The sequence below is a fragment of the Rhynchophorus ferrugineus genome, unplaced genomic scaffold, assembly GCF_030347505.1.
Source record: "Rhynchophorus ferrugineus isolate W39M unplaced genomic scaffold, kcgeb_rfMv2 rfM17, whole genome shotgun sequence".
In the NCBI taxonomy this organism is placed as follows: domain Eukaryota; kingdom Metazoa; phylum Arthropoda; class Insecta; order Coleoptera; family Curculionidae; genus Rhynchophorus; species Rhynchophorus ferrugineus.
Window position 1 is genome coordinate 2136164 of NW_027472596.1, and position 123616 is coordinate 2259779.

Below are 123616 nucleotides of genomic sequence, written 5' to 3' on the forward strand. Positions count from 1 at the left end.
TGAATAACTGCAATATTCAATAAAATATAGTTTTGCATAGTAGTAAGATTTGTATTTATTGTTTTAGTCTCGTTTTCGAAAATTTCGAAATTCATGTCTGTACTCACTATAACGCTCTAGCTATACAGCGTAGCGTTTTTTCTTATAGTTTTAGATGCACCTGGAGGCTTGGCAAGTAAACGAGAGGGCCGAGGCCGCCTACCTGAAGATCCTGGACTGGAAGTTCGAATAAAACAAATATTTTTGTTGTTTATTGTCATATAGTTTTTATTAGTATGAAAATATTGTCAAAACTTTTAGGATATTAAAAAAGAATGTACATTCATGTCTTAATTCTAAAATGTAATCCTATATTAACTAACATTTAACTTTAAATCAGGTACGGTGGACGAACTTCCAAAGTGCCTTTATGAACTACATCGTTTAGGTATGTGTGAATAAAAACAAAACCTGAGATCTCTTAAAAACAAAACAAAAAATTCTTATCCTAAGAGAAACAACTTTGTTCACATGCATAGATCCATCACATGAAATATAGGGTCTCGTTCAATCCGGCTATGGCAGGTCTGTTAAAGAAAAAAAAAACAATTTCATCAACTATTTAATAATATGACGAATGATAAATTATAAATAATATGGTAAATGCGAAATTATCAAATAATATGGCAAATACAATATTATAAACATGGTGACCCCTTTCGGTGATCATTTCCCTTAACCTTCCTCCACTCTTCCTAAATAACAACAGTAGATTAAATTAAATTAACTTTTTTTGAAACTGTAATTTTTTTAAATAATGTCAATATTCCAAATATCTCAGGGATAATGAGGCTTGGTTTCCTTATGACTTTCTGATGGGCAATGCAATACAATACAAAATATATATGATAATTTACATATTGCGATTGCCATTAGATGGTCAGAAAAAGACTACATCTATAATCGGTTATTTTGAACAAAAGCAACTTAATATATTGTCTATTCAAAGTTTTTTTCAGTAAAGCACCATGTATATTTGTGTTATCGAAACATCGCAATGTTGCCGCATCAACTCTGAGTTTTAGTTCAGTTTGACGTTGACATACCAGAATATTCTATTCTAAATAAAATAATTGAACAAAAACGTTATCAAATATAATTTATTTTAATATTATAGTATACATAAAAAAAGTTAATTATAAAGCAACAATAATTTATAGGTAAGAGTTAAAACCTCTTATCACTTTTATCATTAATTGCTTTCAGGAATTTTGCATTCGTCTGAGAACTGGTCGCCGCCCGGTTGTCAAATGTACGTTAAAATGTTGAAAACATTAGTTATAATTACTAGAGTTTACTCCAGGATATAAACCGGCAAACATTATTTTGTTTCTTTGAATATTTTGATTTTAAGTCGCTCCGTAATATTTTACCTAGTTTGAAAATGTCGAAAACAATAGATACTTAGGGTCACAAATTGATTTCGGCTTTAATAGGTTATTTCGAAAAGAAACATTGACATAAAAAAATTTTAAAATTTAATCTAAATAAAATAATTGAACAAAAATGTTACCAAATATAATTTATTTTAACATTATACTATATCTAAAAACTACAGTTAATTATACAGCCACAATAATTTATAGGTAAGAGTTAAAACCTCGTATCATAATTGTTTTCAAGAACTTTGCATATGTCTGACAGCGGGTCACCGTCCGGTTGTCAGATGTACGCTAAATTACTCAAAACATTACTTATAATTATTACAGGTTATAAACCTATTATTACAGGTTTTAGCCCTTTATTTTGATAAATTTTAAGTCGCTCCGTAATATATCATATTAATTCAGATATTCAGGGTTACAAATTGATTCCGGCCTTAAAAAAATACTAATACTAAAAATACTACACAAATATCAATGACGCATTACTAAAAACACTTTGAATAGACTATACTTACCACTTGATCCGATACAGGTGTGTTCGCTCAGGGACTTTATCAGCTGGAAGTTCTCTCTCTGTTTCTCCGTCAGATCTCAGCACCAGCGACGTGATATAACTGCCTCATCGACGTGATATAACCGGGCCAGAGCTCCAGATTATACTGCGGTATAGTCACCTTGTACATAGGATCGAAATAATTTCTCCCCAGCAGCTTGAAATCGAACGACTCCAGGCAACGCCTGACAATGAGATTGAAGATATGCAGGTAGTGCCAATCGCCCCAGTTCACCTCTCCCACCAAGCGAATGGACACCAAGTATTTCACGTTATCTGCAAAACATCACTCGCCAATGAGTCGACGGAAACTTGAAAATAAACCCAGCTAACACAATCGGCATTACCGGCGTATTTACCAGACGTTATTCCTCTTTATTAATGCTTGTTCTTTTGACGAAACATGACCTGCTCGGTATTTTCAAAAATATATCACACAGAAACAACAAAGACCTTCCAATGTTGGTATCAGCATGTAAAGACTAGCGATCATGCTTTTAATTTTTTTTTAATAGTACTCCAAAAATCTATAGCCTGTAAGAGCACAGAACTAGCTAAAAGACTGGAAGTTAATAGATTTGTCATCATAGGAAAGAAAATATATAAAACTGATACCAAATTAAAAAACAAGATGAGAGTCGAGTTAAAGGTTTGCAGTTACTGATGTTGGATAATGTTGAATTATAGAACGAAGGGACTAATTGGTAGCTAAATTAGCTACATAATCATTGAGTTACTAGCTGGCCACTTTTAAACATATCGGTGTAGATCCAGACAACCAAATGTGCACAACGAAAATGTTTTGAACCATTGACACATATGAATATGTTTTATACCATTAATTTGACTTTCTGCTATCAACAAATGACGCGATTGAAATATGGGATTAAAAAATATTCCATCGCAGGCATCCTAGATCACACACATCTTTAGTAGCTCCGGAAAAATCGGTTGGCGCAACTATATATCTACTATATAACCTAAACTAGAAAGATTGCTATTTATTCATACTAACGGAGCAAATCTCACTTTAAAAGGATCTTGTGAAGATCATTTGGTTTAGATTTAGGCTCAGAAAATCCAGAAATTGCCAAAACCATGATATTACCAGAAAAGTGGGAAAAGCTCATCGATCAAATTGATACGCTCAATAAATGTATAAATATATTCGCTTTTAAAAGCATGAAAAACAATCTGTAGTCATTTAGCACTTACTATCATCAGCAACAGCCAGTTCCATGGGATCCGGCTGGAGTTTGGTTGGGGTGTAGAGAGCAGCACCATCAAACAATATGCCTGAAGAAAGTTTGTTTACGAAGGCTCTGCGAACTAGGACCTGTCGTGTTTTTGTATTGTTCAGTTCCGGTTTAAAATCGACACGGTACTGATTCAGTCCCCACTTGGTCGCGCTCAGCGGCGGAAAAATGTTCGCTTTGAGCAAGATTTTCTCTCCATCCGAGCCTACAAAATAGAAAATCACCAACCATCATCTGTTGTGTCTTAAGTACGTTTAGAGGTCCTAACCTTGTTTGGTCGCATAATGTTTGGGCTTCGAGTCCACGATTCCTTTCCGATTAGTTCTTCCTTTAACTCCCCTACCGCCGCCACGTTTCTCGTCGCCTGTACCACCAGTCTGTCGAACTATAAATCAATAATGTCTAATACTACTCATCTACAAAATGAATCAGAGACAATCTTACCTTGAGCTGTCAAGGCTTGTTGTTGTTCTTCAACGCATATAGTTCCTGGATCACGTCCCGCAGATTGCTGCAAATTATGCATAATATCACCCACAATAACTCATAACGTTATCAACAACGTCTCACCTGCGGAAGGGAATCTGGAGGTCCGCGAGCGCCCCACTGACTCTGTTGACCTGACGCTTGCGGCGGGGGCTGGGACTGAGATTGTTGGACTTTGGGGCCCCACTGGCCCTGTGGTGCTTGATGTTGCTGCGAAGCTCCTCGGGTGCCCCAGGCTCCTTGCGGTGCAAAAGTTCTGGAGCCACATTGACGAGATGGGCCTTGCGAGAGACCCGGTCTGGGGCCGCTCCCTCGGCCCTGCTGATGTTCGCCTCTGGCTCGGCCGTGAGCCCTGCCCCCCGGTCTATTTTCCATTACAAACCTATACAAATTTCGTTGATTTTAACGTAAATAGAAACGAATCAATTTTAAGAAAGAACAAAGCTGCTTAACGGACAAGAATATTAGAAAACTGCTTACCTGTTAAAGAAACAAACAAAACTAAACCCTCACAAGTTTTTAAACTCATTAATCATGTAAATCTCAGCTAATATTAATATAAATAGGCGAATAATACAAAAATACAATCAGCCCTTATACAGAAGCGAGGGAAAATGAATGACAATTCCCTCGCGTTTCAGTCGGTAAATAAGTTTTCTTACTTTTCTTTCTAATGAAGTTAGCAATTAGCGCTGGACATAATATATAGATTCGAATGAATTAAAATATTTCAATTGTAATTCCTTCATTCTGATAATAATAATATGATTATAATTTAACTTATAAGTCATAAACCCGAGATTTTCCAATGTATCTCAGATATATGTACCACCACAGATGATATTTAAATTAAATATCTCAAAATATCAAACAATACATTTAGAACCAAATGAACAATTTTAGGATATAGAATGGTGGGTACAGACTTGAGCATTCGTGGCGAATTTCCTGTGAAAATTGAAAATGCGCACGAGCAGAACTGAATTCTCTTTGCTTAGTTCCAGTGTTCGCCACAATAACTTTCGGCGCTTGGCGACAAACAGAATGCAAGATACAGAACAAACCAGGGGTGTGCAACTGCAATGGTAAGTAGTGGGGCAAAATTTCGCTTAGTCCAATCATTGGCGGCGCTGACAACGCGAATTTGATTGGTTAGTTTAAAATAGTTATGTAGAAACCTGTAAGGAAAATACTTTGCTTTGATTGGTCTGCCATTTCCCCTGATTATTTTGTGACGTCACATTTATTGGCCAATAGTATTTAAATAAAAATCAAATTTAAATTTTAAAATTAATTTATTAAAATAAAATCCTATACAAATATACATAAGTGTAAATAATATAAATATATATAAACAAAAAGCAAAAAAAAAAACAATTATGAACTCTATTCTAGGCAATATTAAAATATCTATAATTCTTCTATAAGGCCTTCCCATATATGTTTAGTGCCATCAATTTTATGGGATCTATTAGAGTTCTAACTTATCTTGATATATTGAAGGTAAACTTTAAATCCTTTCCTGTTGATATTACATTAACTTCATTAAACCAAAAATACAATCAAACCTCAGAATAACTTAAAATTTCGTCTTGAAAATCATTATGGATTGGACAGTCGAAACACTAAAAATGTATGTGTTTTTTAAAAATATTTAGATTTTAGAGTATTTAATCTGTGGAACTACTTAATATAGAATATAGACAAATATTGCATGTTGTCTCTTTTTCAGAAGTTTTGTTAAATATCCTGAAATAAGACTAAAATACAATATTAGACTTTTGTTTTCCTCAGAGCAAAATTCTCTGGAACTGAAAATATAGACTCAACTGGTGATTTAACAACCTCAAGTGGTACTAGATCTCCCGTTAAAAAAGAATATAAGTTATCTAACATGTTCATCTTCTTCACAATTTTCTCCGGGAGAATGATGTGAAAAAATTGAAATGATGAGCCCTTTTAAAAATTTCTCGAACATACTACGGGAAGGATGCTGTTTCTACCTCTATGACCTCTAATAGATCCAACAAAAATCTTTAAGCAATTTTGGTTAAGATTTGTTAAACAAATGTAGTTATTTGTAAATTTAGACAAAATAGATTTCTTTAAGTTAATAAATCCCCTAAAAGTAGCAATTAAATTTTTAATTGATGGCACCATAACAAATATTTTCTTAACAAGGCAATCAAATTTAAATATATAATTCCTCTACTATAAAATGATTGAACACTGATTGTTCTAAAAAGTTAAAGTATTGCAAATATTTTAGGGGTATTTTACAATTAAAAGTAGTATTTATTACTACTAATTATCCAGTTATATTAATTATTACCTTCTTGTAAGACTTCTTTATGTAGAGACATCACACTGACAACATACGCACAACTTGGTAGATTAATTGAATTTTATTACTACTAACATCTTCATAAGTTTTTGAATTTCTGTAAACAAACAATATATAAACAGACATGTAGTAGATAGATAATTTTATATGTACCTGATAAAACCAATGATGGATATGCATTTACCCAAATACCTGTCCGTGAAGGAAGGATAATTCTAAATTTTTCACTAATATGTCCATAACAAACACCATGACGTTGATATATTTGCATTGTGGTTTATCCAGGTAACTTACTACTATTTACTTGATCAACCCATTTTCGGAAAGGAGCGAGAGCATTCTTTGGGAAACGATGTCTAGTTTCCGTAGTAGAATTTTATCCCGGTACACTACATCTTTTACTACACTGACGTATTGTCATCAATTTTTATATTATTACCCCATAATAATTAATGTAAAACAGAAAATACGCACAACGTAAAACGAAAATTTTGTGACCTAAACAAAAACCATAACCTACAAACAACAAACATAAAAATGGACGCCCATAGAAAATGCTGATTTCACACAATTTGATCGACCAATCACATTTCATGTTAGTGGCGGCACCTGGAATTTAAACTGCCAATCACAATTTGCGTTCGCAGCGCTACAGTTGATTGAACTAAACAAAACATTTCCCCAAGGTCGCCTATACCGTGAAATTTCTATTTTTTCTATGGAACAAACAGGACGAACGGATTTAGTTAACAAATTTGAGTGAACGTGGAAAATATTGGCGATTATGAATGACATGTTTTGATTTCGAGAAAGTAACCCTGTTTTTCCTTTTAATTTAATGATTACTATAAAGATGATTTTGAATGATAACTACGTGTTTTATATCTATTAATGATTAATAATAATAAAACATATAATTATATAAAAACCCCATAAAAATACGAAAAATTAAAATATTTATATATAACTTGCAGGAATCTGGAATATTTAACTTTGAAATTTGTTACAATAATATGGAAGAAGTATTACACAACTAGTACGAGAAAAGATGTTTAATAATAGCCCCATATAAAATAATTATTAACAACATGAAAATATTAAGTTTGCAATATTTATTAAAATATTGTAAGCAATGCAAACATTTTAAAATGTGACGAACAGATCAACATGTAAAAATAACCACCCATTAAACGCACTATACTTAACAATCGCTTCTTAGCTTTTTTATAAAAAGAGCCATATCTTCGACCTAAAATATAAAATAAAAATTATTAAACACAATAGTTTTAGAGAAAAGAGTCACTTGCCTATGTTATTCTTTAGACAGCAAATATATCACTGGTTTCAAGGTGTTAATCCTTCATTTTCTAAAAGGTATGTCTCAAATGTGCTTGTTATGAAGTTTATTTTTTACTTTATGATTTGAAAGGATTCTAGCATAATATCCTCTTATAAGGACTGTGACTCTTCCATCCAAATCATCTTGCACTTGATAGCTTTTATTTTTTCATACTACATAGCAATAGTGTCTGAAATAATTTAAACCCAGTAAACAATTATCTTCAAAATAGTAATAAAATATATACAAAATACATCATGCAGTAAATATAAATTCATACTAGTTTATATAATTTTTGTCCATATCATTGACGGATGAATTGCCTGATTGACATTTATACATTTTGTGCCACAACATAAAAGTAATATTCTAAATTTAAGGTTTGATTATGTCTACCTCATCGGGAAATTTACACATATACATTATTTTCTCTTGGGACTGTATATCCTCTGGTGAATTTGGATCATTTTGTAATTGTTACAGAAATGTATATGTTTGAAATCTCTTCACGAATCTATAAATAGAATACTAAAGCCGTATAAACATAAGAGTTTTATGTTATATTCTTACCATAAACTTCAAACGTGGTGAATTTCAATATTATTCGTATTTTCTTCCTTATCATAACTGTTTATTATGCTACCAGCCATACTTACAATAATTTCATACTCTTTTAAAAACTCTTAGACGGTACATATTATTTTAGCAATAAACATTGTTTTTTAGGAAAAGAAAACTACACGTCCCGTCGAAAAATGTTTCACAAGACATTTTATTATGGTATGCCATCGTGAAAAGTATGGTTATAAACAAAAGAATACTAGCGGCTGTTTACACCATTGAAACACTGTCATTCGAGGGCCATCTGCAACGTTGCCGATATGTTAAATTAGTATTATTACCGCCAGCTGTATATTGAATAACTGCAATATTCAATAAAATATAGTTTTGCATAGTAGTAAGATTTGTATTTAATGTTTTAGTCTCGTTTTCTCTATTTTTCCGCATTCCAATATTTAAAATTTTAGGGCGCTTCGATTTAAATTGGATTATTTATTATATTTGATAGTAAAAAAATGGTTCTGTGCAACTAAGCACAAAAATAACACAATTGAATAAATTGAACTAAAATGTATCATCGCAAATAATCTAAATTTGCCTACAATAGATTTGTGACCGGTCGTGCAACTACCAATATTTTATATTGATTTGAAGCCAAAAGGAAATAATAAACATGTTTAGGAGATTGATGATTTGGACCACAATGTCATTAAATGTGAGCCACCAAACACAAAAAGAATCATCCCACAATGCGCCAGATGTCAAGCATATGGGAAATTAAAACATATTGTTGCAAGTTGTGTGATGCGTGAAATGCGCAGGAGAGCATGCGACCAATAATTGCACACGCAAAACACTTGACGACAAAGTAAAATGTGTTAACTCTGACGGTGACCATCCTGCAAATTATAGGGGATGCCTAGTCCATAAAGTGTTGCAAAAAAAATGTATCCAGCACTGGGAGAAAAAAGGAACTTACAGTCACCAAAACAGGCCATACCATCTAACTCGCCTAAAGCAACAATGCAACATACTCAGAGGATAAAAAAATAAAATACATACTTTATTTATTTCACGAACTTCATTTTTCACTTACGTATTATTTCTTACACTAGTTTTTGACCAGAAATACTATAAATGAATTTCAAAAGGACTTTTGTAAAGTAATAAAGTAAAGGTGTAACGTAATAAAGGTAATATTTTTAATTTATATTTTTATAATGTCTAACTCATAGCGAAATTTCAACATATACGGTATTTTATTTTCGGCTGAATATATCTTCTGATGATTTAGATTATTTTTTAGTCATTAAAGAATTGTAAATGTTTGAAATATCTTTAGGAATCGATAAGTAGAATACTAAAGTTGTATAAACATAAGAGTGTTATGTCATATTACCATAATCTTCAAATGAGTTAGATTTCAATATTATTCGTATTTTCTATCTTACCATAACCAAATCATAATTTCTTTCTTATGCTATTGTGAAAAGTATACGCGCCTCCGAACCAAACCGTTAAATAAATTTGATGGACCCGAATTTTCGAGTTAATTTCGATCACGAGAAAATACCGCTACGGAGAATACGTTTGCCGATTACAATATACGCCCAGAGACAGAACTATTCGCTTCCTTCATGTCTGTACTCAGTATAACCCTCTAGCTATACAGCGTAGCGTTTTTTCTTATAGTTTTAGATGCACCTGGAGGCTTGGCAAGTAAACGAGAGGGCCGAGGCCGCCTACCTGAAGATCCTGGACTGGAAGTTCGAATAAAACAAATATTTTTGTTGTTTATTGTTATATAGTTTTTATTATTATGAAAATATTGTCAAAACTCTTATGATATTAAAAAAGAATGTACATTCATGTCTTAATTCTAAAATGTAATCCTATATTAACTAACATATAACTTTAAATCAGGTACGGTGGACGAACTTCCAAAGTGCCTTTATGAACTACATCGTTTAGGTATGTGTGAATAAAAACAAAACCTGAGATCTCTTAAAAACAAAACAAAAAATTCTTCTCCTAAAAGAAACAACTGTGTTCACATGCATAGATCCATCACATGAAATATAGGGTCTCGTTCAATCCGGCTATGGCAGGTCTATTAAAGAAAAAAAAAACGATTTCATCAACTATTTAATAATATGACGAATGCTAAATTATAAATAATATGGTGAATGCGAAATTATCAAATAATATGGCAAATACAATATTATAAACATGGTGACCCCTTTCGGTGATCATTTCCCTTAACCTTCCTCCACTCTTCCTAAACAACAACAGTAGATTAAATTAAATTAACTTTTTTTTTGGAACTGTAATTTTTTAAAATAATGTCAATATTCCAAATATCTCAGGGATAATGAGGCTTGGTTTCCTTATGACTTTCTGATGGGCAATGCAGTACAATACAAAATATTTATGATAATTTACATATTATGATTACTATTAGATAGTCAGAAAAAGACTAGATCTATAATCGGTTATTTTGAACAAAAGCAACTTAATATAATGTCTATTCAAAGCTTTTTTAGTAAAGCGCCATGTATATTTGTGTTGTCGAAACATCGCAATGTTACCACATCAACTCTGAGTTTTAGTTCAGTTTGACTTTGACATACAAGAATATTCTATTCTACATAGAATAATTGAACAAAAATAAAGCAACAATAATTTATAGGTAAGAGTTAAAACCTCTTAACAACTCTTAAGTTATAATTCAGTTTGGCACTGACATAAAAAAAATCTAATCTAAATAAAATAATTGAACAAAAATGTTACCAAATATAATTTATTTTAACATTATAATATATCTAAAAACTACAGTTAATTATACAGCCACAATAATTTATAGATAAGAGTTAAAACCTCGTATCATAATTGTTTTCTAGAATTTTGCATATGTCTGACAGGTGGTCGTCACCGTCCGGTTGTCAGATGTACGCTAAATTACTCAAAACATTACATATAATTATTACAGGTTATAAACCTATTATTACAGGTTTTAGTCTTTTATTTTGATAAATTTTAAGTCGCTCCGTAATATATCATATTACTTCAGATATTCAGGGTCACAAATTGATTGCGGCTTTAATAGATTATTTCGAAAAGAAACGGGGTAACGGAGGCCCTCTTTGCCGGTAAATTTCGTTAGAGAGGTAATTATTGATGATATTAAATAATATAAGCCCCTACAATTTTAATGAATATGTTTTTTAGCAGTGTGCCGGCGTGCTAAATATTACTGTGGGTACTGTGAATAACATCGCTTACAAAATGAAGAATAATACGTTAGAGAAAATTGTCTCTCTGGAAAGTATACATAAAAGAATTAGGGACATGTAGCTTTTTGAGGTATACACTCTTACAGGGTATAGATTTTAAACGGTGTAAAGATAACCCTTGGATAGGTTTAATGGAACTTCCAGATATTACCTTAAAATTAAAATAATATAAGAAACTTGAATATTTCAAAATGGTTCATTGTGGCACTCTTGGCAAGACAGTAACAAAAAAAGTGTAAAGACAACAAATATTGATGGAAAAAGGTAAAAGTTTCAATAGTATTCGATTAGGTTTTGTTGGTCATATATACTTATTAATAGTTAATTGCAGATATATTGCTAATTAGGCATGGTAATTACGATGTCGATTACCAAATTGCATTATCTCTTATAGTTTCCGAGATATGGACTATCGAAATTTTACAATTTTGGCTCTGCTTCTAACTTGCCAAAATTGGAAAATGGTCTTATGAATTACCGATGTCGCGTATTATATCTATTAATAATTAATTGCAGATATATTGCTGGTCGAGAAGGATAATCCAACAAAAACTGTTTGGATATGTGGAAGGAAGCATTGTCAACTATAACACCTTCAGTTTGGATGAACTTGGTAAGACATACAGAGGAAGTAATTGATAAATGGTGGAATCGTGAACATGTTTTAGACAGATTAGAAATTAACAGTTTAGTGATTGCGTCGGAAAGTGAAAGTGACTGAAGGAAACATTCAGGATATGTGATAATGCTGAAATGTGCAGTGCCGGAAATTCCTGAGACAGAGTGATGAGAGTGTAATCAACTAAATGTATGCACATAATTAATTGAATATAACTGTAGAAAATGGTATTGTAGGGCGTGAAAGATTTGTGTGCACAGATATGATTGTAATTGTTCAAAATTAAACATGTGCAATAAGTTAGAATGTATGAGTAGAGATTGAATACAACTGGTTTTGTAGATATGGTAAATGCATTAGACGGAATTCAGTGACTAAGTTTATGAAGAATGGTGTACACAGATAGTAGCAGAAGAAATAAAATATACAGTGATGCCAAGATGACTTAACAAGTAAACACACCATCGAAGGAAGAACTAAACGTAAAAAGGTAAATATGCTCTAGAATGAACTCGCTTCTGAGATATATAATTGTTAATTAGGTAGATGATTAGGCCTCTACCAGGGGATACCACTACATAAAAAAAACGCGCCTAGAAATTCTGCCTCATGGGTGGCGTGGAAGGAGTTCAATGTAAACAAAACAAATCTAACCTACAAACTATTATACCAATGTTCTTAATTATAGTTTTAAGTCTTTCAATAGTATATGTATTATGTTATGTACTATAATGTTAAAATAAATTGTATTCGTAACATTTTTGTTCAATTATTTTATTTAGATTAGAATTTTCTTGTATGTCAAAGCTAAATTGAATTAAAACACAGAGTTGATGCGGCAACGTTGCAATGTTTCGACGTCACAAATATCCATGACAAAAAACTTTGAATAGACTATACATTTAAGAGAAGTCACAATACTATTAAATAAAATAGTGAATGCGGCGGCAAGACACAAAGATTTAATCGACACAAAAACTCACCTGTGCAGATATTGGGCCGTCATGAAAGCAAGTTTGTGGGCGTACTGACAGGGAGCCGGCACGCGGATGGTACCGGACCAATTGAAGTACATGTGCGTGAGCTTGAAGGTGAACCTCTGGATCCTGTTGGCGTCTATGCCCAATGTATCCTCGATGATGTTGTAACTGGTAGGCGCTACGGTTCCCTGATTGACACACTGGGACACCAGGAAGAAGTCGTACCGTTCCGGCAACGTGATGACGTCGTCGACGACCGTACCCGCCGGTGGATTGCTGCTCAGCCCGTCCGCTTGGGCCCTAAAAATTTTGGTGTTAATACGCTTCGATACTATGATGAAGGCCAGCTTCAGGGGTCGGTCCTTGAACAGATCGCTCTTCAGCTTCTCCTTCAGCAATTCCACCTCGTGTTCCTTCACGTATTTTATCTGACCGTCGCCCACACCATCTCTGTATACCACTATGCGTTCTGAAACGATATAAGATAAAAATCGTCGGTGGTACCGGACACCGCGTCCTTACCTGGATATACACCATTCCGCGACTGGAAGTGTTCGCAGGCCAACGTGACAAAGGCGGCTATGTTACTGCTGAGCTCTTGCTCTTGCGCGTGCTCCACTGCCATGCTGAAATACTGTGAGCATCCTACATCAATGGAGGCCACCATTCCGGCGAAACTCTTCCCTTTGTTGGCAGTATCACGGCAGACGTCGTAACTGAAAGGAGGCGCAAAAGAATTAGTATGGAGTATGGGAAAAGGAACAAATACCGCAAGTTTGGTAAATAGCCTGTATTGTTCCGATACATATAAAAAGATAAAAGAGGCTATAATAATTATACCGTTGTAGTGCGCCGTTGTTTAAATATACGGCAATATTACAGAAAGTCGTCTAAAATAAGTAGTAGATGAGTCGCTAACAGAATTGCAGAGAAAACAAATAGTGGAAAAATTCGATCCTAAAAAACATCACGTCATATTACAGTCTTCCCTTGACATATCATGGCCAGGTTTCCCTGGAGCCATCTTATGTTAAAACAGCGGGTTTTAATTCGTACCCATGGGAGTTTTGAAAATATGGGTACTCATTTGAGTACCGTCATCGTTTGAAACAACGTTACGTCACTTACCCTACGACCATCGTAAATCTAGGCATGGTAGAACCCCACGGCGACCCGCCAAGCTTACAGTTCATCTGTATGGCGATCTTCATAGCTACCGACCGATTATCTGAAATCAAACGAGACTGAGCGCCGATATCACGAATTCCATGAGCACCTACTCTTCTGAACGGTCTTCGCTACGGCCACCTGGCACGGCATCGCCCTATCCACGTAGCATTTCTTCTTCACCGCGGTGTATTTATCGTGGGAATTACTGGTGAGTACCACGAACACCAGCTGGGCGTGGAGGGTCGACATGGCGTATTCCAAACCGCCCAGGTAGCTCTGCGCCCGATCGTCCCCCAAATCGACGGTTTTTACCCCCGAGATTTGGAATTTCATCACTGGAAAACGAAACAGACATTCATTAGCCGTAAGCGACAGTAGCAGCTGATTTTGCATGATCATAGTCAGCATTCGGCGAGTTTCCACAGTTTACGCTTGATTTTGCGGCGTTGCCGTTCACAAGCGATCGAAAGGTTGAATCCAACAACGACTGCGGCAGCCACTTTTGTTTCAAACCTGGCGCTGGTTGGAGTTTTAGTATCACTTAATTGTTTGTATGGTATCCTATATTATTATATTATATATTCATACATTAAGTTAGCTTAAGCGTTATATTTAGCGTTGGGAACTATCGAATGAAAACGACTATCGACTTTTTAATAATTGACTACTTTTTACTATCGACTGTTTCAATCGTTATTTTCGGCCCGACTGATTTTGTCATTATTTACTATCGACTTTTTTGTCGGGTACTTTTAGTTACTATTTTTGGTTCTACTAATTTCATTCGACTGATTCTTCTGGCTCTGTCGTAGTAGCCGCGACCTTGACAAACATTTACCCAGTTTATGCTTCCATAGATTTATATGTAATATATATAGTTTTATAATTTTGTGGTAATTTGCTTGTAAATAACAATATGTTGTATATTAATATAGCAGCATTTTGGAACGATATTTTTCAAGATTGTTAATGTAATAGGGCAAAAAGATTAAAATTGTGAATGATAAATAGTAAAATATTTTTGACTTTTTACGGCACTAATAGGTAATATTTCGATTACTCCCTCGATTTTTGTTAAACAATACTTTCGTTCAATAATAAAGTATTTACTTTATTTAAAAAAGCTCTAGTAGTTATTGTGGGATCATTTTTAAAACTAACATATTAAAATACGATAAAACATGTGTGGGGTCTTATACCATTCTATAGAAAAATTCAATTCGTTTTTACATATCCACAGAACATTCCAATATAAAAGTAATTCTATTTCGTTTAAAATGAAATATTAAATTGCATGTTAATAGTATTCAGTAATTATTTTTTTCCTTCTCGTCTTTTTTAAAGGTATTACGTAAGGGAATATTTACATCTCCGACTCGCTTATACTACCGTTAGAAAATATAATCACAGTACATCTTCGTCGACATCACGAATTGGAAAAAAAATGTCGAACCGTGCATTTGAATTTTTGAATAGTAATTACTAATTTTAGTCGCTAGTTTTTTGACTATCGACTTTTTTTTTCTGTTTTACGACTATCGTCTGTTTTCAGTCGATAGTTCCTAGGCTTGTTATATTGTTTTGTAAGGTTAAGAATCTTGTTGTTTATAATTTATTTACTTTTGTACACTTCATATTTTAATCATAAATAGTAGATATTAATATATAAACCAATGACCTGTAAATAGTGTTAAAAAACTTTCACCCACTATATATATAATTGACCATACGAATATAAAAGTTCACATAAATATGACTCAATGTTCTTTACGTGAGTATATCCCATCAAAATCCCAGCTCGTTGATCATAAAGCAAACTAAAATCATAAAAATATTAGCATTTATAAATTTTAGCTTAATCGATCTGGAATTCATAAGACTGTATCCAAAGGTGGGAGGTGAGCGTTAATAAAATAAGATAAAAGTATGATTTTAACCAAAGCCAAAGCCAAGTCTCCCTGCTAAAATTGCAATAGATATCATATTGTATGAAACCCGAGCTAATAAACCTGACCAGTGGCAATTTGAAAAGATTGGACTTATTGACTCATAAAGATTTATATAATATTCAGCAAGCAAATCAATTGAATATCACAGGTACAAAATATAAAAGCGATGCTACAAGTGTTGAAGCATGGGTAAACAAGGTCAAAAATACAGGATGTGTCTGATATACGCCACAATCTTAGTTTCTGGGTACCTACACTACTTTAAAAAATTCGAGATAATTTATTTTATTTATACTACATTCTTCGAATTTACATATGACTTGCGAGAACTGGCAAAGTTGAACACTCAAATCAACATGGTATGGGGTGATAAATTACTCACCTCGGGCGACCTGTTGTATGCTGGCGACAAACTCGCCGGTGGCTTTCTTGAGCCGTACCGGACACACCACCACCAGCGCGTCCAACTTGGCAGGCGCGAACATGGTGGCAGTCTTCAGGTTGCCGGTCCAATCGGCACGAGGTCCGGGCATGAGCGAACCCGAGCCGCCAGCGAGGGTTTCCTGCGGTAACACGCGTCCTGTGAACTGGACCAGGTCCTGGGCCAGCTTCAGGTCCCATTTCTTGAGTTCTTCAATAGCCTTCGGGCATTTTTGCAGCTTCGCGCTGAACTCGCGCAGTTTGTTCATCCGGGCTAGAGTGGAGCAGATAGAGAATGAGAACGCTATTGGGGGTGTTAGCCACCGAAAAAAATATCGATATTTCTAAGAAAAAGCAAAAACAGTTAAATATTAGAGTAAAGAAATATATATTTCTTTTAAATAATAAAAATGTTTGGCGGAACTTTAAAATTAACTACCAAAATTCACTAAACCTTTACAATTGTAATAATATAGTTAATATATTACTAATATAACGATATTTAATCTATTTCGAACAAATATCAAAAAATATCGATAGATCGACCAAAAATATGGATATTTTTTTCAGAAAATATCGATATATTTTCTGCATCCCTAGAACGCAATATTGCAACTCGATGCGGAGCCGACAACCATTTTGGATTGGGTTAAGTTGGACTTTACCGAAAAAATGTCTCAATATATTTTTTTATTACTCCTCGTGAGTCCACAATCTGCCCTATTGGCAATAAGTATTTCTTATGTCTATATTATATATACATGGCATGTAGAAAATCACTTCATTAAGCAATCTTCTGTATAAAATATTATCTTAATTAATTAGTCTTATTCTAAAGTCTACATATGTCTAGTAATCCGATCAGGTGGTGTTAAACGTTTTAGTCTACGCACTTCACTATCACGTCGCATATTTAGCTGATTAGCGAGTACATTGGGATGCACTGACACTCCTTCGAAGTACTTCACACAAACACGTTGAATTACACTCGTTATAGGTTCTAGAGGAATATCGCGTTGTATCATTTTATTTGAAATATAGTACGGAGCATCAACAATGACACGCAACACCTTATTTTGGAACCGTTGAATGATGGGTATATTAGAATTGCTAGCGGTACCCCATAGTTGGATTCCATATGTCCAAATGGACTTGAGTATAGACTCACACAGCAATACCTTGTTATCTAATGATAATTTGGATTTGCGCCCGATGAGCCAATACATTTGATATAATTTTAGTCCCAGTTGTTTCCGTTTAGAGAGTATATGCTTCTTCCAGGTTAGGCGTCGATCTAAGTGCATACCAAGATATTTAACATGCTCTGCTTGGGGGAGTTGACGATGATTGATATTCACTGGTGGACATGTTCTTCCACGCAGGGTAAACGTTATATGCGTTGATTTTGTTTCATTGGCTTTATGGCAACTTTATTGACCCTTAATTTCTCGTGCGCTAAATCCATTTGAAATGGCGAATCTAGAGAGCTAGTAATTCTATTTTCCTCATCTTTATGCAGCTGAGACTGGAAACCCAGCAGCGCCCGCAGACATCTGGAGAATCTCGAAAAGTCAAAAAAGACATTCACCCCCCTGAAATCTGCATGGTCAGGAAATTTCGTAGTCTCCTTGCCGAATCCTTCGAAAAACTAATGGGATGCCTACCTTTTAAAAAAGGAAGTGGCGCCACTCGAAACAAAAACGTCATCAGAGAGGCCAATAATCTAGTGAAAATAATGCCTCCAAACTCTCTCCAAAACCATCTAGTCTCACCAAAAATGCTACAAAAAATCATCAGCAAACTGAAGCCCAAAAAGGCACCTGGATACGATGAAATATCAGTATTCCAACTGAAAAAGCTCTCAGCTTTTTGCAGAGCAGAACCATATCATATCAGACGAACAACACGGGTTCAGACCCAAATATTAATGTGCAAAGTTCGACGGTCTCTTTCTCCGGGCTCCCTCGAATAGCTATGTCGTCAACTATGAAAAAGGTCAATCACTCGAATAAACCATAAATAATCCCATTAGTTTCTACCATTTTACAAAGTTCCAATCTTCACTTCTCAGATATACATAAAGGACATGCAGCTTTTTGAGGGATGTAAGACATCCTTTCATACACTCTTACAAGGGCATATGGTTTAAATGCTGTGAAGATCCACTGCCAGTTGTAAAAATAATTCAATTTTTTAAACTATTTGAATTTGTGTTTATCTTGATGAAACTTATATTGAATATTTCATAAAGGTTCATTGTGGCACTCTTGGCAAGAAAGTAACAAAAAAGTGTAGAGACAACAAAAATTGATGGAAAAAGGAAAAAGGTAAAAGTTGCAATAGTATTCGATTAGGTTTAGTTAGTCATTATATTTATTAACAATTAATTGCAGATATATTGCTAGTGGAGAAGGATATTCCATCAAAAACTGTTTAGGTATGTGGAAGAAAGCATAGTCAACCATAGCACTTTCGATTTGGATGAACTCGATAAGACATACATAGGAAGAAATTGATAAATTGTGATTAGAAATTAACAGTTTGGTAATTGGATTGGACAGTGAGTCGGAAAGTGAAATTGACTGAAGGAAACTTTAAGGATATGAGGTAATGCTGTGCAATGTTGGAAATTCCTGAGACAGTGTGATGGGAGTGGAAAAAGCTAAAGGTATGCATGGTAATTAATTATATATTAACTGAATATAACTGTAGAAAATGGTATTGTAGGGCGTGAAAGGTTTGTATGCACAGATATGATTGTAATTGTTCAAAATTAAATATGGGCATTAGGTTATAACGTATAAGGAGAGAATAAATACTGCTTTGTAGATATGGTAGATGTATTAGACATAATTCAGTGATTAATTTTATGAAGAATGGTGTACATAGATGGTAGCAGAAGAAATAAAATATACAGTGATACCAAGATGACTTCTAAAAAAGGTAAATATGCTCTCGAATGAAAGTAAAATACGTCTCTAATGTATACAATTGTTAATTGGGTGGGTGTTGTGGAAAAGAGTTTAATGGAAGCAAAACAAATCTAACGTACAAACTTATACCTGTGTTCCAAATTGTAGTTTTAAGTCCTTCGATAATATATGTATTGAATGTTAAAATAAATTATATTTAATGACATTTTTGTTCAATTATTTCATTTATTTTCGATGTCACAAATATCTATGACGCATTACTAAAAACACTTTGAATAGACTATACTTACCACTTGATCCGATACGGGTGTGTTCGCTCAGGGACTTCATCAGCTGGAAGTTCTCTCTCTGTTTCTCCGTCAGACCCGTCATCGTGCATAGCTGGGGCACCAGCATGACGATCTCTGGCATTCCGGCTCGGATTTCTCGCGGTTTGGACCGGGAAATGAGCATTGGCTGATTATTGCGGGTTATGCGGACGCGGTATCTCTCTTCGAAATATTGGCGGTAACTAATTTCGGTTCCTACAAACAACGGGCACGGCATAATCACACGACGAGTCCCCGAATCGCGCCGATAATCTTACCATCGCGTTTCTTGAATTTGCTATCTGGGTTCTGATCGTAATCGACGTCGTCTATCCGGTAGGTCTTGTTGTTGTAGTAGGTCATGACGATGCAGCCCATCACCCGTTGCTGGAACTCTTTCCTGGCGTTACGATCGTTCTGACACTCCAATAGAAGGTCATAGACGTTGTCGGTACGGAGGACCTGCAAATATACGAACGTGATAAGCTTCAGTCTTGGCCGAAATATCCTAGAACGCACCTTAAAGTTTAGATCGATGTTCAACATGATCTGTTTTTCATGCTGCCTCATCGACGTGATATAACCGGGCCACAGCTCCAGATTATACTGCGGTATAGTCACCTTGTACATAGGATCGAAATAATTTCTCCCCAGCAGCTTGAACTCGAGCGACTCCAGGCAACGCCTGACGATGAGATTGAAGATCTGCAGGTAGTGCCAGTCGCCCCAGTTCACCTCTCCCACCAAGCGAATGGACACCAAGTATTTCACGTTATCTGCAAAACATCACTCGCCAATGAGTCGACGGAAACTTGAAAATAAACCCGGCTAACACAATCGGCATGACCTGGCGTATTTACCAGACGTTATCCCTCTTGATTAATGCTTCTTTTGACGAAACATGACCTGCTCGGTATTTTCAAAAATATATCATACAGAAATAACAAAGACCTTCCAATGTTGGTATCAGCATGTAAAGACTAGCGATCATGCTTTTAATTTTTTTTTAATAATACTCCAAAAATCTATAGCCTGTAAGAGCACAGAACTAGCTAAAAGACTGGAAGTGAATAGATTTCTCATCGTGGGAGAGGAAATATATAAAACTGATACCAAATTAAAAAACAAGAGGAGAGTCGAGTTGAAGGTTTGCAGTTATTGATATTGGATAATGTTGAATTATAGGACGAAGGGACTAATTGGTAGCTAAATTAGCTACAGAATCATTGAGTTACTAGCTGGCCATTTTTAAACATATCGGTGTAGATCCAGTCAACCAAATGTGCACAACGAAAAGGTTTTGAACCATTGACACATATTCATATGTTTTATACCATTAATTTGACTTTCTGCTATCAACAAATGACGCGATTGAAATATGGGATTAAAAAATATTCCATCACAGACATCCTAGATCATACACATCTTTAGTAGCTCCGGAAAAATCGGTTGGCGCAACCATATGTTTACTATATAACCTAAACTAGAAAGATTGTTATTTATTCATACTAACGGAGCAAATCTCACTTTAAAAGGATCTTGTGAAGATCATTTGGTTTAGATTTTCGCTCAGAAAATCCAGAAATTGCCAAAATCATGATATTACCAGAAAAGTGGGAAAAGCTCATCGATCAAATTGATACGCTCAATAAATGTATAAATATATTCGCTTTTAAAATCATGAAAAACAATCTGTAGTCCTTTAGCACTTACCATCATCAGCAACAGCCAATTCCAAGGGATCTGGCTGGAGCTTGGTTGGGGTGTAGAGAGCAGCACCATCAAACAATATGCCTGAAGAAAGTTTGTTTACGAAGGCTCTGCGAACTAGGGCCCGTCGTGTTTTTGTATTGTCCAGTTCCGGTTTAAAATCGACACGGTACTGATTCAGTCCCCACTTGGTCGCGCTCAGCAGCGGAAAAAAGTTCGCTTTGAGCAAGATCTTTTCTCCATCCGAGCCTACAAAATAGAAAATCATCAACCATCATCTGTTGTGTCTTAAGCACGTTTAGAGGTCCTAACCTTGTTTGGTCGCATAATGTTTGGGCTTCGTGTCCACGATTCCTTTCCGATTAGTTCTTCCTTTAACCCCCCCTCCTCCGCCACGTGTCTCGTCATCTGTACCACCAGTCTGTCGAACTATAAATCAATAATGTCTAATACTACTCATCTACAAAATGAATCAGAGACAATCTTACCTTGAGCTGCCAAGGTTTGTTGTTGTTCTTCAACGCATATAGTTCCTGGACCACGTCCCGCAGATTGCTGCAAATTATGCATAATATCACCCACAATAACTCATAACGTTATCAACAACGTCTCACCTGCGGAAGGGAATCTGGAGGTCCGCGAGCGCCCCACTGACTCTGTTGACCTGACGCTTGCGGCGGGGGCTGGGACTGAGATTGTTGGACTTTGGGGCCCCACTGGCCCTGTGGTGCTTGATGTTGTTGCGAAGCTCCTCGGGTGCCCCAGGCTCCTTGCGGTGCAAAAGTTCTGGAGCCACCTTGACGAGATGAGCCTTGCGAGGGACCCGGTCTGGGGCCGCTGCCTCGGCCCTGCTGATGTTCGCCTCTGGCTCGGCCGTGAGCCCTGCCCCTCGGTCTGTTTTCCATTACAAACCTATACAAATTTCGTTGATTTTAACGCGTAAATAGAAACGAATAAATTTTAAGAAAGAACAAAGCTGCTTAACGGACAAAAATATTAGAAAACTGCTTACCTGTTAAAGAAACAAACAAAACTAAACCCTCACAAGTTTTTAAACTCATTAATCATGTAAATCTCAGCAAATATTAATATAAATAGGCGAATAATACAAAAATACAATCAGCCCTTATACGGAAGCGAGGGAAAATGAATGACAATTCCCTCGCGTTTCAGTCGGTAAATAAGTTTTCTTACTTTTCTTTCTAATGAAGTTAGCAATTAGCGCTGGACATAATATATAGATTCGAATAAATTAAAATATTTCAATTGTAATTCCTTCATTCTGATAATAATAATATGATTATAATTTAGTTTATAAGTTATAAACCCGATTTTCCAATGTATCTCAGATATATACACCACCACAGATGATATTTAAATTAAATATCTCAAAATATCAAACAATACATTTAGAACCAAATGAACAATTTTAGGATATAGAATGGTGGGTACAGACTTGAGCATTCGGGGCGAATTTCCTGTGAAAATTGAAAATGCGCACGAGCAGAACTGAATTCTCTTTGCTTAGTTCCAGTGTTCGCCACAATAACTTTCGGCGCTTGGCGACAAACAGAACGCAGGATACAGAACAAACAGGACGAACGGATTTAGTTAACAAATTTGAGTGAACGTGGAAAATATTGGCGATTATGAATGACATGTTTTGATTTCGAGAAAGTAACCCTGTTTTTCCTTTTAATTTAATGATTACTATAAAGATGATTTTGAATGATAACTACGTGTTTTATATCTATTAATGATTAATAATAATAAAACATATAATTATATAAAAACCCCATAAAAATACGAAAAATTAAAATATTTATATATAACTTGCAGGAATCTGGAATATTTAACTTTGAAATTTGTTACAATAATATGGAAAAAGTATTACACAAGTAGTACGAGAAAAGATGTTTAATAATAGCCCCATATAAAATAATTATTAACAACATGAAAATATTAAGTTTGCAATATTAATTAAAATATTGTAAGCAATGCAAACATTTTAAAATGTGACGAACAGATCAACATGTAAAAATAACCACCCATTAAACGCACTATACTTAACAATCGCTTCTTAGCTTTTTTATAAAAAGAGCCATATCTTCGACCTAAAATATAAAATAAAAATTATTAAACACAACAGTTTTAGAGAAAAGAGTCACTTGCCTATGTTATTCTTTAGACAGCAAATATATCACTGGTTTCAAGGTGTTAATCCTTCATTTTCTCCAAGGTATGTCTCAAATGTGCTTGTTATGAAGTTTATTTTTTACTTTATGGTTTGAAAGGATTCTAGCATAATATCCTCTTATAAGGACTGTCACTCTTCCATCCAAATCATCTTGCACTTGATAGCTTTTATTTTTTCATACTACATAGCAATAGTGTCTGAAATAATTTAAACCCAGTAAACAATTATCTACAAAATAGCAATAAAATATATACAAAATACATCATGCAGTAAATATAAATTCATACTAGTTTATATAATTTTTGTCCATATCATTGACGGATGAATTGCCTGATTGACATTTATACATTTTGTGCCACAACATAAAAGTAATATTCTAAATTTAAGGTTTCATTATGTCTACCTCATCGGGAAATTTACACATATACATTATTTTCTCTTGGGACTGTATATCCTCTGGTGAATTTGGATCATTTTGTAATTGTTACAGAAATGTATATGTTTGAAATCTCTTCACGAATCTATAAATAGAATACTAAAGCCGTATAAACATAAGAGTTTTATGTTATATTCTTACCATAAACTTCAAACGTGGTGAATTTCAATATTATTCGTATTTTCTTCCTTATCATAACTGTTTATTATGCTACCAGCCATACTTACAATAATTTCATACTCTTTTAAAAACTCTTAGACGGTACATATTATTTTAGCAATAAACATTGTTTTTTAGGAAAAGAAAACTACACGTCCCGTCGAAAAATGTTTCACAAGACATTTTATTATGGTATGCCATCGTGAAAAGTATGGTTATAAACAAAAGAATACTAGCGGCTGTTTACACCATTGAAACACTGTCATTCGAGGGGCATCTGCAATGTTGCCGATATGTTAAATTAGTATTATTATATTATATATAAATATATATATACATATATATATATATATATATATATATATATATATATATATATATATATAAATGGTGGTATAGTGGCGGATTTATACATTTGCCGCCAGCTGTATATTGAATAACTGCAATATTCAATAAAATATAGTTTTGCATAGTAGTAAGATTTGTATTTATTGTTTTAGTCTCGTTTTCTCTATTTTTCCGCATTCCAACATTTAAAATTTTAGGGCGCTTCGATTTAAATTGGATTATTTATTATATTTGATAGTAAAAAAATGGTCCTGTGCAACCAAGCACAAAAATAACACAATTGAATCAATTGAACTAAAATGTATCATCGCAAATAATCTAAATTTGCCTACAATAGATTTGTGACCGGTCGTGCAACTACCAATATTTTATATTGATTTGAAGCCAAAAGGAAATAATAAACATGTTTAGGAGATTGATGATTTGGACCACAATGTCATTAAATGTGAGCCACCAAACACAAAAAGAATCAACCCACAATGCGCCAGATGTCAAGCATATGGGAAATTAAAACATATTGTTGCAAGTTGTGTAGATGCGTGAAATGCGCAGGAGAGCATGCGACCAATAATTGCACACGCAAAACACGTGACGACAAAGTAAAATGTGTTAACTCTGACGGTGACCATCCTGCAAATTATAGGGGATGCCTAGTCCATAAAGTGTTGCAAAAAAAATGTATCCAGCACTGGGAGAAAAAAGGAACTTACAGTCACCAAAACAGGCCATACCATCTAACTCGCCTAAAGCAACAATGCAACATACTCAGAGGATAAAAAAATAAAATACATACTTTGTTTATTTAACGAACTTCATTTTTCACTTATGTTTTTGACCAGAAATACTATAAATGAATTTCAAAAGGACTTTTGTAAAGTAATAAAGTAAAGGTATAAAGTAATAAAGGTAATATTTTTAATTTATATTTTTATAATGTCTACCTCATAGTGAAATTTCAACATATACGGTATTTTATTTTCGGCTGAATATATCTTCTGATGATTTAGATTATTTTTTAGTCATTACAGAATTGTAAATGTTTGAAATATCTTTAGGAATCGATAAGTAGAATACTAAAGTTGTATAAACATAAGAGTGTTATGTCTTATTACCATAATCTTCAAATGAGTTAGATTTCAATATTATTCGTATTTTCTATCTTACCATAACCAATCATAATTTCTTTCTTATGCTATTGTGAAAAGTATACGCGCCTCCGAACCAAACCTTTAAATAAATTTGGTGGACCCGAATTTTCGAGTTAATTTCGATCACGAGAAAATACCGCTACGGAGAATACGTTTGCCGATTACAATATACGCCCAGAGACAGAACCATTCGCTTCCTTCATGTCTGTACTCACTATAACCCTATAGCTATAGAGCGTAGCGTTTTTTCTTATAGTTTTAGATGCACCTGGAGGCTTGGCAAGTAAACGAGAGGGCCGAGGCCGCCTACCTGAAGATCCTGGACTGGAAGTTCGAATAAAACAAATATTTTTGTTGTTTATTGTTATATAGTTTTTATTATTATGAAAATAATGTCAAAACTCTTATGATATTAAAAAAGAATGTACATTCATGTCTTAATTCTAAAATGTAATCCTATATTAACTAACATATAACTTTAAATCAGGTACGGTGGACGAACTTCCAAAGTGCCTTTATGAACTACATCGTTTAGGTATGTGTGAATAAAAACAAAACCTGAGATCTCTTAAAAACAAAACAAAAAATTCTTCTCCTAAAAGAAACAACTTTGTTCACATGCATAGATCCATCACATGAAATATAGGGTCTCGTTCAATCCGGCTATGGCAGGTCTATTAAAGAAAAAAAAACGATTTCATCAACTATTTAATAATATGACGAATGCTAAATTATAAATAATATGGTGAATGCGAAATTATCAAATAATATGGCAAATACAATATTATAAACATGGTGACCCCTTTCGGTGATCATTTCCGTTAACCTTCCTCCACTCTTCCTAAACAACAACAGTAGATTAAATTAAATTAACTTTTTTTTTGGAACTGTAATTTTTTAAAATAATGTCAATATTCCAAATATCTCAGGGATAATGAGCCTTGGTTTCCTTATGACTTTCTGATGGGCAATGCAGTACAATACAAAATATTTATGATAATTTACATATTATGATTACCATTAGATAGTCAGAAAAAGACTAGATCTATAATCGGTTATTTTGAACAAAAGCAACTTAATATAATGTCTATTCAAAGCTTTTTTAGTAAAGCGCCATGTATATTTGTGTTGTCGAAACATCGCAATGTTACCACATCAACTCTGAGTTTTAGTTCAGTTTGACTTTGACATACAAGAATATTCTATTCTACATAGAATAATTGAACAAAAATAAAGCAACAATAATTTATAGGTAAGGGTTAAAACCTCTTAACAACTCTTAAGTTATAATTCAGTTTGGCACTGACATAAAAAAAATCTAATCTAAATAAAATAATTGAACAAAAATGTTACCAAATATAATTTATTTTAACATTATAATATATCTAAAAACTACAGTTAATTATACAGCCACAATAATTTATAGATAAGAGTTAAAACCTCGTATCATAATTGTTTTCTAGAATTTTGCATATGTCTGACAGGTGGTCACCGTTCGGTTGTCAGATGTACGCTAAATTACTCAAAACATTACATATAATTATTACAGGTTATAAACCTATTATTACAGGTTTTAGCCCTTTATTTTGATAAATTTTAAGTCGCTCCGTAATATATCATATTACTTCAGATATTCAGGGTCACAAATTGATTGCGGCTTTAATAGATTATTTCGAAAAGAAACGGGGTAACGGAGGCCCTCTTTGCCGGTAAATTTCGTTAGAGAGGTAATTATTGATGATATTAAATAATATAAGCCCCTACAATTTTAATGAATATGTGTTTTAGCAGTGTGCCGGCGTGCTAAATATTACTGTGGGTAGTGTGAATAACATCGCTTACAAAATGAAGAATAATACGTTAGAGAAAATTGTCTCTCTGGAAAGTATACATAAAAGAATTAGGGACATGTAGCTTTTTGAGGTATACACTCTTACAGGGTATAGATTTTAAACGGTGTAAAGATAACCCTCGGATAGGTTTAATGGAACTTCCAGATATTACCTTAAAATTAAAATAATATAAGAAACTTGAATATTTCAAAATGGTTCATTGTGGCACTCTTGGCAAGACAGTAACAAAAAAAGTGTAAAGACAACAAATATTGATGGAAAAAGGTAAAAGTTTCAATAGTATTCGATTAGGTTTTGTTGGTTATATATACTTATTAATAGTTAATTGCAGATATATTGCTAATTCGGCATGGTAAGTACGTTGTCGATTACCAAATTGCATTATCTCTTATAGTTTCCGAGATATGGACTATCGAAATTTTACAATTTTGGCTCTGCTTCTAACTTGGGCCAAAATTGGAAAATGGTCTTATGAATTACCGATGTCGCGTATTATATTTATTAATAATTAATTGCAGATATATTGCTGGTCAAGAAGGATAATCCAACAAAAACTGTTTGGATATGTGGAAGGAAGCATTGTCAACTATAACACCTTCAGTTTGGATGAACTTGGTAAGACATACAGAGGAAGTAATTGATAAATGGTGGAATCGTGAACATGTTTTAGACAGATTAGAAATTAACAGTTTAGTGATTGCGTCGGAAAGTGAAAGTGACTGAAGGAAACATTCAGGATATGTGATAATGCTGGAATGTGCAGTGCCAGAAATTCCTGAGACAGAGTGATGAGAGTGTAATCAACTAAAGGTATGCACATAATTAATTGAATATAACTGTAGAAAATGGTATTGTAGGGCGTGAAAGATTTGTGTGCACAGATATGATTGTAATTGTTCAAAATTAAACATGTGCAATAAGTTAGAATGTATGAGTAGAGATTGAATACAACTGGTTTTGTAGATATGGTAAATGCATTAGACGGAATTCAGTGACTAAGTTTATGAAGAATGGTGTACACAGATAGTAGCAGAAGAAATAAAATATACAGTGATGCCAAGATGACTTAACAAGTAAACACACCATCGAAGGAAGAACTAAACGTAAAAAGGTAAATATGCTCTAGAATGAACTCGCTTCTGAGATATATAATTGTTAATTAGGTAGATGATTAGGCCTCTACCAGGGGATACCACTACATAAAAAAAAACGCGCCTAGAAATTCTGCCTCATGGGTGGCGTGGAAGGAGTTCAATGTAAACAAAACAAATCTAACCTACAAACTATTATACCAATGTTCTTAATTATAGTTTTAAGTCTTTCAATAGTATATGTATTATGTTATGTACTATAATGTTAAAATAAATTGTATTCGTAACATTTTTGTTCAATTATTTTATTTAGATTAGAATTTTCTTGTATGTCAAAGCTAAATTGAATTAAAACACAGAGTTGATGCGGCAACGTTGCAATGTTTCGACGTCACAAATATCCATGACAAAAAACTTTGAATAGACTATACTTTTAAGAGAAGTCACAATACTATTAAATAAAATAGTGAATGCGGCGGCAAGACACAAAGATTTAATCGACACAAAAACTCACCTGTGCAGATATTGGGCCGTCATGAAAGCAAGTTTGTGGGCGTACTGACAGGGAGCCGGCACGCGGATGGTACCGGACCAATTGAAGTACATGTGCGTGAGCTTGAAGGTGAACCTCTGGATCCTGTTGGCGTCTATGCCCAATGTATCCTCGATGATGTTGTAACTGGTAGGCGCTACGGTTCCCTGATTGACACACTGGGACACCAGGAAGAAGTCGTACCGTTCCGGCAACGTGATGACGTCGTCGACGACCGTACCCGCCGGTGGATTGCTGCTCAGCCCGTCCGCTTGGGCCCTAAAAATTTTGGTGTTAATACGCTTCGATACTATGATGAAGGCCAGCTTCAGGGGTCGGTCCTTGAACAGATCGCTCTTCAGCTTCTCCTTCAGCAATTCCACCTCGTGTTCCTTCACGTATTTTATCTGACCGTCGCCCACACCATCTCTGTATACCACTATGCGTTCTGAAACGATATAAGATGAAAATCGTCGGTGGTACCGGACACCGCGTCCTTACATGGATATACACCATTCCGCGACTGGAAGTGTTCGCAGGCCAACGTGACAAAGGCGGCTCTGTTACTGCTGAGCTCTTGCTCTTGCGCGTGCTCCACTGCCATGCTGAAATACTGTGAGCATCCTACATCAATGGAGGCCACCATTCCGGCGAAACTCTTCCCTTTGTTGGCAGTATCACGGCAGACGTCGTAACTGAAAGGAGGCGCAAAAGAATTAGTATGGAGTATGGGAAAAGGAACAAATACCGCAAGTTTGGTAAATAGCCTGTATTGTTCCGATACATATAAAAAGATAAAAGAGGCTATAATAATTATACCGTTGTAGTGCGCCGTTGTTTAAATATACGGCAATATTACAGAAAGTCGTCTAAAATAAGTAGTAGATGAGTCGCTAACAGAATTGCAGAGAAAACAAATAGTGGAAAAATTCGATCCTAAAAAACATCACGTCATATTACAGTCTTCCCTTGACATATCATGGCCAGGTTTCCCTGGAGCCATCTTATGTTAAAACAGCGGGTTTTAATTCGTACCCATGGGAGTTTTGAAAATATGGGTACTCATTTGAGTACCGTCATCGTTTGAAACAACGTTACGTCACTTACCCTACGACCATCGTAAATCTAGGCATGGTAGAACCCCACGGCGACCCGCCAAGCTTACAGTTCATCTGTATGGCGATCTTCATAGCTACCGACCGATTATCTGAAATCAAACGAGACTGAGCGCCGATATCACGAATTCCATGAGCACCTACTCTTCTGAACGGTCTTCGCTACGGCCACCTGGCACGGCATCGCCCTATCCACGTAGCATTTCTTCTTCACCGCGGTGTATTTATCGTGGGAATTACTGGTGAGTACCACGAACACCAGCTGGGCGTGGAGGGTCGACATGGCGTATTCCAAACCGCCCAGGTAGCTCTGCGCCCGATCGTCCCCCAAATCGACGGTTTTTACCCCCGAGATTTGGAATTTCATCACTGGAAAACGAAACAGACATTCATTAGCCGTAAGCGACAGTAGCAGCTGATTTTGCATGATCATAGTCAGCATTCGGCGAGTTTCCACAGTTTACGCTTGATTTTGCGGCGTTGCCGTTCACAAGCGATCGAAAGGTTGAATCCAACAACGACTGCGGCAGCCACTTTTGTTTCAAACCTGGCGCTGGTTGGAGTTTTAGTATCACTTAATTGTTTGTATGGTATCCTATATTATTATATTATATATTCATACATTAAGTTAGCTTAAGCGTTATATTTAGCGTTGGGAACTATCGAATGAAAACGACTATCGACTTTTTAATAATTGACTACTTTTTACTATCGACTGTTTCAATCGTTATTTTCGGCCCGACTGATTTTGTCATTATTTACTATCGACTTTTTTGTCGGGTACTTTTAGTTACTATTTTTGGTTCTACTAATTTCATTCGACTGATTCTTCTGGCTCTGTCGTAGTAGCCGCGACCTTGACAAACATTTACCCAGTTTATGCTTCCATAGATTTATATGTAATATATATAGTTTTATAATTTTGTGGTAATTTGCTTGTAAATAACAATATGTTGTATATTAATATAGCAGCATTTTGGAACGATATTTTTCAAGATTGTTAATGTAATAGGGCAAAAAGATTAAAATTGTGAATGATAAATAGTAAAATATTTTTGACTTTTTACGGCACTAATAGGTAATATTTCGATTACTCCCTCGATTTTTGTTAAACAATACTTTCGTTCAATAATAAAGTATTTACTTTATTTAAAAAAGCTCTAGTAGTTATTGTGGGATCATTTTTAAAACTAACATATTAAAATACGATAAAACATGTGTGGGGTCTTATACCATTCTATAGAAAAATTCAATTCGTTTTTACATATCCACAGAACATTCCAATATAAAAGTAATTCTATTTCGTTTAAAATGAAATATTAAATTGCATGTTAATAGTATTCAGTAATTATTTTTTTCCTTCTCGTCTTTTTTAAAGGTATTACGTAAGGGAATATTTACATCTCCGACTCGCTTATACTACCGTTAGAAAATATAATCACAGTACATCTTCGTCGACATCACGAATTGGAAAAAAAATGTCGAACCGTGCATTTGAATTTTTGAATAGTAATTACTAATTTTAGTCGCTAGTTTTTTGACTATCGACTTTTTTTTTCTGTTTTACGACTATCGTCTGTTTTCAGTCGATAGTTCCTAGGCTTGTTATATTGTTTTGTAAGGTTAAGAATCTTGTTGTTTATAATTTATTTACTTTTGTACACTTCATATTTTAATCATAAATAGTAGATATTAATATATAAACCAATGACCTGTAAATAGTGTTAAAAAACTTTCACCCACTATATATATAATTGACCATACGAATATAAAAGTTCACATAAATATGACTCAATGTTCTTTACGTGAGTATATCCCATCAAAATCCCAGCTCGTTGATCATAAAGCAAACTAAAATCATAAAAATATTAGCATTTATAAATTTTAGCTTAATCGATCTGGAATTCATAAGACTGTATCCAAAGGTGGGAGGTGAGCGTTAATAAAATAAGATAAAAGTATGATTTTAACCAAAGCCAAAGCCAAGTCTCCCTGCTAAAATTGCAATAGATATCATATTGTATGAAACCCGAGCTAATAAACCTGACCAGTGGCAATTTGAAAAGATTGGACTTATTGACTCATAAAGATTTATATAATATTCAGCAAGCAAATCAATTGAATATCACAGGTACAAAATATAAAAGCGATGCTACAAGTGTTGAAGCATGGGTAAACAAGGTCAAAAATACAGGATGTGTCTGATATACGCCACAATCTTAGTTTCTGGGTACCTACACTACTTTAAAAAATTCGAGATAATTTATTTTATTTATACTACATTCTTCGAATTTACATATGACTTGCGAGAACTGGCAAAGTTGAACACTCAAATCAACATGGTATGGGGTGATAAATTACTCACCTCGGGCGACCTGTTGTATGCTGGCGACAAACTCGCCGGTGGCTTTCTTGAGCCGTACCGGACACACCACCACCAGCGCGTCCAACTTGGCAGGCGCGAACATGGTGGCAGTCTTCAGGTTGCCGGTCCAATCGGCACGAGGTCCGGGCATGAGCGAACCCGAGCCGCCAGCGAGGGTTTCCTGCGGTAACACGCGTCCTGTGAACTGGACCAGGTCCTGGGCCAGCTTCAGGTCCCATTTCTTGAGTTCGTCAATAGCCTTCGGGCATTTTTGCAGCTTCGCGCTGAACTCGCGCAGTTTGTTCATCCGGGCTAGAGTGGAGCAGATAGAGAATGAGAACGCTATTGGGGGTGTTAGCCACCGAAAAAAATATCGATATTTCTAAGAAAAAGCAAAAACAGTTAAATATTAGAGTAAAGAAATATATATTTCTTTTAAATAATAAAAATGTTTGGCGGAACTTTAAAATTAACTACCAAAATTCACTAAACCTTTACAATTGTAATAATATAGTTAATATATTACTAATATAACGATATTTAATCTATTTCGAACAAATATCAAAAAATATCGATAGATCGACCAAAAATATGGATATTTTTTTCAGAAAATATCGATATATTTTCTGCATCCCTAGAACGCAATATTGCAACTCGATGCGGAGCCGACAACCATTTTGGATTGGGTTAAGTTGGACTTTACCGAAAAAATGTCTCAATATATTTTTTTATTACTCTTCGTGAGTCCACAATCTGCCCTATTGGCAATAAGTATTTCTTATGTCTATATTATATATACATGGCATGTAGAAAATCACTTCATTAAGCAATCTTCTGTATAAAATATTATCTTAATTAATTAGTCTTATTCTAAAGTCTACATATGTCTAGTAATCCGATCAGGTGGTGTTAAACGTTTTAGTCTACGCACTTCACTATCACGTCGCATATTTAGCTGATTAGCGAGTACATTGGGATGCACTGACACTCCTTCGAAGTACTTCACACAAACACGTTGAATTACACTCGTTATAGGTTCTAGAGGAATATCGCGTTGTATCATTTTATTTGAAATATAGTACGGAGCATCAACAATGACACGCAACACCTTATTTTGGAACCGTTGAATGATGGGTATATTAGAATTGCTAGCGGTACCCCATAGTTGGATTCCATATGTCCAAATGGACTTGAGTATAGACTCATACAGCAATACCTTGTTATCTAATGATAATTTGGATTTGCGCCCGATGAGCCAATACATTTGATATAATTTTAGTCCCAGTTGTTTCCGTTTAGAGAGTATATGCTTCTTCCAGGTTAGGCGTCGATCTAAGTGCATACCAAGATATTTAACATGCTCTGCTTGGGGGAGTTGACGATGATTGATATTCACTGGTGGACATGTTCTCCCACGCAGGGTAAACGTTATATGCGTTGATTTTGTTTCATTGGCTTTATGGCAACTTTATTGACCCTTAATTTCTCGTGCGCTAAATCCACTTGAAATGGCGAATCTAGAGAGCTAGTAATTCTATTTTCCTCATCTTTATGCAGCTGAGACTGGAAACCCAGCAGCGCCCGCAGACATCTGGAGAATCTCGAAAAGTCAAAAAAGACATTCACCCCCCTGAAATCTGCATGGTCAGGAAATTTCGTAGTCTCCTTGCCGAATCCTTCGAAAAACTAATGGGATGCCTACCTTTTAAAAAAGGAAGTGGCGCCACTCGAAACAAAAACGTCATCAGAGAGGCCAATAATCTAGTGAAAATAATGCCTCCAAACTCTCTCCAAAACCATCTAGTCTCACCAAAAATGCTACAAAAAATCATCAGCAAACTGAAGCCCAAAAAGGCACCTGGATACGATGAAATATCAGTATTCCAACTGAAAAAGCTCTCAGCTTTTTGCAGAGCAGAACCATATCATATCAGACGAACAACACGGGTTCAGACCCAAATATTAATGTGCAAAGTTCGACGGTCTCTTTCTCCGGGCTCCCTCGAATAGCTATGTCGTCAACTATGAAAAAGGTCAATCACTCGAATAAACTATAAATAATCCCATTAGTTTCTACCATTTTACAAAGTTCCAATCTTCACTTCTCAGATATACATAAAGGACATGCAGCTTTTTGAGGGATGTAAGACATCCTTTCATACACTCTTACAAGGGCATATGGTTTAAATGCTGTGAAGATCCACTGCCAGTTGTAAAAATAATTCAATTTTTTAAACTATTTGAATTTGTGTTTATCTTGATGAAACTTATATTGAATATTTCATAAAGGTTCATTGTGGCACTCTTGGCAAGAAAGTAACAAAAAAGTGTAGAGACAACAAAAATTGATGGAAAAAGGAAAAAGGTAAAAGTTGCAATAGTATTCGATTAGGTTTAGTTAGTCATTATATTTATTAACAATTAATTGCAGATATATTGCTAGTGGAGAAGGATATTCCATCAAAAACTGTTTAGGTATGTGGAAGAAAGCATAGTCAACCATAGCACTTTCGATTTGGATGAACTCGATAAGACATACATAGGAAGAAATTGATAAATTGTGATTAGAAATTAACAGTTTGGTAATTGGATTGGACAGTGAGTCGGAAAGTGAAATTGACTGAAGGAAACTTTAAGGATATGAGGTAATGCTGTGCAATGTTGGAAATTCCTGAGACAGTGTGATGGGAGTGGAAAAAGCTAAAGGTATGCATGGTAATTAATTATATATTAACTGAATATAACTGTAGAAAATGGTATTGTAGGGCGTGAAAGGTTTGTATGCACAGATATGATTGTAATTGTTCAAAATTAAATATGGGCATTAGGTTATAACGTATAAGGAGAGAATAAATACTGCTTTGTAGATATGGTAGATGTATTAGACATAATTCAGTGATTAATTTTATGAAGAATGGTGTACATAGATGGTAGCAGAAGAAATAAAATATACAGTGATACCAAGATGACTTCTAAAAAAGGTAAATATGCTCTCGAATGAAAGTAAAATACGTCTCTAATGTATACAATTGTTAATTGGGTGGGTGATGTGGAAAAGAGTTTAATGGAAGCAAAACAAATCTAACGTACAAACTTATACCTGTGTTCCAAATTGTAGTTTTAAGTCCTTCGATAATATATGTATTGAATGTTAAAATAAATTATATTTAATGACATTTTTGTTCAATTATTTCATTTATTTTCGATGTCACAAATATCTATGACGCATTACTAAAAACACTTTGAATAGACTATACTTACCACTTGATCCGATACGGGTGTGTTCGCTCAGGGACTTCATCAGCTGGAAGTTCTCTCTCTGTTTCTCCGTCAGACCCGTCATCGTGCATAGCTGGGGCACCAGCATGACGATCTCTGGCATTCCGGCTCGGATTTCTCGCGGTTTGGACCGGGAAATGAGCATTGGCTGATTATTGCGGGTTATGCGGACGCGGTATCTCTCTTCGAAATATTGGCGGTAACTAATTTCGGTTCCTACAAACAACGGGCACGGCATAATCACACGACGAGTCCCCGAATCGCGCCGATAATCTTACCATCGCGTTTCTTGAATTTGCTATCTGGGTTCTGATCGTAATCGACGTCGTCTATCCGGTAGGTCTTGTTGTTGTAGTAGGTCATGACGATGCAGCCCATCACCCGTTGCTGGAACTCTTTCCTGGCATTACGATCGTTCTGACACTCCAATAGAAGGTCATAGACGTTGTCGGTACGGAGGACCTGCAAATATACGAACGTGGTAAGCTTCAGTCTTGGCCGAAATATCCTAGAACGCACCTTAAAGTTTAGATCGATGTTCAACATGATCTGTTTTTCATGCTGCCTCATCGACGTGATATAACCGGGCCACAGCTCCAGATTATACTGCGGTATAGTCACCTTGTACATAGGATCGAAATAATTTCTCCCCAGCAGCTTGAACTCGAGCGACTCCAGGCAACGCCTGACGATGAGATTGAAGATCTGCAGGTAGTGCCAGTCGCCCCAGTTCACCTCTCCCATCAAGCGAATGGACACCAAGTATTTCACGTTATCTGCAAAACATCACTCGCCAATGAGTCGACGGAAACTTGAAAATAAACCCGGCTAACACAATCGGCATGACCTGGCGTATTTACCAGACGTTATCCCTCTTGATTAATGCTTCTTTTGACGAAACATGACCTGCTCGGTATTTTCAAAAATATATCATACAGAAATAACAAAGACCTTCCAATGTTGGTATCAGCATGTAAAGACTAGCGATCATGCTTTTAATTTTTTTTTAATACTACTCCAAAAATCTATAGCCTGTAAGAGCACAGAACTAGCTAAAAGACTGGAAGTGAATAGATTTCTCATCGTGGGAGAGGAAATATATAAAACTGATACCAAATTAAAAAACAAGAGGAGAGTCGAGTTGAAGGTTTGCAGTTATTGATATTGGATAATGTTGAATTATAGGACGAAGGGACTAATTGGTAGCTAAATTAGCTACAGAATCATTGAGTTACTAGCTGGCCATTTTTAAACATATCGGTGTAGATCCAGTCAACCAAATGTGCACAACGAAAAGGTTTTGAACCATTGGCACATATGCATATGTTTTATACCATTAATTTGACTTTCTGCTATCAACAAATGACGCGATTGAAATATGGGATTAAAAAATATTCCATCACAGACATCCTAGATCACACACATCTTTAGTAGCTCCGGAAAAATCGGTTGGCGCAACCATATGTTTACTATATAACCTAAACTAGAAAGATTGTTATTTATTCATACTAACGGAGCAAATCTCACTTTAAAAGGATCTTGTGAAGATCATTTGGTTTAGATTTTCGCTCAGAAAATCCAGAAATTGCCAAAATCATGATATTACCAGAAAAGTGGGAAAAGCTCATTGATCAAATTGATACGCTCAATAAATGTATAAATATATTCGCTTTTAAAATCATGAAAAACAATCTGTAGTCCTTTAGCACTTACCATCATCAGCAACAGCCAATTCCAAGGGATCTGGCTGGAGCTTGGTTGGGGTGTAGAGAGCAGCACCATCAAACAATATGCCTGAAGAAAGTTTGTTTACGAAGGCTCTGCGAACTAGGGCCCGTCGTGTTTTTGTATTGTCCAGTTCCGGTTTAAAATCGACACGGTACTGATTCAGTCCCCACTTGGTCGCGCTCAGCAGCGGAAAAAAGTTCGCTTTGAGCAAGATCTTTTCTCCATCCGAGCCTACAAAATAGAAAATCATCAACCATCATCTGTTGTGTCTTAAGCACGTTTAGAGGTCCTAACCTTGTTTGGTCGCATAATGTTTGGGCTTCGTGTCCACGATTCCTTTCCGATTAGTTCTTCCTTTAACCCCCCCTCCTCCGCCACGTTTCTCGTCATCTGTACCACCAGTCTGTCGAACTATAAATCAATAATGTCTAATACTACTCATCTACAAAATGAATCAGAGACAATCTTACCTTGAGCTGCCAAGGTTTGTTGTTGTTCTTCAACGCATATAGTTCCTGGACCACGTCCCGCAGATTGCTGCAAATTATGCATAATATCACCCACAATAACTCATAACGTTATCAACAACGTCTCACCTGCGGAAGGGAATCTGGAGGTCCGCGAGCGCCCCACTGACTCTGTTGACCTGACGCTTGCGGCGGGGGCTGGGACTGAGATTGTTGGACTTTGGGGCCCCACTGGCCCTGTGGTGCTTGATGTTGTTGCGAAGCTCCTCGGGTGCCCCAGGCTCCTTGCGGTGCAAAAGTTCTGGAGCCACCTTGACGAGATGAGCCTTGCGAGGGACCCGGTCTGGGGCCGCTGCCTCGGCCCTGCTGATGTTCGCCTCTGGCTCGGCCGTGAGCCCTGCCCCTCGGTCTGTTTTCCATTACAAACCTATACAAATTTCGTTGATTTTAACGCGTAAATAGAAACGAATAAATTTTAAGAAAGAACAAAGCTGCTTAACGGACAAAAATATTAGAAAACTGCTTACCTGTTAAAGAAACAAACAAAACTAAACCCTCACAAGTTTTTAAACTCATTAATCATGTAAATCTCAGCAAATATTAATATAAATAGGCGAATAATACAAAAATACAATCAGCCCTTATACGGAAGCGAGGGAAAATGAATGACAATTCCCTCGCGTTTCAGTCGGTAAATAAGTTTTCTTACTTTTCTTTCTAATGAAGTTAGCAATTAGCGCTGGACATAATATATAGATTCGAATAAATTAAAATATTTCAATTGTAATTCCTTCATTCTGATAATAATAATATGATTATAATTTAGTTTATAAGTTATAAACCCGATTTTCCAATGTATCTCAGATATATACACCACCACAGATGATATTTAAATTAAATATCTCAAAATATCAAACAATACATTTAGAACCAAATGAACAATTTTAGGATATAGAATGGTGGGTACAGACTTGAGCATTCGGGGCGAATTTCCTGTGAAAATTGAAAATGCGCACGAGCAGAACTGAATTCTCTTTGCTTAGTTCCAGTGTTCGCCACAATAACTTTCGGCGCTTGGCGACAAACAGAACGCAGGATACAGAACAAACAGGACGAACGGATTTAGTTAACAAATTTGAGTGAACGTGGAAAATATTGGCGATTATGAATGACATGTTTTGATTTCGAGAAAGTAACCCTGTTTTTCCTTTTAATTTAATGATTACTATAAAGATGATTTTGAATGATAACTACGTGTTTTATATCTATTAATGATTAATAATAATAAAACATATAATTATATAAAAACCCCATAAAAATACGAAAAATTAAAATATTTATATATAACTTGCAGGAATCTGGAATATTTAACTTTGAAATTTGTTACAATAATATGGAAAAAGTATTACACAACTAGTACGAGAAAAGATGTTTAATAATAGCCCCATATAAAATAATTATTAACAACATGAAAATATTAAGTTTGCAATATTAATTAAAATATTGTAAGCAATGCAAACATTTTAAAATGTGACGAACAGATCAACATGTAAAAATAACCACCCATTAAACGCACTATACTTAACAATCGCTTCTTAGCTTTTTTATAAAAAGAGCCATATCTTCGACCTAAAATATAAAATAAAAATTATTAAACACAACAGTTTTAGAGAAAAGAGTCACTTGCCTATGTTATTCTTTAGACAGCAAATATATCACTGGTTTCAAGGTGTTAATCCTTCATTTTCTCCAAGGTATGTCTCAAATGTGCTTGTTATGAAGTTTATTTTTTACTTTATGATTTGAAAGGATTCTAGCATAATATCCTCTTATAAGGACTGTGACTCTTCCATCCAAATCATCTTGCACTTGATAGCTTTTATTTTTTCATACTACATAGCAATAGTGTCTGAAATAATTTAAACCCAGTAAACAATTATCTACAAAATAGCAATAAAATATATACAAAATACATCATGCAGTAAATATAAATTCATACTAGTTTATATAATTTTTGTCCATATCATTGACGGATGAATTGCCTGATTGACATTTATACATTTTGTGCCACAACATAAAAGTAATATTCTAAATTTAAGGTTTCATTATGTCTACCTCATCGGGAAATTTACACATATATATTATTTTCTCTTGGGACTGTATATCCTCTGGTGAATTTGGATCATTTTGTAATTGTTACAGAAATGTATATGTTTGAAATCTCTTCACGAATCTATAAATAGAATACTAAAGCCGTATAAACATAAGAGTTTTATGTTATATTCTTACCATAAACTTCAAACGTGGTGAATTTCAATATTATTCGTATTTTCTTCCTTATCATAACTGTTTATTATGCTACCAGCCATACTTACAATAATTTCATACTCTTTTAAAAACTCTTAGACAGTACATATCATTTTAGCAATAAACATTGTTTTTTAGGAAAAGAAAACTACACGTACCGTCGAAAAATGTTTCACAAGACATTTTATTATGGTATGCCATCGTGAAAAGTATGGTTATAAACAAAAGAATACTAGCGGCTGTTTACACCATTGAAACACTGTCATTCGAGGGCCATCTGCAATGTTGCCGATATGTTAAATTAGTATTATTATATTATATATAAATATATACATATATATATATATATATATATATATATATATATATATATATATATATATATATATATATATATATATAAATGGTGGTATAGTGGCGGATTTATACATTTGCCGCCAGCTGTATATTGAATAACTGCAATATTCAATAAAATATAGTTTTGCATAGTAGTAAGATTTGTATTTATTGTTTTAGTCTCGTTTTCGAAAATTTCGAAATTCATGTCTGTACTCACTATAACGCTCTAGCTATACAGCGTAGCGTTTTTTCTTATAGTTTTAGATGCACCTGGAGGCTTGGCAAGTAAACGAGAGGGCCGAGGCCGCCTACCTGAAGATCCTGGACTGGAAGTTCGAATAAAACAAATATTTTTGTTGTTTATTGTCATATAGTTTTTATTATTATGAAAATATTGTCAAAACTTTTAGGATATTAAAAAAGAATGTACATTCATGTCTTAATTCTAAAATGTAATCCTATATTAACTAACATTTAACTTTAAATCAGGTACGGTGGACGAACTTCCAAAGTGCCTTTATGAACTACATCGTTTAGGTATGTGTGAATAAAAACAAAACTTGAGATCTCTTAAAAACAAAACAAAAAATTCTTATCCTAAGAGAAACAACTTTGTTCACATGCATAGATCCATCACATGAAATATAGGGTCTCGTTCAATCCGGCTATGGCAGGTCTGTTAAAGAAAAAAAAAACAATTTCATCAACTATTTAATAATATGACGAATGATAAATTACAAATAATATGGTAAATGCGAAATTATCAAATAATATGGCAAATACAATATTATAAACATGGTGACCCCTTTCGGTGATCATTTCCCTTAACCTTCCTCCACTCTTCCTAAATAACAACAGTAGATTAAATTAAATTAACTTTTTTTGAAACTGTAATTTTTTTAAATAATGTCAATATTCCAAATATCTCAGGGATAATGAGGCTTGGTTTCCTTATGACTTTCTGATGGGCAATGCAATACAATACAAAATATATATGATAATTTACATATTGCGATTGCCATTAGATGGTCAGAAAAAGACTACATCTATAATCGGTTATTTTGAACAAAAGCAACTTAATATATTGTCTATTCAAAGTTTTTTTTCAGTAAAGCACCATGTATATTTGTGTTATCGAAACATCGCAATGTTGCCGCATCAACTCTGAGTTTTAGTTCAGTTTGACGTTGACATACCAGAATATTCTATTCTAAATAAAATAATTGAACAAAAACGTTATCAAATATAATTTATTTTAATATTATAGTATACATAAAAAAAGTTAATTATAAAGCAACAATAATTTATAGGTAAGAGTTAAAACCTCTTATCACTTTTATCATTAATTGCTTTCAGGAATTTTGCATTCGTCTGAGAACTGGTCGCCGCCCGGTTGTCAAATGTACGTTAAAATGTTGAAAACATTAGTTATAATTACTAGAGTTTACTCCAGGATATAAACCGGCAAACATTATTTTGTTTCTTTGAATATTTTGATTTTAAGTCGCTCCGTAATATTTTACCTAGTTTGAAAATGTCGAAAACAATAGATACTTAGGGTCACAAATTGATTTCGGCTTTAATAGGTTATTTCGAAAAGAAACATTGACATAAAAAAATTTTAAAATTTAATCTAAATAAAATAATTGAACAAAAATGTTACCAAATATAATTTATTTTAACATTATACTATATCTAAAAACTACAGTTAATTATACAGCCACAATAATTTATAGGTAAGAGTTAAAACCTCGTATCATAATTGTTTTCAAGAACTTTGCATATGTCTGACAGCGGGTCACCGTCCGGTTGTCAGATGTACGCTAAATTACTCAAAACATTACTTATAATTATTACAGGTTATAAACCTATTATTACAGGTTTTAGCCCTTTATTTTGATAAATTTTAAGTCGCTCCGTAATATATCATATTAATTCAGATATTCAGGGTTACAAATTGATTCCGGCCTTAAAAAAATACTAATACTAAAAATACTACACAAATATCAATGACGCATTACTAAAAACACTTTGAATAGACTATACTTACCACTTGATCCGATACAGGTGTGTTCGCTCAGGGACTTTATCAGCTGGAAGTTCTTTCTCTGTTTCTCCGTCAGATCTCAGCACCAGCGACGTGATATAACTGCCTCATCGACGTGATATAACCGGGCCAGAGCTCCAGATTATACTGCGGTATAGTCACCTTGTACATAGGATCGAAATAATTTCTCCCCAGCAGCTTGAAATCGAACGACTCCAGGCAACGCCTGACAATGAGATTGAAGATATGCAGGTAGTGCCAATCGCCCCAGTTCACCTCTCCCACCAAGCGAATGGACACCAAGTATTTCACGTTATCTGCAAAACATCACTCGCCAATGAGTCGACGGAAACTTGAAAATAAACCCAGCTAACACAATCGGCATTACCGGCGTATTTACCAGACGTTATTCCTCTTTATTAATGCTTGTTCTTTTGACGAAACATGACCTGCTCGGTATTTTCAAAAATATATCACACAGAAACAACAAAGACCTTCCAATGTTGGTATCAGCATGTAAAGACTAGCGATCATGCTTTTAATTTTTTTTTAATAGTACTCCAAAAATCTATAGCCTGTAAGAGCACAGAACTAGCTAAAAGACTGGAAGTTAATAGATTTGTCATCATAGGAAAGAAAATATATAAAACTGATACCAAATTAAAAAACAAGATGAGAGTCGAGTTAAAGGTTTGCAGTTACTGATGTTGGATAATGTTGAATTATAGAACGAAGGGACTAATTGGTAGCTAAATTAGCTACATAATCATTGAGTTACTAGCTGGCCACTTTTAAACATATCGGTGTAGATCCAGACAACCAAATGTGCACAACGAAAATGTTTTGAACCATTGACACATATGAATATGTTTTATACCATTAATTTGACTTTCTGCTATCAACAAATGACGCGATTGAAATATGGGATTAAAAAATATTCCATCGCAGGCATCCTAGATCACACACATCTTTAGTAGCTCCGGAAAAATCGGTTGGCGCAACTATATATCTACTATATAACCTAAACTAGAAAGATTGCTATTTATTCATACTAACGGAGCAAATCTCACTTTAAAAGGATCTTGTGAAGATCATTTGGTTTAGATTTAGGCTCAGAAAATCCAGAAATTGCCAAAACCATGATATTACCAGAAAAGTGGGAAAAGCTCATCGATCAAATTGATACGCTCAATAAATGTATAAATATATTCGCTTTTAAAAGCATGAAAAACAATCTGTAGTCATTTAGCACTTACTATCATCAGCAACAGCCAGTTCCATGGGATCCGGCTGGAGTTTGGTTGGGGTGTAGAGAGCAGCACCATCAAACAATATGCCTGAAGAAAGTTTGTTTACGAAGGCTCTGCGAACTAGGACCTGTCGTGTTTTTGTATTGTTCAGTTCCGGTTTAAAATCGACACGGTACTGATTCAGTCCCCACTTGGTCGCGCTCAGCGGCGGAAAAATGTTCGCTTTGAGCAAGATTTTCTCTCCATCCGAGCCTACAAAATAGAAAATCACCAACCATCATCTGTTGTGTCTTAAGTACGTTTAGAGGTCCTAACCTTGTTTGGTCGCATAATGTTTGGGCTTCGAGTCCACGATTCCTTTCCGATTAGTTCGTCCTTTAACTCCCCTACCGTCGCCACGTTTCTCGTCGCCTGTACCACCAGTCTGTCGAACTATAAATCAATAATGTCTAATACTACTCATCTACAAAATGAATCAGAGACAATCTTACCTTGAGCTGTCAAGGCTTGTTGTTGTTCTTCAACGCATATAGTTCCTGGATCACGTCCCGCAGATTGCTGCAAATTATGCATAATATCACCCACAATAACTCATAACGTTATCAACAACGTCTCACCTGCGGAAGGGAATCTGGAGGTCCGCGAGCGCCCCACTGACTCTGTTGCCCTGACGCTTGCGGCGGGGGCTGGGACTGAGATTGTTGGACTTTGGGGCCCCACTGGCCCTGTGGTGCTTGATGTTGCTGCGAAGCTCCTCGGGTGCCCCAGGCTCCTTGCGGTGCAAAAGTTCTGGAGCCACATTGACGAGATGGGCCTTGCGAGAGACCCGGTCTGGGGCCGCTCCCTCGGCCCTGCTGATGTTCGCCTCTGGCTCGGCCGTGAGCCCTGCCCCCCGGTCTATTTTCCATTACAAACCTATACAAATTTCGTTGATTTTAACGTAAATAGAAACGAATCAATTTTAAGAAAGAACAAAGCTGCTTAACGGACAAGAATATTAGAAAACTGCTTACCTGTTAAAGAAACAAACAAAACTAAACCCTCACAAGTTTTTAAACTCATTAATCATGTAAATCTCAGCAAATATTAATATAAATAGGCGAATAATACAAAAATACAATCAGCCCTTATACAGAAGCGAGGGAAAATGAATGACAATTCCCTCGCGTTTCAGTCGGTAAATAAGTTTTCTTACTTTTCTTTCTAATGAAGTTAGCAATTAGCGCTGGACATAATATATAGATTCGAATGAATTAAAATATTTCAATTGTAATTCCTTCATTCTGATAATAATAATATGATTATAATTTAACTTATAAGTCATAAACCCGAGATTTTCCAATGTATCTCAGATATATGTACCACCACGTATGATGATATTTAAATTAAATATCTCAAAATATCAAACAATACATTTAGAACCAAATGAACAATTTTAGGATATAGAATGGTGGGTACAGACTTGAGCATTCGTGGCGAATTTCCTGTGAAAATTGAAAATGCGCACGAGCAGAACTGAATTCTCTTTGCTTAGTTCCAGTGTTCGCCACAATAACTTTCGGCGCTTGGCGACAAACAGAATGCAAGATACAGAACAAACAGGACGAACGGATTTAGTTAACAAATTTGAGTGAACGTGGAAAATATTGGCGATTATGAATGACATGTTTTGATTTCGAGAAAGTAACCCTGTTTTTCCTTTTAATTTAATGATTACTATAAAGATGATTTTGAATGATAACTACGTGTTTTATATCTATTAATGATTAATAATAATAAAACATATAATTATATAAAAACCCCATAAAAATACGAAAAATTAAAATATTTATATATAACTTGCAGGAATCTGGAATATTTAACTTTGAAATTTGTTACAATAATATGGAAAAAGTATTACACAAGTAGTACGAGAAAAGATGTTTAATAATAGCCCCATATAAAATAATTATTAACAACATGAAAATATTAAGTTTGCAATATTAATTAAAATATTGTAAGCAATGCAAACATTTTAAAATGTGACGAACAGATCAACATGTAAAAATAACCACCCATTAAACGCACTATACTTAACAATCGCTTCTTAGCTTTTTTATAAAAAGAGCCATATCTTCGACCTAAAATATAAAATAAAAATTATTAAACACAACAGTTTTAGAGAAAAGAGTCACTTGCCTATGTTATTCTTTAGACAGCAAATATATCACTGGTTTCAAGGTGTTAATCCTTCATTTTCTCCAAGGTATGTCTCAAATGTGCTTGTTATGAAGTTTATTTTTTACTTTATGATTTGAAAGGATTCTAGCATAATATCCTCTTATAAGGACTGTAACTCTTCCATCCAAATCATCTTGCACTTGATAGCTTTTATTTTTTCATACTACATAGCAATAGTGTCTGAAATAATTTAAACCCAGTAAACAATTATCTACAAAATAGCAATAAAATATATACAAAATACATCATGCAGTAAATATAAATTCATACTAGTTTATATAATTTTTGTCCATATCATTGACGGATGAATTGCCTGATTGACATTTATACATTTTGTGCCACAACATAAAAGTAATATTCTAAATTTAAGGTTTCATTATGTCTACCTCATCGGGAAATTTACACATATACATTATTTTCTCTTGGGACTGTATATCCTCTGGTGAATTTGGATCATTTTGTAATTGTTACAGAAATGTATATGTTTGAAATCTCTTCACGAATCTATAAATAGAATACTAAAGCCGTATAAACATAAGAGTTTTATGTTATATTCTTACCATAAACTTCAAACGTGGTGAATTTCAATATTATTCGTATTTTCTTCCTTATCATAACTGTTTATTATGCTACCAGCCATACTTACAATAATTTCATACTCTTTTAAAAACTCTTAGACGGTACATATTATTTTAGCAATAAACATTGTTTTTTAGGAAAAGAAAACTACACGTCCCGTCGAAAAATGTTTCACAAGACATTTTATTATGGTATGCCATCGTGAAAAGTATGGTTATAAACAAAAGAATACTAGCGGCTGTTTACACCATTGAAACACTGTCATTCGAGGGGCATCTGCAATGTTGCCGATATGTTAAATTAGTATTATTATATTATATATAAATATATATATATACATATATATATATATATATATATATATATATATATATATATATATATATATATATATATATATATATACATATATATATATATATAAATGGTGGTATAGTGGCGGATTTATACATTTGCCGCCAGCTGTATATTGAATAACTGCAATATTCAATAAAATATAGTTTTGCATAGTAGTAAGATTTGTATTTATTGTTTTAGTCTCGTTTTCTCTATTTTTCCGCATTCCAACATTTAAAATTTTAGGGCGCTTCGATTTAAATTGGATTATTTATTATATTTGATAGTAAAAAAATGGTCCTGTGCAACCAAGCACAAAAATAACACAATTGAATCAATTGAACTAAAATATATCATCGCAAATAATCTAAATTTGCCTACAATAGATTTGTGACCGGTCGTGCAACTACCAATATTTTATATTGATTTGAAGCCAAAAGGAAATAATAAACATGTTTAGGAGATTGATGATTTGGACCACAATGTCATTAAATGTGAGCCACCAAACACAAAAAGAATCAACCCACAATGCGCCAGATGTCAAGCATATGGGAAATTAAAACATATTGTTGCAAGTTGTGTAGATGCGTGAAATGCGCAGGAGAGCATGCGACCAATAATTGCACACGCAAAACACGTGACGACAAAGTAAAATGTGTTAACTCTGACGGTGACCATCCTGCAAATTATAGGGGATGCCTAGTCCATAAAGTGTTGCAAAAAAAATGTATCCAGCACTGGGAGAAAAAAGGAACTTACAGTCACCAAAACAGGCCATACCATCTAACTCGCCTAAAGCAACAATGCAACATACTCAGAGGATAAAAAAATAAAATACATACTTTGTTTATTTAACGAACTTCATTTTTCACTTATGTTTTTGACCAGAAATACTATAAATGAATTTCAAAAGGACTTTTGTAAAGTAATAAAGTAAAGGTATAAAGTAATAAAGGTAATATTTTTAATTTATATTTTTATAATGTCTACCTCATAGTGAAATTTCAACATATACGGTATTTTATTTTCGGCTGAATATATCTTCTGATGATTTAGATTATTTTTTAGTCATTACAGAATTGTAAATGTTTGAAATATCTTTAGGAATCGATAAGTAGAATACTAAAGTTGTATAAACATAAGAGTGTTATGTCTTATTACCATAATCTTCAAATGAGTTAGATATCAATATTATTCGTATTTTCTATCTTACCATAACCAATCATAATTTCTTTCTTATGCTATTGTGAAAAGTATACACGCCTCCGAACCAAACCGTTAAATAAATTTGGTGGACCCGAATTTTCGAGTTAATTTCGATCACGAGAAAATACCGCTACGGAGAATACGTTTGCCGATTACAATATACGCCCAGAGACAGAACCATTCGCTTCCTTCATGTCTGTACTCACTATAACCCTATAGCTATACAGCGTAGCGTTTTTTCTTATAGTTTTAGATGCACCTGGAGGCTTGGCAAGTAAACGAGAGGGCCGAGGCCGCCTACCTGAAGATCCTGGACTGGAAGTTCGAATAAAACAAATATTTTTGTTGTTTATTGTTATATAGTTTTTATTATTATGAAAATATTGTCAAAACTCTTATGATATTAAAAAAGAATGTACATTCATGTCTTAATTCTAAAATGTAATCCTATATTAACTAACATATAACTTTAAATCAGGTACGGTGGACGAACTTCCAAAGTGCCTTTATGAACTACATCGTTTAGGTATGTGTGAATAAAAACAAAACCTGAGATCTCTTAAAAACAAAACAAAAAATTCTTCTCCTAAAAGAAACAACTGTGTTCACATGCATAGATCCATCACATGAAATATAGGGTCTCGTTCAATCCGGCTATGGCAGGTCTATTAAAGAAAAAAAAACGATTTCATCAACTATTTAATAATATGACGAATGCTAAATTATAAATAATATGGTGAATGCGAAATTATCAAATAATATGGCAAATACAATATTATAAACATGGTGACCCCTTTCGGTGATCATTTCCCTTAACAGTCCTCCACTATTCCTGAACAACAACAGTAGATTAAATTAAATTAACTTTTTTTTTGGAACTGTAATTTTTTAAAATAATGTCAATATTCCAAATATCTCAGGGATAATGAGCCTTGGTTTCCTTATGACTTTCTGATGGGCAATGCAGTACAATACAAAATATTTATGATAATTTACATATTATGATTACCATTAGATAGTCAGAAAAAGACTAGATCTATAATCGGTTATTTTGAACAAAAGCAACTTAATATAATGTCTATTCAAAGCTTTTTTAGTAAAGCGCCATGTATATTTGTGTTGTCGAAACATCGCAATGTTACCACATCAACTCTGAGTTTTAGTTCAGTTTGACTTTGACATACAAGAATATTCTATTCTACATAGAATAATTGAACAAAAATAAAGCAACAATAATTTATAGGTAAGAGTTAAAACCTCTTAACAACTCTTAAGTTATAATTCAGTTTGGCACTGACATAAAAAAAATCTAATCTAAATAAAATAATTGAACAAAAATGTTACCAAATATAATTTATTTTAACATTATAATATATCTAAAAACTACAGTTAATTATACAGCCACAATAATTTATAGATAAGAGTTAAAACCTCGTATCATAATTGTTTTCTAGAATTTTGCATATGTCTGACAGGTGGTCGTCACCGTCCGGTTGTCAGATGTACGCTAAATTACTCAAAACATTACATATAATTATTACAGGTTATAAACCTATTATTACAGGTTTTAGTCCTTTATTTTGATAAATTTTAAGTCGCTCCGTAATATATCATATTACTTCAGATATTCAGGGTCACAAATTGATTGCGGCTTTAATAGATTATTTCGAAAAGAAACGAGGTAACGGAGGCCCTCTTTGCCGGTAAATTTCGTTAGAGAGGTAATTATTGATGATATTAAATAATATAAGCCCCTACAATTTTAATGAATATGTTTTTTAGCAGTGTGCCGGCGTGCTAAATATTACTGTGGGTACTGTGAATAACATCGCTTACAAAATGAAGAATAATACGTTAGAGAAAATTGTCTCTCTGGAAAGTATACATAAAAGAATTAGGGACATGTAGCTTTTTGAGGTATACACTCTTACAGGGTATAGATTTTAAACGGTGTAAAGATAACCCTCGGATAGGTTTAATGGAACTTCCAGATATTACCTTAAAATTAAAATAATATAAGAAACTTGAATATTTCAAAATGGTTCATTGTGGCACTCTTGGCAAGACAGTAACAAAAAAAGTGTAAAGACAACAAATATTGATGGAAAAAGGTAAAAGTTTCAATAGTATTCGATTAGGTTTTGTTGGTCATATATACTTATTAATAGTTAATTGCAGATATATTGCTAATTAGGCATGGTAATTACGATGTCGATTACCAAATTGCATTATCTCTTATAGTTTCCGAGATATGGACTATCGAAATTTTACAATTTTGGCTCTGCTTCTAACTTGGGCCAAAATTGGAAAATGGTCTTATGAATTACCGATGTCGCGTATTATATCTATTAATAATTAATTGCAGATATATTGCTGGTCGAGAAGGATAATCCAACAAAAACTGTTTGGATATGTGGAAGGAAGCATTGTCAACTATAACACCTTCAGTTTGGATGAACTTGGTAAGACATACAGAGGAAGTAATTGATAAATGGTGGAATCGTGAACATGTTTTAGACAGATTAGAAATTAACAGTTTAGTGATTGCGTCGGAAAGTGAAAGTGACTGAAGGAAACATTCAGGATATGTGATAATGCTGGAATGTGCAGTGCCAGAAATTCCTGAGACAGAGTGATGAGAGTGTAATCAACTAAAGGTATGCACATAATTAATTGAATATAACTGTAGAAAATGGTATTGTAGGGCGTGAAAGATTTGTGTGCACAGATATGATTGTAATTGTTCAAAATTAAACATGTGCAATAAGTTAGAATGTATGAGTAGAGATTGAATACAACTGGTTTTGTAGATATGGTAAATGCATTAGACGGAATTCAGTGACTAAGTTTATGAAGAATGGTGTACACAGATAGTAGCAGAAGAAATAAAATATACAGTGATGCCAAGATGACTTAACAAGTAAACACACCATCGAAGGAAGAACTAAACGTAAAAAGGTAAATATGCTCTAGAATGAACTCGCTTCTGAGATATATAATTGTTAATTAGGTAGATGATTAGGCCTCTACCAGGGGATACCACTACATAAAAAAAACGCGCCTAGAAATTCTGCCTCATGGGTGGCGTGGAAGGAGTTCAATGTAAACAAAACAAATCTAACCTACAAACTATTATACCAATGTTCTTAATTATAGTTTTAAGTCTTTCAATAGTATATGTATTATGTTATGTACTATAATGTTAAAATAAATTGTATTCGTAACATTTTTGTTCAATTATTTTATTTAGATTAGAATTTTCTTGTATGTCAAAGCTAAATTGAATTAAAACACAGAGTTGATGCGGCAACGTTGCAATGTTTCGACGTCACAAATATCCATGACAAAAAACTTTGAATAGACTATACATTTAAGAGAAGTCACAATACTATTAAATAAAATAGTGAATGCGGCGGCAAGACACAAAGATTTAATCGACACAAAAACTCACCTGTGCAGATATTGGGCCGTCATGAAAGCAAGTTTGTGGGCGTACTGACAGGGAGCCGGCACGCGGATGGTACCGGACCAATTGAAGTACATGTGCGTGAGCTTGAAGGTGAACCTCTGGATCCTGTTGGCGTCTATGCCCAATGTATCCTCGATGATGTTGTAACTGGTAGGCGCTACGGTTCCCTGATTGACACACTGGGACACCAGGAAGAAGTCGTACCGTTCCGGCAACGTGATGACGTCGTCGACGACCGTACCCGCCGGTGGATTGCTGCTCAGCCCGTCCGCTTGGGCCCTAAAAATTTTGGTGTTAATACGCTTCGATACTATGATGAAGGCCAGCTTCAGGGGTCGGTCCTTGAACAGATCGCTCTTCAGCTTCTCCTTCAGCAATTCCACCTCGTGTTCCTTCACGTATTTTATCTGACCGTCGCCCACACCATCTCTGTATACCACTATGCGTTCTGAAACGATATAAGATAAAAATCGTCGGTGGTACCGGACACCGCGTCCTTACCTGGATATACACCATTCCGCGACTGGAAGTGTTCGCAGGCCAACGTGACAAAGGCGGCTATGTTACTGCTGAGCTCTTGCTCTTGCGCGTGCTCCACTGCCATGCTGAAATACTGTGAGCATCCTACATCAATGGAGGCCACCATTCCGGCGAAACTCTTCCCTTTGTTGGCAGTATCACGGCAGACGTCGTAACTGAAAGGAGGCGCAAAAGAATTAGTATGGAGTATGGGAAAAGGAACAAATACCGCAAGTTTGGTAAATAGCCTGTATTGTTCCGATACATATAAAAAGATAAAAGAGGCTATAATAATTATACCGTTGTAGTGCGCCGTTGTTTAAATATACGGCAATATTACAGAAAGTCGTCTAAAATAAGTAGTAGATGAGTCGCTAACAGAATTGCAGAGAAAACAAATAGTGGAAAAATTCGATCCTAAAAAACATCACGTCATATTACAGTCTTCCCTTGACATATCATGGCCAGGTTTCCCTGGAGCCATCTTATGTTAAAACAGCGGGTTTTAATTCGTACCCATGGGAGTTTTGAAAATATGGGTACTCATTTGAGTACCGTCATCGTTTGAAACAACGTTACGTCACTTACCCTACGACCATCGTAAATCTAGGCATGGTAGAACCCCACGGCGACCCGCCAAGCTTACAGTTCATCTGTATGGCGATCTTCATAGCTACCGACCGATTATCTGAAATCAAACGAGACTGAGCGCCGATATCACGAATTCCATGAGCACCTACTCTTCTGAACGGTCTTCGCTACGGCCACCTGGCACGGCATCGCCCTATCCACGTAGCATTTCTTCTTCACCGCGGTGTATTTATCGTGGGAATTACTGGTGAGTACCACGAACACCAGCTGGGCGTGGAGGGTCGACATGGCGTATTCCAAACCGCCCAGGTAGCTCTGCGCCCGATCGTCCCCCAAATCGACGGTTTTTACCCCCGAGATTTGGAATTTCATCACTGGAAAACGAAACAGACATTCATTAGCCGTAAGCGACAGTAGCAGCTGATTTTGCATGATCATAGTCAGCATTCGGCGAGTTTCCACAGTTTACGCTTGATTTTGCGGCGTTGCCGTTCACAAGCGATCGAAAGGTTGAATCCAACAACGACTGCGGCAGCCACTTTTGTTTCAAACCTGGCGCTGGTTGGAGTTTTAGTATCACTTAATTGTTTGTATGGTATCCTATATTATTATATTATATATTCATACATTAAGTTAGCTTAAGCGTTATATTTAGCGTTGGGAACTATCGAATGAAAACGACTATCGACTTTTTAATAATTGACTACTTTTTACTATCGACTGTTTCAATCGTTATTTTCGGCCCGACTGATTTTGTCATTATTTACTATCGACTTTTTTGTCGGGTACTTTTAGTTACTATTTTTGGTTCTACTAATTTCATTCGACTGATTCTTCTGGCTCTGTCGTAGTAGCCGCGACCTTGACAAACATTTACCCAGTTTATGCTTCCATAGATTTATATGTAATATATATAGTTTTATAATTTTGTGGTAATTTGCTTGTAAATAACAATATGTTGTATATTAATATAGCAGCATTTTGGAACGATATTTTTCAAGATTGTTAATGTAATAGGGCAAAAAGATTAAAATTGTGAATGATAAATAGTAAAATATTTTTGACTTTTTACGGCACTAATAGGTAATATTTCGATTACTCCCTCGATTTTTGTTAAACAATACTTTCGTTCAATAATAAAGTATTTACTTTATTTAAAAAAGCTCTAGTAGTTATTGTGGGATCATTTTTAAAACTAACATATTAAAATACGATAAAACATGTGTGGGGTCTTATACCATTCTATAGAAAAATTCAATTCGTTTTTACATATCCACAGAACATTCCAATATAAAAGTAATTCTATTTCGTTTAAAATGAAATATTAAATTGCATGTTAATAGTATTCAGTAATTATTTTTTTCCTTCTCGTCTTTTTTAAAGGTATTACGTAAGGGAATATTTACATCTCCGACTCGCTTATACTACCGTTAGAAAATATAATCACAGTACATCTTCGTCGACATCACGAATTGGAAAAAAAATGTCGAACCGTGCATTTGAATTTTTGAATAGTAATTACTAATTTTAGTCGCTAGTTTTTTGACTATCGACTTTTTTTTTTCTGTTTTACGACTATCGTCTGTTTTCAGTCGATAGTTCCTAGGCTTGTTATATTGTTTTGTAAGGTTAAGAATCTTGTTGTTTATAATTTATTTACTTTTGTACACTTCATATTTTAATCATAAATAGTAGATATTAATATATAAACCAATGACCTGTAAATAGTGTTAAAAAACTTTCACCCACTATATATATAATTGACCATACGAATATAAAAGTTCACATAAATATGACTCAATGTTCTTTACGTGAGTATATCCCATCAAAATCCCAGCTCGTTGATCATAAAGCAAACTAAAATCATAAAAATATTAGCATTTATAAATTTTAGCTTAATCGATCTGGAATTCATAAGACTGTATCCAAAGGTGGGAGGTGAGCGTTAATAAAATAAGATAAAAGTATGATTTTAACCAAAGCCAAAGCCAAGTCTCCCTGCTAAAATTGCAATAGATATCATATTGTATGAAACCCGAGCTAATAAACCTGACCAGTGGCAATTTGAAAAGATTGGACTTATTGACTCATAAAGATTTATATAATATTCAGCAAGCAAATCAATTGAATATCACAGGTACAAAATATAAAAGCGATGCTACAAGTGTTGAAGCATGGGTAAACAAGGTCAAAAATACAGGATGTGTCTGATATACGCCACAATCTTAGTTTCTGGGTACCTACACTACTTTAAAAAATTCGAGATAATTTATTTTATTTATACTACATTCTTCGAATTTACATATGACTTGCGAGAACTGGCAAAGTTGAACACTCAAATCAACATGGTATGGGGTGATAAATTACTCACCTCGGGCGACCTGTTGTATGCTGGCGACAAACTCGCCGGTGGCTTTCTTGAGCCGTACCGGACACACCACCACCAGCGCGTCCAACTTGGCAGGCGCGAACATGGTGGCAGTCTTCAGGTTGCCGGTCCAATCGGCACGAGGTCCGGGCATGAGCGAACCCGAGCCGCCAGCGAGGGTTTCCTGCGGTAACACGCGTCCTGTGAACTGGACCAGGTCCTGGGCCAGCTTCAGGTCCCATTTCTTGAGTTCTTCAATAGCCTTCGGGCATTTTTGCAGCTTCGCGCTGAACTCGCGCAGTTTGTTCATCCGGGCTAGAGTGGAGCAGATAGAGAATGAGAACGCTATTGGGGGTGTTAGCCACCGAAAAAAATATCGATATTTCTAAGAAAAAGCAAAAACAGTTAAATATTAGAGTAAAGAAATATATATTTCTTTTAAATAATAAAAATGTTTGGCGGAACTTTAAAATTAACTACCAAAATTCACTAAACCTTTACAATTGTAATAATATAGTTAATATATTACTAATATAACGATATTTAATCTATTTCGAACAAATATCAAAAAATATCGATAGATCGACCAAAAATATGGATATTTTTTTCAGAAAATATCGATATATTTTCTGCATCCCTAGAACGCAATATTGCAACTCGATGCGGAGCCGACAACCATTTTGGATTGGGTTAAGTTGGACTTTACCGAAAAAATGTCTCAATATATTTTTTTATTACTCCTCGTGAGTCCACAATCTGCCCTATTGGCAATAAGTATTTCTTATGTCTATATTATATATACATGGCATGTAGAAAATCACTTCATTAAGCAATCTTCTGTATAAAATATTATCTTAATTAATTAGTCTTATTCTAAAGTCTACATATGTCTAGTAATCCGATCAGGTGGTGTTAAACGTTTTAGTCTACGCACTTCACTATCACGTCGCATATTTAGCTGATTAGCGAGTACATTGGGATGCACTGACACTCCTTCGAAGTACTTCACACAAACACGTTGAATTACACTCGTTATAGGTTCTAGAGGAATATCGCGTTGTATCATTTTATTTGAAATATAGTACGGAGCATCAACAATGACACGCAACACCTTATTTTGGAACCGTTGAATGATGGGTATATTAGAATTGCTAGCGGTACCCCATAGTTGGATTCCATATGTCCAAATGGACTTGAGTATAGACTCACACAGCAATACCTTGTTATCTAATGATAATTTGGATTTGCGCCCGATGAGCCAATACATTTGATATAATTTTAGTCCCAGTTGTTTCCGTTTAGAGAGTATATGCTTCTTCCAGGTTAGGCGTCGATCTAAGTGCATACCAAGATATTTAACATGCTCTGCTTGGGGGAGTTGACGATGATTGATATTCACTGGTGGACATGTTCTTCCACGCAGGGTAAACGTTATATGCGTTGATTTTGTTTCATTGGCTTTATGGCAACTTTATTGACCCTTAATTTCTCGTGCGCTAAATCCATTTGAAATGGCGAATCTAGAGAGCTAGTAATTCTATTTTCCTCATCTTTATGCAGCTGAGACTGGAAACCCAGCAGCGCCCGCAGACATCTGGAGAATCTCGAAAAGTCAAAAAAGACATTCACCCCCCTGAAATCTGCATGGTCAGGAAATTTCGTAGTCTCCTTGCCGAATCCTTCGAAAAACTAATGGGATGCCTACCTTTTAAAAAAGGAAGTGGCGCCACTCGAAACAAAAACGTCATCAGAGAGGCCAATAATCTAGTGAAAATAATGCCTCCAAACTCTCTCCAAAACCATCTAGTCTCACCAAAAATGCTACAAAAAATCATCAGCAAACTGAAGCCCAAAAAGGCACCTGGATACGATGAAATATCAGTATTCCAACTGAAAAAGCTCTCAGCTTTTTGCAGAGCAGAACCATATCATATCAGACGAACAACACGGGTTCAGACCCAAATATTAATGTGCAAAGTTCGACGGTCTCTTTCTCCGGGCTCCCTCGAATAGCTATGTCGTCAACTATGAAAAAGGTCAATCACTCGAATAAACCATAAATAATCCCATTAGTTTCTACCATTTTACAAAGTTCCAATCTTCACTTCTCAGATATACATAAAGGACATGCAGCTTTTTGAGGGATGTAAGACATCCTTTCATACACTCTTACAAGGGCATATGGTTTAAATGCTGTGAAGATCCACTGCCAGTTGTAAAAATAATTCAATTTTTTAAACTATTTGAATTTGTGTTTATCTTGATGAAACTTATATTGAATATTTCATAAAGGTTCATTGTGGCACTCTTGGCAAGAAAGTAACAAAAAAGTGTAGAGACAACAAAAATTGATGGAAAAAGGAAAAAGGTAAAAGTTGCAATAGTATTCGATTAGGTTTAGTTAGTCATTATATTTATTAACAATTAATTGCAGATATATTGCTAGTGGAGAAGGATATTCCATCAAAAACTGTTTAGGTATGTGGAAGAAAGCATAGTCAACCATAGCACTTTCGATTTGGATGAACTCGATAAGACATACATAGGAAGAAATTGATAAATTGTGATTAGAAATTAACAGTTTGGTAATTGGATTGGACAGTGAGTCGGAAAGTGAAATTGACTGAAGGAAACTTTAAGGATATGAGGTAATGCTGTGCAATGTTGGAAATTCCTGAGACAGTGTGATGGGAGTGGAAAAAGCTAAAGGTATGCATGGTAATTAATTATATATTAACTGAATATAACTGTAGAAAATGGTATTGTAGGGCGTGAAAGGTTTGTATGCACAGATATGATTGTAATTGTTCAAAATTAAATATGGGCATTAGGTTATAACGTATAAGGAGAGAATAAATACTGCTTTGTAGATATGGTAGATGTATTAGACATAATTCAGTGATTAATTTTATGAAGAATGGTGTACATAGATGGTAGCAGAAGAAATAAAATATACAGTGATACCAAGATGACTTCTAAAAAAGGTAAATATGCTCTCGAATGAAAGTAAAATACGTCTCTAATGTATACAATTGTTAATTGGGTGGGTGTTGTGGAAAAGAGTTTAATGGAAGCAAAACAAATCTAACGTACAAACTTATACCTGTGTTCCAAATTGTAGTTTTAAGTCCTTCGATAATATATGTATTGAATGTTAAAATAAATTATATTTAATGACATTTTTGTTCAATTATTTCATTTATTTTCGATGTCACAAATATCTATGACGCATTACTAAAAACACTTTGAATAGACTATACTTACCACTTGATCCGATACAGGTGTGTTCGCTCAGGGACTTTATCAGCTGGAAGTTCTCTCTCTGTTTCTCCGTCAGATCTCAGCACCAGCGACGTGATATAACTGCCTCATCGACGTGATATAACCGGGCCAGAGCTCCAGATTATACTGCGGTATAGTCACCTTGTACATAGGATCGAAATAATTTCTCCCCAGCAGCTTGAACTCGAGCGACTCCAGGCAACGCCTGACGATGAGATTGAAGATCTGCAGGTAGTGCCAGTCGCCCCAGTTCACCTCTCCCACCAAGCGAATGGACACCAAGTATTTCACGTTATCTGCAAAACATCACTCGCCAATGAGTCGACGGAAACTTGAAAATAAACCCGGCTAACACAATCGGCATGACCTGGCGTATTTACCAGACGTTATCCCTCTTGATTAATGCTTCTTTTGACGAAACATGACCTGCTCGGTATTTTCAAAAATATATCATACAGAAATAACAAAGACCTTCCAATGTTGGTATCAGCATGTAAAGACTAGCGATCATGCTTTTAATTTTTTTTTAATAATACTCCAAAAATCTATAGCCTGTAAGAGCACAGAACTAGCTAAAAGACTGGAAGTGAATAGATTTCTCATCGTGGGAGAGGAAATATATAAAACTGATACCAAATTAAAAAACAAGAGGAGAGTCGAGTTGAAGGTTTGCAGTTATTGATATTGGATAATGTTGAATTATAGGACGAAGGGACTAATTGGTAGCTAAATTAGCTACAGAATCATTGAGTTACTAGCTGGCCATTTTTAAACATATCGGTGTAGATCCAGTCAACCAAATGTGCACAACGAAAAGGTTTTGAACCATTGACACATATTCATATGTTTTATACCATTAATTTGACTTTCTGCTATCAACAAATGACGCGATTGAAATATGGGATTAAAAAATATTCCATCACAGACATCCTAGATCATACACATCTTTAGTAGCTCCGGAAAAATCGGTTGGCGCAACCATATGTTTACTATATAACCTAAACTAGAAAGATTGTTATTTATTCATACTAACGGAGCAAATCTCACTTTAAAAGGATCTTGTGAAGATCATTTGGTTTAGATTTTCGCTCAGAAAATCCAGAAATTGCCAAAATCATGATATTACCAGAAAAGTGGGAAAAGCTCATCGATCAAATTGATACGCTCAATAAATGTATAAATATATTCGCTTTTAAAATCATGAAAAACAATCTGTAGTCCTTTAGCACTTACCATCATCAGCAACAGCCAATTCCAAGGGATCTGGCTGGAGCTTGGTTGGGGTGTAGAGAGCAGCACCATCAAACAATATGCCTGAAGAAAGTTTGTTTACGAAGGCTCTGCGAACTAGGGCCCGTCGTGTTTTTGTATTGTCCAGTTCCGGTTTAAAATCGACACGGTACTGATTCAGTCCCCACTTGGTCGCGCTCAGCAGCGGAAAAAAGTTCGCTTTGAGCAAGATCTTTTCTCCATCCGAGCCTACAAAATAGAAAATCATCAACCATCATCTGTTGTGTCTTAAGCACGTTTAGAGGTCCTAACCTTGTTTGGTCGCATAATGTTTGGGCTTCGTGTCCACGATTCCTTTCCGATTAGTTCTTCCTTTAACCCCCCCTCCTCCGCCACGTGTCTCGTCATCTGTACCACCAGTCTGTCGAACTATAAATCAATAATGTCTAATACTACTCATCTACAAAATGAATCAGAGACAATCTTACCTTGAGCTGCCAAGGTTTGTTGTTGTTCTTCAACGCATATAGTTCCTGGACCACGTCCCGCAGATTGCTGCAAATTATGCATAATATCACCCACAATAACTCATAACGTTATCAACAACGTCTCACCTGCGGAAGGGAATCTGGAGGTCCGCGAGCGCCCCACTGACTCTGTTGACCTGACGCTTGCGGCGGGGGCTGGGACTGAGATTGTTGGACTTTGGGGCCCCACTGGCCCTGTGGTGCTTGATGTTGTTGCGAAGCTCCTCGGGTGCCCCAGGCTCCTTGCGGTGCAAAAGTTCTGGAGCCACCTTGACGAGATGAGCCTTGCGAGGGACCCGGTCTGGGGCCGCTGCCTCGGCCCTGCTGATGTTCGCCTCTGGCTCGGCCGTGAGCCCTGCCCCTCGGTCTGTTTTCCATTACAAACCTATACAAATTTCGTTGATTTTAACGCGTAAATAGAAACGAATAAATTTTAAGAAAGAACAAAGCTGCTTAACGGACAAAAATATTAGAAAACTGCTTACCTGTTAAAGAAACAAACAAAACTAAACCCTCACAAGTTTTTAAACTCATTAATCATGTAAATCTCAGCAAATATTAATATAAATAGGCGAATAATACAAAAATACAATCAGCCCTTATACGGAAGCGAGGGAAAATGAATGACAATTCCCTCGCGTTTCAGTCGGTAAATAAGTTTTCTTACTTTTCTTTCTAATGAAGTTAGCAATTAGCGCTGGACATAATATATAGATTCGAATAAATTAAAATATTTCAATTGTAATTCCTTCATTCTGATAATAATAATATGATTATAATTTAGTTTATAAGTTATAAACCCGATTTTCCAATGTATCTCAGATATATACACCACCACAGATGATATTTAAATTAAATATCTCAAAATATCAAACAATACATTTAGAACCAAATGAACAATTTTAGGATATAGAATGGTGGGTACAGACTTGAGCATTCGGGGCGAATTTCCTGTGAAAATTGAAAATGCGCACGAGCAGAACTGAATTCTCTTTGCTTAGTTCCAGTGTTCGCCACAATAACTTTCGGCGCTTGGCGACAAACAGAACGCAGGATACAGAACAAACAGGACGAACGGATTTAGTTAACAAATTTGAGTGAACGTGGAAAATATTGGCGATTATGAATGACATGTTTTGATTTCGAGAAAGTAACCCTGTTTTTCCTTTTAATTTAATGATTACTATAAAGATGATTTTGAATGATAACTACGTGTTTTATATCTATTAATGATTAATAATAATAAAACATATAATTATATAAAAACCCCATAAAAATACGAAAAATTAAAATATTTATATATAACTTGCAGGAATCTGGAATATTTAACTTTGAAATTTGTTACAATAATATGGAAAAAGTATTACACAAGTAGTACGAGAAAAGATGTTTAATAATAGCCCCATATAAAATAATTATTAACAACATGAAAATATTAAGTTTGCAATATTTATTAAAATATTGTAAGCAATGCAAACATTTTAAAATGTGACGAACAGATCAACATGTAAAAATAACCACCCATTAAACGCACTATACTTAACAATCGCTTCTTAGCTTTTTTATAAAAAGAGCCATATCTTCGACCTAAAATATAAAATAAAAATTATTAAACACAATAGTTTTAGAGAAAAGAGTCACTTGCCTATGTTATTCTTTAGACAGCAAATATATCACTGGTTTCAAGGTGTTAATCCTTCATTTTCTAAAAGGTATGTCTCAAATGTGCTTGTTATGAAGTTTATTTTTTACTTTATGATTTGAAAGGATTCTAGCATAATATCCTCTTATAAGGACTGTGACTCTTCCATCCAAATCATCTTGCACTTGATAGCTTTTATTTTTTCATACTACATAGCAATAGTGTCTGAAATAATTTAAACCCAGTAAACAATTATCTTCAAAATAGTAATAAAATATATACAAAATACATCATGCAGTAAATATAAATTCATACTAGTTTAAATAATTTTTGTCCATATCATTGACGGATGAATTGCCTGATTGACATTTATACATTTTGTGCCACAACATAAAGTAATATTCTAAATTTAAGGTTTGATTATGTCTACCTCATCGGGAAATTTAAACATATACATTATTTTCTCTTGGGACTGTATATCCTCTGGTGAATTTGGATCATTTTGTAATTGTTACAGAAATGTATATGTTTGAAATCTCTTCACGAATCTATAAATAGAATACTAAAGCCGTATAAACATAAGAGTTTTATGTTATATTCTTACCATAAACTTCAAACCTGGTGAATTTCAATATTATTAGTATTTTCTTCCTTATCATAACTGTTTATTATGCTACCAGCCATACTTACAATAATTTCATACTCTTTTAAAAACTCTTAGACGGTATATATATATATAAATGGGGGTATAGTGGCGGATTTATACATTTGCCGCCAGCTGTATATTGAATAACTGCAATATTCAATAAAATATAGTTTTGCATAGTAGTAAGATTTGTATTTATTGTTTTAGTCTCGTTTTCGAAAATTTCGAAATTCATGTCTGTACTCACTATAACGCTCTAGCTATACAGCGTAGCGTTTTTTCTTATAGTTTTAGATGCACCTGGAGGCTTGGCAAGTAAACGAGAGGGCCGAGGCCGCCTACCTGAAGATCCTGGACTGGAAGTTCGAATAAAACAAATATTTTTGTTGTTTATTGTCATATAGTTTTTATTATTATGAAAATATTGTCAAAACTTTTAGGATATTAAAAAAGAATGTACATTCATGTCTTAATTCTAAAATGTAATCCTATATTAACTAACATTTAACTTTAAATCAGGTACGGTGGACGAACTTCCAAAGTGCCTTTATGAACTACATCGTTTAGGTATGTGTGAATAAAAACAAAACCTGAGATCTCTTAAAAACAAAACAAAAAATTCTTATCCTAAGAGAAACAACTTTGTTCACATGCATAGATCCATCACATGAAATATAGGGTCTCGTTCAATCCGGCTATGGCAGGTCTGTTAAAGAAAAAAAAAACAATTTCATCAACTATTTAATAATATGACGAATGATAAATTATAAATAATATGGTAAATGCGAAATTATCAAATAATATGGCAAATACAATATTATAAACATGGTGACCCCTTTCGGTGATCATTTCCCTTAACCTTCCTCCACTCTTCCTAAATAACAACAGTAGATTAAATTAAATTAACTTTTTTTGAAACTGTAATTTTTTTAAATAATGTCAATATTCCAAATATCTCAGGGATAATGAGGCTTGGTTTCCTTATGACTTTCTGATGGGCAATGCAATACAATACAAAATATATATGATAATTTACATATTGCGATTGCCATTAGATGGTCAGAAAAAGACTACATCTATAATCGGTTATTTTGAACAAAAGCAACTTAATATATTGTCTATTCAAAGTTTTTTTCAGTAAAGCACCATGTATATTTGTGTTATCGAAACATCGCAATGTTGCCGCATCAACTCTGAGTTTTAGTTCAGTTTGACGTTGACATACCAGAATATTCTATTCTAAATAAAATAATTGAACAAAAACGTTATCAAATATAATTTATTTTAATATTATAGTATACATAAAAAAAGTTTATTATAAAGCAACAATAATTTATAGGTAAGAGTTAAAACCTCTTATCACTTTTATCATTAATTGCTTTCAGGAATTTTGCATTCGTCTGAGAACTGGTCGCCGCCCGGTTGTCAAATGTACGTTAAAATGTTGAAAACATTAGTTATAATTACTAGAGTTTACTCCAGGATATAAACCGGCAAACATTATTTTGTTTCTTTGAATATTTTGATTTTAAGTCGCTCCGTAATATTTTACCTAGTTTGAAAATGTCGAAAACAATAGATACTTAGGGTCACAAATTGATTTCGGCTTTAATAGGTTATTTCGAAAAGAAACATTGACATAAAAAAATTTTAAAATTTAATCTAAATAAAATAATTGAACAAAAATGTTACCAAATATAATTTATTTTAACATTATACTATATCTAAAAACTACAGTTAATTATACAGCCACAATAATTTATAGGTAAGAGTTAAAACCTCGTATCATAATTGTTTTCAAGAACTTTGCATATGTCTGACAGCGGGTCACCGTCCGGTTGTCAGATGTACGCTAAATTACTCAAAACATTACTTATAATTATTACAGGTTATAAACCTATTATTACAGGTTTTAGCCCTTTATTTTGATAAATTTTAAGTCGCTCCGTAATATATCATATTAATTCAGATATTCAGGGTTACAAATTGATTCCGGCCTTAAAAAAATACTAATACTAAAAATACTACACAAATATCAATGACGCATTACTAAAAACACTTTGAATAGACTATACTTACCACTTGATCCGATACAGGTGTGTTCGCTCAGGGACTTTATCAGCTGGAAGTTCTCTCTCTGTTTCTCCGTCAGATCTCAGCACCAGCGACGTGATATAACTGCCTCATCGACGTGATATAACCGGGCCAGAGCTCCAGATTATACTGCGGTATAGTCACCTTGTACATAGGATCGAAATAATTTCTCCCCAGCAGCTTGAAATCGAACGACTCCAGGCAACGCCTGACAATGAGATTGAAGATATGCAGGTAGTGCCAATCGCCCCAGTTCACCTCTCCCACCAAGCGAATGGACACCAAGTATTTCACGTTATCTGCAAAACATCACTCGCCAATGAGTCGACGGAAACTTGAAAATAAACCCAGCTAACACAATCGGCATTACCGGCGTATTTACCAGACGTTATTCCTCTTTATTAATGCTTGTTCTTTTGACGAAACATGACCTGCTCGGTATTTTCAAAAATATATCACACAGAAACAACAAAGACCTTCCAATGTTGGTATCAGCATGTAAAGACTAGCGATCATGCTTTTAATTTTTTTTTAATAGTACTCCAAAAATCTATAGCCTGTAAGAGCACAGAACTAGCTAAAAGACTGGAAGTTAATAGATTTGTCATCATAGGAAAGAAAATATATAAAACTGATACCAAATTAAAAAACAAGATGAGAGTCGAGTTAAAGGTTTGCAGTTACTGATGTTGGATAATGTTGAATTATAGAACGAAGGGACTAATTGGTAGCTAAATTAGCTACATAATCATTGAGTTACTAGCTGGCCACTTTTAAACATATCGGTGTAGATCCAGACAACCAAATGTGCACAACGAAAATGTTTTGAACCATTGACACATATGAATATGTTTTATACCATTAATTTGACTTTCTGCTATCAACAAATGACGCGATTGAAATATGGGATTAAAAAATATTCCATCGCAGGCATCCTAGATCACACACATCTTTAGTAGCTCCGGAAAAATCGGTTGGCGCAACTATATATCTACTATATAACCTAAACTAGAAAGATTGCTATTTATTCATACTAACGGAGCAAATCTCACTTTAAAAGGATCTTGTGAAGATCATTTGGTTTAGATTTAGGCTCAGAAAATCCAGAAATTGCCAAAACCATGATATTACCAGAAAAGTGGGAAAAGCTCATCGATCAAATTGATACGCTCAATAAATGTATAAATATATTCGCTTTTAAAAGCATGAAAAACAATCTGTAGTCATTTAGCACTTACTATCATCAGCAACAGCCAGTTCCATGGGATCCGGCTGGAGTTTGGTTGGGGTGTAGAGAGCAGCACCATCAAACAATATACCTGAAGAAAGTTTGTTTACGAAGGCTCTGCGAACTAGGACCTGTCGTGTTTTTGTATTGTTCAGTTCCGGTTTAAAATCGACACGGTACTGATTCAGTCCCCACTTGGTCGCGCTCAGCGGCGGAAAAATGTTCGCTTTGAGCAAGATTTTCTCTCCATCCGAGCCTACAAAATAGAAAATCACCAACCATCATCTGTTGTGTCTTAAGTACGTTTAGAGGTCCTAACCTTGTTTGGTCGCATAATGTTTGGGCTTCGAGTCCACGATTCCTTTCCGATTAGTTCTTCCTTTAACTCCCCTACCGCCGCCACGTTTCTCGTCGCCTGTACCACCAGTCTGTCGAACTATAAATCAATAATGTCTAATACTACTCATCTACAAAATGAATCAGAGACAATCTTACCTTGAGCTGTCAAGGCTTGTTGTTGTTCTTCAACGCATATAGTTCCTGGATCACGTCCCGCAGATTGCTGCAAATTATGCATAATATCACCCACAATAACTCATAACGTTATCAACAACGTCTCACCTGCGGAAGGGAATCTGGAGGTCCGCGAGCGCCCCACTGACTCTGTTGACCTGACGCTTGCGGCGGGGGCTGGGACTGAGATTGTTGGACTTTGGGGCCCCACTGGCCCTGTGGTGCTTGATGTTGCTGCGAAGCTCCTCGGGTGCCCCAGGCTCCTTGCGGTGCAAAAGTTCTGGAGCCACATTGACGAGATGGGCCTTGCGAGAGACCCGGTCTGGGGCCGCTCCCTCGGCCCTGCTGATGTTCGCCTCTGGCTCGGCCGTGAGCCCTGCCCCCCGGTCTATTTTCCATTACAAACCTATACAAATTTCGTTGATTTTAACGTAAATAGAAACGAATCAATTTTAAGAAAGAACAAAGCTGCTTAACGGACAAGAATATTAGAAAACTGCTTACCTGTTAAAGAAACAAACAAAACTAAACCCTCACAAGTTTTTAAACTCATTAATCATGTAAATCTCAGCAAATATTAATATAAATAGGCGAATAATACAAAAATACAATCAGCCCTTATACAGAAGCGAGGGAAAATGAATGACAATTCCCTCGCGTTTCAGTCGGTAAATAAGTTTTCTTACTTTTCTTTCTAATGAAGTTAGCAATTAGCGCTGGACATAATATATAGATTCGAATGAATTAAAATATTTCAATTGTAATTCCTTCATTCTGATAATAATAATATGATTATAATTTAACTTATAAGTCATAAACCCGAGATTTTCCAATGTATCTCAGATATATGTACCACCACAGATGATATTTAAATTAAATATCTCAAAATATCAAACAATACATTTAGAACCAAATGAACAATTTTAGGATATAGAATGGTGGGTACAGACTTGAGCATTCGTGGCGAATTTCCTGTGAAAATTGAAAATGCGCACGAGCAGAACTGAATTCTCTTTGCTTAGTTCCAGTGTTCGCCACAATAACTTTCGGCGCTTGGCGACAAACAGAATGCAAGATACAGAACAAACAGGACGAACGGATTTAGTTAACAAATTTGAGTGAACGTGGAAAATATTGGCGATTATGAATGACATGTTTTGATTTCGAGAAAGTAACCCTGTTTTTCCTTTTAATTTAATGATTACTATAAAGATGATTTTGAATGATAACTACGTGTTTTATATCTATTAATGATTAATAATAATAAAACATATAATTATATAAAAACCCCATAAAAATACGAAAAATTAAAATATTTATATATAACTTGCAGGAATCTGGAATATTTAACTTTGAAATTTGTTACAATAATATGGAAGAAGTATTACACAACTAGTACGAGAAAAGATGTTTAATAATAGCCCCATATAAAATAATTATTAACAACATGAAAATATTAAGTTTGCAATATTTATTAAAATATTGTAAGCAATGCAAACATTTTAAAATGTGACGAACAGATCAACATGTAAAAATAACCACCCATTAAACGCACTATACTTAACAATCGCTTCTTAGCTTTTTTATAAAAAGAGCCATATCTTCGACCTAAAATATAAAATAAAAATTATTAAACACAATAGTTTTAGAGAAAAGAGTCACTTGCCTATGTTATTCTTTAGACAGCAAATATATCACTGGTTTCAAGGTGTTAATCCTTCATTTTCTAAAAGGTATGTCTCAAATGTGCTTGTTATGAAGTTTATTTTTTACTTTATGATTTGAAAGGATTCTAGCATAATATCCTCTTATAAGGACTGTGACTCTTCCATCCAAATCATCTTGCACTTGATAGCTTTTATTTTTTCATACTACATAGCAATAGTGTCTGAAATAATTTAAACCCAGTAAACAATTATCTTCAAAATAGTAATAAAATATATACAAAATACATCATGCAGTAAATATAAATTCATACTAGTTTAAATAATTTTTGTCCATATCATTGACGGATGAATTGCCTGATTGACATTTATACATTTTGTGCCACAACATAAAGTAATATTCTAAATTTAAGGTTTGATTATGTCTACCTCATCGGGAAATTTAAACATATACATTATTTTCTCTTGGGACTGTATATCCTCTGGTGAATTTGGATCATTTTGTAATTGTTACAGAAATGTATATGTTTGAAATCTCTTCACGAATCTATAAATAGAATACTAAAGCCGTATAAACATAAGAGTTTTATGTTATATTCTTACCTTAAACTTCAAACGTGGTGAATTTCAATATTATTCGTATTTTCTTCCTTATCATAACTGTTTATTATGCTACCAGCCATACTTACAATAATTTCATACTCTTTTAAAAACTCTTAGACGGTACATATTATTTTAGCAATAAACATTGTTTTTTAGGAAAAGAAAACTACACGTCCCGTCGAAAAATGTTTCACAAGACATTTTATTATGGTATGCCATCGTGAAAAGTATGGTTATAAACAAAAGAATACTAGCGGCTGTTTACACCATTGAAACACTGTCATTCGAGGGCCATCTGCAACGTTGCCGATATGTTAAATTAGTATTATTACCGCCAGCTGTATATTGAATAACTGCAATATTCAATAAAATATAGTTTTGCATAGTAGTAAGATTTGTATTTAATGTTTTAGTCTCGTTTTCTCTATTTTTCCGCATTCCAATATTTAAAATTTTAGGGCGCTTCGATTTAAATTGGATTATTTATTATATTTGATAGTAAAAAAATGGTTCTGTGCAACTAAGCACAAAAATAACACAATTGAATAAATTGAACTAAAATGTATCATCGCAAATAATCTAAATTTGCCTACAATAGATTTGTGACCGGTCGTGCAACTACCAATATTTTATATTGATTTGAAGCCAAAAGGAAATAATAAACATGTTTAGGAGATTGATGATTTGGACCACAATGTCATTAAATGTGAGCCACCAAACACAAAAAGAATCATCCCACAATGCGCCAGATGTCAAGCATATGGGAAATTAAAACATATTGTTGCAAGTTGTGTGATGCGTGAAATGCGCAGGAGAGCATGCGACCAATAATTGCACACGCAAAACACTTGACGACAAAGTAAAATGTGTTAACTCTGACGGTGACCATCCTGCAAATTATAGGGGATGCCTAGTCCATAAAGTGTTGCAAAAAAAATGTATCTAGCACTGGGAGAAAAAAGGAACTTACAGTCACCAAAACAGGCCATACCATCTAACTCGCCTAAAGCAACAATGCAACATACTCAGAGGATAAAAAAATAAAATACATACTTTATTTATTTCACGAACTTCATTTTTCACTTACGTATTATTTCTTACACTAGTTTTTGACCAGAAATACTATAAATGAATTTCAAAAGGACTTTTGTAAAGTAATAAAGTAAAGGTGTAACGTAATAAAGGTAATATTTTTAATTTATATTTTTATAATGTCTAACTCATAGCGAAATTTCAACATATACGGTATTTTATTTTCGGCTGAATATATCTTCTGATGATTTAGATTATTTTTTAGTCATTAAAGAATTGTAAATGTTTGAAATATCTTTAGGAATCGATAAGTAGAATACTAAAGTTGTATAAACATAAGAGTGTTATGTCATATTACCATAATCTTCAAATGAGTTAGATTTCAATATTATTCGTATTTTCTATCTTACCATAACCAAATCATAATTTCTTTCTTATGCTATTGTGAAAAGTATACGCGCCTCCGAACCAAACCGTTAAATAAATTTGATGGACCCGAATTTTCGAGTTAATTTCGATCACGAGAAAATACCGCTACGGAGAATACGTTTGCCGATTACAATATACGCCCAGAGACAGAACTATTCGCTTCCTTCATGTCTGTACTCAGTATAACCCTCTAGCTATACAGCGTAGCGTTTTTTCTTATAGTTTTAGATGCACCTGGAGGCTTGGCAAGTAAACGAGAGGGCCGAGGCCGCCTACCTGAAGATCCTGGACTGGAAGTTCGAATAAAACAAATATTTTTGTTGTTTATTGTTATATAGTTTTTATTATTATGAAAATATTGTCAAAACTTTTATGATATTAAAAAAGAATGTACATTCATGTCTTAATTCTAAAATGTAATCCTATATTAACTAACATATAACTTTAAATCAGGTACGGTGGACGAACTTCCAAAGTGCCTTTATGAACTACATCGTTTAGGTATGTGTGAATAAAAACAAAACCTGAGATCTCTTAAAAACAAAACAAAAAATTCTTCTCCTAAAAGAAACAACTGTGTTCACATGCATAGATCCATCACATGAAATATAGGGTCTCGTTCAATCCGGCTATGGCAGGTCTATTAAAGAAAAAAAAAACGATTTCATCAACTATTTAATAATATGACGAATGCTAAATTATAAATAATATGGTGAATGCGAAATTATCAAATAATATGGCAAATACAATATTATAAACATGGTGACCCCTTTCGGTGATCATTTCCCTTAACCTTCCTCCACTCTTCCTAAACAACAACAGTAGATTAAATTAAATTAACTTTTTTTTTGGAACTGTAATTTTTTAAAATAATGTCAATATTCCAAATATCTCAGGGATAATGAGGCTTGGTTTCCTTATGACTTTCTGATGGGCAATGCAGTACAATACAAAATATTTATGATAATTTACATATTATGATTACTATTAGATAGTCAGAAAAAGACTAGATCTATAATCGGTTATTTTGAACAAAAGCAACTTAATATAATGTCTATTCAAAGCTTTTTTAGTAAAGCGCCATGTATATTTGTGTTGTCGAAACATCGCAATGTTACCACATCAACTCTGAGTTTTAGTTCAGTTTGACTTTGACATACAAGAATATTCTATTCTACATAGAATAATTGAACAAAAATAAAGCAACAATAATTTATAGGTAAGAGTTAAAACCTCTTAACAACTCTTAAGTTATAATTCAGTTTGGCACTGACATAAAAAAAATCTAATCTAAATAAAATAATTGAACAAAAATGTTACCAAATATAATTTATTTTAACATTATAATATATCTAAAAACTACAGTTAATTATACAGCCACAATAATTTATAGATAAGAGTTAAAACCTCGTATCATAATTGTTTTCTAGAATTTTGCATATGTCTGACAGGTGGTCGTCACCGTCCGGTTGTCAGATGTACGCTAAATTACTCAAAACATTACATATAATTATTACAGGTTATAAACCTATTATTACAGGTTTTAGTCTTTTATTTTGATAAATTTTAAGTCGCTCCGTAATATATCATATTACTTCAGATATTCAGGGTCACAAATTGATTGCGGCTTTAATAGATTATTTCGAAAAGAAACGGGGTAACGGAGGCCCTCTTTGCCGGTAAATTTCGTTAGAGAGGTAATTATTGATGATATTAAATAATATAAGCCCCTACAATTTTAATGAATATGTTTTTTAGCAGTGTGCCGGCGTGCTAAATATTACTGTGGGTACTGTGAATAACATCGCTTACAAAATGAAGAATAATACGTTAGAGAAAATTGTCTCTCTGGAAAGTATACATAAAAGAATTAGGGACATGTAGCTTTTTGAGGTATACACTCTTACAGGGTATAGATTTTAAACGGTGTAAAGATAACCCTTGGATAGGTTTAATGGAACTTCCAGATATTACCTTAAAATTAAAATAATATAAGAAACTTGAATATTTCAAAATGGTTCATTGTGGCACTCTTGGCAAGACAGTAACAAAAAAAGTGTAAAGACAACAAATATTGATGGAAAAAGGTAAAAGTTTCAATAGTATTCGATTAGGTTTTGTTGGTCATATATACTTATTAATAGTTAATTGCAGATATATTGCTAATTAGGCATGGTAATTACGATGTCGATTACCAAATTGCATTATCTCTTATAGTTTCCGAGATATGGACTATCGAAATTTTACAATTTTGGCTCTGCTTCTAACTTGCCAAAATTGGAAAATGGTCTTATGAATTACCGATGTCGCGTATTATATCTATTAATAATTAATTGCAGATATATTGCTGGTCGAGAAGGATAATCCAACAAAAACTGTTTGGATATGTGGAAGGAAGCATTGTCAACTATAACACCTTCAGTTTGGATGAACTTGGTAAGACATACAGAGGAAGTAATTGATAAATGGTGGAATCGTGAACATGTTTTAGACAGATTAGAAATTAACAGTTTAGTGATTGCGTCGGAAAGTGAAAGTGACTGAAGGAAACATTCAGGATATGTGATAATGCTGAAATGTGCAGTGCCGGAAATTCCTGAGACAGAGTGATGAGAGTGTAATCAACTAAATGTATGCACATAATTAATTGAATATAACTGTAGAAAATGGTATTGTAGGGCGTGAAAGATTTGTGTGCACAGATATGATTGTAATTGTTCAAAATTAAACATGTGCAATAAGTTAGAATGTATGAGTAGAGATTGAATACAACTGGTTTTGTAGATATGGTAAATGCATTAGACGGAATTCAGTGACTAAGTTTATGAAGAATGGTGTACACAGATAGTAGCAGAAGAAATAAAATATACAGTGATGCCAAGATGACTTAACAAGTAAACACACCATCGAAGGAAGAACTAAACGTAAAAAGGTAAATATGCTCTAGAATGAACTCGCTTCTGAGATATATAATTGTTAATTAGGTAGATGATTAGGCCTCTACCAGGGGATACCACTACATAAAAAAAACGCGCCTAGAAATTCTGCCTCATGGGTGGCGTGGAAGGAGTTCAATGTAAACAAAACAAATCTAACCTACAAACTATTATACCAATGTTCTTAATTATAGTTTTAAGTCTTTCAATAGTATATGTATTATGTTATGTACTATAATGTTAAAATAAATTGTATTCGTAACATTTTTGTTCAATTATTTTATTTAGATTAGAATTTTCTTGTATGTCAAAGCTAAATTGAATTAAAACACAGAGTTGATGCGGCAACGTTGCAATGTTTCGACGTCACAAATATCCATGACAAAAAACTTTGAATAGACTATACATTTAAGAGAAGTCACAATACTATTAAATAAAATAGTGAATGCGGCGGCAAGACACAAAGATTTAATCGACACAAAAACTCACCTGTGCAGATATTGGGCCGTCATGAAAGCAAGTTTGTGGGCGTACTGACAGGGAGCCGGCACGCGGATGGTACCGGACCAATTGAAGTACATGTGCGTGAGCTTGAAGGTGAACAATGTATCCTCGATGATGTTGTAACTGGTAGGCGCTACGGTTCCCTGATTGACACACTGGGACACCAGGAAGAAGTCGTACCGTTCCGGCAACGTGATGACGTCGTCGACGACCGTACCCGCCGGTGGATTGCTGCTCAGCCCGTCCGCTTGGGCCCTAAAAATTTTGGTGTTAATACGCTTCGATACTATGATGAAGGCCAGCTTCAGGGGTCGGTCCTTGAACAGATCGCTCTTCAGCTTCTCCTTCAGCAATTCCACCTCGTGTTCCTTCACGTATTTTATCTGACCGTCGCCCACACCATCTCTGTATACCACTATGCGTTCTGAAACGATATAAGATGAAAATCGTCGGTGATACCGGACACCGCGTCCTTACCTGGATATACACCATTCCGCGACTGGAAGTGTTCGCAGGCCAACGTGACAAAGGCGGCTATGTTACTGCTGAGCTCTTGCTCTTGCGCGTGCTCCACTGCCATGCTGAAATACTGTGAGCATCCTACATCAATGGAGGCCACCATTCCGGCGAAACTCTTCCCTTTGTTGGCAGTATCACGGCAGACGTCGTAACTGAAAGGAGGCGCAAAAGAATTAGTATGGAGTATGGGAAAAGGAACAAATACCGCAAGTTTGGTAAATAGCCTGTATTGTTCCGATACATATAAAAAGATAAAAGAGGCTATAATAATTATACCGTTGTAGTGCGCCGTTGTTTAAATATACGGCAATATTACAGAAAGTCGTCTAAAATAAGTAGTAGATGAGTCGCTAACAGAATTGCAGAGAAAACAAATAGTGGAAAAATTCGATCCTAAAAAACATCACGTCATATTACAGTCTTCCCTTGACATATCATGGCCAGGTTTCCCTGGAGCCATCTTATGTTAAAACAGCGGGTTTTAATTCGTACCCATGGGAGTTTTGAAAATATGGGTACTCATTTGAGTACCGTCATCGTTTGAAACAACGTTACGTCACTTACCCTACGACCATCGTAAATCTAGGCATGGTAGAACCCCACGGCGACCCGCCAAGCTTACAGTTCATCTGTATGGCGATCTTCATAGCTACCGACCGATTATCTGAAATCAAACGAGACTGAGCGCCGATATCACGAATTCCATGAGCACCTACTCTTCTGAACGGCCTTCGCTACGGCCACCTGGCACGGCATCGCCCTATCCACGTAGCATTTCTTCTTCACCGCGGTGTATTTATCGTGGGAATTACTGGTGAGTACCACGAACACCAGCTGGGCGTGGAGGGTCGACATGGCGTATTCCAAACCGCCCAGGTAGCTCTGCGCCCGATCGTCCCCCAAATCGACGGTTTTTACCCCCGAGATTTGGAATTTCATCACTGGAAAACGAAACAGACATTCATTAGCCGTAAGCGACAGTAGCAGCTGATTTTGCATGATCATAGTCAGCATTCGGCGAGTTTCCACAGTTTACGCTTGCTGACTGCGGCAGCCACTTTTGTTTCAAACCTGGCGCTGGTTGGAGTTTTAGTATCACTTAATTGTTTGTATGGTATCCTATATTATTATATTATATATTCATACATTAAGTTAGCTTAAGCGTTATATTTAGCGTTGGGAACTATCGAATGAAAACGACTATCGACTTTTTAATAATTGACTACTTTTTACTATCGACTGTTTCAATCGTTATTTTCGGCCCGACTGATTTTGTCATTATTTACTATCGACTTTTTTGTCGGGTACTTTTAGTTACTATTTTTGGTTCTACTAATTTCATTCGACTGATTCTTCTGGCTCTGTCGTAGTAGCCGCGACCTTGACAAAAATTTACCCAGTTTATGCTTCCATAGATTTATATGTAATATATATAGTTTTATAATTTTGTGGTAATTTGCTTGTAAATAACAATATGTTGTATATTAATATAGCAGCATTTTGGAACGATATTTTTCAAGATTGTTAATGTAATAGGGCAAAAAGATTAAAATTGTGAATGATAAATAGTAAAATATTTTTGACTTTTTACGGCACTAATAGGTAATATTTCGATTACTCCCTCGATTTTTGTTAAAAAATACTTTCGTTCAATAATAAAGTATTTACTTTATTTAAAAAAGCTCTAGTAGTTATTGTGGGATCATTTTTAAAACTAACATATTAAAATACGATAAAACATGTGTGGGGTCTTATACCATTCTATAGAAAAATTCAATTCGTTTTTACATATCCACAGAACATTCCAATATAAAAGTAATTCTATTTCGTTTAAAATGAAATATTAAATTGCATGTTAATAGTATTCAGTAATTATTTTTTTCCTTCTCGTCTTTTTTAAAGGTATTACGTAAGGGAATATTTACATCTCCGACTCGCTTATACTACCGTTAGAAAATATAATCACAGTACATCTTCGTCGACATCACGAATTGGAAAAAAAATGTCGAACCGTGCATTTGAATTTTTGAATAGTAATTACTAATTTTAGTCGCTAGTTTTTTGACTATCGACTTTTTTTTTCTGTTTTACGACTATCGTCTGTTTTCAGTCGATAGTTCCTAGGCTTGTTATATTGTTTTGTAAGGTTAAGAATCTTGTTGTTTATAATTTATTTACTTTTGTACACTTCATATTTTAATCATAAATAGTAGATATTAATATATAAACCAATGACCTGTAAATAGTGTTAAAAAACTTTCACCCACTATATATATAATTGACCATACGAATATAAAAGTTCACATAAATATGACTCAATGTTCTTTACGTGAGTATATCCCATCAAAATCCCAGCTCGTTGATCATAAAGCAAACTAAAATCATAAAAATATTAGCATTTATAAATTTTAGCTTAATCGATCTGGAATTCATAAGACTGTATCCAAAGGTGGGAGGTGAGCGTTAATAAAATAAGATAAAAGTATGATTTTAACCAAAGCCAAAGCCAAGTCTCCCTGCTAAAATTGCAATAGATATCATATTGTATGAAACCCGAGCTAATAAACCTGACCAGTGGCAATTTGAAAAGATTGGACTTATTGACTCATAAAGATTTATATAATATTCAGCAAGCAAATCAATTGAATATCACAGGTACAAAATATAAAAGCGATGCTACAAGTGTTGAAGCATGGGTAAACAAGGTCAAAAATACAGGATGTGTCTGATATACGCCACAATCTTAGTTTCTGGGTACCTACACTACTTTAAAAAATTCGAGATAATTTATTTTATTTATACTACATTCTTCGAATTTACATATGACTTGCGAGAACTGGCAAAGTTGAACACTCAAATCAACATGGTATGGGGTGATAAATTACTCACCTCGGGCGACCTGTTGTATGCTGGCGACAAACTCGCCGGTGGCTTTCTTGAGCCGTACCGGACACACCACCACCAGCGCGTCCAACTTGGCAGGCGCGAACATGGTGGCAGTCTTCAGGTTGCCGGTCCAATCGGCACGAGGTCCGGGCATGAGCGAACCCGAGCCGCCAGCGAGGGTTTCCTGCGGTAACACGCGTCCTGTGAACTGGACCAGGTCCTGGGCCAGCTTCAGGTCCCATTTCTTGAGTTCTTCAATAGCCTTCGGGCATTTTTGCAGCTTCGCGCTGAACTCGCGCAGTTTGTTCATCCGGGCTAGAGTGGAGCAGATAGAGAATGAGAACGCTATTGGGGGTGTTAGCCACCGAAAAAAATATCGATATTTCTAAGAAAAAGCAAAAACAGTTAAATATTAGAGTAAAGAAATATATATTTCTTTTAAATAATAAAAATGTTTGGCGGAACTTTAAAATTAACTACCAAAATTCACTAAACCTTTACAATTGTAATAATATAGTTAATATATTACTAATATAACGATATTTAATCTATTTCGAACAAATATCAAAAAATATCGATAGATCGACCAAAAATATGGATATTTTTTTCAGAAAATATCGATATATTTTCTGCATCCCTAGAACGCAATATTGCAACTCGATGCGGAGCCGACAACCATTTTGGATTGGGTTAAGTTGGACTTTACCGAAAAAATGTCTCAATATATTTTTTTATTACTCCTCGTGAGTCCACAATCTGCCCTATTGGCAATAAGTATTTCTTATGTCTATATTATATATACATGGCATGTAGAAAATCACTTCATTAAGCAATCTTCTGTATAAAATATTATCTTAATTAATTAGTCTTATTCTAAAGTCTACATATGTCTAGTAATCCGATCAGGTGGTGTTAAACGTTTTAGTCTACGCACTTCACTATCACGTCGCATATTTAGCTGATTAGCGAGTACATTGGGATGCACTGACACTCCTTCGAAGTACTTCACACAAACACGTTGAATTACACTCGTTATAGGTTCTAGAGGAATATCGCGTTGTATCATTTTATTTGAAATATAGTACGGAGCATCAACAATGACACGCAACACCTTATTTTGGAACCGTTGAATGATGGGTATATTAGAATTGCTAGCGGTACCCCATAGTTGGATTCCATATGTCCAAATGGACTTGAGTATAGACTCACACAGCAATACCTTGTTATCTAATGATAATTTGGATTTGCGCCCGATGAGCCAATACATTTGATATAATTTTAGTCCCAGTTGTTTCCGTTTAGAGAGTATATGCTTCTTCCAGGTTAGGCGTCGATCTAAGTGCATACCAAGATATTTAACATGCTCTGCTTGGGGGAGTTGACGATGATTGATATTCACTGGTGGACATGTTCTTCCACGCAGGGTAAACGTTATATGCGTTGATTTTGTTTCATTGGCTTTATGGCAACTTTATTGACCCTTAATTTCTCGTGCGCTAAATCCATTTGAAATGGCGAATCTAGAGAGCTAGTAATTCTATTTTCCTCATCTTTATGCAGCTGAGACTGGAAACCCAGCAGCGCCCGCAGACATCTGGAGAATCTCGAAAAGTCAAAAAAGACATTCACCCCCCTGAAATCTGCATGGTCAGGAAATTTCGTAGTCTCCTTGCCGAATCCTTCGAAAAACTAATGGGATGCCTACCTTTTAAAAAAGGAAGTGGCGCCACTCGAAACAAAAACGTCATCAGAGAGGCCAATAATCTAGTGAAAATAATGCCTCCAAACTCTCTCCAAAACCATCTAGTCTCACCAAAAATGCTACAAAAAATCATCAGCAAACTGAAGCCCAAAAAGGCACCTGGATACGATGAAATATCAGTATTCCAACTGAAAAAGCTCTCAGCTTTTTGCAGAGCAGAACCATATCATATCAGACGAACAACACGGGTTCAGACCCAAATATTAATGTGCAAAGTTCGACGGTCTCTTTCTCCGGGCTCCCTCGAATAGCTATGTCGTCAACTATGAAAAAGGTCAATCACTCGAATAAACCATAAATAATCCCATTAGTTTCTACCATTTTACAAAGTTCCAATCTTCACTTCTCAGATATACATAAAGGACATGCAGCTTTTTGAGGGATGTAAGACATCCTTTCATACACTCTTACAAGGGCATATGGTTTAAATGCTGTGAAGATCCACTGCCAGTTGTAAAAATAATTCAATTTTTTAAACTATTTGAATTTGTGTTTATCTTGATGAAACTTATATTGAATATTTCATAAAGGTTCATTGTGGCACTCTTGGCAAGAAAGTAACAAAAAAGTGTAGAGACAACAAAAATTGATGGAAAAAGGAAAAAGGTAAAAGTTGCAATAGTATTCGATTAGGTTTAGTTAGTCATTATATTTATTAACAATTAATTGCAGATATATTGCTAGTGGAGAAGGATATTCCATCAAAAACTGTTTAGGTATGTGGAAGAAAGCATAGTCAACCATAGCACTTTCGATTTGGATGAACTCGATAAGACATACATAGGAAGAAATTGATAAATTGTGATTAGAAATTAACAGTTTGGTAATTGGATTGGACAGTGAGTCGGAAAGTGAAATTGACTGAAGGAAACTTTAAGGATATGAGGTAATGCTGTGCAATGTTGGAAATTCCTGAGACAGTGTGATGGGAGTGGAAAAAGCTAAAGGTATGCATGGTAATTAATTATATATTAACTGAATATAACTGTAGAAAATGGTATTGTAGGGCGTGAAAGGTTTGTATGCACAGATATGATTGTAATTGTTCAAAATTAAATATGGGCATTAGGTTATAACGTATAAGGAGAGAATAAATACTGCTTTGTAGATATGGTAGATGTATTAGACATAATTCAGTGATTAATTTTATGAAGAATGGTGTACATAGATGGTAGCAGAAGAAATAAAATATACAGTGATACCAAGATGACTTCTAAAAAAGGTAAATATGCTCTCGAATGAAAGTAAAATACGTCTCTAATGTATACAATTGTTAATTGGGTGGGTGTTGTGGAAAAGAGTTTAATGGAAGCAAAACAAATCTAACGTACAAACTTATACCTGTGTTCCAAATTGTAGTTTTAAGTCCTTCGATAATATATGTATTGAATGTTAAAATAAATTATATTTAATGACATTTTTGTTCAATTATTTCATTTATTTTCGATGTCACAAATATCTATGACGCATTACTAAAAACACTTTGAATAGACTATACTTACCACTTGATCCGATACGGGTGTGTTCGCTCAGGGACTTCATCAGCTGGAAGTTCTCTCTCTGTTTCTCCGTCAGACCCGTCATCGTGCATAGCTGGGGCACCAGCATGACGATCTCTGGCATTCCGGCTCGGATTTCTCGCGGTTTGGACCGGGAAATGAGCATTGGCTGATTATTGCGGGTTATGCGGACGCGGTATCTCTCTTCGAAATATTGGCGGTAACTAATTTCGGTTCCTACAAACAACGGGCACGGCATAATCACACGACGAGTCCCCGAATCGCGCCGATAATCTTACCATCGCGTTTCTTGAATTTGCTATCTGGGTTCTGATCGTAATCGACGTCGTCTATCCGGTAGGTCTTGTTGTTGTAGTAGGTCATGACGATGCAGCCCATCACCCGTTGCTGGAACTCTTTCCTGGCGTTACGATCGTTCTGACACTCCAATAGAAGGTCATAGACGTTGTCGGTACGGAGGACCTGCAAATATACGAACGTGATAAGCTTCAGTCTTGGCCGAAATATCCTAGAACGCACCTTAAAGTTTAGATCGATGTTCAACATGATCTGTTTTTCATGCTGCCTCATCGACGTGATATAACCGGGCCACAGCTCCAGATTATACTGCGGTATAGTCACCTTGTACATAGGATCGAAATAATTTCTCCCCAGCAGCTTGAACTCGAGCGACTCCAGGCAACGCCTGACGATGAGATTGAAGATCTGCAGGTAGTGCCAGTCGCCCCAGTTCACCTCTCCCACCAAGCGAATGGACACCAAGTATTTCACGTTATCTGCAAAACATCACTCGCCAATGAGTCGACGGAAACTTGAAAATAAACCCGGCTAACACAATCGGCATGACCTGGCGTATTTACCAGACGTTATCCCTCTTGATTAATGCTTCTTTTGACGAAACATGACCTGCTCGGTATTTTCAAAAATATATCATACAGAAATAACAAAGACCTTCCAATGTTGGTATCAGCATGTAAAGACTAGCGATCATGCTTTTAATTTTTTTTTAATAATACTCCAAAAATCTATAGCCTGTAAGAGCACAGAACTAGCTAAAAGACTGGAAGTGAATAGATTTCTCATCGTGGGAGAGGAAATATATAAAACTGATACCAAATTAAAAAACAAGAGGAGAGTCGAGTTGAAGGTTTGCAGTTATTGATATTGGATAATGTTGAATTATAGGACGAAGGGACTAATTGGTAGCTAAATTAGCTACAGAATCATTGAGTTACTAGCTGGCCATTTTTAAACATATCGGTGTAGATCCAGTCAACCAAATGTGCACAACGAAAAGGTTTTGAACCATTGACACATATTCATATGTTTTATACCATTAATTTGACTTTCTGCTATCAACAAATGACGCGATTGAAATATGGGATTAAAAAATATTCCATCACAGACATCCTAGATCATACACATCTTTAGTAGCTCCGGAAAAATCGGTTGGCGCAACCATATGTTTACTATATAACCTAAACTAGAAAGATTGTTATTTATTCATACTAACGGAGCAAATCTCACTTTAAAAGGATCTTGTGAAGATCATTTGGTTTAGATTTTCGCTCAGAAAATCCAGAAATTGCCAAAATCATGATATTACCAGAAAAGTGGGAAAAGCTCATCGATCAAATTGATACGCTCAATAAATGTATAAATATATTCGCTTTTAAAATCATGAAAAACAATCTGTAGTCCTTTAGCACTTACCATCATCAGCAACAGCCAATTCCAAGGGATCTGGCTGGAGCTTGGTTGGGGTGTAGAGAGCAGCACCATCAAACAATATGCCTGAAGAAAGTTTGTTTACGAAGGCTCTGCGAACTAGGGCCCGTCGTGTTTTTGTATTGTCCAGTTCCGGTTTAAAATCGACACGGTACTGATTCAGTCCCCACTTGGTCGCGCTCAGCAGCGGAAAAAAGTTCGCTTTGAGCAAGATCTTTTCTCCATCCGAGCCTACAAAATAGAAAATCATCAACCATCATCTGTTGTGTCTTAAGCACGTTTAGAGGTCCTAACCTTGTTTGGTCGCATAATGTTTGGGCTTCGTGTCCACGATTCCTTTCCGATTAGTTCTTCCTTTAACCCCCCCTCCTCCGCCACGTGTCTCGTCATCTGTACCACCAGTCTGTCGAACTATAAATCAATAATGTCTAATACTACTCATCTACAAAATGAATCAGAGACAATCTTACCTTGAGCTGCCAAGGTTTGTTGTTGTTCTTCAACGCATATAGTTCCTGGACCACGTCCCGCAGATTGCTGCAAATTATGCATAATATCACCCACAATAACTCATAACGTTATCAACAACGTCTCACCTGCGGAAGGGAATCTGGAGGTCCGCGAGCGCCCCACTGACTCTGTTGACCTGACGCTTGCGGCGGGGGCTGGGACTGAGATTGTTGGACTTTGGGGCCCCACTGGCCCTGTGGTGCTTGATGTTGTTGCGAAGCTCCTCGGGTGCCCCAGGCTCCTTGCGGTGCAAAAGTTCTGGAGCCACCTTGACGAGATGAGCCTTGCGAGGGACCCGGTCTGGGGCCGCTGCCTCGGCCCTGCTGATGTTCGCCTCTGGCTCGGCCGTGAGCCCTGCCCCTCGGTCTGTTTTCCATTACAAACCTATACAAATTTCGTTGATTTTAACGCGTAAATAGAAACGAATAAATTTTAAGAAAGAACAAAGCTGCTTAACGGACAAAAATATTAGAAAACTGCTTACCTGTTAAAGAAACAAACAAAACTAAACCCTCACAAGTTTTTAAACTCATTAATCATGTAAATCTCAGCAAATATTAATATAAATAGGCGAATAATACAAAAATACAATCAGCCCTTATACGGAAGCGAGGGAAAATGAATGACAATTCCCTCGCGTTTCAGTCGGTAAATAAGTTTTCTTACTTTTCTTTCTAATGAAGTTAGCAATTAGCGCTGGACATAATATATAGATTCGAATAAATTAAAATATTTCAATTGTAATTCCTTCATTCTGATAATAATAATATGATTATAATTTAGTTTATAAGTTATAAACCCGATTTTCCAATGTATCTCAGATATATACACCACCACAGATGATATTTAAATTAAATATCTCAAAATATCAAACAATACATTTAGAACCAAATGAACAATTTTAGGATATAGAATGGTGGGTACAGACTTGAGCATTCGGGGCGAATTTCCTGTGAAAATTGAAAATGCGCACGAGCAGAACTGAATTCTCTTTGCTTAGTTCCAGTGTTCGCCACAATAACTTTCGGCGCTTGGCGACAAACAGAACGCAGGATACAGAACAAACAGGACGAACGGATTTAGTTAACAAATTTGAGTGAACGTGGAAAATATTGGCGATTATGAATGACATGTTTTGATTTCGAGAAAGTAACCCTGTTTTTCCTTTTAATTTAATGATTACTATAAAGATGATTTTGAATGATAACTACGTGTTTTATATCTATTAATGATTAATAATAATAAAACATATAATTATATAAAAACCCCATAAAAATACGAAAAATTAAAATATTTATATATAACTTGCAGGAATCTGGAATATTTAACTTTGAAATTTGTTACAATAATATGGAAAAAGTATTACACAAGTAGTACGAGAAAAGATGTTTAATAATAGCCTCATATAAAATAATTATTAACAACATGAAAATATTAAGTTTGCAATATTAATTAAAATATTGTAAGCAATGCAAACATTTTAAAATGTGACGAACAGATCAACATGTAAAAATAACCACCCATTAAACGCACTATACTTAACAATCGCTTCTTAGCTTTTTTATAAAAAGAGCCATATCTTCGACCTAAAATATAAAATAAAAATTATTAAACACAACAGTTTTAGAGAAAAGAGTCACTTGCCTATGTTATTCTTTAGACAGCAAATATATCACTGGTTTCAAGGTGTTAATCCTTCATTTTCTCCAAGGTATGTCTCAAATGTGCTTGTTATGAAGTTTATTTTTTACTTTATGGTTTGAAAGGATTCTAGCATAATATCCTCTTATAAGGACTGTCACTCTTCCATCCAAATCATCTTGCACTTGATAGCTTTTATTTTTTCATACTACATAGCAATAGTGTCTGAAATAATTTAAACCCAGTAAACAATTATCTACAAAATAGCAATAAAATATATACAAAATACATCATGCAGTAAATATAAATTCATACTAGTTTATATAATTTTTGTCCATATCATTGACGGATGAATTGCCTGATTGACATTTATACATTTTGTGCCACAACATAAAAGTAATATTCTAAATTTAAGGTTTCATTATGTCTACCTCATCGGGAAATTTACACATATACATTATTTTCTCTTGGGACTGTATATCCTCTGGTGAATTTGGATCATTTTGTAATTGTTACAGAAATGTATATGTTTGAAATCTCTTCACGAATCTATAAATAGAATACTAAAGCCGTATAAACATAAGAGTTTTATGTTATATTCTTACCATAAACTTCAAACGTGGTGAATTTCAATATTATTCGTATTTTCTTCCTTATCATAACTGTTTATTATGCTACCAGCCATACTTACAATAATTTCATACTCTTTTAAAAACTCTTAGACGGTACATATTATTTTAGCAATAAACATTGTTTTTTAGGAAAAGAAAACTACACGTCCCGTCGAAAAATGTTTCACAAGACATTTTATTATGGTATGCCATCGTGAAAAGTATGGTTATAAACAAAAGAATACTAGCGGCTGTTTACACCATTGAAACACTGTCATTCGAGGGGCATCTGCAATGTTGCCGATATGTTAAATTAGTATTATTATATTATATATAAATATATATATACATATATATATATATATATATATATATATATATATATATATATATATATATATAAATGGTGGTATAGTGGCGGATTTATACATTTGCCGCCAGCTGTATATTGAATAACTGCAATATTCAATAAAATATAGTTTTGCATAGTAGTAAGATTTGTATTTATTGTTTTAGTCTCGTTTTCTCTATTTTTCCGCATTCCAACATTTAAAATTTTAGGGCGCTTCGATTTAAATTGGATTATTTATTATATTTGATAGTAAAAAAATGGTCCTGTGCAACCAAGCACAAAAATAACACAATTGAATCAATTGAACTAAAATGTATCATCGCAAATAATCTAAATTTGCCTACAATAGATTTGTGACCGGTCGTGCAACTACCAATATTTTATATTGATTTGAAGCCAAAAGGAAATAATAAACATGTTTAGGAGATTGATGATTTGGACCACAATGTCATTAAATGTGAGCCACCAAACACAAAAAGAATCAACCCACAATGCGCCAGATGTCAAGCATATGGGAAATTAAAACATATTGTTGCAAGTTGTGTAGATGCGTGAAATGCGCAGGAGAGCATGCGACCAATAATTGCACACGCAAAACACGTGACGACAAAGTAAAATGTGTTAACTCTGACGGTGACCATCCTGCAAATTATAGGGGATGCCTAGTCCATAAAGTGTTGCAAAAAAAATGTATCCAGCACTGGGAGAAAAAAGGAACTTACAGTCACCAAAACAGGCCATACCATCTAACTCGCCTAAAGCAACAATGCAACATACTCAGAGGATAAAAAAATAAAATACATACTTTGTTTATTTAACGAACTTCATTTTTCACTTATGTTTTTGACCAGAAATACTATAAATGAATTTCAAAAGGACTTTTGTAAAGTAATAAAGTAAAGGTATAAAGTAATAAAGGTAATATTTTTAATTTATATTTTTATAATGTCTACCTCATAGTGAAATTTCAACATATACGGTATTTTATTTTCGGCTGAATATATCTTCTGATGATTTAGATTATTTTTTAGTCATTACAGAATTGTAAATGTTTGAAATATCTTTAGGAATCGATAAGTAGAATACTAAAGTTGTATAAACATAAGAGTGTTATGTCTTATTACCATAATCTTCAAATGAGTTAGATTTCAATATTATTCGTATTTTCTATCTTACCATAACCAATCATAATTTCTTTCTTATGCTATTGTGAAAAGTATACGCGCCTCCGAACCAAACCTTTAAATAAATTTGGTGGACCCGAATTTTCGAGTTAATTTCGATCACGAGAAAATACCGCTACGGAGAATACGTTTGCCGATTACAATATACGCCCAGAGACAGAACCATTCGCTTCCTTCATGTCTGTACTCACTATAACCCTATAGCTATAGAGCGTAGCGTTTTTTCTTATAGTTTTAGATGCACCTGGAGGCTTGGCAAGTAAACGAGAGGGCCGAGGCCGCCTACCTGAAGATCCTGGACTGGAAGTTCGAATAAAACAAATATTTTTGTTGTTTATTGTTATATAGTTTTTATTATTATGAAAATAATGTCAAAACTCTTATGATATTAAAAAAGAATGTACATTCATGTCTTAATTCTAAAATGTAATCCTATATTAACTAACATATAACTTTAAATCAGGTACGGTGGACGAACTTCCAAAGTGCCTTTATGAACTACATCGTTTAGGTATGTGTGAATAAAAACAAAACCTGAGATCTCTTAAAAACAAAACAAAAAATTCTTCTCCTAAAAGAAACAACTTTGTTCACATGCATAGATCCATCACATGAAATATAGGGTCTCGTTCAATCCGGCTATGGCAGGTCTATTAAAGAAAAAAAAAACGATTTCATCAACTATTTAATAATATGACGAATGCTAAATTATAAATAATATGGTGAATGCGAAATTATCAAATAATATGGCAAATACAATATTATAAACATGGTGACCCCTTTCGGTGATCATTTCCGTTAACCTTCCTCCACTCTTCCTAAACAACAACAGTAGATTAAATTAAATTAACTTTTTTTTTGGAACTGTAATTTTTTAAAATAATGTCAATATTCCAAATATCTCAGGGATAATGAGCCTTGGTTTCCTTATGACTTTCTGATGGGCAATGCAGTACAATACAAAATATTTATGATAATTTACATATTATGATTACCATTAGATAGTCAGAAAAAGACTAGATCTATAATCGGTTATTTTGAACAAAAGCAACTTAATATAATGTCTATTCAAAGCTTTTTTAGTAAAGCGCCATGTATATTTGTGTTGTCGAAACATCGCAATGTTACCACATCAACTCTGAGTTTTAGTTCAGTTTGACTTTGACATACAAGAATATTCTATTCTACATAGAATAATTGAACAAAAATAAAGCAACAATAATTTATAGGTAAGGGTTAAAACCTCTTAACAACTCTTAAGTTATAATTCAGTTTGGCACTGACATAAAAAAAATCTAATCTAAATAAAATAATTGAACAAAAATGTTACCAAATATAATTTATTTTAACATTATAATATATCTAAAAACTACGGTTAATTATACAGCCACAATAATTTATAGATAAGAGTTAAAACCTCGTATCATAATTGTTTTCTAGAATTTTGCATATGTCTGACAGGTGGTCACCGTTCGGTTGTCAGATGTACGCTAAATTACTCAAAACATTACATATAATTATTACAGGTTATAAACCTATTATTACAGGTTTTAGCCCTTTATTTTGATAAATTTTAAGTCGCTCCGTAATATATCATATTACTTCAGATATTCAGGGTCACAAATTGATTGCGGCTTTAATAGATTATTTCGAAAAGAAACGGGGTAACGGAGGCCCTCTTTGCCGGTAAATTTCGTTAGAGAGGTAATTATTGATGATATTAAATAATATAAGCCCCTACAATTTTAATGAATATGTGTTTTAGCAGTGTGCCGGCGTGCTAAATATTACTGTGGGTAGTGTGAATAACATCGCTTACAAAATGAAGAATAATACGTTAGAGAAAATTGTCTCTCTGGAAAGTATACATAAAAGAATTAGGGACATGTAGCTTTTTGAGGTATACACTCTTACAGGGTATAGATTTTAAACGGTGTAAAGATAACCCTCGGATAGGTTTAATGGAACTTCCAGATATTACCTTAAAATTAAAATAATATAAGAAACTTGAATATTTCAAAATGGTTCATTGTGGCACTCTTGGCAAGACAGTAACAAAAAAAGTGTAAAGACAACAAATATTGATGGAAAAAGGTAAAAGTTTCAATAGTATTCGATTAGGTTTTGTTGGTTATATATACTTATTAATAGTTAATTGCAGATATATTGCTAATTCGGCATGGTAAGTACGTTGTCGATTACCAAATTGCATTATCTCTTATAGTTTCCGAGATATGGACTATCGAAATTTTACAATTTTGGCTCTGCTTCTAACTTGGGCCAAAATTGGAAAATGGTCTTATGAATTACCGATGTCGCGTATTATATTTATTAATAATTAATTGCAGATATATTGCTGGTCAAGAAGGATAATCCAACAAAAACTGTTTGGATATGTGGAAGGAAGCATTGTCAACTATAACACCTTCAGTTTGGATGAACTTGGTAAGACATACAGAGGAAGTAATTGATAAATGGTGGAATCGTGAACATGTTTTAGACAGATTAGAAATTAACAGTTTAGTGATTGCGTCGGAAAGTGAAAGTGACTGAAGGAAACATTCAGGATATGTGATAATGCTGGAATGTGCAGTGCCAGAAATTCCTGAGACAGAGTGATGAGAGTGTAATCAACTAAAGGTATGCACATAATTAATTGAATATAACTGTAGAAAATGGTATTGTAGGGCGTGAAAGATTTGTGTGCACAGATATGATTGTAATTGTTCAAAATTAAACATGTGCAATAAGTTAGAATGTATGAGTAGAGATTGAATACAACTGGTTTTGTAGATATGGTAAATGCATTAGACGGAATTCAGTGACTAAGTTTATGAAGAATGGTGTACACAGATAGTAGCAGAAGAAATAAAATATACAGTGATGCCAAGATGACTTAACAAGTAAACACACCATCGAAGGAAGAACTAAACGTAAAAAGGTAAATATGCTCTAGAATGAACTCGCTTCTGAGATATATAATTGTTAATTAGGTAGATGATTAGGCCTCTACCAGGGGATACCACTACATAAAAAAAAACGCGCCTAGAAATTCTGCCTCATGGGTGGCGTGGAAGGAGTTCAATGTAAATAAAACAAATCTAACCTACAAACTATTATACCAATGTTCTTAATTATAGTTTTAAGTCTTTCAATAGTATATGTATTATGTTATGTACTATAATGTTAAAATAAATTGTATTCGTAACATTTTTGTTCAATTATTTTATTTAGATTAGAATTTTCTTGTATGTCAAAGCTAAATTGAATTAAAACACAGAGTTGATGCGGCAACGTTGCAATGTTTCGACGTCACAAATATCCATGACAAAAAACTTTGAATAGACTATACTTTTAAGAGAAGTCACAATACTATTAAATAAAATAGTGAATGCGGCGGCAAGACACAAAGATTTAATCGACACAAAAACTCACCTGTGCAGATATTGGGCCGTCATGAAAGCAAGTTTGTGGGCGTACTGACAGGGAGCCGGCACGCGGATGGTACCGGACCAATTGAAGTACATGTGCGTGAGCTTGAAGGTGAACCTCTGGATCCTGTTGGCGTCTATGCCCAATGTATCCTCGATGATGTTGTAACTGGTAGGCGCTACGGTTCCCTGATTGACACACTGGGACACCAGGAAGAAGTCGTACCGTTCCGGCAACGTGATGACGTCGTCGACGACCGTACCCGCCGGTGGATTGCTGCTCAGCCCGTCCGCTTGGGCCCTAAAAATTTTGGTGTTAATACGCTTCGATACTATGATGAAGGCCAGCTTCAGGGGTCGGTCCTTGAACAGATCGCTCTTCAGCTTCTCCTTCAGCAATTCCACCTCGTGTTCCTTCACGTATTTTATCTGACCGTCGCCCACACCATCTCTGTATACCACTATGCGTTCTGAAACGATATAAGATGAAAATCGTCGGTGGTACCGGACACCGCGTCCTTACCTGGATATACACCATTCCGCGACTGGAAGTGTTCGCAGGCCAACGTGACAAAGGCGGCTATGTTACTGCTGAGCTCTTGCTCTTGCGCGTGCTCCACTGCCATGCTGAAATACTGTGAGCATCCTACATCAATGGAGGCCACCATTCCGGCGAAACTCTTCCCTTTGTTGGCAGTATCACGGCAGACGTCGTAACTGAAAGGAGGCGCAAAAGAATTAGTATGGAGTATGGGAAAAGGAACAAATACCGCAAGTTTGGTAAATAGCCTGTATTGTTCCGATACATATAAAAAGATAAAAGAGGCTATAATAATTATACCGTTGTAGTGCGCCGTTGTTTAAATATACGGCAATATTACAGAAAGTCGTCTAAAATAAGTAGTAGATGAGTCGCTAACAGAATTGCAGAGAAAACAAATAGTGGAAAAATTCGATCCTAAAAAACATCACGTCATATTACAGTCTTCCCTTGACATATCATGGCCAGGTTTCCCTGGAGCCATCTTATGTTAAAACAGCGGGTTTTAATTCGTACCCATGGGAGTTTTGAAAATATGGGTACTCATTTGAGTACCGTCATCGTTTGAAACAACGTTACGTCACTTACCCTACGACCATCGTAAATCTAGGCATGGTAGAACCCCACGGCGACCCGCCAAGCTTACAGTTCATCTGTATGGCGATCTTCATAGCTACCGACCGATTATCTGAAATCAAACGAGACTGAGCGCCGATATCACGAATTCCATGAGCACCTACTCTTCTGAACGGTCTTCGCTACGGCCACCTGGCACGGCATCGCCCTATCCACGTAGCATTTCTTCTTCACCGCGGTGTATTTATCGTGGGAATTACTGGTGAGTACCACGAACACCAGCTGGGCGTGGAGGGTCGACATGGCGTATTCCAAACCGCCCAGGTAGCTCTGCGCCCGATCGTCCCCCAAATCGACGGTTTTTACCCCCGAGATTTGGAATTTCATCACTGGAAAACGAAACAGACATTCATTAGCCGTAAGCGACAGTAGCAGCTGATTTTGCATGATCATAGTCAGCATTCGGCGAGTTTCCACAGTTTACGCTTGATTTTGCGGCGTTGCCGTTCACAAGCGATCGAAAGGTTGAATCCAACAACGACTGCGGCAGCCACTTTTGTTTCAAACCTGGCGCTGGTTGGAGTTTTAGTATCACTTAATTGTTTGTATGGTATCCTATATTATTATATTATATATTCATACATTAAGTTAGCTTAAGCGTTATATTTAGCGTTGGGAACTATCGAATGAAAACGACTATCGACTTTTTAATAATTGACTACTTTTTACTATCGACTGTTTCAATCGTTATTTTCGGCCCGACTGATTTTGTCATTATTTACTATCGACTTTTTTGTCGGGTACTTTTAGTTACTATTTTTGGTTCTACTAATTTCATTCGACTGATTCTTCTGGCTCTGTCGTAGTAGCCGCGACCTTGACAAACATTTACCCAGTTTATGCTTCCATAGATTTATATGTAATATATATAGTTTTATAATTTTGTGGTAATTTGCTTGTAAATAACAATATGTTGTATATTAATATAGCAGCATTTTGGAACGATATTTTTCAAGATTGTTAATGTAATAGGGCAAAAAGATTAAAATTGTGAATGATAAATAGTAAAATATTTTTGACTTTTTACGGCACTAATAGGTAATATTTCGATTACTCCCTCGATTTTTGTTAAACAATACTTTCGTTCAATAATAAAGTATTTACTTTATTTAAAAAAGCTCTAGTAGTTATTGTGGGATCATTTTTAAAACTAACATATTAAAATACGATAAAACATGTGTGGGGTCTTATACCATTCTATAGAAAAATTCAATTCGTTTTTACATATCCACAGAACATTCCAATATAAAAGTAATTCTATTTCGTTTAAAATGAAATATTAAATTGCATGTTAATAGTATTCAGTAATTATTTTTTTCCTTCTCGTCTTTTTTAAAGGTATTACGTAAGGGAATATTTACATCTCCGACTCGCTTATACTACCGTTAGAAAATATAATCACAGTACATCTTCGTCGACATCACGAATTGGAAAAAAAATGTCGAACCGTGCATTTGAATTTTTGAATAGTAATTACTAATTTTAGTCGCTAGTTTTTTGACTATCGACTTTTTTTTTCTGTTTTACGACTATCGTCTGTTTTCAGTCGATAGTTCCTAGGCTTGTTATATTGTTTTGTAAGGTTAAGAATCTTGTTGTTTATAATTTATTTACTTTTGTACACTTCATATTTTAATCATAAATAGTAGATATTAATATATAAACCAATGACCTGTAAATAGTGTTAAAAAACTTTCACCCACTATATATATAATTGACCATACGAATATAAAAGTTCACATAAATATGACTCAATGTTCTTTACGTGAGTATATCCCATCAAAATCCCAGCTCGTTGATCATAAAGCAAACTAAAATCATAAAAATATTAGCATTTATAAATTTTAGCTTAATCGATCTGGAATTCATAAGACTGTATCCAAAGGTGGGAGGTGAGCGTTAATAAAATAAGATAAAAGTATGATTTTAACCAAAGCCAAAGCCAAGTCTCCCTGCTAAAATTGCAATAGATATCATATTGTATGAAACCCGAGCTAATAAACCTGACCAGTGGCAATTTGAAAAGATTGGACTTATTGACTCATAAAGATTTATATAATATTCAGCAAGCAAATCAATTGAATATCACAGGTACAAAATATAAAAGCGATGCTACAAGTGTTGAAGCATGGGTAAACAAGGTCAAAAATACAGGATGTGTCTGATATACGCCACAATCTTAGTTTCTGGGTACCTACACTACTTTAAAAAATTCGAGATAATTTATTTTATTTATACTACATTCTTCGAATTTACATATGACTTGCGAGAACTGGCAAAGTTGAACACTCAAATCAACATGGTATGGGGTGATAAATTACTCACCTCGGGCGACCTGTTGTATGCTGGCGACAAACTCGCCGGTGGCTTTCTTGAGCCGTACCGGACACACCACCACCAGCGCGTCCAACTTGGCAGGCGCGAACATGGTGGCAGTCTTCAGGTTGCCGGTCCAATCGGCACGAGGTCCGGGCATGAGCGAACCCGAGCCGCCAGCGAGGGTTTCCTGCGGTAACACGCGTCCTGTGAACTGGACCAGGTCCTGGGCCAGCTTCAGGTCCCATTTCTTGAGTTCGTCAATAGCCTTCGGGCATTTTTGCAGCTTCGCGCTGAACTCGCGCAGTTTGTTCATCCGGGCTAGAGTGGAGCAGATAGAGAATGAGAACGCTATTGGGGGTGTTAGCCACCGAAAAAAATATCGATATTTCTAAGAAAAAGCAAAAACAGTTAAATATTAGAGTAAAGAAATATATATTTCTTTTAAATAATAAAAATGTTTGGCGGAACTTTAAAATTAACTACCAAAATTCACTAAACCTTTACAATTGTAATAATATAGTTAATATATTACTAATATAACGATATTTAATCTATTTCGAACAAATATCAAAAAATATCGATAGATCGACCAAAAATATGGATATTTTTTTCAGAAAATATCGATATATTTTCTGCATCCCTAGAACGCAATATTGCAACTCGATGCGGAGCCGACAACCATTTTGGATTGGGTTAAGTTGGACTTTACCGAAAAAATGTCTCAATATATTTTTTTATTACTCTTCGTGAGTCCACAATCTGCCCTATTGGCAATAAGTATTTCTTATGTCTATATTATATATACATGGCATGTAGAAAATCACTTCATTAAGCAATCTTCTGTATAAAATATTATCTTAATTAATTAGTCTTATTCTAAAGTCTACATATGTCTAGTAATCCGATCAGGTGGTGTTAAACGTTTTAGTCTACGCACTTCACTATCACGTCGCATATTTAGCTGATTAGCGAGTACATTGGGATGCACTGACACTCCTTCGAAGTACTTCACACAAACACGTTGAATTACACTCGTTATAGGTTCTAGAGGAATATCGCGTTGTATCATTTTATTTGAAATATAGTACGGAGCATCAACAATGACACGCAACACCTTATTTTGGAACCGTTGAATGATGGGTATATTAGAATTGCTAGCGGTACCCCATAGTTGGATTCCATATGTCCAAATGGACTTGAGTATAGACTCATACAGCAATACCTTGTTATCTAATGATAATTTGGATTTGCGCCCGATGAGCCAATACATTTGATATAATTTTAGTCCCAGTTGTTTCCGTTTAGAGAGTATATGCTTCTTCCAGGTTAGGCGTCGATCTAAGTGCATACCAAGATATTTAACATGCTCTGCTTGGGGGAGTTGACGATGATTGATATTCACTGGTGGACATGTTCTCCCACGCAGGGTAAACGTTATATGCGTTGATTTTGTTTCATTGGCTTTATGGCAACTTTATTGACCCTTAATTTCTCGTGCGCTAAATCCACTTGAAATGGCGAATCTAGAGAGCTAGTAATTCTATTTTCCTCATCTTTATGCAGCTGAGATTGGAAACCCAGCAGCGCCCGCAGACATCTGGAGAATCTCGAAAAGTCAAAAAAGACATTCACCCCCCTGAAATCTGCATGGTCAGGAAATTTCGTAGTCTCCTTGCCGAATCCTTCGAAAAACTAATGGGATGCCTACCTTTTAAAAAAGGAAGTGGCGCCACTCGAAACAAAAACGTCATCAGAGAGGCCAATAATCTAGTGAAAATAATGCCTCCAAACTCTCTCCAAAACCATCTAGTCTCACCAAAAATGCTACAAAAAATCATCAGCAAACTGAAGCCCAAAAAGGCACCTGGATACGATGAAATATCAGTATTCCAACTGAAAAAGCTCTCAGCTTTTTGCAGAGCAGAACCATATCATATCAGACGAACAACACGGGTTCAGACCCAAATATTAATGTGCAAAGTTCGACGGTCTCTTTCTCCGGGCTCCCTCGAATAGCTATGTCGTCAACTATGAAAAAGGTCAATCACTCGAATAAACTATAAATAATCCCATTAGTTTCTACCATTTTACAAAGTTCCAATCTTCACTTCTCAGATATACATAAAGGACATGCAGCTTTTTGAGGGATGTAAGACATCCTTTCATACACTCTTACAAGGGCATATGGTTTAAATGCTGTGAAGATCCACTGCCAGTTGTAAAAATAATTCAATTTTTTAAACTATTTGAATTTGTGTTTATCTTGATGAAACTTATATTGAATATTTCATAAAGGTTCATTGTGGCACTCTTGGCAAGAAAGTAACAAAAAAGTGTAGAGACAACAAAAATTGATGGAAAAAGGAAAGAGGTAAAAGTTGCAATAGTATTCGATTAGGTTTAGTTAGTCATTATATTTATTAACAATTAATTGCAGATATATTGCTAGTGGAGAAGGATATTCCATCAAAAACTGTTTAGGTATGTGGAAGAAAGCATAGTCAACCATAGCACTTTCGATTTGGATGAACTCGATAAGACATACATAGGAAGAAATTGATAAATTGTGATTAGAAATTAACAGTTTGGTAATTGGATTGGACAGTGAGTCGGAAAGTGAAATTGACTGAAGGAAACTTTAAGGATATGAGGTAATGCTGTGCAATGTTGGAAATTCCTGAGACAGTGTGATGGGAGTGGAAAAAGCTAAAGGTATGCATGGTAATTAATTATATATTAACTGAATATAACTGTAGAAAATGGTATTGTAGGGCGTGAAAGGTTTGTATGCACAGATATGATTGTAATTGTTCAAAATTAAATATGGGCATTAGGTTATAACGTATAAGGAGAGAATAAATACTGCTTTGTAGATATGGTAGATGTATTAGACATAATTCAGTGATTAATTTTATGAAGAATGGTGTACATAGATGGTAGCAGAAGAAATAAAATATACAGTGATACCAAGATGACTTCTAAAAAAGGTAAATATGCTCTCGAATGAAAGTAAAATACGTCTCTAATGTATACAATTGTTAATTGGGTGGGTGATGTGGAAAAGAGTTTAATGGAAGCAAAACAAATCTAACGTACAAACTTATACCTGTGTTCCAAATTGTAGTTTTAAGTCCTTCGATAATATATGTATTGAATGTTAAAATAAATTATATTTAATGACATTTTTGTTCAATTATTTCATTTATTTTCGATGTCACAAATATCTATGACGCATTACTAAAAACACTTTGAATAGACTATACTTACCACTTGATCCGATACGGGTGTGTTCGCTCAGGGACTTCATCAGCTGGAAGTTCTCTCTCTGTTTCTCCGTCAGACCCGTCATCGTGCATAGCTGGGGCACCAGCATGACGATCTCTGGCATTCCGGCTCGGATTTCTCGCGGTTTGGACCGGGAAATGAGCATTGGCTGATTATTGCGGGTTATGCGGACGCGGTATCTCTCTTCGAAATATTGGCGGTAACTAATTTCGGTTCCTACAAACAACGGGCACGGCATAATCACACGACGAGTCCCCGAATCGCGCCGATAATCTTACCATCGCGTTTCTTGAATTTGCTATCTGGGTTCTGATCGTAATCGACGTCGTCTATCCGGTAGGTCTTGTTGTTGTAGTAGGTCATGACGATGCAGCCCATCACCCGTTGCTGGAACTCTTTCCTGGCGTTACGATCGTTCTGACACTCCAATAGAAGGTCATAGACGTTGTCGGTACGGAGGACCTGCAAATATACGAACGTGATAAGCTTCAGTCTTGGCCGAAATATCCTAGAACGCACCTTAAAGTTTAGATCGATGTTCAACATGATCTGTTTTTCATGCTGCCTCATCGACGTGATATAACCGGGCCACAGCTCCAGATTATACTGCGGTATAGTCACCTTGTACATAGGATCGAAATAATTTCTCCCCAGCAGCTTGAACTCGAGCGACTCCAGGCAACGCCTGACGATGAGATTGAAGATCTGCAGGTAGTGCCAGTCGCCCCAGTTCACCTCTCCCACCAAGCGAATGGACACCAAGTATTTCACGTTATCTGCAAAACATCACTCGCCAATGAGTCGACGGAAACTTGAAAATAAACCCGGCTAACACAATCGGCATGACCTGGCGTATTTACCAGACGTTATCCCTCTTGATTAATGCTTCTTTTGACGAAACATGACCTGCTCGGTATTTTCAAAAATATATCATACAGAAATAACAAAGACCTTCCAATGTTGGTATCAGCATGTAAAGACTAGCGATCATGCTTTTAATTTTTTTTTAATAATACTCCAAAAATCTATAGCCTGTAAGAGCACAGAACTAGCTAAAAGACTGGAAGTGAATAGATTTCTCATCGTGGGAGAGGAAATATATAAAACTGATACCAAATTAAAAAACAAGAGGAGAGTCGAGTTGAAGGTTTGCAGTTATTGATATTGGATAATGTTGAATTATAGGACGAAGGGACTAATTGGTAGCTAAATTAGCTACAGAATCATTGAGTTACTAGCTGGCCATTTTTAAACATATCGGTGTAGATCCAGTCAACCAAATGTGCACAACGAAAAGGTTTTGAACCATTGACACATATTCATATGTTTTATACCATTAATTTGACTTTCTGCTATCAACAAATGACGCGATTGAAATATGGGATTAAAAAATATTCCATCACAGACATCCTAGATCATACACATCTTTAGTAGCTCCGGAAAAATCGGTTGGCGCAACCATATGTTTACTATATAACCTAAACTAGAAAGATTGTTATTTATTCATACTAACGGAGCAAATCTCACTTTAAAAGGATCTTGTGAAGATCATTTGGTTTAGATTTTCGCTCAGAAAATCCAGAAATTGCCAAAATCATGATATTACCAGAAAAGTGGGAAAAGCTCATCGATCAAATTGATACGCTCAATAAATGTATAAATATATTCGCTTTTAAAATCATGAAAAACAATCTGTAGTCCTTTAGCACTTACCATCATCAGCAACAGCCAATTCCAAGGGATCTGGCTGGAGCTTGGTTGGGGTGTAGAGAGCAGCACCATCAAACAATATGCCTGAAGAAAGTTTGTTTACGAAGGCTCTGCGAACTAGGGCCCGTCGTGTTTTTGTATTGTCCAGTTCCGGTTTAAAATCGACACGGTACTGATTCAGTCCCCACTTGGTCGCGCTCAGCAGCGGAAAAAAGTTCGCTTTGAGCAAGATCTTTTCTCCATCCGAGCCTACAAAATAGAAAATCATCAACCATCATCTGTTGTGTCTTAAGCACGTTTAGAGGTCCTAACCTTGTTTGGTCGCATAATGTTTGGGCTTCGTGTCCACGATTCCTTTCCGATTAGTTCTTCCTTTAACCCCCCCTCCTCCGCCACGTGTCTCGTCATCTGTACCACCAATCTGTCGAACTATAAATCAATAATGTCTAATACTACTCATCTACAAAATGAATCAGAGACAATCTTACCTTGAGCTGCCAAGGTTTGTTGTTGTTCTTCAACGCATATAGTTCCTGGACCACGTCCCGCAGATTGCTGCAAATTATGCATAATATCACCCACAATAACTCATAACGTTATCAACAACGTCTCACCTGCGGAAGGGAATCTGGAGGTCCGCGAGCGCCCCACTGACTCTGTTGACCTGACGCTTGCGGCGGGGGCTGGGACTGAGATTGTTGGACTTTGGGGCCCCACTGGCCCTGTGGTGCTTGATGTTGTTGCGAAGCTCCTCGGGTGCCCCAGGCTCCTTGCGGTGCAAAAGTTCTGGAGCCACCTTGACGAGATGAGCCTTGCGAGGGACCCGGTCTGGGGCCGCTGCCTCGGCCCTGCTGATGTTCGCCTCTGGCTCGGCCGTGAGCCCTGCCCCTCGGTCTGTTTTCCATTACAAACCTATACAAATTTCGTTGATTTTAACGCGTAAATAGAAACGAATAAATTTTAAGAAAGAACAAAGCTGCTTAACGGACAAAAATATTAGAAAACTGCTTACCTGTTAAAGAAACAAACAAAACTAAACCCTCACAAGTTTTTAAACTCATTAATCATGTAAATCTCAGCAAATATTAATATAAATAGGCGAATAATACAAAAATACAATCAGCCCTTATACGGAAGCGAGGGAAAATGAATGACAATTCCCTCGCGTTTCAGTCGGTAAATAAGTTTTCTTACTTTTCTTTCTAATGAAGTTAGCAATTAGCGCTGGACATAATATATAGATTCGAATAAATTAAAATATTTCAATTGTAATTCCTTCATTCTGATAATAATAATATGATTATAATTTAGTTTATAAGTTATAAACCCGATTTTCCAATGTATCTCAGATATATACACCACCACAGATGATATTTAAATTAAATATCTCAAAATATCAAACAATACATTTAGAACCAAATGAACAATTTTAGGATATAGAATGGTGGGTACAGACTTGAGCATTCGGGGCGAATTTCCTGTGAAAATTGAAAATGCGCACGAGCAGAACTGAATTCTCTTTGCTTAGTTCCAGTGTTCGCCACAATAACTTTCGGCGCTTGGCGACAAACAGAACGCAGGATACAGAACAAACAGGACGAACGGATTTAGTTAACAAATTTGAGTGAACGTGGAAAATATTGGCGATTATGAATGACATGTTTTGATTTCGAGAAAGTAACCCTGTTTTTCCTTTTAATTTAATGATTACTATAAAGATGATTTTGAATGATAACTACGTGTTTTATATCTATTAATGATTAATAATAATAAAACATATAATTATATAAAAACCCCATAAAAATACGAAAAATTAAAATATTTATATATAACTTGCAGGAATCTGGAATATTTAACTTTGAAATTTGTTACAATAATATGGAAAAAGTATTACACAAGTAGTACGAGAAAAGATGTTTAATAATAGCCTCATATAAAATAATTATTAACAACATGAAAATATTAAGTTTGCAATATTAATTAAAATATTGTAAGCAATGCAAACATTTTAAAATGTGACGAACAGATCAACATGTAAAAATAACCACCCATTAAACGCACTATACTTAACAATCGCTTCTTAGCTTTTTTATAAAAAGAGCCATATCTTCGACCTAAAATATAAAATAAAAATTATTAAACACAACAGTTTTAGAGAAAAGAGTCACTTGCCTATGTTATTCTTTAGACAGCAAATATATCACTGGTTTCAAGGTGTTAATCCTTCATTTTCTCCAAGGTATGTCTCAAATGTGCTTGTTATGAAGTTTATTTTTTACTTTATGGTTTGAAAGGATTCTAGCATAATATCCTCTTATAAGGACTGTCACTCTTCCATCCAAATCATCTTGCACTTGATAGCTTTTATTTTTTCATACTACATAGCAATAGTGTCTGAAATAATTTAAACCCAGTAAACAATTATCTACAAAATAGCAATAAAATATATACAAAATACATCATGCAGTAAATATAAATTCATACTAGTTTATATAATTTTTGTCCATATCATTGACGGATGAATTGCCTGATTGACATTTATACATTTTGTGCCACAACATAAAAGTAATATTCTAAATTTAAGGTTTCATTATGTCTACCTCATCGGGAAATTTACACATATACATTATTTTCTCTTGGGACTGTATATCCTCTGGTGAATTTGGATCATTTTGTAATTGTTACAGAAATGTATATGTTTGAAATCTCTTCACGAATCTATAAATAGAATACTAAAGCCGTATAAACATAAGAGTTTTATGTTATATTCTTACCATAAACTTCAAACGTGGTGAATTTCAATATTATTCGTATTTTCTTCCTTATCATAACTGTTTATTATGCTACCAGCCATACTTACAATAATTTCATACTCTTTTAAAAACTCTTAGACGGTACATATTATTTTAGCAATAAACATTGTTTTTTAGGAAAAGAAAACTACACGTCCCGTCGAAAAATGTTTCACAAGACATTTTATTATGGTATGCCATCGTGAAAAGTATGGTTATAAACAAAAGAATACTAGCGGCTGTTTACACCATTGAAACACTGTCATTCGAGGGGCATCTGCAATGTTGCCGATATGTTAAATTAGTATTATTATATTATATATAAATATATATATACATATATATATATATATATATATATATATATATATATATATATATATATATATATATATATATATATATATATATATAAATGGTGGTATAGTGGCGGATTTATACATTTGCCGCCAGCTGTATATTGAATAACTGCAATATTCAATAAAATATAGTTTTGCATAGTAGTAAGATTTGTATTTATTGTTTTAGTCTCGTTTTCTCTATTTTTCCGCATTCCAACATTTAAAATTTTAGGGCGCTTCGATTTAAATTGGATTATTTATTATATTTGATAGTAAAAAAATGGTCCTGTGCAACCAAGCACAAAAATAACACAATTGAATCAATTGAACTAAAATGTATCATCGCAAATAATCTAAATTTGCCTACAATAGATTTGTGACCGGTCGTGCAACTACCAATATTTTATATTGATTTGAAGCCAAAAGGAAATAATAAACATGTTTAGGAGATTGATGATTTGGACCACAATGTCATTAAATGTGAGCCACCAAACACAAAAAGAATCAACCCACAATGCGCCAGATGTCAAGCATATGGGAAATTAAAACATATTGTTGCAAGTTGTGTAGATGCGTGAAATGCGCAGGAGAGCATGCGACCAATAATTGCACACGCAAAACACGTGACGACAAAGTAAAATGTGTTAACTCTGACGGTGACCATCCTGCAAATTATAGGGGATGCCTAGTCCATAAAGTGTTGCAAAAAAAATGTATCCAGCACTGGGAGAAAAAAGGAACTTACAGTCACCAAAACAGGCCATACCATCTAACTCGCCTAAAGCAACAATGCAACATACTCAGAGGATAAAAAAATAAAATACATACTTTGTTTATTTAACGAACTTCATTTTTCACTTATGTTTTTGACCAGAAATACTATAAATGAATTTCAAAAGGACTTTTGTAAAGTAATAAAGTAAAGGTATAAAGTAATAAAGGTAATATTTTTAATTTATATTTTTATAATGTCTACCTCATAGTGAAATTTCAACATATACGGTATTTTATTTTCGGCTGAATATATCTTCTGATGATTTAGATTATTTTTTAGTCATTACAGAATTGTAAATGTTTGAAATATCTTTAGGAATCGATAAGTAGAATACTAAAGTTGTATAAACATAAGAGTGTTATGTCTTATTACCATAATCTTCAAATGAGTTAGATTTCAATATTATTCGTATTTTCTATCTTACCATAACCAATCATAATTTCTTTCTTATGCTATTGTGAAAAGTATACGCGCCTCCGAACCAAACCTTTAAATAAATTTGGTGGACCCGAATTTTCGAGTTAATTTCGATCACGAGAAAATACCGCTACGGAGAATACGTTTGCCGATTACAATATACGCCCAGAGACAGAACCATTCGCTTCCTTCATGTCTGTACTCACTATAACCCTATAGCTATAGAGCGTAGCGTTTTTTCTTATAGTTTTAGATGCACCTGGAGGCTTGGCAAGTAAACGAGAGGGCCGAGGCCGCCTACCTGAAGATCCTGGACTGGAAGTTCGAATAAAACAAATATTTTTGTTGTTTATTGTTATATAGTTTTTATTATTATGAAAATAATGTCAAAACTCTTATGATATTAAAAAAGAATGTACATTCATGTCTTAATTCTAAAATGTAATCCTATATTAACTAACATATAACTTTAAATCAGGTACGGTGGACGAACTTCCAAAGTGCCTTTATGAACTACATCGTTTAGGTATGTGTGAATAAAAACAAAACCTGAGATCTCTTAAAAACAAAACAAAAAATTCTTCTCCTAAAAGAAACAACTTTGTTCACATGCATAGATCCATCACATGAAATATAGGGTCTCGTTCAATCCGGCTATGGCAGGTCTATTAAAGAAAAAAAAACGATTTCATCAACTATTTAATAATATGACGAATGCTAAATTATAAATAATATGGTGAATGCGAAATTATCAAATAATATGGCAAATACAATATTATAAACATGGTGACCCCTTTCGGTGATCATTTCCGTTAACCTTCCTCCACTCTTCCTAAACAACAACAGTAGATTAAATTAAATTAACTTTTTTTTTGGAACTGTAATTTTTTAAAATAATGTCAATATTCCAAATATCTCAGGGATAATGAGCCTTGGTTTCCTTATGACTTTCTGATGGGCAATGCAGTACAATACAAAATATTTATGATAATTTACATATTATGATTACCATTAGATAGTCAGAAAAAGACTAGATCTATAATCGGTTATTTTGAACAAAAGCAACTTAATATAATGTCTATTCAAAGCTTTTTTAGTAAAGCGCCATGTATATTTGTGTTGTCGAAACATCGCAATGTTACCACATCAACTCTGAGTTTTAGTTCAGTTTGACTTTGACATACAAGAATATTCTATTCTACATAGAATAATTGAACAAAAATAAAGCAACAATAATTTATAGGTAAGGGTTAAAACCTCTTAACAACTCTTAAGTTATAATTCAGTTTGGCACTGACATAAAAAAAATCTAATCTAAATAAAATAATTGAACAAAAATGTTACCAAATATAATTTATTTTAACATTATAATATATCTAAAAACTACAGTTAATTATACAGCCACAATAATTTATAGATAAGAGTTAAAACCTCGTATCATAATTGTTTTCTAGAATTTTGCATATGTCTGACAGGTGGTCACCGTTCGGTTGTCAGATGTACGCTAAATTACTCAAAACATTACATATAATTATTACAGGTTATAAACCTATTATTACAGGTTTTAGCCCTTTATTTTGATAAATTTTAAGTCGCTCCGTAATATATCATATTACTTCAGATATTCAGGGTCACAAATTGATTGCGGCTTTAATAGATTATTTCGAAAAGAAACGGGGTAACGGAGGCCCTCTTTGCCGGTAAATTTCGTTAGAGAGGTAATTATTGATGATATTAAATAATATAAGCCCCTACAATTTTAATGAATATGTGTTTTAGCAGTGTGCCGGCGTGCTAAATATTACTGTGGGTAGTGTGAATAACATCGCTTACAAAATGAAGAATAATACGTTAGAGAAAATTGTCTCTCTGGAAAGTATACATAAAAGAATTAGGGACATGTAGCTTTTTGAGGTATACACTCTTACAGGGTATAGATTTTAAACGGTGTAAAGATAACCCTCGGATAGGTTTAATGGAACTTCCAGATATTACCTTAAAATTAAAATAATATAAGAAACTTGAATATTTCAAAATGGTTCATTGTGGCACTCTTGGCAAGACAGTAACAAAAAAAGTGTAAAGACAACAAATATTGATGGAAAAAGGTAAAAGTTTCAATAGTATTCGATTAGGTTTTGTTGGTTATATATACTTATTAATAGTTAATTGCAGATATATTGCTAATTCGGCATGGTAAGTACGTTGTCGATTACCAAATTGCATTATCTCTTATAGTTTCCGAGATATGGACTATCGAAATTTTACAATTTTGGCTCTGCTTCTAACTTGGGCCAAAATTGGAAAATGGTCTTATGAATTACCGATGTCGCGTATTATATTTATTAATAATTAATTGCAGATATATTGCTGGTCAAGAAGGATAATCCAACAAAAACTGTTTGGATATGTGGAAGGAAGCATTGTCAACTATAACACCTTCAGTTTGGATGAACTTGGTAAGACATACAGAGGAAGTAATTGATAAATGGTGGAATCGTGAACATGTTTTAGACAGATTAGAAATTAACAGTTTAGTGATTGCGTCGGAAAGTGAAAGTGACTGAAGGAAACATTCAGGATATGTGATAATGCTGGAATGTGCAGTGCCAGAAATTCCTGAGACAGAGTGATGAGAGTGTAATCAACTAAAGGTATGCACATAATTAATTGAATATAACTGTAGAAAATGGTATTGTAGGGCGTGAAAGATTTGTGTGCACAGATATGATTGTAATTGTTCAAAATTAAACATGTGCAATAAGTTAGAATGTATGAGTAGAGATTGAATACAACTGGTTTTGTAGATATGGTAAATGCATTAGACGGAATTCAGTGACTAAGTTTATGAAGAATGGTGTACACAGATAGTAGCAGAAGAAATAAAATATACAGTGATGCCAAGATGACTTAACAAGTAAACACACCATCGAAGGAAGAACTAAACGTAAAAAGGTAAATATGCTCTAGAATGAACTCGCTTCTGAGATATATAATTGTTAATTAGGTAGATGATTAGGCCTCTACCAGGGGATACCACTACATAAAAAAAAACGCGCCTAGAAATTCTGCCTCATGGGTGGCGTGGAAGGAGTTCAATGTAAACAAAACAAATCTAACCTACAAACTATTATACCAATGTTCTTAATTATAGTTTTAAGTCTTTCAATAGTATATGTATTATGTTATGTACTATAATGTTAAAATAAATTGTATTCGTAACATTTTTGTTCAATTATTTTATTTAGATTAGAATTTTCTTGTATGTCAAAGCTAAATTGAATTAAAACACAGAGTTGATGCGGCAACGTTGCAATGTTTCGACGTCACAAATATCCATGACAAAAAACTTTGAATAGACTATACTTTTAAGAGAAGTCACAATACTATTAAATAAAATAGTGAATGCGGCGGCAAGACACAAAGATTTAATCGACACAAAAACTCACCTGTGCAGATATTGGGCCGTCATGAAAGCAAGTTTGTGGGCGTACTGACAGGGAGCCGGCACGCGGATGGTACCGGACCAATTGAAGTACATGTGCGTGAGCTTGAAGGTGAACCTCTGGATCCTGTTGGCGTCTATGCCCAATGTATCCTCGATGATGTTGTAACTGGTAGGCGCTACGGTTCCCTGATTGACACACTGGGACACCAGGAAGAAGTCGTACCGTTCCGGCAACGTGATGACGTCGTCGACGACCGTACCCGCCGGTGGATTGCTGCTCAGCCCGTCCGCTTGGGCCCTAAAAATTTTGGTGTTAATACGCTTCGATACTATGATGAAGGCCAGCTTCAGGGGTCGGTCCTTGAACAGATCGCTCTTCAGCTTCTCCTTCAGCAATTCCACCTCGTGTTCCTTCACGTATTTTATCTGACCGTCGCCCACACCATCTCTGTATACCACTATGCGTTCTGAAACGATATAAGATGAAAATCGTCGGTGGTACCGGACACCGCGTCCTTACCTGGATATACACCATTCCGCGACTGGAAGTGTTCGCAGGCCAACGTGACAAAGGCGGCTATGTTACTGCTGAGCTCTTGCTCTTGCGCGTGCTCCACTGCCATGCTGAAATACTGTGAGCATCCTACATCAATGGAGGCCACCATTCCGGCGAAACTCTTCCCTTTGTTGGCAGTATCACGGCAGACGTCGTAACTGAAAGGAGGCGCAAAAGAATTAGTATGGAGTATGGGAAAAGGAACAAATACCGCAAGTTTGGTAAATAGCCTGTATTGTTCCGATACATATAAAAAGATAAAAGAGGCTATAATAATTATACCGTTGTAGTGCGCCGTTGTTTAAATATACGGCAATATTACAGAAAGTCGTCTAAAATAAGTAGTAGATGAGTCGCTAACAGAATTGCAGAGAAAACAAATAGTGGAAAAATTCGATCCTAAAAAACATCACGTCATATTACAGTCTTCCCTTGACATATCATGGCCAGGTTTCCCTGGAGCCATCTTATGTTAAAACAGCGGGTTTTAATTCGTACCCATGGGAGTTTTGAAAATATGGGTACTCATTTGAGTACCGTCATCGTTTGAAACAACGTTACGTCACTTACCCTACGACCATCGTAAATCTAGGCATGGTAGAACCCCACGGCGACCCGCCAAGCTTACAGTTCATCTGTATGGCGATCTTCATAGCTACCGACCGATTATCTGAAATCAAACGAGACTGAGCGCCGATATCACGAATTCCATGAGCACCTACTCTTCTGAACGGTCTTCGCTACGGCCACCTGGCACGGCATCGCCCTATCCACGTAGCATTTCTTCTTCACCGCGGTGTATTTATCGTGGGAATTACTGGTGAGTACCACGAACACCAGCTGGGCGTGGAGGGTCGACATGGCGTATTCCAAACCGCCCAGGTAGCTCTGCGCCCGATCGTCCCCCAAATCGACGGTTTTTACCCCCGAGATTTGGAATTTCATCACTGGAAAACGAAACAGACATTCATTAGCCGTAAGCGACAGTAGCAGCTGATTTTGCATGATCATAGTCAGCATTCGGCGAGTTTCCACAGTTTACGCTTGATTTTGCGGCGTTGCCGTTCACAAGCGATCGAAAGGTTGAATCCAACAACGACTGCGGCAGCCACTTTTGTTTCAAACCTGGCGCTGGTTGGAGTTTTAGTATCACTTAATTGTTTGTATGGTATCCTATATTATTATATTATATATTCATACATTAAGTTAGCTTAAGCGTTATATTTAGCGTTGGGAACTATCGAATGAAAACGACTATCGACTTTTTAATAATTGACTACTTTTTACTATCGACTGTTTCAATCGTTATTTTCGGCCCGACTGATTTTGTCATTATTTACTATCGACTTTTTTGTCGGGTACTTTTAGTTACTATTTTTGGTTCTACTAATTTCATTCGACTGATTCTTCTGGCTCTGTCGTAGTAGCCGCGACCTTGACAAACATTTACCCAGTTTATGCTTCCATAGATTTATATGTAATATATATAGTTTTATAATTTTGTGGTAATTTGCTTGTAAATAACAATATGTTGTATATTAATATAGCAGCATTTTGGAACGATATTTTTCAAGATTGTTAATGTAATAGGGCAAAAAGATTAAAATTGTGAATGATAAATAGTAAAATATTTTTGACTTTTTACGGCACTAATAGGTAATATTTCGATTACTCCCTCGATTTTTGTTAAACAATACTTTCGTTCAATAATAAAGTATTTACTTTATTTAAAAAAGCTCTAGTAGTTATTGTGGGATCATTTTTAAAACTAACATATTAAAATACGATAAAACATGTGTGGGGTCTTATACCATTCTATAGAAAAATTCAATTCGTTTTTACATATCCACAGAACATTCCAATATAAAAGTAATTCTATTTCGTTTAAAATGAAATATTAAATTGCATGTTAATAGTATTCAGTAATTATTTTTTTCCTTCTCGTCTTTTTTAAAGGTATTACGTAAGGGAATATTTACATCTCCGACTCGCTTATACTACCGTTAGAAAATATAATCACAGTACATCTTCGTCGACATCACGAATTGGAAAAAAAATGTCGAACCGTGCATTTGAATTTTTGAATAGTAATTACTAATTTTAGTCGCTAGTTTTTTGACTATCGACTTTTTTTTTCTGTTTTACGACTATCGTCTGTTTTCAGTCGATAGTTCCTAGGCTTGTTATATTGTTTTGTAAGGTTAAGAATCTTGTTGTTTATAATTTATTTACTTTTGTACACTTCATATTTTAATCATAAATAGTAGATATTAATATATAAACCAATGACCTGTAAATAGTGTTAAAAAACTTTCACCCACTATATATATAATTGACCATACGAATATAAAAGTTCACATAAATATGACTCAATGTTCTTTACGTGAGTATATCCCATCAAAATCCCAGCTCGTTGATCATAAAGCAAACTAAAATCATAAAAATATTAGCATTTATAAATTTTAGCTTAATCGATCTGGAATTCATAAGACTGTATCCAAAGGTGGGAGGTGAGCGTTAATAAAATAAGATAAAAGTATGATTTTAACCAAAGCCAAAGCCAAGTCTCCCTGCTAAAATTGCAATAGATATCATATTGTATGAAACCCGAGCTAATAAACCTGACCAGTGGCAATTTGAAAAGATTGGACTTATTGACTCATAAAGATTTATATAATATTCAGCAAGCAAATCAATTGAATATCACAGGTACAAAATATAAAAGCGATGCTACAAGTGTTGAAGCATGGGTAAACAAGGTCAAAAATACAGGATGTGTCTGATATACGCCACAATCTTAGTTTCTGGGTACCTACACTACTTTAAAAAATTCGAGATAATTTATTTTATTTATACTACATTCTTCGAATTTACATATGACTTGCGAGAACTGGCAAAGTTGAACACTCAAATCAACATGGTATGGGGTGATAAATTACTCACCTCGGGCGACCTGTTGTATGCTGGCGACAAACTCGCCGGTGGCTTTCTTGAGCCGTACCGGACACACCACCACCAGCGCGTCCAACTTGGCAGGCGCGAACATGGTGGCAGTCTTCAGGTTGCCGGTCCAATCGGCACGAGGTCCGGGCATGAGCGAACCCGAGCCGCCAGCGAGGGTTTCCTGCGGTAACACGCGTCCTGTGAACTGGACCAGGTCCTGGGCCAGCTTCAGGTCCCATTTCTTGAGTTCGTCAATAGCCTTCGGGCATTTTTGCAGCTTCGCGCTGAACTCGCGCAGTTTGTTCATCCGGGCTAGAGTGGAGCAGATAGAGAATGAGAACGCTATTGGGGGTGTTAGCCACCGAAAAAAATATCGATATTTCTAAGAAAAAGCAAAAACAGTTAAATATTAGAGTAAAGAAATATATATTTCTTTTAAATAATAAAAATGTTTGGCGGAACTTTAAAATTAACTACCAAAATTCACTAAACCTTTACAATTGTAATAATATAGTTAATATATTACTAATATAACGATATTTAATCTATTTCGAACAAATATCAAAAAATATCGATAGATCGACCAAAAATATGGATATTTTTTTCAGAAAATATCGATATATTTTCTGCATCCCTAGAACGCAATATTGCAACTCGATGCGGAGCCGACAACCATTTTGGATTGGGTTAAGTTGGACTTTACCGAAAAAATGTCTCAATATATTTTTTTATTACTCTTCGTGAGTCCACAATCTGCCCTATTGGCAATAAGTATTTCTTATGTCTATATTATATATACATGGCATGTAGAAAATCACTTCATTAAGCAATCTTCTGTATAAAATATTATCTTAATTAATTAGTCTTATTCTAAAGTCTACATATGTCTAGTAATCCGATCAGGTGGTGTTAAACGTTTTAGTCTACGCACTTCACTATCACGTCGCATATTTAGCTGATTAGCGAGTACATTGGGATGCACTGACACTCCTTCGAAGTACTTCACACAAACACGTTGAATTACACTCGTTATAGGTTCTAGAGGAATATCGCGTTGTATCATTTTATTTGAAATATAGTACGGAGCATCAACAATGACACGCAACACCTTATTTTGGAACCGTTGAATGATGGGTATATTAGAATTGCTAGCGGTACCCCATAGTTGGATTCCATATGTCCAAATGGACTTGAGTATAGACTCATACAGCAATACCTTGTTATCTAATGATAATTTGGATTTGCGCCCGATGAGCCAATACATTTGATATAATTTTAGTCCCAGTTGTTTCCGTTTAGAGAGTATATGCTTCTTCCAGGTTAGGCGTCGATCTAAGTGCATACCAAGATATTTAACATGCTCTGCTTGGGGGAGTTGACGATGATTGATATTCACTGGTGGACATGTTCTCCCACGCAGGGTAAACGTTATATGCGTTGATTTTGTTTCATTGGCTTTATGGCAACTTTATTGACCCTTAATTTCTCGTGCGCTAAATCCACTTGAAATGGCGAATCTAGAGAGCTAGTAATTCTATTTTCCTCATCTTTATGCAGCTGAGATTGGAAACCCAGCAGCGCCCGCAGACATCTGGAGAATCTCGAAAAGTCAAAAAAGACATTCACCCCCCTGAAATCTGCATGGTCAGGAAATTTCGTAGTCTCCTTGCCGAATCCTTCGAAAAACTAATGGGATGCCTACCTTTTAAAAAAGGAAGTGGCGCCACTCGAAACAAAAACGTCATCAGAGAGGCCAATAATCTAGTGAAAATAATGCCTCCAAACTCTCTCCAAAACCATCTAGTCTCACCAAAAATGCTACAAAAAATCATCAGCAAACTGAAGCCCAAAAAGGCACCTGGATACGATGAAATATCAGTATTCCAACTGAAAAAGCTCTCAGCTTTTTGCAGAGCAGAACCATATCATATCAGACGAACAACACGGGTTCAGACCCAAATATTAATGTGCAAAGTTCGACGGTCTCTTTCTCCGGGCTCCCTCGAATAGCTATGTCGTCAACTATGAAAAAGGTCAATCACTCGAATAAACTATAAATAATCCCATTAGTTTCTACCATTTTACAAAGTTCCAATCTTCACTTCTCAGATATACATAAAGGACATGCAGCTTTTTGAGGGATGTAAGACATCCTTTCATACACTCTTACAAGGGCATATGGTTTAAATGCTGTGAAGATCCACTGCCAGTTGTAAAAATAATTCAATTTTTTAAACTATTTGAATTTGTGTTTATCTTGATGAAACTTATATTGAATATTTCATAAAGGTTCATTGTGGCACTCTTGGCAAGAAAGTAACAAAAAAGTGTAGAGACAACAAAAATTGATGGAAAAAGGAAAGAGGTAAAAGTTGCAATAGTATTCGATTAGGTTTAGTTAGTCATTATATTTATTAACAATTAATTGCAGATATATTGCTAGTGGAGAAGGATATTCCATCAAAAACTGTTTAGGTATGTGGAAGAAAGCATAGTCAACCATAGCACTTTCGATTTGGATGAACTCGATAAGACATACATAGGAAGAAATTGATAAATTGTGATTAGAAATTAACAGTTTGGTAATTGGATTGGACAGTGAGTCGGAAAGTGAAATTGACTGAAGGAAACTTTAAGGATATGAGGTAATGCTGTGCAATGTTGGAAATTCCTGAGACAGTGTGATGGGAGTGGAAAAAGCTAAAGGTATGCATGGTAATTAATTATATATTAACTGAATATAACTGTAGAAAATGGTATTGTAGGGCGTGAAAGGTTTGTATGCACAGATATGATTGTAATTGTTCAAAATTAAATATGGGCATTAGGTTATAACGTATAAGGAGAGAATAAATACTGCTTTGTAGATATGGTAGATGTATTAGACATAATTCAGTGATTAATTTTATGAAGAATGGTGTACATAGATGGTAGCAGAAGAAATAAAATATACAGTGATACCAAGATGACTTCTAAAAAAGGTAAATATGCTCTCGAATGAAAGTAAAATACGTCTCTAATGTATACAATTGTTAATTGGGTGGGTGATGTGGAAAAGAGTTTAATGGAAGCAAAACAAATCTAACGTACAAACTTATACCTGTGTTCCAAATTGTAGTTTTAAGTCCTTCGATAATATATGTATTGAATGTTAAAATAAATTATATTTAATGACATTTTTGTTCAATTATTTCATTTATTTTCGATGTCACAAATATCTATGACGCATTACTAAAAACACTTTGAATAGACTATACTTACCACTTGATCCGATACGGGTGTGTTCGCTCAGGGACTTCATCAGCTGGAAGTTCTCTCTCTGTTTCTCCGTCAGACCCGTCATCGTGCATAGCTGGGGCACCAGCATGACGATCTCTGGCATTCCGGCTCGGATTTCTCGCGGTTTGGACCGGGAAATGAGCATTGGCTGATTATTGCGGGTTATGCGGACGCGGTATCTCTCTTCGAAATATTGGCGGTAACTAATTTCGGTTCCTACAAACAACGGGCACGGCATAATCACACGACGAGTCCCCGAATCGCGCCGATAATCTTACCATCGCGTTTCTTGAATTTGCTATCTGGGTTCTGATCGTAATCGACGTCGTCTATCCGGTAGGTCTTGTTGTTGTAGTAGGTCATGACGATGCAGCCCATCACCCGTTGCTGGAACTCTTTCCTGGCGTTACGATCGTTCTGACACTCCAATAGAAGGTCATAGACGTTGTCGGTACGGAGGACCTGCAAATATACGAACGTGATAAGCTTCAGTCTTGGCCGAAATATCCTAGAACGCACCTTAAAGTTTAGATCGATGTTCAACATGATCTGTTTTTCATGCTGCCTCATCGACGTGATATAACCGGGCCACAGCTCCAGATTATACTGCGGTATAGTCACCTTGTACATAGGATCGAAATAATTTCTCCCCAGCAGCTTGAACTCGAGCGACTCCAGGCAACGCCTGACGATGAGATTGAAGATCTGCAGGTAGTGCCAGTCGCCCCAGTTCACCTCTCCCACCAAGCGAATGGACACCAAGTATTTCACGTTATCTGCAAAACATCACTCGCCAATGAGTCGACGGAAACTTGAAAATAAACCCGGCTAACACAATCGGCATGACCTGGCGTATTTACCAGACGTTATCCCTCTTGATTAATGCTTCTTTTGACGAAACATGACCTGCTCGGTATTTTCAAAAATATATCATACAGAAATAACAAAGACCTTCCAATGTTGGTATCAGCATGTAAAGACTAGCGATCATGCTTTTAATTTTTTTTTAATAATACTCCAAAAATCTATAGCCTGTAAGAGCACAGAACTAGCTAAAAGACTGGAAGTGAATAGATTTCTCATCGTGGGAGAGGAAATATATAAAACTGATACCAAATTAAAAAACAAGAGGAGAGTCGAGTTGAAGGTTTGCAGTTATTGATATTGGATAATGTTGAATTATAGGACGAAGGGACTAATTGGTAGCTAAATTAGCTACAGAATCATTGAGTTACTAGCTGGCCATTTTTAAACATATCGGTGTAGATCCAGTCAACCAAATGTGCACAACGAAAAGGTTTTGAACCATTGACACATATTCATATGTTTTATACCATTAATTTGACTTTCTGCTATCAACAAATGACGCGATTGAAATATGGGATTAAAAAATATTCCATCACAGACATCCTAGATCATACACATCTTTAGTAGCTCCGGAAAAATCGGTTGGCGCAACCATATGTTTACTATATAACCTAAACTAGAAAGATTGTTATTTATTCATACTAACGGAGCAAATCTCACTTTAAAAGGATCTTGTGAAGATCATTTGGTTTAGATTTTCGCTCAGAAAATCCAGAAATTGCCAAAATCATGATATTACCAGAAAAGTGGGAAAAGCTCATCGATCAAATTGATACGCTCAATAAATGTATAAATATATTCGCTTTTAAAATCATGAAAAACAATCTGTAGTCCTTTAGCACTTACCATCATCAGCAACAGCCAATTCCAAGGGATCTGGCTGGAGCTTGGTTGGGGTGTAGAGAGCAGCACCATCAAACAATATGCCTGAAGAAAGTTTGTTTACGAAGGCTCTGCGAACTAGGGCCCGTCGTGTTTTTGTATTGTCCAGTTCCGGTTTAAAATCGACACGGTACTGATTCAGTCCCCACTTGGTCGCGCTCAGCAGCGGAAAAAAGTTCGCTTTGAGCAAGATCTTTTCTCCATCCGAGCCTACAAAATAGAAAATCATCAACCATCATCTGTTGTGTCTTAAGCACGTTTAGAGGTCCTAACCTTGTTTGGTCGCATAATGTTTGGGCTTCGTGTCCACGATTCCTTTCCGATTAGTTCTTCCTTTAACCCCCCCTCCTCCGCCACGTGTCTCGTCATCTGTACCACCAATCTGTCGAACTATAAATCAATAATGTCTAATACTACTCATCTACAAAATGAATCAGAGACAATCTTACCTTGAGCTGCCAAGGTTTGTTGTTGTTCTTCAACGCATATAGTTCCTGGACCACGTCCCGCAGATTGCTGCAAATTATGCATAATATCACCCACAATAACTCATAACGTTATCAACAACGTCTCACCTGCGGAAGGGAATCTGGAGGTCCGCGAGCGCCCCACTGACTCTGTTGACCTGACGCTTGCGGCGGGGGCTGGGACTGAGATTGTTGGACTTTGGGGCCCCACTGGCCCTGTGGTGCTTGATGTTGTTGCGAAGCTCCTCGGGTGCCCCAGGCTCCTTGCGGTGCAAAAGTTCTGGAGCCACCTTGACGAGATGAGCCTTGCGAGGGACCCGGTCTGGGGCCGCTGCCTCGGCCCTGCTGATGTTCGCCTCTGGCTCGGCCGTGAGCCCTGCCCCTCGGTCTGTTTTCCATTACAAACCTATACAAATTTCGTTGATTTTAACGCGTAAATAGAAACGAATAAATTTTAAGAAAGAACAAAGCTGCTTAACGGACAAAAATATTAGAAAACTGCTTACCTGTTAAAGAAACAAACAAAACTAAACCCTCACAAGTTTTTAAACTCATTAATCATGTAAATCTCAGCAAATATTAATATAAATAGGCGAATAATACAAAAATACAATCAGCCCTTATACGGAAGCGAGGGAAAATGAATGACAATTCCCTCGCGTTTCAGTCGGTAAATAAGTTTTCTTACTTTTCTTTCTAATGAAGTTAGCAATTAGCGCTGGACATAATATATAGATTCGAATAAATTAAAATATTTCAATTGTAATTCCTTCATTCTGATAATAATAATATGATTATAATTTAGTTTATAAGTTATAAACCCGATTTTCCAATGTATCTCAGATATATACACCACCACAGATGATATTTAAATTAAATATCTCAAAATATCAAACAATACATTTAGAACCAAATGAACAATTTTAGGATATAGAATGGTGGGTACAGACTTGAGCATTCGGGGCGAATTTCCTGTGAAAATTGAAAATGCGCACGAGCAGAACTGAATTCTCTTTGCTTAGTTCCAGTGTTCGCCACAATAACTTTCGGCGCTTGGCGACAAACAGAACGCAGGATACAGAACAAACAGGACGAACGGATTTAGTTAACAAATTTGAGTGAACGTGGAAAATATTGGCGATTATGAATGACATGTTTTGATTTCGAGAAAGTAACCCTGTTTTTCCTTTTAATTTAATGATTACTATAAAGATGATTTTGAATGATAACTACGTGTTTTATATCTATTAATGATTAATAATAATAAAACATATAATTATATAAAAACCCCATAAAAATACGAAAAATTAAAATATTTATATATAACTTGCAGGAATCTGGAATATTTAACTTTGAAATTTGTTACAATAATATGGAAAAAGTATTACACAAGTAGTACGAGAAAAGATGTTTAATAATAGCCTCATATAAAATAATTATTAACAACATGAAAATATTAAGTTTGCAATATTAATTAAAATATTGTAAGCAATGCAAACATTTTAAAATGTGACGAACAGATCAACATGTAAAAATAACCACCCATTAAACGCACTATACTTAACAATCGCTTCTTAGCTTTTTTATAAAAAGAGCCATATCTTCGACCTAAAATATAAAATAAAAATTATTAAACACAACAGTTTTAGAGAAAAGAGTCACTTGCCTATGTTATTCTTTAGACAGCAAATATATCACTGGTTTCAAGGTGTTAATCCTTCATTTTCTCCAAGGTATGTCTCAAATGTGCTTGTTATGAAGTTTATTTTTTACTTTATGGTTTGAAAGGATTCTAGCATAATATCCTCTTATAAGGACTGTCACTCTTCCATCCAAATCATCTTGCACTTGATAGCTTTTATTTTTTCATACTACATAGCAATAGTGTCTGAAATAATTTAAACCCAGTAAACAATTATCTACAAAATAGCAATAAAATATATACAAAATACATCATGCAGTAAATATAAATTCATACTAGTTTATATAATTTTTGTCCATATCATTGACGGATGAATTGCCTGATTGACATTTATACATTTTGTGCCACAACATAAAAGTAATATTCTAAATTTAAGGTTTCATTATGTCTACCTCATCGGGAAATTTACACATATACATTATTTTCTCTTGGGACTGTATATCCTCTGGTGAATTTGGATCATTTTGTAATTGTTACAGAAATGTATATGTTTGAAATCTCTTCACGAATCTATAAATAGAATACTAAAGCCGTATAAACATAAGAGTTTTATGTTATATTCTTACCATAAACTTCAAACGTGGTGAATTTCAATATTATTCGTATTTTCTTCCTTATCATAACTGTTTATTATGCTACCAGCCATACTTACAATAATTTCATACTCTTTTAAAAACTCTTAGACGGTACATATTATTTTAGCAATAAACATTGTTTTTTAGGAAAAGAAAACTACACGTCCCGTCGAAAAATGTTTCACAAGACATTTTATTATGGTATGCCATCGTGAAAAGTATGGTTATAAACAAAAGAATACTAGCGGCTGTTTACACCATTGAAACACTGTCATTCGAGGGGCATCTGCAATGTTGCCGATATGTTAAATTAGTATTATTATATTATATATAAATATATATATACATATATATATATATATATATATATATATATATATATATATATATATATATATATATATATATATATATAAATGGTGGTATAGTGGCGGATTTATACATTTGCCGCCAGCTGTATATTGAATAACTGCAATATTCAATAAAATATAGTTTTGCATAGTAGTAAGATTTGTATTTATTGTTTTAGTCTCGTTTTCTCTATTTTTCCGCATTCCAACATTTAAAATTTTAGGGCGCTTCGATTTAAATTGGATTATTTATTATATTTGATAGTAAAAAAATGGTCCTGTGCAACCAAGCACAAAAATAACACAATTGAATCAATTGAACTAAAATGTATCATCGCAAATAATCTAAATTTGCCTACAATAGATTTGTGACCGGTCGTGCAACTACCAATATTTTATATTGATTTGAAGCCAAAAGGAAATAATAAACATGTTTAGGAGATTGATGATTTGGACCACAATGTCATTAAATGTGAGCCACCAAACACAAAAAGAATCAACCCACAATGCGCCAGATGTCAAGCATATGGGAAATTAAAACATATTGTTGCAAGTTGTGTAGATGCGTGAAATGCGCAGGAGAGCATGCGACCAATAATTGCACACGCAAAACACGTGACGACAAAGTAAAATGTGTTAACTCTGACGGTGACCATCCTGCAAATTATAGGGGATGCCTAGTCCATAAAGTGTTGCAAAAAAAATGTATCCAGCACTGGGAGAAAAAAGGAACTTACAGTCACCAAAACAGGCCATACCATCTAACTCGCCTAAAGCAACAATGCAACATACTCAGAGGATAAAAAAATAAAATACATACTTTGTTTATTTAACGAACTTCATTTTTCACTTATGTTTTTGACCAGAAATACTATAAATGAATTTCAAAAGGACTTTTGTAAAGTAATAAAGTAAAGGTATAAAGTAATAAAGGTAATATTTTTAATTTATATTTTTATAATGTCTACCTCATAGTGAAATTTCAACATATACGGTATTTTATTTTCGGCTGAATATATCTTCTGATGATTTAGATTATTTTTTAGTCATTACAGAATTGTAAATGTTTGAAATATCTTTAGGAATCGATAAGTAGAATACTAAAGTTGTATAAACATAAGAGTGTTATGTCTTATTACCATAATCTTCAAATGAGTTAGATTTCAATATTATTCGTATTTTCTATCTTACCATAACCAATCATAATTTCTTTCTTATGCTATTGTGAAAAGTATACGCGCCTCCGAACCAAACCATTAAATAAATTTGGTGGACCCGAATTTTCGAGTTAATTTCGATCACGAGAAAATACCGCTACGGAGAATACGTTTGCCGATTACAATATACGCCCAGAGACAGAACCATTCGCTTCCTTCATGTCTGTACTCACTATAACCCTATAGCTATAGAGCGTAGCGTTTTTTCTTATAGTTTTAGATGCACCTGGAGGCTTGGCAAGTAAACGAGAGGGCCGAGGCCGCCTACCTGAAGATCCTGGACTGGAAGTTCGAATAAAACAAATATTTTTGTTGTTTATTGTTATATAGTTTTTATTATTATGAAAATAATGTCAAAACTCTTATGATATTAAAAAAGAATGTACATTCATGTCTTAATTCTAAAATGTAATCCTATATTAACTAACATATAACTTTAAATCAGGTACGGTGGACGAACTTCCAAAGTGCCTTTATGAACTACATCGTTTAGGTATGTGTGAATAAAAACAAAACCTGAGATCTCTTAAAAACAAAACAAAAAATTCTTCTCCTAAAAGAAACAACTTTGTTCACATGCATAGATCCATCACATGAAATATAGGGTCTCGTTCAATCCGGCTATGGCAGGTCTATTAAAGAAAAAAAAAAACGATTTCATCAACTATTTAATAATATGACGAATGCTAAATTATAAATAATATGGTGAATGCGAAATTATCAAATAATATGGCAAATACAATATTATAAACATGGTGACCCCTTTCGGTGATCATTTCCGTTAACCTTCCTCCACTCTTCCTAAACAACAACAGTAGATTAAATTAAATTAACTTTTTTTTTGGAACTGTAATTTTTTAAAATAATGTCAATATTCCAAATATCTCAGGGATAATGAGCCTTGGTTTCCTTATGACTTTCTGATGGGCAATGCAGTACAATACAAAATATTTATGATAATTTACATATTATGATTACCATTAGATAGTCAGAAAAAGACTAGATCTATAATCGGTTATTTTGAACAAAAGCAACTTAATATAATGTCTATTCAAAGCTTTTTTAGTAAAGCGCCATGTATATTTGTGTTGTCGAAACATCGCAATGTTACCACATCAACTCTGAGTTTTAGTTCAGTTTGACTTTGACATACAAGAATATTCTATTCTACATAGAATAATTGAACAAAAATAAAGCAACAATAATTTATAGGTAAGGGTTAAAACCTCTTAACAACTCTTAAGTTATAATTCAGTTTGGCACTGACATAAAAAAAATCTAATCTAAATAAAATAATTGAACAAAAATGTTACCAAATATAATTTATTTTAACATTATAATATATCTAAAAACTACAGTTAATTATACAGCCACAATAATTTATAGATAAGAGTTAAAACCTCGTATCATAATTGTTTTCTAGAATTTTGCATATGTCTGACAGGTGGTCACCGTTCGGTTGTCAGATGTACGCTAAATTACTCAAAACATTACATATAATTATTACAGGTTATAAACCTATTATTACAGGTTTTAGCCCTTTATTTTGATAAATTTTAAGTCGCTCCGTAATATATCATATTACTTCAGATATTCAGGGTCACAAATTGATTGCGGCTTTAATAGATTATTTCGAAAAGAAACGGGGTAACGGAGGCCCTCTTTGCCGGTAAATTTCGTTAGAGAGGTAATTATTGATGATATTAAATAATATAAGCCCCTACAATTTTAATGAATATGTGTTTTAGCAGTGTGCCGGCGTGCTAAATATTACTGTGGGTAGTGTGAATAACATCGCTTACAAAATGAAGAATAATACGTTAGAGAAAATTGTCTCTCTGGAAAGTATACATAAAAGAATTAGGGACATGTAGCTTTTTGAGGTATACACTCTTACAGGGTATAGATTTTAAACGGTGTAAAGATAACCCTCGGATAGGTTTAATGGAACTTCCAGATATTACCTTAAAATTAAAATAATATAAGAAACTTGAATATTTCAAAATGGTTCATTGTGGCACTCTTGGCAAGACAGTAACAAAAAAAGTGTAAAGACAACAAATATTGATGGAAAAAGGTAAAAGTTTCAATAGTATTCGATTAGGTTTTGTTGGTTATATATACTTATTAATAGTTAATTGCAGATATATTGCTAATTCGGCATGGTAAGTACGTTGTCGATTACCAAATTGCATTATCTCTTATAGTTTCCGAGATATGGACTATCGAAATTTTACAATTTTGGCTCTGCTTCTAACTTGGGCCAAAATTGGAAAATGGTCTTATGAATTACCGATGTCGCGTATTATATTTATTAATAATTAATTGCAGATATATTGCTGGTCAAGAAGGATAATCCAACAAAAACTGTTTGGATATGTGGAAGGAAGCATTGTCAACTATAACACCTTCAGTTTGGATGAACTTGGTAAGACATACAGAGGAAGTAATTGATAAATGGTGGAATCGTGAACATGTTTTAGACAGATTAGAAATTAACAGTTTAGTGATTGCGTCGGAAAGTGAAAGTGACTGAAGGAAACATTCAGGATATGTGATAATGCTGGAATGTGCAGTGCCAGAAATTCCTGAGACAGAGTGATGAGAGTGTAATCAACTAAAGGTATGCACATAATTAATTGAATATAACTGTAGAAAATGGTATTGTAGGGCGTGAAAGATTTGTGTGCACAGATATGATTGTAATTGTTCAAAATTAAACATGTGCAATAAGTTAGAATGTATGAGTAGAGATTGAATACAACTGGTTTTGTAGATATGGTAAATGCATTAGACGGAATTCAGTGACTAAGTTTATGAAGAATGGTGTACACAGATAGTAGCAGAAGAAATAAAATATACAGTGATGCCAAGATGACTTAACAAGTAAACACACCATCGAAGGAAGAACTAAACGTAAAAAGGTAAATATGCTCTAGAATGAACTCGCTTCTGAGATATATAATTGTTAATTAGGTAGATGATTAGGCCTCTACCAGGGGATACCACTACATAAAAAAAAACGCGCCTAGAAATTCTGCCTCATGGGTGGCGTGGAAGGAGTTCAATGTAAACAAAACAAATCTAACCTACAAACTATTATACCAATGTTCTTAATTATAGTTTTAAGTCTTTCAATAGTATATGTATTATGTTATGTACTATAATGTTAAAATAAATTGTATTCGTAACATTTTTGTTCAATTATTTTATTTAGATTAGAATTTTCTTGTATGTCAAAGCTAAATTGAATTAAAACACAGAGTTGATGCGGCAACGTTGCAATGTTTCGACGTCACAAATATCCATGACAAAAAACTTTGAATAGACTATACTTTTAAGAGAAGTCACAATACTATTAAATAAAATAGTGAATGCGGCGGCAAGACACAAAGATTTAATCGACACAAAAACTCACCTGTGCAGATATTGGGCCGTCATGAAAGCAAGTTTGTGGGCGTACTGACAGGGAGCCGGCACGCGGATGGTACCGGACCAATTGAAGTACATGTGCGTGAGCTTGAAGGTGAACCTCTGGATCCTGTTGGCGTCTATGCCCAATGTATCCTCGATGATGTTGTAACTGGTAGGCGCTACGGTTCCCTGATTGACACACTGGGACACCAGGAAGAAGTCGTACCGTTCCGGCAACGTGATGACGTCGTCGACGACCGTACCCGCCGGTGGATTGCTGCTCAGCCCGTCCGCTTGGGCCCTAAAAATTTTGGTGTTAATACGCTTCGATACTATGATGAAGGCCAGCTTCAGGGGTCGGTCCTTGAACAGATCGCTCTTCAGCTTCTCCTTCAGCAATTCCACCTCGTGTTCCTTCACGTATTTTATCTGACCGTCGCCCACACCATCTCTGTATACCACTATGCGTTCTGAAACGATATAAGATGAAAATCGTCGGTGGTACCGGACACCGCGTCCTTACCTGGATATACACCATTCCGCGACTGGAAGTGTTCGCAGGCCAACGTGACAAAGGCGGCTATGTTACTGCTGAGCTCTTGCTCTTGCGCGTGCTCCACTGCCATGCTGAAATACTGTGAGCATCCTACATCAATGGAGGCCACCATTCCGGCGAAACTCTTCCCTTTGTTGGCAGTATCACGGCAGACGTCGTAACTGAAAGGAGGCGCAAAAGAATTAGTATGGAGTATGGGAAAAGGAACAAATACCGCAAGTTTGGTAAATAGCCTGTATTGTTCCGATACATATAAAAAGATAAAAGAGGCTATAATAATTATACCGTTGTAGTGCGCCGTTGTTTAAATATACGGCAATATTACAGAAAGTCGTCTAAAATAAGTAGTAGATGAGTCGCTAACAGAATTGCAGAGAAAACAAATAGTGGAAAAATTCGATCCTAAAAAACATAACGTCATATTACAGTCTTCCCTTGACATATCATGGCCAGGTTTCCCTGGAGCCATCTTATGTTAAAACAGCGGGTTTTAATTCGTACCCATGGGAGTTTTGAAAATATGGGTACTCATTTGAGTACCGTCATCGTTTGAAACAACGTTACGTCACTTACCCTACGACCATCGTAAATCTAGGCATGGTAGAACCCCACGGCGACCCGCCAAGCTTACAGTTCATCTGTATGGCGATCTTCATAGCTACCGACCGATTATCTGAAATCAAACGAGACTGAGCGCCGATATCACGAATTCCATGAGCACCTACTCTTCTGAACGGTCTTCGCTACGGCCACCTGGCACGGCATCGCCCTATCCA

At 35.0% G+C, this 123616-nt stretch overlaps 10 protein-coding genes, 4 long non-coding RNA genes and 1 pseudogene across 21 annotated transcripts; all 15 read right to left on the reverse strand.

Moving 5' to 3' along the window:
• Positions 1-471: 471 nt before the first annotated feature.
• On the reverse strand, positions 472-4222 carry LOC143205855 (piwi-like protein Siwi). Its single transcript, XM_076418873.1, has 6 exons — positions 3804-4222; positions 3678-3744; positions 3502-3618; positions 3193-3438; positions 1940-2253; positions 472-566 (listed from the first exon to the last, which is right to left on the reverse strand). The coding sequence occupies exons 1-5, from the start codon at positions 4092-4094 to the stop codon at positions 2009-2011; spliced, it is 966 nt and encodes a 321-aa protein (XP_076274988.1). The 5' UTR covers positions 4095-4222; the 3' UTR covers positions 472-566; positions 1940-2008.
• Positions 4223-7446: 3224 nt separating this feature from the next.
• On the reverse strand, positions 7447-8255 carry LOC143205823 (uncharacterized). The gene is made up of 3 exons (XR_013007937.1): positions 7973-8255; positions 7683-7916; positions 7447-7623 (listed from the first exon to the last, which is right to left on the reverse strand). It is a non-coding gene; the product is annotated as an uncharacterized LOC143205823 (long non-coding RNA).
• A 1492-nt stretch (positions 8256-9747) lies between these two features.
• Positions 9748-24401, reverse strand: LOC143205821 (piwi-like protein Siwi). Of its 3 annotated transcripts, XM_076418841.1 has the most exons (17): positions 24120-24398; positions 23830-24063; positions 23518-23770; positions 23417-23459; positions 21960-22257; positions 21834-21900; positions 21658-21774; positions 21349-21594; positions 20155-20411; positions 19914-20097; positions 19618-19851; positions 16357-16668; positions 14136-14360; positions 13984-14083; positions 13378-13571; positions 12859-13324; positions 9748-10073 (listed from the first exon to the last, which is right to left on the reverse strand). In XM_076418841.1, exons 5-17 carry the CDS (start codon positions 22248-22250, stop codon positions 10031-10033), a joined length of 2736 nt encoding a protein of 911 aa, XP_076274956.1. In that variant the 5' UTR covers positions 22251-22257; positions 23417-23459; positions 23518-23770; positions 23830-24063; positions 24120-24398; the 3' UTR covers positions 9748-10030. The 3 variants fall into 3 exon arrangements, with proteins under 3 accessions (XP_076274956.1, XP_076274955.1, XP_076274957.1); XM_076418840.1 differs by having other exon boundaries at positions 21960-23459; positions 23518-23739; positions 24120-24401; XM_076418842.1 differs by lacking the exons at positions 23417-23459; positions 23518-23770; positions 23830-24063; positions 24120-24398 and adding an exon at positions 22358-22526.
• A 4264-nt stretch (positions 24402-28665) lies between these two features.
• Positions 28666-29536, reverse strand: LOC143205856 (piwi-like protein Siwi pseudogene; annotated as a pseudogene).
• Positions 29398-38717, reverse strand: LOC143205824 (piwi-like protein Siwi). The gene is made up of 12 exons (XM_076418843.1): positions 38591-38717; positions 38193-38490; positions 38067-38133; positions 37891-38007; positions 37582-37827; positions 36388-36644; positions 36147-36330; positions 35851-36084; positions 32590-32901; positions 30369-30593; positions 30217-30316; positions 29398-29804 (listed from the first exon to the last, which is right to left on the reverse strand). The coding sequence occupies exons 2-12, from the start codon at positions 38481-38483 to the stop codon at positions 29549-29551; spliced, it is 2289 nt and encodes a 762-aa protein (XP_076274958.1). The 5' UTR covers positions 38484-38490; positions 38591-38717; the 3' UTR covers positions 29398-29548.
• Positions 38718-42795: 4078 nt separating this feature from the next.
• Positions 42796-45047, reverse strand: LOC143205857 (piwi-like protein Siwi). The gene is made up of 5 exons (XM_076418874.1): positions 44624-45047; positions 44498-44564; positions 44322-44438; positions 44013-44258; positions 42796-43073 (listed from the first exon to the last, which is right to left on the reverse strand). The coding sequence occupies exons 1-5, from the start codon at positions 44912-44914 to the stop codon at positions 42829-42831; spliced, it is 966 nt and encodes a 321-aa protein (XP_076274989.1). The 5' UTR covers positions 44915-45047; the 3' UTR covers positions 42796-42828.
• A 750-nt stretch (positions 45048-45797) lies between these two features.
• Positions 45798-47068, reverse strand: LOC143205826 (uncharacterized). 2 transcript variants are annotated; one of them, XR_013007939.1, is made up of 4 exons: positions 46787-47065; positions 46497-46730; positions 46185-46406; positions 45798-46126 (listed from the first exon to the last, which is right to left on the reverse strand). It is a non-coding gene; the product is annotated as an uncharacterized LOC143205826 (long non-coding RNA). The 2 variants fall into 2 exon arrangements; XR_013007938.1 differs by having other exon boundaries at positions 45828-46126; positions 46185-46437; positions 46787-47068.
• Positions 47069-48867: 1799 nt separating this feature from the next.
• Positions 48868-61480, reverse strand: LOC143205858 (piwi-like protein Siwi). The gene is made up of 12 exons (XM_076418875.1): positions 60421-61480; positions 60295-60361; positions 60119-60235; positions 59810-60055; positions 58681-58872; positions 58559-58633; positions 55298-55609; positions 53076-53300; positions 52924-53023; positions 52318-52511; positions 51799-52264; positions 48868-49012 (listed from the first exon to the last, which is right to left on the reverse strand). Exons 1-12 carry the CDS (start codon positions 60709-60711, stop codon positions 48970-48972), a joined length of 2328 nt encoding a protein of 775 aa, XP_076274990.1. The 5' UTR covers positions 60712-61480; the 3' UTR covers positions 48868-48969.
• A 290-nt stretch (positions 61481-61770) lies between these two features.
• LOC143205827 (uncharacterized) lies at positions 61771-62086 on the reverse strand. The gene is made up of 2 exons (XR_013007940.1): positions 61979-62086; positions 61771-61920 (listed from the first exon to the last, which is right to left on the reverse strand). It is a non-coding gene; the product is annotated as an uncharacterized LOC143205827 (long non-coding RNA).
• A 2550-nt stretch (positions 62087-64636) lies between these two features.
• Positions 64637-66988, reverse strand: LOC143205777 (piwi-like protein Siwi). Its single transcript, XM_076418814.1, has 5 exons — positions 66565-66988; positions 66439-66505; positions 66263-66379; positions 65954-66199; positions 64637-65014 (listed from the first exon to the last, which is right to left on the reverse strand). Exons 1-5 carry the CDS (start codon positions 66853-66855, stop codon positions 64770-64772), a joined length of 966 nt encoding a protein of 321 aa, XP_076274929.1. The 5' UTR covers positions 66856-66988; the 3' UTR covers positions 64637-64769.
• Positions 66989-67914: 926 nt separating this feature from the next.
• Positions 67915-68230, reverse strand: LOC143205828 (uncharacterized). Its single transcript, XR_013007941.1, has 2 exons — positions 68123-68230; positions 67915-68064 (listed from the first exon to the last, which is right to left on the reverse strand). It is a non-coding gene; the product is annotated as an uncharacterized LOC143205828 (long non-coding RNA).
• Positions 68231-70672: 2442 nt separating this feature from the next.
• On the reverse strand, positions 70673-85074 carry LOC143205825 (piwi-like protein Siwi). The gene is made up of 16 exons (XM_076418845.1): positions 84796-85074; positions 84506-84739; positions 84194-84446; positions 82636-84135; positions 82510-82576; positions 82334-82450; positions 82025-82270; positions 80831-81087; positions 80590-80773; positions 80294-80527; positions 77033-77344; positions 74860-75084; positions 74708-74807; positions 74102-74295; positions 73610-74048; positions 70673-70824 (listed from the first exon to the last, which is right to left on the reverse strand). Exons 4-16 carry the CDS (start codon positions 82924-82926, stop codon positions 70782-70784), a joined length of 2709 nt encoding a protein of 902 aa, XP_076274960.1. The 5' UTR covers positions 82927-84135; positions 84194-84446; positions 84506-84739; positions 84796-85074; the 3' UTR covers positions 70673-70781.
• Positions 85075-86661: 1587 nt separating this feature from the next.
• Positions 86662-101312, reverse strand: LOC143205829 (piwi-like protein Siwi). Of its 3 annotated transcripts, XM_076418847.1 has the most exons (17): positions 101034-101312; positions 100744-100977; positions 100432-100684; positions 100331-100373; positions 98874-99171; positions 98748-98814; positions 98572-98688; positions 98263-98508; positions 97069-97325; positions 96828-97011; positions 96532-96765; positions 93271-93582; positions 91050-91274; positions 90898-90997; positions 90292-90485; positions 89773-90238; positions 86662-86987 (listed from the first exon to the last, which is right to left on the reverse strand). In XM_076418847.1, exons 5-17 carry the CDS (start codon positions 99162-99164, stop codon positions 86945-86947), a joined length of 2736 nt encoding a protein of 911 aa, XP_076274962.1. In that variant the 5' UTR covers positions 99165-99171; positions 100331-100373; positions 100432-100684; positions 100744-100977; positions 101034-101312; the 3' UTR covers positions 86662-86944. The 3 variants fall into 3 exon arrangements, with proteins under 3 accessions (XP_076274962.1, XP_076274961.1, XP_076274963.1); XM_076418846.1 differs by having other exon boundaries at positions 98874-100373; positions 100432-100653; XM_076418848.1 differs by lacking the exons at positions 100331-100373; positions 100432-100684; positions 100744-100977; positions 101034-101312 and adding an exon at positions 99272-99440.
• Positions 101313-102923: 1611 nt separating this feature from the next.
• LOC143205830 (piwi-like protein Siwi) lies at positions 102924-117573 on the reverse strand. Of its 3 annotated transcripts, XM_076418851.1 has the most exons (17): positions 117295-117573; positions 117005-117238; positions 116693-116945; positions 116592-116634; positions 115135-115432; positions 115009-115075; positions 114833-114949; positions 114524-114769; positions 113330-113586; positions 113089-113272; positions 112793-113026; positions 109532-109843; positions 107311-107535; positions 107159-107258; positions 106553-106746; positions 106034-106499; positions 102924-103249 (listed from the first exon to the last, which is right to left on the reverse strand). In XM_076418851.1, exons 5-17 carry the CDS (start codon positions 115423-115425, stop codon positions 103207-103209), a joined length of 2736 nt encoding a protein of 911 aa, XP_076274966.1. In that variant the 5' UTR covers positions 115426-115432; positions 116592-116634; positions 116693-116945; positions 117005-117238; positions 117295-117573; the 3' UTR covers positions 102924-103206. The 3 variants fall into 3 exon arrangements, with proteins under 3 accessions (XP_076274966.1, XP_076274964.1, XP_076274967.1); XM_076418849.1 differs by having other exon boundaries at positions 115135-116634; positions 116693-116914; XM_076418852.1 differs by lacking the exons at positions 116592-116634; positions 116693-116945; positions 117005-117238; positions 117295-117573 and adding an exon at positions 115533-115701.
• Positions 117574-119176: 1603 nt separating this feature from the next.
• LOC143205831 (piwi-like protein Siwi) lies at positions 119177-123616 on the reverse strand (the record flags this gene model as incomplete). Its single annotated transcript, XM_076418853.1, is given in 5 exon segments — positions 119177-119502; positions 122289-122754; positions 122808-123001; positions 123414-123513; positions 123566-123616. Coding segments are annotated over 5 exon segments (854 nt in total), but the record flags the coding sequence as incomplete, so codon positions are not given.

What these genes read in the sequence shown, in the direction of transcription:
- LOC143205855 (XM_076418873.1), bottom strand. Translation starts at nt 4,094, where the DNA reads ATGGAAAATAGACCGGGGGGCAGGGCTCACGGCCGAGCCAGAGGCGAA. An exon ending in ACAAGCCTTGACAGCTCAAG is followed by an intron (nt 3,619 to 3,677) that starts GTAAGATTGTCT and finishes ATTGATTTATAG; the next exon opens with TTCGACAGACTGGTGGTACA. An exon ending in ACATTATGCGACCAAACAAG is followed by an intron (nt 3,439 to 3,501) that starts GTTAGGACCTCT and finishes TCTATTTTGTAG; the next exon opens with GCTCGGATGGAGAGAAAATC.
- LOC143205821 (XM_076418840.1), bottom strand. Translation starts at nt 22,250, where the DNA reads ATGGAAAACAGACCGAGGGGCAGGGCTCACGGCCGAGCCAGAGGCGAA. An exon ending in ACATTATGCGACCAAACAAG is followed by an intron (nt 21,595 to 21,657) that starts GTTAGGACCTCT and finishes TCTATTTTGTAG; the next exon opens with GCTCGGATGGAGAAAAGATC. An exon ending in ACGGCCCAATATCTGCACAG is followed by an intron (nt 10,074 to 12,858) that starts GTGAGTTTTTGT and finishes TTTCTTTAATAG; the next exon opens with ACCTGCCATAGCCGGATTGA.
- LOC143205858 (XM_076418875.1), bottom strand. Translation starts at nt 60,711, where the DNA reads ATGGAAAACAGACCGAGGGGCAGGGCTCACGGCCGAGCCAGAGGCGAA. An exon ending in GCGGAATGGTGTATATCCAG is followed by an intron (nt 52,265 to 52,317) that starts GTAAGGACGCGG and finishes ATATCGTTTCAG; the next exon opens with AACGCATAGTGGTATACAGA. An exon ending in ACGGCCCAATATCTGCACAG is followed by an intron (nt 49,013 to 51,798) that starts GTGAGTTTTTGT and finishes TTTCTTTAATAG; the next exon opens with ACCTGCCATAGCCGGATTGA.
- LOC143205857 (XM_076418874.1), bottom strand. Translation starts at nt 44,914, where the DNA reads ATGGAAAATAGACCGGGGGGCAGGGCTCACGGCCGAGCCAGAGGCGAA. An exon ending in CTCCAGATTCCCTTCCGCAG is followed by an intron (nt 44,565 to 44,623) that starts GTGAGACGTTGT and finishes CATAATTTGCAG; the next exon opens with CAATCTGCGGGACGTGATCC. An exon ending in ACATTATGCGACCAAACAAG is followed by an intron (nt 44,259 to 44,321) that starts GTTAGGACCTCT and finishes TCTATTTTGTAG; the next exon opens with GCTCGGATGGAGAGAAAATC.
- LOC143205829 (XM_076418846.1), bottom strand. Translation starts at nt 99,164, where the DNA reads ATGGAAAACAGACCGAGGGGCAGGGCTCACGGCCGAGCCAGAGGCGAA. An exon ending in CACCCGTATCGGATCAAGTG is followed by an intron (nt 93,583 to 96,531) that starts GTAAGTATAGTC and finishes GCTCCACTCTAG; the next exon opens with CCCGGATGAACAAACTGCGC. An exon ending in AGCGAAGACCGTTCAGAAGA is followed by an intron (nt 90,998 to 91,049) that starts GTAGGTGCTCAT and finishes GTTTGATTTCAG; the next exon opens with ATAATCGGTCGGTAGCTATG.
- LOC143205825 (XM_076418845.1), bottom strand. Translation starts at nt 82,926, where the DNA reads ATGGAAAACAGACCGAGGGGCAGGGCTCACGGCCGAGCCAGAGGCGAA. An exon ending in CATACAACAGGTCGCCCGAG is followed by an intron (nt 75,085 to 77,032) that starts GTGAGTAATTTA and finishes TTCGTTTTCCAG; the next exon opens with TGATGAAATTCCAAATCTCG. An exon ending in ACGGCCCAATATCTGCACAG is followed by an intron (nt 70,825 to 73,609) that starts GTGAGTTTTTGT and finishes TTTCTTTAATAG; the next exon opens with ACCTGCCATAGCCGGATTGA.
- LOC143205830 (XM_076418849.1), bottom strand. Translation starts at nt 115,425, where the DNA reads ATGGAAAACAGACCGAGGGGCAGGGCTCACGGCCGAGCCAGAGGCGAA. An exon ending in CATACAACAGGTCGCCCGAG is followed by an intron (nt 107,536 to 109,531) that starts GTGAGTAATTTA and finishes TTCGTTTTCCAG; the next exon opens with TGATGAAATTCCAAATCTCG. An exon ending in GCGGAATGGTGTATATCCAG is followed by an intron (nt 106,500 to 106,552) that starts GTAAGGACGCGG and finishes ATATCGTTTCAG; the next exon opens with AACGCATAGTGGTATACAGA.
- LOC143205824 (XM_076418843.1), bottom strand. Translation starts at nt 38,483, where the DNA reads ATGGAAAACAGACCGAGGGGCAGGGCTCACGGCCGAGCCAGAGGCGAA. An exon ending in ACATCGATCTAAACTTTAAG is followed by an intron (nt 36,331 to 36,387) that starts GTGCGTTCTAGG and finishes GTATATTTGCAG; the next exon opens with GTCCTCCGTACCGACAACGT. An exon ending in CACCCGTATCGGATCAAGTG is followed by an intron (nt 32,902 to 35,850) that starts GTAAGTATAGTC and finishes GCTCCACTCTAG; the next exon opens with CCCGGATGAACAAACTGCGC.
- LOC143205777 (XM_076418814.1), bottom strand. Translation starts at nt 66,855, where the DNA reads ATGGAAAATAGACCGGGGGGCAGGGCTCACGGCCGAGCCAGAGGCGAA. An exon ending in CTCCAGATTCCCTTCCGCAG is followed by an intron (nt 66,506 to 66,564) that starts GTGAGACGTTGT and finishes CATAATTTGCAG; the next exon opens with CAATCTGCGGGACGTGATCC. An exon ending in ACTGGCTGTTGCTGATGATA is followed by an intron (nt 65,015 to 65,953) that starts GTAAGTGCTAAA and finishes GATGTTTTGCAG; the next exon opens with ATAACGTGAAATACTTGGTG.